This window comes from Chiloscyllium punctatum, chromosome 24 (genome assembly GCF_047496795.1).
Source record: "Chiloscyllium punctatum isolate Juve2018m chromosome 24, sChiPun1.3, whole genome shotgun sequence".
NCBI classification, from domain to species: Eukaryota; Metazoa; Chordata; class Chondrichthyes; order Orectolobiformes; family Hemiscylliidae; genus Chiloscyllium; species Chiloscyllium punctatum.
The window spans coordinates 49,765,255-49,887,150 of NC_092762.1; the positions used below are offsets into that span (position 1 = coordinate 49,765,255).

At 40.1% G+C, this 121,896-nt stretch overlaps 1 protein-coding gene and 1 long non-coding RNA gene across 4 annotated transcripts; one reads left to right on the top strand and one right to left on the bottom strand.

Annotated features, from left to right (window-relative positions):
* Positions 1-24,279: 24,279 nt before the first annotated feature.
* On the bottom strand, positions 24,280-78,572 carry LOC140494530 (uncharacterized). 2 transcript variants are annotated; one of them, XR_011964003.1, is made up of 5 exons: positions 78,460-78,572; positions 67,787-68,116; positions 35,189-35,373; positions 28,882-28,950; positions 24,280-24,677 (listed from the first exon to the last, which is right to left on the bottom strand). It is a non-coding gene; the product is annotated as an uncharacterized lncRNA (long non-coding RNA). The 2 variants fall into 2 exon arrangements; XR_011964004.1 differs by lacking the exon at positions 28,882-28,950.
* A 162-nt stretch (positions 78,573-78,734) lies between these two features.
* Positions 78,735-118,894, top strand: LOC140494531 (ELAV-like protein 1). Of its 2 annotated transcripts, XM_072593804.1 has the most exons (7): positions 78,741-78,903; positions 91,395-91,452; positions 91,813-92,039; positions 103,788-103,891; positions 106,693-106,846; positions 107,759-107,984; positions 110,220-118,894. In XM_072593804.1, the coding sequence occupies exons 3-7, from the start codon at positions 91,829-91,831 to the stop codon at positions 110,545-110,547; spliced, it is 1,023 nt and encodes a 340-aa protein (XP_072449905.1). In that variant the 5' UTR covers positions 78,741-78,903; positions 91,395-91,452; positions 91,813-91,828; the 3' UTR covers positions 110,548-118,894. The 2 variants fall into 2 exon arrangements, with proteins under 2 accessions (XP_072449904.1, XP_072449905.1); XM_072593803.1 differs by lacking the exon at positions 91,395-91,452 and having other exon boundaries at positions 78,735-78,903.
* Positions 118,895-121,896: the final 3,002 nt, after the last annotated feature.

Genomic DNA, 121,896 nt, shown 5'->3' on the forward strand with positions numbered 1-121,896 from the left:
CTCATTGAAAACGTTAATTCTGGTGTCTTTCTGCCTTATGCAGCTTCCCACTTCACAGAACACATCAAAACAATATCTGGCATGTTAAGCAAACTGCAGACAATCTGACTATAGGCACCTTGTTTCCCACCAAATGTCCTTCCCTTGTATAAAACCTCACACTCTGAACTCCTGCTTTCAGATATCCTTGAATTGCTATCTGCCCAACTCCAGCAGGAAGAAGCACTATTGTGCTGCTTTGTTTTTGGGAATTGTGCCTATCATTGATAAATAACTGAAGGAGTACAGGGGTAGTGAGAATTGGAAAACACATTTTTTTTTCCACGTCAAATTGAAAACAATGATAGGAGCTCAAAAGGAGGAAAGAGAGCACCAGCATAGCAGTAATGAAAAAGCCCTGCCATATAATCTGACACGCTCAGCCACTAGTTCAGACATTGGCACTGCACTTATACAAGAGGGGAAGCATAAAGTTGGAATTTGCATACGGCAACTGATGTGGCATGAGCTGCAACCAGTTCAGGTGTAAACAATGGTTTATTTGCGAGCTCACATCAAGACAAGATGAGACACTGGTACTACTGCAGACAACACAGATGAGGACTGCAATGGGCAGCTTACTGAAAAGTGTTGAATGAACATGAGCATCAAGATACTGAGTGCAATGGCCACTCACCTGGAGGTGTCATGCATCAACTTGAAAGAGGTCAAGGTACAGAGTCTGAAGAGGCACTGCTACTGCCATCCCTATATCTGTTGCAACATTTGTGCGGACAAGTCATTAAACTCTCTGTCCTTATCTTATAGATATGGCAAATCTCTGTGGAAGCATCAAACTGCTACAAACACACTTCAGAATACTTTGGAATATTAAGAATCTCACATGGTGGCATGACAGCACAGTGGTTAGCACTGTTGCCTCACAGTGTCAGAGACCCGGGTTTAATTCCCTCCTCAGGCAACTGTCTGTGTGGAGTTTGCACATTCTCCCCATGTCTGCGTGGGTTTCCTCTGGGTGTTCTGGTTTCCTCCCACAGGAAACAAAAATGTGCAGGTTAGATGAATTGGCCATGCTAAATTGCCCATAGTGTTTGGTGTAGGGGAATGGGTGGTGGGTCGGTATGGACTTGTTGAGCTGGAGGCCCTGTTTCCACACTGTAAGTAATCTAATCTAATGTGGCAGAGTACCTGGCTCTTTAGGGAGCACGACTACAGCAGTCATCTTTCTGCTTCATGCACTACTTTGGCTTGTGTTGTTCAGTTAGATCGGCCAAGTGGGCTCTGTGACACCAATATACCATGAAACAATCATGTTATGCTGTCCCACTTTCTGGAAAACACCAAATCAGCAAAGCAAGTAATGAAGCCAGCCTCCAGGAAAATCAGATTGACCTAAGTAGTGTTTTGCATGTGAATGTTGCACCCTTAGAGTCACAGAGTAGTCATATTACATTTATCAACTGTGATTTTTAAATCCTTCTTTCACCAAATTATTCAGTCTCCCAGTTTTAATACACTTTTCTTATTTCTTCTTGATTTATAGGTAATTGGATTTTTTTCATTTTATAAATATCAAACTAGAACTGTTAATTTTACAATTTGTTAATGCCCACAAGATTATTCTACTCATGGAAGACAAGCAGGGCTTTTTTTTTGACTTGATTTATCATCATGTACTAAGATACAGTGAAAAGTACTGTTTTGTGTGCCAACCAGATATATCATACCTTACACAAGTACATCAGTGCAATAGAACAGCAATAGAGAAAGATCATTTCTAATGCAAGAAGGATCCGTTCATAAGTCTGATGACAGTGGTGAAGAAGCTGTTCTTAAATTTGTTGGAACGGGTTTTCAAACTTTTATTTCTTCTACCTGATGGAAGAGAGTATAAGTGGGGTAGAAAAGGTCTTTGATTATGTTGGCTACTTTCCAGAGGCTGTAGGAAGTGTAGACTGAGTCATTGGAAGGAGGGCTGGTTTTTATGATGGATTGTCTAAGTTCACAATTCTCTAATATATTGCAATCTTGGGCAAAGCAGTTGCCGTATCAAACTATAATGCATCCGGACAGATGTTTTCTATGCTGCAGCTATAAAAATTGTTAAGAGCCATCCTGGAACAGGCTGAATTTCCTTAATCCTTTGAGGAAGTAGAACTGCAGGTGTGCTTTCTTGATGTAGCATCGATTGTTGGTGATATCTACTTCTCGGAATTGAAGCTTTCGACCATCTCTATTGATCAAGACAGAGCCATGTCCTCCACTCTGCTTCCAATGACTAATTTCTTTGTTTTGCTGATTTTGAGGGAGAGATTGTTGTCTTTACACCATTCCATTAAGCTCTCTGTCTCCTTCCTGTCATTATTTGAGATCTGGCCCACGATAGTAATATCATCAGCAAATTCATAAGTGCAGTTTGAGATTAATTTGGCCACACAGTTGTGTATATGAAGAGTACCAGAAGAGTTGAGTACAGAGCCTTGCAGAACACCAATGTTGAGGATTATTGTTCATTATTGTGGTCTGCAGGTCAAGAAACCGAGGATCAAGTTGCAGAGCGGGAAGGCAGAGTCCTAGGTTCTTAGTTTGGAGATGTGTTGGTTGGAATTATGACATTAGATACGAAGCTAAAGTCAATAAAGATGAGTCTGATGTAGTTGTTTTTGTTATCCATATGTTCCAGGGATGACTGTAGGGAGATGGCATCTGCTGTGGACCTATTGTGATGGTTTGTGAATTGCAGCGGAAAAAGGCAATCTAGAAAGCTAGATTTGATGTGTGCCATTACTAACTTCTTGAATCACTTCATAATGATGGATATCAGAGCAACTGGGCAGTAGCCACTAAGGCACATCGCATGATTTTTCTTTGACACTGGGATGATAGTGATCTTGTTGAAACAGGTGGGAAACTCAGATCAGAAGAAGCTGTCACACCATCATCCACTGCATTTAGTTGTGCTTCTGATATTTCCAACCACCACAACAATGAGACAGTGTAGCATCTTATTTTAAATGCTTCCAGAGTTCATGCACATATAATTTATTATTTGCTTCAATTCATGTTCTTCAAGTGCCGACCTATTCAGTATCTCCATTGAAGTCAACAGAAAATAAAATTAGACAGAGTGAAAACACTCAACAAGGAGGAAATTTTAACCTTGTTGATATTCCAATACTTTGACGCAAAATACATCACAGGTTATTTGCAGAAATATCCATCAATGTGAAGCAAATGCAAGAAATACACAGCATATTTCAGTGTAGGAACTTTGGAAAAATAAGCTGCTTTGAATATATTTTTTTATCTGTGCAATAGGTCAGCAGCAAAACATTGAACATATGAAATCCTTTGTACATCTGAGCAATGAAGAAAGCTCTATGCACCCTCCCAAAGTTGGAATTCAATTTGAGAGTTGATTCAAACATTGAAATCATTTTTTATTAACTTTCCTTTCATTTCTATTGCCTACAATGATTCAAGTCTGTAAGTTTCAAGGACCCATACCATACCGGAGCCAAGCAGTGGGCTGTCCTTGAGACAGATTGGAGGTGGAAAAAAGGGCTCACATTCAGCAACATGTGAAACTCTCAAAGCTGCCTGACTCAGAATTGAAAGCCCCATTTTATGCACTTTGAGAGCAAACGTGACTGAAATATTTAAGACATATTTCCCTAATCAGATGCAAAAAGGATAAAGATTTGAAAATCATGCATTTATTTAACACCACAAATTCTTCCTTCACAACCCAGCCTGTAAAATTCCCTCGTAAATTCTCTCCAGGCACCTATAAAATTTCTGCTGTTCCTTTAATTTAACTTAGTCATTTGAATTATTTTCCCCTGAAGGCAATGGAGACTGGGTCAGTGAATGCATTCCAGGCAGTGGTAGATAATAGCCAAGAGGTTAAAGTGTTATGGGGAGCACACAGGAAAATGGAAATGAGATCACAAGCAATGATCTGATCAAACAAAGGAACTCAAAAACTAGATGGACCACTTGTGCTCCTCTGCTATCTAGCTCCAGTCTGGAATAGAGTTCCAAAGTGCAGGAATGTGCAAAATTCAATTATTTTATTCTGCGCTGAGTTTGTAGATCACAGAGAATCCCAGAAATCAGACAAAGCCCTTCTGCATTTAGGTAAGGTCACTGTAGTCTTAGTGGACCACACAGGCTGAGGGAGATAGACAACTGATACTGAGTTGAACATGTGATCACCATGCCTCTGAGGACGTGAGACTTTCATGGTGACCTCAGCCAGTGCAAGAATTGAACCCACATTGTTGATGTCACTGCATTAGACACTAGCTTTCCAGCCATCTGAGCTAACCAACCCCTCAGCATTTACCATGTCCCCTGTATGCATATGCCAATTGAAATCCTCAAACATTTGCAAAGTCAAAGACTGAAAAAAGTCAATCAGCTATAACTGAACTCATGTCCAGCTTTGCAAAGTTAAGAGCATTAGTTTGAATGTTGAGCATTAAGATGGCATAACAAACATCAAATCAGCACAGCACACTGATTGTGCTCTTGAATTGCCTTCCCTGCAGGTTTCCTGCAGATGTGCACAATAAGCATTATTATAGCCTTATCAATGTAACATCTGTGTAATTCATGCCACAAATGTGATATGCATATATCTAATGAATGCTATTTTGGAGTTCTAATGGCAGGTATGGTGCCCAATTAGAAACAGACAGTTAAGCATCCCAAGTTTTCAAACATAATATGATCATGCCATCGAGATCTTGTATAGTGTTATTATCACTAAACCAGATTCTTAAGTCTAGTTCTGGCATCCCAGCAGGTTCAAATCATGCCAAGATGAAATGTGAAGTCAATAACAATCTGGAATTAATGGTCTCATGATGACCATAAAACCATTGCCTGGGAAAAATCCATCTGGTTCAATAATGTCCTTTAGGAAAGGAAATCTGCCATCTTGATCTAGTCTGGCCTACATGTGACTCCAGGTGCACAGCAATATGGTGGACTATTAACTGCATTGTGGTAATCTAGGAACAGGTAATAAAAGCTGATCTAAACAGCAATGTCTACTGCCATTTTGTTTTAGATTAGATTACTTACAGTGTGGAAACAGGCCCTTCGGCCCAACAAGCCCACACCTACTCTCCGAAGAACAACCCACCCAGACCCATTCCCTACATCTAACACTACTGGCAATTTAGCATGGCTAATTCACCTAACCTGCACATTTTTGGACTGTGGGAGGAAACTGGAGCATCTGGAGGAAACCCACACAAACACGGGGAGAATGTGTAAACTCCATACAGACAGTTGCCTGAGACGGGAATCAAACCCGGTCTCTGGCGCTGTGAGGCAGCAGTGCTAACCACTGTGCCACCGTGCTGCCACGAATAAATATAAAAATATTTTAAAAACTCCCAGGAAAGTAAGGGAACAAAAGTATCAAATTCCTGGAAAAGCCTTTTCATGCCCCCCCACCCCCCACCCCCCAAAAAGGGAATCAAGCAAAATCTCGACAAAATTACAATAACTTGTGTCTATTATTAGTGCCAGCTGGTTAGGATTGATTATAGCAATTGGGATTCAAACAAGAGATATGAATTCCCAATGACTAACTTTGAGGAACTGCATTAGAAGAGTCAAGACTTACTGTAACCAACTGAACACTGTTTAGTCAGTAACTACAGAAATATTAACATTCTTAACAACTGAGAACACAGTATACAGCACATCCTCCACAGGATTACTGTGTTTATAAGGAACAACTCACATTTCCTCTCAATGTGTTCATGCCTCGCTGTTTTACATAGTCGGCCATCCAATATCTAACAGTCCACTCCCTCAGTCCTCAGAATTCCCAAGCTGATTTTCAGCTCTAGTGGTTCCTTCTACTGGACCAATCAATATGAATCTCCCTGAGTTTTGGGATTTCAATTGGTTGTCTCTCTCTCTCTCTCTCTTTGAACAGAGATTATCATATCTCTTGCATTTTAGGCTTGCTGCAAGTCAGCTATATTTTTTTTTGCTGACCTCAATAATGGTAGCCTGTGTTTCTTTCCCTGTCTGAAATCTGTGAGGACAAGAGGTGCCAAAAAAACCTTGGGGCTAAGCCAACCCTGCACTGGAACCAAGGAGGTTAGAGAAGTCAAACTCTCATTGGAAAAGCTGCATAGGGGCCAAGAGAGTTTTGGAGGCAGATTCCATGGTGAAGTAAATGTGCAGGGACAAGTATAGAGTAGACTCTGGGCAGAAGGGATTTCTCTCGGATGGCAGTTCTCATCAAGCAGACCTGGTAGGCAACAACTGTTTTTAGGCAGTCCCTGGACAGAAGTCTTCATCGAGCAGCCTTCAACAAGCAGTCCTTACTAAGCAAACAGAACACAAACTGAAAGGAGAGGAGGAAGACTTAGGGAAGAGTTGCCTAACCCCTCAGCTAGACCAGGATGCTGCCCCACAACTTTAATAGGACTCAGATAATCTGCACCTGTCCTCTGGGTAGCAGTGAACCATCCCCAATTGTTGTGGTTGCATACTTGATCTAATTAATTAATGTATTATATCTAAACTTTTTTTTCAAAACTCAAAATTACTTACAAATTGCCAACTGCCTATATGAGGTAATTGTGATTAGAAACCCCTAAAACCAAAAGTTGACAGTGAAGATGGGATCACAGGAGGTGGGGTTTAATTAGCTTTAAGTTTTAGAAGCTGGGAGAAACTACAGCCTTTAGCAGAAATTATAATGTCACTAATAGTAGAAATTATAAAGTGCATCTAATAGGTCATTTAAATGAAAAAGTTAGGATCTTCAGCAATGGGGCAGAACGACAAACTGGAGAAATATGCGATGATAATTATGAGTACGTATTTGATAGGCTTTTGAAAGAGGTTATGAAAAGAACTGAGTGAGAAACAGTCGAACAAGTTAGCTTATGGTATCCATTTGTGTGCTTTATAGGTGGTTAAGGAGAATAAAAAACTTTGTGAATTGGTAAAAAAAGCTGCATGGTAAAAATGGTTGCCAACAGAAATGTAATTTTCCCGTATACTACGATAAAATTGACTTCTTCCTTTATTTAGCAAAAATCAAAACACGCCAGACAGAAATCTGTGAACAGACAGCAGCTGGGACTGTTATCACAAGACAAGGCAGGTAACCTTGGGAACAGAGTTGACAGCACTTCCCCCATTATTGCATCTTTATGTAATGAGACAAAGCTCCTGTGTAATGTCACTCAGGAGCCATCAAGAGTGGGTGAAGGAATAGAACCCTTCGGCACTGTTAAGAAAGCGATTAACAAGTCACTTTTCCCCAGTGAAGTTAAAGTAGACCCATGAAAATTGAATTGCATTCACAGAGAATTCCCACAACATTAACAATAACAGCATTTCTTACATTCAGTTGAAATCAGAATTAAAAACAGTGTAGTGCAAGTGTATTATAGGTTCAAGCCTTTCAAAACTTATTTCATTGAAAAGTTTAAAAATATTTTTAAATTATAAACTACTGTAGAAAAAAACAGAAAGAAAATAGTTTGGCTTGCTCTCAAAACAAGGTTCATTTTGAAAGAGTGACTGGACAATGGCTTGAAGAGGCATTTTTCATCCTAGTTTTTTAAAAATGAAAATAGGTTGAGACAGAGGTGACAAACATGTGACAAGCCAATAAAGTAAACAGCTTTTGAGGCCTTGGGATCTTTTTTAAAGTTGGAACAATAGAAGCTGCATGGGGTGGGGTCAAGTTTCCAAAGAACCAGGAGTTTAGTTTTTCTTTCTGCAGTTGCTGGGTCTTGAAGCTGGATGTGGAAGCTCTTATTCCTCTCTCTATTACAGCTAAAAGCTGGAGTTCTCTTCTTGCTGCTAGAACTGCACGTGAGACAATTGGTTTTACTGAATTTCCCAAGGGTGCATTTGTGGGATGTTATAATATTTGAACAGTTGCTGTTCAGTCATTAAATAACCTATTATTCTGTTAAGTTTTTTAGTAGAGTTAAACTATTCCAGTTGTATTTCTTTTGATTGCATTTTAACTATAGTGAAGGATAAAGTGGGGTTTGCTTAAAGCCTAGTAGTTTGACCAATCAAATCATGTCCAGAACACACTTACCTTTAAAAATAGGAAAAGTTTGAGGTCTAGGCTATTTTCTTAATATATTTTAAAGAGGGTTTGGTCTGGTCCATAATAAAGGATATCCAATTTGAACTCAGAATTTGGAATGGGAAATACTTTGTATCCTTGTATTATTTTGAAGTTGGTCTTAAAAACATTGAAATGGATCCCTTTAAAACAATAAAAATTTAAAATGCCAGTTTGAAATTTCAATGTTTTTTTAAACAGAGTACATGAAAGTATGACATGACATCATCTAGTGACTTGGACCCCACCCTTGCTCAGTTCAGTATTGACTCTTCCTGCTCCTAGGATGCTGCCTGACTTGCTGCGCTTTTCCAGCAACACATTTTTCAGCTCTGATCTGCAGTCCTCACTTTCTTTCTGCAGACAATTTTATTTTAAATTTTATCACAAACCTTGTGTGGTAAGATGAGAGATTTTGGACAGGACTAAATTCTGACACTTTAAAATTCACAAATCATTGAACTTCTCAACCAATATCAAACATATGTTGGCATGGGATGCAGTTAAAATATTATAGTCTGTTTCTGCATAAATGAAACAGAATGTTTAACTATGTTTTTCAATTTAGTTAATTGGGCAATCACAACATCACTATTGCAAAGATGAAACCAAGCTGTCCCTTTTAGTGGAAAAGGCACAACAGCAAAAAGTCCAGCAACAGCTCACCACATAGTCTGCTAAAAAGGGGGTCACTAATCTCACTGACACAAGGAAACAAAGGCTATTCATCTCAGTGATTGTGATTTGTTTGATTCAAAGCAACTAATACTCCAAAACAGGAAGAAGCTCCAAAGACCTATGCAAAGCCATATATATGAAATTTTCTGTCAAATCAAAGTACATTTGAAGAATTAATTATACAGACCAACTTCTTAATTAAGGAGGCTACTGTTGATCACAGAGGTCTAAATTTATTTTAGATTCCCAAAGGTAATTGTCCTCAAAATGATATTCAACCTAGAACTGATTCATCAGCTGAAGGCTAGTTGAATGAGATAATCCATTCTGAAGGAGGGCCGCAGGGCTGGAAATAATAACTTTGCATTTTGTCTACAGATGCTGTCAGACCTGCTGAGTTTCTCCAGCAGTTTCTGTTTTTGTTTGTTTCTTCAGCTTCCACATTATATATTGTTTTTATTTGTGTGTGCTACTGGTACCCCTGTTGGCTTCGTCAAAGTTGTGTGGTTTCATTTATTTTTAAAACCAGACTTCATAGTAGTTAAATATGACGGAGCTGTTGGCTTAAACATTTTAGAGGATATTTAAACATCCAACCACATTTCTGACATTGATTTGGAATCACATTTAAGCCATTTTAGGTGAGAATAGCTGATTTCTGTTCCCTCCAATACTATAGTGAACCAAATTGGTTTTTATGATGGCAGTGGCTTGATAGTTTTCCAGATGTTTCACCATCTGCCATAAAGGAATATGAAGCTGTGTCTACAGAGCATGACTTGTGTCTCTGGATTCTTGGTTCAGTGACAATACCACTAGCCATCGGTTACCTTTAAATTAAAAATTGAATAAAAATTACAAATTTCAGCATCAGTTATCTCTCACCTGTGTCAGAAGGTGATGGGCTCAGTTTCATTCCAGGACATGAGCACAAAAATCAAAGCTGGCACCCCAGTATTACACAAGATAATGTTGTACAGCCCAAAGCGCTGTTTCTTGTGCTAATTTAAAATGAGATACCTCTGCTCTTTTAGATGAGCATAAAAAAGATTCCAAGATGTTTGTCAAAGTAAAACAAAGGAGGTATCCCTGGTGTCCTGACCAATATGAATCCCTTATTCATCACGTTTTCTGATTATCACATTGTTGTGTGTATTCCACATTTCCTTTACTACAATTTTGGAAGATCTTGACTGTAAAACTCTTCAGGACATTTTGTGGTCATGAAAGGCACTGTATAAATATAAACTTGTTGTTTAACAAGTACCGGAAGGATAAGACAAATTTGCTAACTCTTTAATAATGCATTACTTACAGGAATGGCAAGATAAACATTCTGCAAGATTAGTACATATTGCAAACTGGTACACTGAGCTTCTAAATCAAATAATAATGGCAAAAACAGCACAAATGATTCATTGCTGTAGGTGCCACCTGGTAGCAAAGTCTCCTCAAATTTACATTGATACAAAGCATAGGTATGCCATTTATTTTCAAGAGAAAGACATGGATTTATTTTGAAAAACAGAATTCCACTATTTCTAATACTTAAAAAAATGAGCAACAGTAACTATATGTATTTTTATTTCAGTAGCTGGGAGAATGGTTTCACTTCGTCCTACTCCTAGAACCAGCTGTTTTTCTCGCTGCAGTGTTTTCAAACAAAACAGAAAAGGCTGGAATACAAAAGTCAGTGGGAGGTGCAAATGATTCGCGGTCATTGCTAGTGAACAGCTTGGGTTCCAAGAACTTGCAGTCTGTTTTCAAAGTGAAATAAAAAATAAAGCTTTCTAACTATTCAGCTTTTATTCCCCCATCTGGCACCTGCCTGCAAAACAGATGGTTTTATTAAGAGAATAATGCATTCTACTAAGCCACGGCAGACACAGGTAGGCTCTACTTCAACAAGGCTGGCTTAGTGAGCTGTTGCAGCTTTAGGCTGCCTTTTATCTGCCTACCTTTTGCTACTATTTATATGCTTCCAGATCAAGAACTCGCCTGCACCCAGAAGATTATAAGATAGGTGTTGTGTTTGCGCAGAAGATATTACTACAGTGTTTCCAATTTGGATTATATTTCTTGCTGTGACCTTGCGCATTTGGTTTCAGAACAGACATCAAAAGAAATCTCATTAACATGCTTTTCTTCAGCTTCCACCCTTCCTCAGATGAAGATGATGAACCAAAGATTTCAATTTACTCCAGTTTGAGGAGGTTTCAGGTTAGCCAGGGCGACCATGGCAAAGTTGAGAAAATATAGGTAAGGATTTCTATGGCTGATTAAAAGCAGACATGATCAAATTTACAGAGATAGAATTAGACATTCTTCATGTCCAGTCATTCAGGAGGCAGAGGATTGACTTAGTAGTATGGATACAATTTTTTTTTAAATGAGGTTTACAGACAATAGAGTCTTAGAGTCATAGAGATGTACAGCATAGAAACAGACCCTTCGGTTCAACCCATCCATGCCGACCAGATATCCCAACCCAATCTAGTCCCACCTGGCAGCACCCAGCCCATATCCCTCTAAACCCGTCCTATTCATATACCCATCCAAATGTTTCTTAAATGTTGCACTTGTACCAGCCTCCACCACATCCTCTGGCAGCAAATTCCATACACTTACCACCCTCTGTGTGAAAAGGTTGCCCCTTAGGTCTCTTTTATATCTTTCCCCTCTCACCTATGCTCTCTAGTTCTGGACTCCCCAATCCCAGGGAAAAGACTTTGTCTATTTATCCTATCCATGCCCCTCATAATTTTGTAAACCTCTATAAGGTCACACCTCAGCCTCTGACGCTCCAGGGAAACAGCCCCAACCTGTTAAGCCTCTCCCTATAGCTCAAATCCATCAACCCTGGCAACATCCTTGTAAATCTTTTCTGAACCCTTTCAAGTTTCACAACATCTTCCCGATAGGAAGGAGATCAGAATTGCACGCAATATTCCAACAGTGGCCTAACCAATATCCTGTACAGTCGCAACATGACCTCCCAACTCCTGTACTCAATACTCTGACCAATAAAGGAAACCATACCAAACACCTTCTTCACTATCCTATCTACCTGCGACTCCACTTTCAAGGAGCTATGAACCTGCACTCCAAGGTCTCTTTGTTCAGCAACACTCCCTAAGACCTTACCATTAAGTGTATAAGTCCTGCTAAGATTTGCTTTCCCAAAATGCAGCACCTCACATTTATCTAAATTAAACTCCATCTGCCACTTCTCAGCCTATTTGCGCATCTGGTCCAGATCCTGTTGTAATCTGAGGTAACCCTCTTCACTGTCCACTACACCTCCAACTTTGGTGTCATCTGCAAACGTACGAACTGTAACTCTTATGCTCACACCCAAATCATTTAATGCGTACTCAACCAAAATTTCATGACAAATAAGCAGTCTGATAGATTGTATCCAGAGAAGATGATGCCAAGCTCATGTCACCAAAGATTAGCAAAGGATTTAGGAGGAAGACAAGGACAGATCCTTGGGAGGATTCCTAAGCAGAACAGCTGAACAAAACCCAAAAGGTCCTTTGAACCAACAACAGAATTTGGGAACCATAACAGATGAGTGAATCCCAGAAAGGGTATGGTCACCAAATGTCTTAGGTGCAACTCACAATACAACGCATTGCGCTAAACAGAGTAAGAAAGCTTTATGAAATTACACACATGGGGTGTGGAGTGGATGATTAAAATTATACCTAGACTATTAAATAATAAGGACAAGTAAGGTAAGAAATTTGAGAGTTCTACCTTCTTCAGGTTTGGAATGACAATGTATTGAAATTAATGAAAGCAATGATGATTCCTTGCAACATATTACACACATGTTGCCTATACCTTGGGCTTTCCTGCAGTTCACTCTTCTGTTTCACCAATTCTTATTGCCTCCAGTAAATGCTGGAGTTACCTCCATCCTCATTCCTTTTAGTTATAATTCTCCATTTAGCTTGTATCTATATAGTCTTGTATTGCAGGTATGATAGAGTTCTCCATTCATTGTGTTACAATGGAATTTGAGCCATAAAGCAAAATGAAATAACTTTACAACTGAGTAAGCTCAAGTGAAACTGAACATGAAACACAAAATAATTGTTTTTGGGCAGATAGTGAACTTATAGTTTATACAATTAAGACATATTGCAAGCCTTGAACAAGACTTAACTTCTCTAATTGAAAGGTTAAGCAGGTGTTATCGGTATTGGGAGATAGGAGTTTAAAGGAACAAAAAGACTAATTATCTTAAATCTACATCACACATTTGTCTGTTCATCTTATCTCAGCTTAAAAATCCTTCTAAAGAATACAAGAGTCAGGGATGATGAGCACATTAAACTTAATGAGGTGGTCAGCAGCAGCAAGTTGATTGCAGCATTCACTTTGGTTCCAAATGTTGCTGCTGCACCTTGGCCCCAGAAGGAAAATTAGAGGGAATGTCGATCAACAGTCAATGTGATATATGTTAAAAAAAAATAGGAGAATACAATCTTGGCCCATGGTGAGTCTCCCATGAGCAGGAAGCTTCATAGTGTTGAAGCAACTGACTAGAAGGAATGGGGTAAAAGAAGAAAATATTTTCATCTTGCACTTTGTAAACATGGCAATTAGATCTAGTCAGACAACAGCAATATATAGTAAAGAGAAGAGAGTAATAGTGAGCAGGTTAATGGCATAAATTCTTGACTAAGTTGGGATGAGGTGGGGGAAGAGGAAGTTTTGCCAATTTGTACACATATCCACATGTTTCTCTAAATTCAATGTGATAATGAACATGGCAGCAGAAAGCCTCTTTAGTAATGGAAGTTGAGAGAAATCACGCAGTAATAGCTAAGGTAATCCATGAAATCCTAGCTGTCAAACCAATTTGGAAATTAATATGTGTACATCTAGTTGCAGTCTATGTAAAGACCTTACTGCAAATTAGGGACCCCAGGCATAGTAATTGTCTTTGGGAGAATTCCAAAGATTTATTCAGTAATGAGTGATCACCCCCTGGCTTGGGAAGGTATCACAATTAGTTCCACTTTTCCTGAGTACTTGAAAGTCCTACTTGCAGGGAGAAGGGCAGTCATCAAAGATGATATTTCAGAGAAGATTTGATGAGCCTTCCAACATCAGGAAAGGCTGCCAAAATAAATCTGAATCCAGGAAAAGTGAATAATTGCAATGAAGAATAACAGAAAGAGGGGACGATCCAGGTAAAGTAATATGTAGTGATAGAAAAACAGTAATTTTACACATGATAACAAAAATGTTTGGGTGCATTACATGAGCTAATTGACATTGGTTACACACTTACAGAATGTGAACAGATCATTGAAAGTGATGAGGCATCGTGTTGTTTGTATATACAAGTGTTGGACAACTATGAGAACCAGATTATAACAGATGAAGCACTGAATGTGGATAAAGTAATACAGAGATACCAGATAAGGCTATTTTTTCCAGAAGTCAGCACTGAAAGTTACACAAAGTAACATGAATGTCAGAAGGGGTCAATGCAATAAGGAGAGCAGGTAAAGTCATTGACTAAATGTGCAAGGTGAGGGACAGAAAGTAAGATCTGTGGATTGCCAAAATGTGCTAAAGATGTGGAAGATCAGATAATGGAGTTTGAATTCTGAAACTGGTCAAAAGTGAACATGGCCTTGGAAGTTATGAACTTATGAAATGAATTCTGAGCATAGGCGGAAGGAGATGTACATCACTAATCTGCAACAAGCTAGGAGGGTAAACAGAGGACATAGTTTGACAAGACCAAGAATTCAGATCGAGTGAATCCCTCAAGGAGTATAAGGAGTATACGGATGAGGGAAATCAGGTGGACAAAAAGAGGAAAAAAGATATTTTTGCATCATCATTAGCCACAGGTAAGATCCTGAAAGACTGGAGGGTAGCAAATGTTGCGACCTTATTCAAGAAGGGTTGCAAAGAAAAGCCTGGGAATTATAGACCAGTCAGCCTAACATCTGCAGTAAGTAAGTTACTTGAGAAAATCCGAGAAACAAGATATACATGTTATTTGGAAAGACAGGGTTTGATTAGGAATAGTCAGTATAGATTTGTGTGAGGGAGATCATGCCTCACAAATTTGTTAGAATTCTTTGAAGAAGTGACCAGGAAGATTGATGAGGGCAGGTAGACGTAGTCTAAATGGATTTCAGTAAAACCTTGGATAAAGTTCCACATGATAGGCTGCTCTGGAAGGTTAGATTGCATGGAATCCAGGGAGACCTGGCAAACTGGATGCACAATTGGCTTGATGGTAGGAAGCAGAGAGTAATAGTGGAAGGACGCTTGTCAGACTGGAGTGCCTCAAGGGTTGGTTATGGACCCATTACTGTTTGTTATCTATATCAATGATTTGGATGAGAATGTACAAGGCCATGATTAGTAAGTTTGCAGATGACACTAAAATAGGAGGCATCGTGGACAGTAAGGAAAGTTATTTAAGGAAATTGCAGCAGGACTTTGATCAGCTGGGGAAGCAGGCCAAGAAATGGCAAATGGAGGTTAATATAGACAAGTGTGAGGTCTTGCAATTTAGAAAGTGAAATCAAGGTAGGAATTTCATGGTGAAAGTGGTAGGGTCTTAAGGAGTATAGTGGAATAGAGGGACCTTGGATTTCAGGTGCACGGTTCCCTGAAAGTGGAGTCACAGGTAGACAGGGCAGTGAAGATGGCTTTTGGCACACTGGCCTTCATCAGTCAGGGCATTGGGCATAGAAGTTGAGAAATTACATTGCAGTTATACAGGATGTTGGTGAGGCTGTACATGGAATATTGTGCTCAGCTTTGGTCATCTTGCTATAGGAAGGATGCCATTAAACTGGAAAGAATGCAGAAGAAATTTACAAGGATCTTGCCAGGACTCAAGGGTCTGAATTATAGGGAGAAATTGGTCAAGCTAGGACTTCTTTCTTTAGAGCATAGGAGACTGAGGTGGGGGGGGGGGGGGGGTGCGGGGATCTTATAGAAGTGTATAAGATCATGAGAGGCATGAATAGGGTGAATGCACTCAGTCTTTTGCCCAGGGTTAGGGAATCAAGGACTAGAGGGTATCCATTTAAGGTTAGAGAGGAAAGAATAAAAGGGAACCTGAGAGGCAACTTTTCTTTTACACAGTGGGTGGTACGCATATGGAATGAGCTGCCAGCAGATGTAGTTAAGGCAGGTACATTAACAACATTTAAAAGACATTTGGACAAATGCATGGATAGGAAAGGATTAGAAGGATTAGGGCCAAGTGCAAGGAAATGGAGCGAGCGTTAATGTACATTTTGTCAGCATGGACCACTTTGGGACAAAGGGCCTGTCTCCACGCTGTAGGACTCTATGACTCTCAGAAAGCTTCTGGGTTAAGGAGTATCCAAAGACATTCTACAAATACATTAAGGACAAAAGATTTATCAGGGAGTGAATAGGGCCCCTTAAAGATCAACAAGGCCGTCTATGTGTAGAACTGCAGGAGATGGATGAGATACTGGTTGAATATTTTATGCCATTATTTACAGCAAAGGAGGACATGGAAACGAGAGAATTTGGAGAAGTAGTCAGTGATATGTTGAAAAGTGTCCATAATACGCAGGCAGTGATGTTAAATGTGTTCATAAAGGTGGATAAATCCCTGGAATCTGATCAGGTGTATCCCATAATTTTGTGCAATGCTAGAGAAGTGATTGCTGGGCTCCTTAATGATGTATTAAGCTCATCAATAGCCACTGGAGAGGTGCCAGAAGGCTGGGTGGTGCCTAATATGGTGCCATCATTTATGAAAGGTGGTAAGGAAAAGCCAGGGAACTATAGATTGGTGAGCTTGATGTCAGCGGTGGGTACGTTGTTGGAAAGGATTCTGAGAGACATGCTTTACACATATTTGGTAAAGGCAAGCACTGATTAGGGATAGTCAACATGGCTTTGTGCATGGGAAATCATGTCTCACTAACATGATTGAGTTTTTTGAAGAATGAGAAAGAAGATATGAAGTGGATGTTATCTATATGGACTTCAGCAAGGCATTCAACAAATGGTTAGCAAAGTTAGGTCACATAGAATCGAGGGAGAGCTAACTGTTTGGATACAAAATTGGCTTGAAGGTAGGTAACAGAGGGTGATGATGGAAGGTTTATTTTCAGACTTGAGACCTGTGACAAGCATATGCCACAAGGATCTGTACTGGGACAACTGCCTTTTGTCATTAGTACAAATGATTTGGTGAGAATATAGGAGGAATTGTTAGTATGTACAGCGGACAGTGCAGGTTATCTGGAGCACAACAGAACCTTGATCAGATGGGCCAAGGAGTGGCAGATTGAATGCAATTTAGATCAATGTGAGGTGTTGTATTTTGGTAAGGCAAATCAGGGTAAGACTTACATACTTAATGGCAGGTTGTTGTTGAATGTTGCTGAACAAAAAGACCTTGGTGTGCAGGTTCATAGTTCCTTGAAGGTGAGGATGGAGTCACAGATAGACAGGGCTATAGAGCTCTATTCCTGATGAAGGGCTTTTGCCCAAAACGTCGATTTTCCTGCTCCTCGGATGCTGCCTGAACTGCTGTGCTTTTCCAGCACCACTCTAATCCAGAATCTGATTTCCAGCATCCGCAGTCATTGTTTTTACCTACTTCAGTTCTGGTCTCCCTACTATAGGAAAGATGTTGCTAAACCTGAAAGGGTGCCAAAAGATTTAAATGGATATTGCCAGGGTTGGAAAGTTTGAGCTAGCTGGGGCTATTTTCTCTAAAGCATTGGAGGCTGAGGGGTGACCTTACAGAGGTTTATAAAATCATGACAGGCATGGATAAGGTAAACAGACAAGGTCTTTTATCTACGGTAAGGAAGTCAAAAACTAGAGGACATAAGTTTAAGAGACAGGGGTAAAATTGAAAATGCACCTAAAGAGTTACTTTTCATGCAGAGGGTGGTGCATGTTTGGAATAAGCTATTGGAGAAAGTGGTGGATGCTAGTACAAATACAACATTTAAAAGGCATCTGGATGGATAGGAGATGTTTACAGGGTTATGACCAAAATGCTGGCAAATGGGACTAGACTGATATAGGATATCTGGTCGGTATGGATGAGTTGGACTGAAGGGTCTGTTTCCATGCTGTACAACTCAATGACTCTTTGACTAAGCAACTCTGTGAATATCAGGAGAAACAAAGGCAAGAGTTTAAAGTTACAATCTGTAGAAATTAGATGATACGTTGGCATACGAAGCCATACAGAAGAACTGAAAAGAACTATGATATCACATAGAGGACAGCCAAATTTATTGTACACATGGATAGGCAGAGAAAAGAATGCTTCTTAATGGGTTATAAAAAACTAAAGCCAGATGAGTGACTTAGAGTTCAAATGAAAATTCAATAATTATGATGTTAGAGGATTCCCCTACGCAGGAAAAGAGATCTCATAAGATCTTCGTAGCTCTTTTAGCATCATATTCCTGGAAATCAATCAATATAATTTTTTACACAGTGAGAAGTTTCAAACACAAATGTTCTTGAAACTACCCAAAGAAGTAAGTGACTTAGGAGGGAATCCAAAAAAAACAAAATGGTAGTGAAGAGAGCCTTGGCTCCTGAAAAATTGGCACCAGTAGAAACCCTGGTTAGAGGTGTGCATTTATAAACATTTTAGAGGAAATTTTGCAAGGGGAGGTCTGAGAAATGTTATAAAGAAAAAGAAAAGATTTCCATAATGACTAGTTGATGCAAGTTCCTGGTATTTCCTCCAATTTTTTGCTTTAACAAATAATTAAGATCCTATGAGGAACTGGAAGAACTTAATTTTTTTGGGGTTACTTTATGATTACATGGTGTAATTATTCTTGTTTAAAGAAAGGAGGGGGAAATATGGAAGTTTGGTGGTATTATATCGAATATAAGATGTTAAAGATATAGACTATGAACCCCAATGGAGAGCTTCAACCCAGATCTTCTGGCCCAGTGGTAAGGATACTACACTGTACTATAAGTTCCTCTGTATTTCAAAGTTTTACATAATGAGAAGAGAGTCTAAAGAAATGTCACAACTAGTTAAGCAGATTATTGTTAATGGGTAAATATCAAGGGGAAACCATTACGACTAGTGAACTGTGTGGAAGAAACTGCAAAATTGAATAGTTACCGGAGTCTATCAACAAAGAACGGAGTCTTGATTTCCTGTCTTATCAATTGGTTTGATAAAAATTGACAAAAAGTTGTAAGGAACAAGGAAATGAGGGAAAGTAGTAAAGGAAAGTGAAATCATGTTCACTGTTTTCCATTGATTCCTAATAAGGCAATTTAAAAATGACATTCTTTGTTTTCAGATTCCTCCAGAATCGTACTTTGCCAAAGTGCTTCTGTCAGGAAGCTAGGAAATAAATATAAATTGTACAGAGTGTATGTGTCAGACACAAGATTGAGTAAACAAGACAGTGAGTGATTAAAAAAAGAGAGGGGAAAGAAGAAGAGATTGCTTAATATGAGAACATAATTCAAAACGCTTCTGTCAATTTGAGCAGGATCTGGTTTATACTCCTGTAACACCACCATCACCACCTCTACCTCAGATGAAAATTAGACTCCACCCTCTTTAAGTACCACCTCCACACTTCTCTACAGTGTTATTGACTAGGCCAGACCACTCAAAACATTCTTGAGCAGACAACCCAGACCATAACTTTGCAACTTGTTTTGGTAAATGTACAGTGAAAATGACCAGAAGTATGTTATCAAGGTTGACTACTAGGTTTTAAAACAGACAGAAATTTATTCACAAAGTTACGCAATGAAACATGAAGAACAGAATAAAGAACCCCTACAGAACTCAGTCTGTCCGAACTAGATTTTTCCGAATATGCACAACAGTCCCAATAAGCAAACCCCCTTAAAACACAGTTTAAAAAAAGGAACAGATGCTTCCAGGTTGCAGTTAGAAGGGCATAAAGAGAGAGAAAGTGTCCATACAGCTCACTGTTGAACTCCCAACCAATTTTGGACTGAACTATTCAGCTGAGAGCTGACCACTCCCCTTTCATTATACAGCTCATTTCTAAAACATGACCACTTTGGCCTGAAGTCTCATTTGTTTACATATAAACAAAAAGGCCTCTCAATACCCTTTAATCTCTGTACCAAACCAGGCTAATTGGAACCCGGCCTGGTTGATGACCCCTCTGATAAAAACCCAAGGACACAGTATCCTTAAGAAAAGGAACAGCTTTTAGAGAAAAAAGGAACCAGATTTGTGACAACAGTGTCAGCTTGCAGAGAGTGCTGCACACCGTGACATAATATTCTTGAAGACTCAGAATTAGGAGCACCCCAGACTGAGCAAGTCACTGAAATTGTATTTTAAGCAAGCTAAGGTCCTACTCAATGGCTGTCTTGCTATACATTGAGATGGATTGTGATGATGATCTCACAACAGAGCATGCCCATCCAAAGGTGTTGCTGATGCCTATGCCTGTGGACATGTATATTTGGGAAGCTGATAACGCCCTCATCTGGACAAGTTTCATATGGGGCTCCGGCATGCAGTTCTTCACTGTTGGTGCCCATGTCAGTGTGACCCCAAGCTAAATGGTACTCTAAAAGGCAGATCCTATTGTCTCATATTAATGCAAACCACCACCCCTCATAATCTAAAAACTTGAAGCCAATACACTTGTTCAGCTATTTTTGATAATGAGCAATTAACCATGAAGAACTACATGAAACCTAACAAATAGGATAAACATATTAATCTCAAAACTTGCTATTTTAATCACAGTAAAGCTATTCATCATGACACTTTCAATATTGAAGACACTAACTTAAGCCCTAGGTGGATAAAATTATTATCCATATTATCTTCCTTATATTTCTACATATTACAACCACCTTAGCTGGATGATACAAAAACAAAAGAAATTTGGATGCTGGAAATCTGAAACAAAACATAAATTGCTGGAAAATCTCAGGAGTTCTGATGACATCTGTGGAGAGAAATCAGATTTACTGTTTTGGATCCAGAAACCCTTCTTCTAAATAAAATAAGGATCCAACAGATAATAGGTAAGAACATTATATTGTAATCATGGAAATAAATCTGAGCTGCCCATTTGAATTATTAAAGAAGGGTCACTGGACCTGAAATGTTAACTCTGCTTCTCCACAGATGCCACCACAATTGCTGGGTTTTATCCAGCAATTTCTATTTTTGGGAGCTGGAATATATGTGGAGACTACCTGTTCATTTCTCTGCAAAGATGAATCAGATGACAATGACAAATATCCTATGGATTGTGTTGCCAATGAAGACCCAGTCATTCACCGCTCCACCTGTATCTGTGCAAGTCAGAGGAATCCAGGAAGTGACAGGAAACTGAAAGGCTTGAAGGGAGCCACGATGTCATCATCTCTGCCTCCTTCATTCTTTCAGCACTGCCTGCACTTTCCACAAGTGGGAGAACACTTTGATGCTGTCTTGACCCATCCCTGTTATTCAAAGCTGCCATTGCACGCCTTCTTCTAATGGGAACTGCTTACAATTATCGCCACTGTCATCACTTGCTCCACATCTTGTGCCACCTGTCTGACCACAACTCAGGTTCCACCAAGGTAGAGTCAGAAATGTACAGCATGGAAACTGACCCTTCAGTCCAACTTGTCCATGCCAAGCAAATATCCTAACCTAATCTAGTCCCACTTGCCAGCACTTGGCCAATATCTCTCTAAACCTTTCCTATTCCTATACCCATCCAGATGCCCTCTAAATGCCTTTAAATTGTACCAGCCTCCACCACTTCCTCCAGCAGCTCATTCCATACAAACACCACCCTCTGCTTGAAAAGGTTGCCCCTTAGGTCCTTTTTATATTTTTTCCCTCCCACCCTAAACCTATGCCCATGAGTTCTGGATTCCCCCAACCCAGGGAAAATACCTTCTCCATTTATCGTATCCATGCCCCTCATGATTTTAGAAACCTCTATAAGGTCACCCCTCAGCCTCCAAAGCTCCAGGGAAAACAGCCCCAGCCTATTCAGCCTCTCCCTATAGTTCAAAGCCTCCAAACCTGGCAACATCCTTGTAAATCTTTTCTGAACCCTTTCTAGTTTCACGACATCCTTGCACACCATTTTCCAAAACTGGACTAACTAATGTCCTGTACAGTCGCAACATGACCTCCCAACTCCTATACTAAATACTCTGACCAATAAAGGAAAGCATATCAAACACCTTATTCACTAACCTATCTACCTGCGACTCTACTTTTCAAAGGATTGTGAACCTGCACTCCAAGGGAACTTAAGAATTACTGGAAAGGTTATCATTTACTGTCCATTCCCAACTGCCCTTGAATGATAGTAGTGAGTCACCTTCCTCATGTTGCAGTTCTTGTAGTATAGATGCACTGAGTGCTGATAGGAATGGAGAGTAACAATGAAAGAACAATGATATGGTTCAAAGTCAAGATGTTACATGACTTGGAGGGACCTTGCAGCTAATGGTGTCCCTATGAATCTGCTCCTCTCGATCTTTTAAGTGACAAGAATCTACAGATTCAGAAGTTGCTGTTGAAGGATCCTGAGCAGAATGCTTTAGGGCATCTCATGGATGACACATATTGAACCTGTTTTTCACCATTTGAGGTACTGCTTTTTAAAATATGGATGTAGTGCAAATTAAGCAGCTTGCTTTGCTCTAGATAGTGTTGAGGCTCTCAAGTGTTGTTGGAACATTCTTGACCTGTGTATTCTAGATGGCACACAGGTCTTAGTGAATCAAGAAATGGGTTCCCAAAGTTCAATAGCAAAATTACAAACTCTCGCCTATCTTTAGACACAGTATTAACATGATTTATTTAATTAAGTTTCAGGTCAAGAGTAAGCCAAAGGTGTTGATGGTGAAGGATTTGGTGCCAGTGAAGGGCTTGTATGATTCATGTAGCAGGTGATTCTTCACAGTACTACTACTCCTCAGAGATTAGGGTTGCCTTTTTTCACAGTCCCTGCAACACTTTCAATATTTTCTATGCAAGAAAGATAAGGCCTCAGTTAGTGAAAAACATTGGTAACTGTGATTACAGGCCCACGACACACTGATCATGAAATTTATTTTCATAATACAAATAGGTAGTTCAGATTTATTTTCATGATTACAATGAAATGCTTTGACCTCTCTCTCCTCACTCCTTATCTCTTCTTTCATTGTTAGTATGGCACCAGACCAGGCTGTCAATTTCAAATGTATTCTCCATTATCGGCATCATGATTGCCAGTAATGGGGCTCTTTCAGTGTTCAGACACCTCTCCTGCATGTTGTCAATCCCTTTCCCTCAAAAGAAAAGAAAAAGACCCAGCACTGCCAACTAGCCTTTAAATTTTGCATTTTGACACATTCTTGACTTTGAATCTTGTTCAGCATTCCTAACTGGACAGCGGCCTCAGAGGCAAATGCCTAATTCATTACCTGAAGTAAGATTTCACCAGAATTCTTCCCAAGCAAGATCCAGGTTAAAAAGCCTGTCACCTGTGAAACAAACTAAGTCAGCAAGATTCTGATCATTGAACATACAGCACAAAAATAAGACATTGGTCTATCTAGTTTACAAAAGTTTATGGTCTATATGAGCCTCCTCTGCCCTTCTCATCTAAGTCTTGAGGTTATTCTTCTCTTCATTTCCTGTTCATGTGCTGATCTACTTTCACCCTAGATCTATCTATGCTAGCTCCTTGACTTTTCCTTGTTAAAGTCAGTTTCATATTCTCATGAATTTTTGAATAAATAACAGTTTGCTTAATTTCCCTTTGATTTTAGTGACTCTCTTACATTTATGGTTCCTTATTGCAAATCTTACATTGAATTGGTTGCTGTCCTTGGTCCTGATTTGAAATCCACAGGCTTCAGGGAAGCTGCCAAGTGATACATTGCTGCCCTCTAGTGTTTGTAATAAAATTTGCGTTGAATTCAAAATTACACTGCAAATAATCACCCAGAATCATAGAATCCCTACAATATGGAAGCAGTCCAGTCGGCCCATCGAGTCCACAATGCGACTTTTCACTAATTCTTTCAAACAACGTTAATAATCCTTTACATTTGAAAACTGAACAGGAAGCTCTGAATTAAAGTCCTTCTTCTGATAACAAAACTTCTCAGAGTATCTACCATTGGAGACACCCTGTCAATTCAAATCCTGTAATTTCAATTTTTGTAAAGTATTAAAGCTAACTGTGCACATTTTTAAAACCTTCCAAGTGTATGTCACTTTATCTTGTGACTCAAAAACTTGTCAAAACACTTTATGACAAACTACTATGAAATGAAAATACTTTTACTACTTTGGCGAATGTGGATAGCACAGTGATTCTCAACTGTTTTTTGGCCACGGCCCTCCAGGAGCTTTCCTCAGATTTCAGGGACTCCATTTCAAACAGAGATACAACACAAAGAGAGACAAAAAATCATTTATTATTGAACACCAAGAAGAGTTGAACATTCCAACATACTAGACAGAACTTTGAAAAGACTGTCTGAAATTAAACATCTATCAGGCCTAATGTGATCCTTGAGCTTTGGTGCTTTTCTGCAAGTTTCAAGATATCAGGCTCCAAGTTAGGTTTGGCTTGGGTATTTCATCGGTTCAGTTACCACGGCCCCATAAGTCCTTGGGGCTCCCCTTCTCACAGTTTTCAGACTATGACCCCCTTCAAACATGCCATGGCACCTAAGGAATGGCTGCTCTAGCACACCGAACAAATCTCCTCAGTGTTCAAAGAGTCCCAGAAGATCTTTGACATCCACCTGGTCCATATCTTAGCATCTCTGACCGTACTCCATCCTTTCACTGTCAGATAGGATAATGTATTCAAACTTCTGGTACAGGCTTGGGAATCAGAGGAAAAATGTTATGATTAAAGACAAACTCAAATATTCTTACTCATGTCTGCAATCATTTAAATAGAAAAAAATACTGCAGTTGCTGGTATTCCAGAATAAAAATCAGAAAATGCTGGAAGCACTCAGCAGGTCAGTCAGTATTTGTGAAGGGAACAAAACAGTTACATTGGAGGACAATTCCACAATTACAAGTTCTGATAATATCCCTAAGTGTCCATGAATGAGTCCAGGCAGTGAAAATAATCAACGATTAAGAGCTTGAAGTTACTTTAAAATAAAGCTTACATCTAGGACTGGTCTGTACAGCTCAGTATCCCACTAAGTAATCTAAAGGAGCTTGGAAGATTAAAGGACAGATATTTTCTCTGCATTTTTTTTGGGTTTAGTTCTCAGACATGTTGTAAAAATCCAAATAATTGGAACTCTCCAACATCAAACTAGCATATTCCTGCTGCACCTGGAAAATCATCCATATCTACAGGGTTGCACAAGAATGCAACCATCACATTATAGAAGAACTACCTGTATTTCAGTCTTCACTAAATGGACCACAAAAACCAAGAGCTCCTCTCACTTAGTGCAGTTCATGCATCCAAAGGTCTGCAGGTTGAGAATCAGTTTGGTCAGTCACATTAAAACACCTGGCAGAAATTCACAATCCTGAGTAGATATCACTTTCAAATTGTTGGATGATTGATGATGGTTGGGTGCCCAAGTTCAATGTTGTCTTATAGAATTATTTGTCATTAACTGTAGAATCTAGGGCAATGCTTACAAATGCTACAAGTGCACTGGCAGCAGAAATCGAAGATCATCGTATTATTCTGTAATTGGGTTTCACTGGGTCAGAATTAATCTGAATACCCTTGGTCCTAACACTGATCTATATAAAAGCAGAAGATTCATTAGGATGATCTTTGCTATGGAAGGATCATCTATGAGCAAAGGCCAAATAGGTTGGGACTCAACTCACCAGACTTCAGAAGAATGAGAGATGATCTCAATGAAACATACAGGATTCTTAAGGAGCCTGACAGGGTAAATGCTGAGAGGATTCTTCTCTTCATGGGAGAGCCTAGAACCAGAGGGCACAGTCTCAGAATAGAGGGTGCCAATTTAAGATTGAGATGAGGAGGAATTTCTTGTTTCAGAGGGTTGAGTGACTTTGGAAGTCCTTGCCACAGAGAACTGTGGGGGTAGAGTCCCTGTGTACATTTAAAGCTGAGAGTGATTCTTGATTTTTTGAGGAATAAAGGTTATGGGCAAAGGGCAGTGAAGGGGACATGAGGAATGTCGATCAGCCATGATCCTATTAAATGGTGGAGCAGGTTTGAGGGGCCGAACAGCCTACTCCTGTTTCTATTTCTTTAAGTTTTATGATCTTAACATATCCTTTCCCCACCTTCATCCTGAGGAATGCAGATATTTTCCTCAGAATCTTAAATAACTGCAGTTAGCAATTATACCTCATAACCAACCTTTCTTCAAATTTGTGTCAAGTGAAGGGATGTTGGTGTTGAAACACCAAATGTGAGTTGATATTGTCATCTTTTCAAAGTTTATGCTCTTACCACCCTTTTGTGGCAGTCAAGTGACACTGCAGAGTCAACCTGATTTTAAAGCACTTCACATTGCTCTTGCGCTGAATTGATTTGGGCAGAAATTACTCAAACCAACTATACAACCATAAATAGAAGACAGACACTGATAAATCTAATTGTGAATTCAGGAGAAACATCTTTACTCAGACAATGGTTAAAGTTTGGAACTTGCTTATGGTCTTATGGTAATATTTGGAATTGTGTTGGCAGAAGATTTTTTTTTAAATGTTGTGTTGACCCCATTAAAGATGCAATTCTATAGAAAATCACAAACCTGCCCTCTCAGATAGTGAGCTCCCAAATGAGACCTGATAATACTGTGGTGAACTTTACCAAGAATAAGACTCAGTATGGAAATGTTGTTCAATTGACTCAATAGAGTCCGGACAGATACAAAAGTATGTTGATGAGTGCAATAGCAGAGTGACTCTTCTGAGGTTGCTTTTGGGACAGCATTATTACCAATTTTGAATTTTGTTATGAATTTTGGATTTAACAATGTTTTGTACAATTAATCAGCGTTTATGTTCTTTTGTTAGTAAACTTATGTTTATGATAATTCAGGTTTAAATTGTGAAGGATTGCCAAATTTATTCAGGGGGCCTGGCTTCCAGTCTGTCTCTCAAAACCTGTACTAGACTAGTACACTAGGTTTTAAATCACCTTATACTCAGCACTAGACTGCTACTTTGCTAATGATTCAAGCATGGTTAAGAATGCTGCAAGTGTGAAATCAGAGGGCCATTTCTGTGTCCAGTGTTTAAAGGTACAGGAGATTAGTGTGCTCTGTCCAAGTGCCTCCATTCACTGCTGATTTTTTTTTATTAAAGAGTGACCCTTTAAATGAAAGGGAAGAGGAGATTGATTTGAGATGAAAACCTGATCTAATGTCTTGGTGGTAAATACATCACCTGTTTAAGTATAATGACCTGTGGGTGCCATTTCAAATCTTGGCTATGTTGAAATATCAGATCTCAGCTAAAGCAGTGATGATGTTTACAGTTAAGTTCAGGATCCTAGACCAGTGAGAAAGTAAAAGGAAAAACAGTCTTATTTCACTTGGTAGTCTCACAGCTGCACTCCCAGTAAAGGTGAATTAAGAGCCTAGGTAGTTTTTCCCTTCAAAAACCCATTAACAACAATTGGTTGTGAAAATAATTCATACTCTGAGAATATTTATGATCCTCACTCTGAACATAAGTATTCGGTACTTTTACAAAACAAAAACAATTGTTACACTACAATCCCTACTTTAAACGACCACAGAAAAGTCATGGCAGAGAATAGGCCATTAGCAGCCCATTTTAATCCCAGTCCAGTACCTGAACCACACCAGATTATAGCATTTCTTTATAAAAGGGATCTGGATCTGCACAAGTTGAGGGTTTTGCTTTAACCACCAAACCAGAAGTGAATTCCAGAAACCCACCAGAAATATAAAAAGTATTTCATATGTCCCATCTATTTACCAATCATGTTAAATCTGTGATTTCTGATCAATCACCCATCAGTAGAAGAAACCAGTCTTCCATACCAGCTGTATCAGTGTCCCTTATTATTTTGTGCACCTCAACTAACTCACACTTCTGTTTTGGAGTGAACAAAAGCTATTCAAGCTTCCTTCATATCCACACATTTCCAGCCCTAGAAATATTCTGAAAAATCTTCTCTGTACTTTCTCTAGAACAATTATATCCTTTCTATAGAACATAGAACATAGAACATAGAACAATACAGCACAGAACAGGCCCTTCGGCCCACGATGTTGTGCCGAACTTCTATCCTAGATTAAGCACCCATCCATGTACCTATCCAAATGCCGCTTAAAGGTCACCAATGAATCTGACTCTACCACTCCCTCGGGCAGCGCATTCCATGCCCCCACCACTCTCTGGGTAAAGAACCCACCCCTGACATCTCCCCTATACCTTCCACCCTTCACCTTAAATTTATGTCCCCTTGTAACACTCTGTTGTACCCGGGGAAAAAGTTTCTGACTGTCTACTCTATCTATTCCTCTGATCATCTTATAAACCTCTATCAAGTCACCCCTCATCCTTCGCCGTTCCAACGAGACAAGGCCGAGAACTCTCAACCTATCCTCGTACGACCTACTCTCCATTCCAGGCAACATCCTGGTAAATCTTCTCTGCACCCTCTCCAAAGCTTCCACATCTTTCCTAAAGTTAGGCGACCAGAACTGCACACAGTACTCCAAATGTGGCCTAACCAAAGTCCTGTACAGCTGCAACATCACCTCACGACTCTTGAATTCAATCCCTCTGCTAATGAACGATAATACTCCATAGGCCTTCTTACAAACTCTATCCACCTGAGTGGCAACCTTCAAAGATCTATGTACATAGACCCCAAGATCCCTCTGTTCCTCCACCTGACCAAGAACCCTACCATTAACCCTGTATTCCACATTCTTATTTGTTCTTCCAAAATGGACAACCTCACACTTGGCAGGGTTGAACTCCATCACCCACTCAAATACTAATCACTTACCTTCCCGCCCAGCTATGCGCTCCAACCTCACTTCCGCTGCCCGCTACAGGTAAGTAATTTTGAAACAAACTGTCTTACCTTAGCTGTAGTCTCCCGGGTTAGTTTTTCCTCGGCCGCTGCTCCCACTCAAAATTGCCCTTGAACCTACTGGGGTTTTGAAGAATGGGAGAGAAATTGAATGAAACATCCAGGATTTGGAGGGGCTTTGACAGGGTAGATGTCGTTAAGTTATAAACTAGAACAGTACAGCAGAGTAATAGGCCCTTCGGCCCACCATGGCTGTGCTGACCATGATGGTAGTCTAAACTAATCCCATCTGCCTGCACATGGGCGATATCCCTCTATTCTCGGCCTGTTCATGTTTGTGTCTAAATGCCACTTCAAAACTTTGCTCTTATTTCCACCTCTCCCACCTCCCGAGCAGCTTCTACCCTCTCGGTAAAGACAACTGGCCTCATTCATCTCACTTAAAACTTCTCACTCTCACCTTAAACCGATGCACCCTAGAATTTCATATTTCTACATTGGAAGGAAGATTCCAACTATCCACACTATTCACGCCTTTCCTAATGCTATATACCTGTACCAGGTCACCCCTCAGTCTCCGATACTCACGCAAAACAATCCAATTGCGTCCAACCTCCTTACAGTAAACACATTCTCATCCAGGCAACATTCTGCCAACCCTCTGTTACACCCTCCACATCCTTCCTGTAGTGTGGCAACGAGAATGACACGCAATCTTTCAAACATGGCTGACTGAAGTTTCATTCAGTCACAACATGACATGCAAACGTCTGTACTCAATACTGTGCCCAATAAAGGTAAGCATACCATACTCCCCCCTCGACCACTACATCCTGTGTTGTTATTTTTAGGGAGCTATGGACTAGCTTCCAATGTCTCTCTGTTTATCAATGTTTCCAGCTAGTCAATTAGTGTACTTCTCTCTTCCATTTGGCTTCATAAATGCATCACTTCACACCTGTCCAGATGAAATTCAATTTGCCCCATCTCTGCCCAACGTTCCAGCTGATCTACATACTGCTGCAACCTTGAACACTCTTCCTCACTATCCACAATTCCCCTAACTATCCCTAATCATTACATGCCTTTCCGAATGTCGTCTGTAAAATTACCACTCAAACTGCTGACCTTTTCATCTGACTCACAGATATAAATTACACACAGACATCGCAGTCCTGATCCTTGTGAAACAGCATTGGCCACAGATGTCCAATCAGAAATTCACCACTCCAAATGCCTCTGTCAACTATCACCAAGAAAATATTGCATCCAACTTACCAACGAGCATGGATTGTGATTTGATCTTCCAGATCCCCCTTGCTATTTGGAAGCTGACCATTCAAAATGACTCTATATTTTGATTCCCAGATTAAATTGGCTGTCTCACTAATGCACTGACTGCGTCCTTTCTTCACAACAAAACGGGACCTTGTTTGGTTTTTTGCTGATCCTGTCTAAATCCCTACAACCCCTCAATAATCACATTGCTGTCATGATCATTCTGCAGCCACACCTCCACAATAACAGTTCGATCATATCGGTTCTATTCAGTTAATGCTGTCATTCCATCTGCCTTGTTGCAAATGCATGGCGCGTGTCACCGAGAGAGGGCCTTTGAGGGATGGTTAGAGGTCACAGAGTGGGAGAGATGTTTGGGGGCGTGACAATGTTGCAGGGTTAAACATAGTTACAGTTGCTACAGAAAGTTCGCAGGAGAAAACATTTTATTGTTTGGAGGAAGTTAGAGAGATAAAGCGTCTTTGATTAGATTCCAGAGATAGGGACGTGTGTAGGGTTGTGGATCGTTACATGGACTATGTTGATCAGGGTGTAGAAACATTCACAGGATTCCAGGATGTCGTACATTTAACAATAGTTGTGGGATCTGGAGAATATCACAGTGATAGGGAGGATGGCATGGACTGGAGAATATTACAGGGAAAGGGTGGGTAGTATGGACTGGGGAATGTTGCAAGCACATGGAAGATGATATAAGCTGAAGAATGCTGCAGCAATAGAGAGGAGTATATGGACTGGAGGATGTTGCACGGACAGGGATGAAGTTGTAGACTGGATACAGTTAGAAGGAGAGATGAATTTATGCACTGGAAGGTATGTCAGAGAGAGTGAGTGGTGTGCATGCTGCAAGATACGACAGGGATAGGGAAGCTTGTCGAGACTGGAGGAGAGAGTGATAGAGAGTCTTGTGAGAGACCAGATTCACTTATGAGCATAGGATGTGCTACAGTGAGCAGAGCGTTTTGCAGATATAAATGAGAATACAATGGCCACAAAGCAGTCACACCTATACATAGGTATATAGGAACTGAAGGAATTGAAGGGATTACACAGGCTAGGAGTGTTGTATGCAGAGGAGGAGATTAACCTGATAGGAAAGCTTTTAGAGACTCAACAACGTTAGGAAATAATGGGGATTGCAATGGTGAGAGCAGGTTTCAACGATTCGGAGGATATAGACCTGAAGGAGCTTTGACAGATAGCGATGGTACAGTAAAGGGAATTGTAGTGGCTTCCCTTTCATAAGCAATCCATAAGCACTTAAAACAGCCTGTTTGACATATACATTATCTCTCGCCCATTCATCAGACAGCGCTGCAAATACTTCACTGGCTCTGCCTACCAGCTTAGACTGAACTAGCATTACCCAGAAGACCTCGGGCCACTCAACCTGTCTGTGCAATTTTTCAAATGAAATACAGAGTTCCTTGACAGTCGAGTCACAGGTAGTTAGGATAGAGAAGAAGGCGCTTGGTATGCATTCCTTTATTGGTCAGAGTATTGAGTACAGGAGTTGGGAGGTCATGTTGCGGCTGTACAAGACAGTGGTTAGGCCACTTTTGGAATACTGCATGCAACTCTGTTCTACTTCCGATCGGAAGGATTTTGTGAAACTTGAAAGGGTCCAGAAAAGATTTACAAGAATGTTGCCAGGGATGAGCTATAGGGAGAGTTTGAACAGGTGATGGTTGTTTTTCCTGGAGAGTCGGAGGCTGAGGGTGACCTTATAAAGGTTTATAAAACCAAGAGGGGCATGGATAGGGTAAATAGACAAAGGCTTTCTCCTGGGGTGTGCGAGTCCAGAATTATAGGGCGAGGTTTAGGGTGAGAGTAGAAAGATATAAAAGATAAAAAGGGGCAACTTTTTCACGCAGAGGATAGTACATATATGGAATGAGCTACCAGAGGAAGTGGTGGAAGCTAGTACAACTGCAACAGTTAAAAGATATCTGGATGGTTATCTGAATAGGAAGGGTTTAGAGGGAGATGGGCCGGGTGCTAGCAGGTGGGACTACATTGGGTTGGGAAATCTGATCTGCAGGATGGGACCATGAATGGGTTATGGAACCTGGAGGATGCCACGATCCGAACAACAGGCAATGTTTGATTGGATCTTTCAGCCAATCTTACAGATGGTACAATTGCAACATTTAAGAAGTATTTGGATGGATATATGAATAGCAAGGGTTTGGAGGGAGATAGGCCAGGTACTGGCAGGTGGGACTAGATTGGGTTGGAATATCCTGTCGGCATGGCTGGGTTGGAATGAAGGGTCTGTTTCCATGCTGTATATCTGCATGACTGTAAGATCGGCTGAATGGTCCAACCAAAAATCACCTGTGGTTCAAATCACAATATCCTCCAGGTTCCACAACCCTGTCCCATCCTGCAGGTTCAATGAATCCCGGAACCTCTAACCTTCTGCAAGTCCCACGTCCCTTCCGACATTTGTACCATCCTCCAGGTTCTGCAGCCCTTCATACCTCGGAACATGGCCCAGACTCTCCAACTCCTCCTTCCTCTGCAATGTTCCCCAGAAGAGCACTGGAGGATGGTGGGGGTTACAGAGATATGGAGGGACATCAGGATGGGAGGATATTGCAGACATTAGGAATATAGGGACTTGAGGAGGTTTCACAGTTTATGAGTGTTGTAGGGACCGGAGGAACTTACAAAGATAGGGATAGTTTTAGATTGGAGGATTCTGCAGAAAACCTTTACGTGGTTAAATACAGGATTCTTAGCAGCGTGCAGGAACAAAGGGATCCTGTGTCCCTCAGGTTCCCACCCAAGTTGACAGGCTGTTAAGAAGGCGGATGGTGTGTTGGCTTTCATTAGCAGGGGGATTGAATTTAAGAGGTGTGAGATTTTGCTGCAGCTCTACAGAACCCCAGTTAGACCACACTGCGAATATTTTGAACAGTTCTGTTTGCTTCATTATAGGAAGGATTAAAGACAGTGCAGAGGAGATTTAGCAGGATGCTACCTGGACTGGAGGGCATGCCCATAGAAGGGAGGTTGTGGAAGCTAGGGCTTTTCTGATCACAGCGAAGGAGGAAGAATGGTGACTTGATAGAGGTGTACAAGGGAATGAGAGGCATAGATAGAGTGGAGAACCAGAGACGACTTCCCATGGCGAAATGGCTATCACAAGGGGACATACGTTTAAGGTAATTGGCACTGTTGTGATCATAAGTGCAGGCAAAATGCCCAACTCTGGCCAAACTGATGTCTTACACTGTTCCAGCATTACATCCCTGCTTAATCTTGAAGACCTCACTAAATGAAGGAAAACAGCTCAAATGACTTCTTTATCATCTTATCTTCCAGTTTAACCTTTAGGAAATGCACTCAAAGGTCTTTCACTTCCTCCTGTGCATTGCGTATGCCACCCCCAAAGGTATAAACTTACTCTTCTCCAGATAGAATTCAATTTGCCTCTTTTCTACCTATTCAACTAAACCATAGTATACTGCGGTCAACAGCCAATGTCTTCACTCTCATCTACATACTAATTTTTGTCATCTGTAAATTTCCCAATCATGCTTTTCAATCATTTGAATCTACAACATCACGGTATACCAAAAACTGCAAGAAACCCAACACTGAGTCCTTTGAAACACCAATGGAAATTGCTTTCCATCCACAAAACATTGGTCAACTATTATCCTTCTTTTCCTGCCTTTGAGCCAATCTCAGATCCAATCAGTCACATCCTTCTGTATCCCATGGGCTGTAATTTTTGTGAACAGTCTGCTATTGGGAACCATGTCAAATGCCTTACTAAAATCTGTTTAGATAACATCCACTACATTAACTTCAGCAATCCTCCTTATTACTTCATCAAAAAATTCACTAAAAAGTGAATAAACTAAAGGATAAAATGAAGCAATAGCCTGAGATCGTAACTGTCTTACAAAATCAGCTCGAGCTAATGCCAATAGGGATTCTATGAATCTATCTCCCAGCCATCATCAACCTATTGGTAGGAAAGACCTGCCAGAAGGATATGGTACACTGATATATAGTTGGGAAGAATAGGCCCCAAGAGTCCATGTCATTAACTCCACACCCATGAAACTTCTTGACATTAGATCAAACATGGTCAAGGAAACCTCCTGCAATGTACCACCTACATTGAAGAGTACTCATTCATCAGCCAATGTTGATTACCAGTTTGAAGAATGGAGGATAGAAAGCTGGGAACTTCATCCGGGCTTAGTAGCACCACTACTGACTTGAGTCCTGAAGGATATATACACCAGACTGAACCATGATATGTGATGAGGGAACCAACAAGCAGGGAACAGGATAGCCAGGGAAAGGAACAGCCCAATCAAGGAGAAAGGAGGGAATCTATGTGTAGAGCCAGAAGAGGTAAGTGCTGCCCTAAATGAATATTTTGTGTCGGTGTTCAAAGAGAAGGAATTAGAGGGGATTACCTTAGGGAAGAGAGTATTGATTTTCTAAGCCAGGTTGCTATTAAAAAGGAAGAGGAGAGAGATCCAAGATGGTGGTAGTCTGAGAGGTATGCTGTGCTGGGCTCTGTGCTATATCCTGGGCACGGTGGACTAACCCATCCCTAACTACCCCTAGGATAAAAATCGATAATTTAAATTGTTGTTGAAATCTAGAGCCGCTAAAATAGTGATCTGACAGCTCCAAGATCAGGATGAAGGCGAATAAAGGAAAAGGGACAGAAGGAGTGCAGCAGGCAGGACACTGCCCTATTGTGTCAGGGTGCCCATAGCCATTACTCAAATTCCTGGGGTGGCCTCTTTGGATTTAATGGTGCAGCAGCATTTACTCTCAGAGTTTGCCAAACTCAGGGAAAAGATTGAAGCAGAAATGGAGCTAACATCTGCCGTGCTGAAGAAGCATGAGCAGGAGATTCAAACACTGGACCGAAGAGTGGAAACAGTGGAGCAGAGGACCGCAGCATCAGAGACCATAGCACAGGTCTGGGGAGGACGGATCCGAATGCTGGAAGACCAGATTCGGGTCCTTCAGGAACAAGTGGGCTACCTAGAAAATAAAAGTAGAAGAAACAAAAACTTACAGCTCGTGGGTCTTCTGGAGCGTGAGGAAGGTGAGGACCTCACTGGTTCCTTGGAGAAGTGGCTTCTGAAGTTCCTGGGGCTGGAGATGGAATTGGGCCTGGTGAGTGTGGAGTGGGCCCACTGGATCAGTGTGCAGGTCCAGGTTAGACCCATGCCCCCACCCAGTCCTAATGTGACTTCAGCACTATGAAGAAAAACAGTTAGTGATTGAAACAGCAAAAAGACGACAAAGAGATCCACGGGCTTTAATACACAAAGGCTCCAGAATAATGTTCTTTCAAAACTTCTCTGGAGCCATAATTAAGCAGAGAAGGCATTTGATAAAGTCAAGAGAAAATTGTGGGATCTAAATATTAAATATTCCTTGAGGTACCCAGCAGTGTTGCATTTCACTTACGGAGGGACAGTATATAATTTTGATTCAGCAGAAAAGGCAAAGGACTTTGTGAACTCTTTGAAATAAAGGACTGGGGTTGGGGGGAGGGGGGGCACCGTTACAGACCAATGGCACAGTTTTGTTCACTTTCTCTGCCCCTTTTCTTTATTCTCTCCCTTTTTGCGGTTATTGGTTCTATAGATTCTATACTGCCTTGATGTAAAACCTGATTTATTTAACATTTCGATCAGTTAGTTATTGTCTGGAGTTTTTTTTGCTCTCCTTGTCTGGATTGGGGGGGTGGCTATATCTGTGGTTAAGGTGTACAGAGAAGAGGTGTGGAGGGGGGGGGAGGGTCGGTGTAAATTGTTAACTCTCAGGAATGTAAATAACACGTTTCCTTTGTCTGTGTATGCCTGGGACTGGGGCATGGCCTTAGCTGAAAGGAGCCAAAAACATTGCAAGGATTGGGAGGATTGCCCCCTATCTGTAAGGGGGGAGATCTCTAGTGAATTGGAGTTTATTTGGGTGTTTGTTGAAGTTAAATGTTGTGGTTAGTTTTTTAGTTGTAGTAGTTTTCACAAGATTAGATGGCGCAGGCCGGTGATGGAACATCTCACCCAAGACTACCTTACAAATATAGTGCACCATAAAACGGAGCAGTTTTAAAAGACGTGGCAGCCCTTTCTAAATTATATAGACACAGACTTATCGGCAATATTAATCAGAGACGTGATATAGCTGTGGGAGTCAGTTTGGGTGGCCCATGGGGCCCTGGGATGGGGGAGGCTGGAAAAACATTACGGGTACAATGACTGGCGTTGCCAGGGACTGGAGTTTCAGTGGAGGTGTGGTGGGTGAAATAGAATAAAGTAATGCGATGTAATTTATTTTAAGCTAATTTGAATTTAGCTTAATTTAACTTTTATTTAATTTGATTGTAGTTTAGTTTAAATAGATACGTTTTTCGGTAGAATAGTAAGTAGTTTATTACTAATAGTATTGCAATATGACACTGTTGTACTACCTCTATCTTTTAGTATTTTTAATATATAGTTGCTTTTATAAAAGAGTTGAAAGAGTTTTAAATAAAAATATTTATACAATAAAGGAAGAGGTGTTGTGCGTCTTGAAAAGTATTAAGGTAGATAGATCCCCAGGTCCTGATGGAATCCATCCCAGAATATTGAGGGAGGCAAGAGTACAAATTGCTGGAGCATTAACAGATACCTTTGTATCCTCTTTGGCCACAGGTGTGGTTCCAGAGAATTGGAAAATAGCCAATGTTATTCCGTTGGTTAAGAAGCGTAGCAGGGAAAATCTAAAAAATTGCAGGCCTGTGAGCGTCACATTGGTGATAGGAAAACTGTTTGTAAAAATTCTCAAGGACAAGATCTACATGCATTTGGAAGCAAATGGACTTATTAGCGATATGGCTTTGTGCGGGGGAAGTCAAGCCTCACTAACTTGATCGAGTTTTTTGAAGAGGTGACAAAGATGATTGATGAGGGAAAAGCAGTTGATGTCAACATGGACTTCAGTAAAGCCTTTGACAAAGTCCTTCATGGCAGACTGGTATAAAAGCTGAAGTCACATGGTATCAGGGGTGAGCTGGCAAGATGGATTCAGAACTGGATCAGTCATTGAAGACAGAGGGCAGCAGTGGAAGGATGCTTTTTGGAATGGAGGGTTGTGACTAGTGGTGTACTAGGGGGATCAATGCTGGACTTCTACTGTTCGTGGTCTACATAAATGATTTAGAGGAAAGCATAGCTGGTCTAATTAGTAAGTTCTGTGTATGCTACAAAGATTGGTGGAGTTGCAGATAGTGAGGAGTATTGTCAGAGGATACAGCAGGATATGGATCAGTTAGAGGCATGGACAGAAGAATAGTAGATGGAGTTTAATCCGGACAAATGTGAGGTGATCCATTTGCAAGGTCAAGTACAGATGGAAGTTATGCTGTGAATGCCAGAACCCTTCGGATATGCAGAGGTATTTGGGTGTGCAGGTCCGCCAAATCACTGAAGGTGGCAGCGTAGGTGGATAAGGTAGTAAAGAAAGGCCTATGGCATGCTTGCCTTCATTGGAAGGAGCATTAAGTATAAGGATAGGCAAGTTATGCCGCAGTTTTATAGAACTTTAGTTAGGTCACACTTGGAATATTGTGTACATTCTGGTTACTACTGCTTCGGAGAGGGTACTGAAAGGGCTTATCAGGATGTTGCCTAGTATGGGAGATTTTAGAAATGATGAAATGTTGGATCGACTAGGTTTATTTTCACTGGAAAGACAGAAGGTTGAGGGGCGACCTGATAGAAGTTTGTAAGATTGTGAATGACATGGATAGAATGGAAAGTTTTTCCAAGGTGTCAATTGGTGGAAACAGACAGAATTGCAGCACTTAAGAAACAACTGGATAAATACATGAATAGGAAGGGAATAGAGGGATACAGATCCTGTAATTGAAGATAATTTTAGTATGAAGGGGAAAATGTGTTGGTACAGGCTTGGAGGGTTGAAAGGCCTGTTCCTGTGCTGTATTGCTCTTTATAAATCAGGAAGAATCTGCACATGCATCAGTCCATGGCAGCATTGGTGAAAGTGACCATTATACAGTCCTTGTCAGGTCAAAGACCCATATTCACACAGAGAACGAATTAAATCACATTGAATGACATGATCATCATGCTAACTAGTATAGACTCAGACAGATATAGCACCTCAAAGCTTGACATTAGGTGGTTTGTGGGCCATCAGCTGCAGCAACATTTGCATTCATTGTGACCTGTCTTACTTATCATTCTTCCATTACCACCAAGCCATGGGACTAATCCTAATTTAATAAAGAGTTCAGGAGAGCATGCCAGGAGCATCATCTATCAAATCCAAAAAAAAAGTGATGAATATACAACACAGAACTATGTGCATTAGGCAACAAAAGAAGCATGTGATAGACTGGATTAAGAGATGCTACATGACCCTGGATCAGATTAAAGCACTGCAGGTTAAGAAAAAGCAAGTTTTAGCCTGCTAATCTCAAGAAATTAAAGAAAGATGCATTTTCAATTGGGATTACTATTGTCCAAGAGGTTGGAGGTTCTTTCAGCTTATTTGGATGGGAGCAAGGACTGCAGAGTGGAAGAACTAACTGACCATTACACTGTGATACTGGATTCCTGATGAAGAGCTTATGTTTGAACCGTTAACTTTCCTGATGCTGACTGACTGGCTGTGTTTTTCCAGCACCACATGTTTTGACTCTGATCTCCAGCATCTGCAGTCTTTACTTTCTCTCTCTGTGATAAAGGAAGCCATTCAAGTGGAAGAAGCAAAAAGTGATATAACAATAGTCAAAAACAACAGGGAGGAAGATTCTCACTGTTCTCCTTAGCAAAGGACAAGATTCCAGAAGGCATATGTTGCAAGCGTAATGCCAGAGTTCAGGACATCTGCTTAGGGATGGAGAGGAACATTCAATGAGAGTGGGAGGATCAGTCATTCTGATCCATACAGGTAGGTCAAAGAAAGGGATTCTGAATATTGAAGGGTACGTATCATTTAGGAAGAATGGGAAGTTTGCAAAAGGTGAAGGAGTGGCTCCTAATTAGGGATGGTATTAGCACAATAGAGCAGAATAACAAGTACAGGAAACCAGGATGCAGAGTGGCTTGAGCAGAGATGAGACGTGAAAAATGATAAGTCACTTGTAGGAGTGGTGTACAGGTTTCCTAGAAGTAACTATATGTGAAGATGAAGTATAAAGGAAAGAATGGGAGTTTGTCAAAATGATATGGTGATAATCATGGTAGACTTTATTCTACTCATAGAAAGAATCAGATGGACCAAAGTTTGGATGAAGAATTCATAAAATGATTTCAGGACAATTTCTTAGAACACCAACAGAAAGCAGACTACATTAGATTTGGTCTTGCACAATGAGTTTTTTTAATGAATGACTTCAGTGAAGGTTCCCACAGGGAGAAGTATCTACAATGTGATTAAATAAAAAATTTAATTTGAGGTACAGTGAATTCAAAACTAGTGTTTAAAATAAGGGCAATAATAAGGACATGAAGGTAGAGCTTACTAGGTTAAGAGATAGGATAATAGCAATACAATGTCAAACATTTGGGGAATTTCAGAAATCACAAGGTAGATAAATTCCAATAAGAGGGCAGCCTACCATCTGGGGTTAACTGAAAAGATTAAAAGTAATATCAAACTTAAAGAGAAACATTTAAGAATGCAAAGATTGGCTGTTGATCTGGAGAAAATATTTTTTAAAAATCAAAAAAAGACCAAAATATCGAGAGGAAAAATTAGATAAGAGAAAGCTAGATGCAAATATAAAAATAGATAAAGAAGAGTTTTTAGAGATATATTAAAAAGAGTTAACAAAGTGATCATTAGTCCTATGCAGTGTATGTCTGGGGTATTAATACTAGAAAATAAGGAATCAGCAGATTAATTAAAATTTTGCATCAATCTTCACAGTAGAGGAGACAAATGTTGCCCTAGAAATGACTGCAAATCAGGATATGGAAGCAGGAAGGAACACAATTACTCACCAGACAAGTAGAGTCATAGAGATGTACAACAAGGAAACAGACACTTCGGTCCAACCTGTCCATGCCGACCAGATATCCCAACCCAATCTAGTCCCACTTGCCAGCGCCCGGCCCATATCCCTCCAAACCCTTCCTATTCATATACGCATCCAAATGCCTCTTAAATGTTGCAATTGTACCAGCCTCCACCACATCCCCTGGCAGCTCATTCCATACACGTACCATCCTCTGCGTGAAAAGGTTGCCCCTTATTTCTTTTTTATATCTTTCCTCTCTCACCCTAAACCTACGCCCTCTAGTTCTGGACTCCCTGACCCCAGGGAAAAGACTTTGTCTATTTATCATATCCATGCCCCTCACAATTTTGTAAACCTCTATCAGGTCACCCCTCAGCCTCTGACGCTCCAGGGAAAACAGCCCAAGCCTGTTCAGCCTCTCCCTATAGCTCAGATCCTCCAACCCTGGCAACATCCTTGTAAATCATTTCTGAACCCTTTCAAGTTTCACAACATCTTTCCGATAAGAAGGAGAGCAGTATTGCACACAATATTCCAACATTGGCCTAACCAATGACCTGTACAGTCGCAACATGACCTCCCAACTCCTGTACTCAATACTCTGACCAAGAAAGGAAAGCATACCAAACACCTTCTTCATTATCTTATCTACCTGCGACTCCACTTTCAAGGAGCTATGAACCTGCACTCCAAGGTCTCTTTGTTCAGCAACACTCCCTAGGACCTTACCATTAAGTGTACAAGTCCTGCTAAGATTTGCTTTCCCAAAATGCAGCACCTCGCATTTATTTGACTTAAACTCCATCTGCCACTTCTGAGCCCATTGGCCCATGTGGTCCAGATCCTGTTGTAATCTGAGGTAACCCTCTTTGCTGTCCACTACACCTCCAATTTTTGTGTCATCTGCAAACTTACTAACAGTACGTCTTATGCTCGCATCCAAATCATTTATGTAAATGACAAAAGTAGAGGGCCCAGCACCAATCCTTGTGGCACTCCACTGGTCACAGGCCTCCAATCTGAAAAACAACCCTCCACCACCACCCTCTGTCTTCTACCTTTGAGCCAGTTCTGTATCCAAATGGCTAGTTCTTCCTGTATTCCATGAGATCTAACCTTGCTAATCAGTCTCCCATTGGAACCTTGTCGAACGCCTTACTGAAGTCCATATAGATCACATCTACTGCTCTGCCCTCATCAATCTTCTTTGTTACTTTTTCAAAAAACTCAATCAAATTTGTGAGACATGATTTCCCATGCACAAAGCCATGTTGACTATCCCAAATCAATCCTTGCCTTTCCAAATACATGTACATCCTGTCCCTCAGGATTCCTTCCAACAACTTGCCCACCACTGAGGTCAGGCTCACTGGTCTATAGTTCCCTGGCTTGTCTTTACCGCCCTTCTTAAACAGCGGCACCATGTTTGCCAACCTCCAGTCTTCCGGCACCTCACCTATGACTATCATGATACAAAAATCTCAGCAAGAGGCCCAGAAATCACTTCTCTAGCTTCCCACAGAGTTCTCGGGTACACCTGATCAGGTCCTGGGGAGAAGTTATTAGTAATGACAATATAGCAGTGCATTTGGAAATGTTCAAGTGAAGCAGGCAAAATCAATACGGTTTAATGAAAGGGAAATCATGTTTAACCAATTCATTGAACTCTGAAAATTAACATTTGCTGTAGATAGACAAATTGGCAGACGCGTGATATAGGAATATCCTCTTGTGGAAGAGTTTAAAAGTAGGGGGATTTTTGTTTAAAAAGATATGGGGTTACACACTTAAAATGAGATAAATTTTATGAAGGGTCATGAGCTTTTGGAACTCTCTCCCTCAAAAGCTGTAGAAGCAGACTCCTTGATATTTTTAAAACCGAAATTGATACACAGGATTTACCATTTATAAGACACACTGCTTCAAATTACCAAGGCTCTTTTGAAGCAGCTTTCAACCCCGCAACCTCTATGACCTGGAATGACAACAGCAGATGCATGTTGTTATGGACCAGGCCAGACCCCTTCAAAACATTTCAAGAAAGTAGCCTGGACCCTAATTTTGCTGGTTGTTTTAAGCAGGTATAGAGTGGATATTCCAGGAGTGATGCAGTTCATCTCACCACTTAATTTTAAACAAAACAGAATTTATCTGCAAATTTATGGAATGAAACACAAACAAAAGAGAGCAGATTGTAGAATACCACCCTATCACAAAACCCAACAGATTATCCCAGTTTAATAACGCTGTTCCAAATACTTGCAAAAATCCCCATAAACACCCCTTGGCAAAAAAGGAGAAAAAGATCAAACACAGATTCTTACAGAGTGATGTCAGAGAGAGAGGATCAATGTGGAGCTGCTTCTTTGGGTCCAGCAGCTTCACAACTGACTGCTTGCTAAAACCAAACCAAATCAAAGGAAAGCAGAGTTGGGAGATCTGGCCACTCCTCTTTCATTGTACAAGTGTTTTTTTTAAACTTGAAACAGTTTTGTCTGAGGAAGTATCTGTTAGCTATAATCAAATTGGGTATAAAACCCTTCAAACTGGACACCCCAGAACCTGTGTCTTTATGACCACGCTGAAAAGAAATCCAAGAACAACATAATCTTGTTAAAGGTGCAGCATCATCACAGTGGGAACACCACTATCTGCAGGTTCCCCTCTAAGCTGCACACAATTCCTGCTTGTAAGTATTGCCAGTATTCCTTCAGTCACTGGGTCAAAATCCAAGAACACATTTCTATCAGAGCACTGTTGTTGTACCAATACCACATGGACTACAACGCTTCAAGAAGGCAGCTCACCACCTTAGTGTGTAATTGCTCACATCCTATTAATACTGGGGTATTAATACTGGAAAATAAGGAGTCAGCAGATGCATTAAAACTTTACTTCAATCTTCGCAGTCGAGGAGACAAATGATACCCTAGAAACGCCTGCAAATCAGGATATGAAAGTAGGGAGGAACACAATAACTCACCAGAGAAATAATCCTGATGTTTGAAGTTATTACTAATGACAGTATAGCAGTGCATTTGGAAAAGTTCAAGTGAAGCTTGAAGAGGTTCTTTAGGAAGCATTGCTGTGATATAAAATACGGACTATGAATCATTATCAGCTAACTTAAAAATCTTGCATTTCAATTTGAAAGAAAGTGGATAAAAAATGAATGGGGACACTTTGAAATGCCTGACAAAATCACCTGACCAGAAGGTGTTCAGCTCAACAGGAATTTACAACAATCTCTAAATAACATGCCTGAAATTGTTTCACATTCAAAGTTTGGGAGAAGATTTGTAGCTCGGGTGCTCATTGTTGTGGTTCTGTTCGCCGAGCTGGGAATTTGTGTTGCAGACGTTTCGTCCCCTGTCAAGGTGACATCCTCAGTGCTTGGGAGCCTCCTGTGAAGTGCTTCTGTGATGTTTCCTCCGGCATTTATAGTGATTTGTATCTGCCGCTTCCGGTTGTCAGTTCCAGCTGTCCGAGTGGTCGGTATATTGGGTCCAGGTCAATGTGCTTATTGATTGAATCTGTGGATGAGTGCCATGCCTCTAGGAATTCCCCGGCTGTTCTCTGTTTGGCTTGTCCTGTAATAGTAATGTTGTGGCAGAGACAAGCCACTATAAATGCCGGAGGAAACATCACAGAAGCGCTTCACAGGAGGCTCCCAAGCACTGAGGATGTCACCTAGACAGGGGACGAAACGTCTGCAACACAAATTCCCAGCTCGGCGAACAAAACAACAACTGTTTCACATTGTCTGGTCAGGTGATTTTGGCAGACACTTTAAAGGTATCAGCTCTCATAGAATATTGACTGGAAACAAAGATCACTTAAAAGACAGAAATCTGCTCTCACATTGAAAATGACAATGTGAGAATAACTGAACCAGCTCAACTACAATCCCTACTGAAACCTCAAAATCAACATCAACACAAACAACTCCTTCACCTAAGACTGCGAAGGTTATTTTTCAACTTAACTCTCCTCATCCTATACCTTGCTCTGTTTGTTGCATACGAGAGTGTTAATTGATGTCCTAGAATTTGGGAATTTTTTTACTTTTTCAATAGGTATTGTACTGAATTTGGTGAGTTTACAATTAACCAACTCTTCAGTTTTGAGCATTGCTGAAAAAGACATTTTGTCTTACACTCATTGGGACAATTCACAAGAATTACCAGCTCAAGGAGAAAATCACATTGAAATTGAATTAAATTGCAAATTGGTTAGCAAGTGGACTCTGGTGGAAGCATCTCCTGCCTCTTGAAAGAAGCAATCTTGCTGATTTTTTTTCAGCATTAATGCATGTTGACACAAATACTGCATTTACAAAATCTGTTTTAAAAGTTCAAAACATTCTTCTACCAGCCAAGTATTCAGCCTTCTGGACTTGGCAGATCAGGGCTTATAGCTGAAAATGTGTTGCTGGAAAAGCGCAGCAGGTCAGGCAGCATCCAAGGAACAAGGGAATCGACATTTCGGGCATGAGCCCTTCTTCAGGAATGAGGAAAGTGTGTCCAGCAGGCTAAGATAAAAGGTAGGGAGGAGGGACTTGGGGGAGGGGCGTTGGGAATTCGATAGGTGGAGGGAGGTCAAGGTGAGGGTGATAGGCTGGAGTGGGGTGGGGGCGGAGAGGTCAGGAAGAAGATTGCAGGTGAGGAAGGCGGTGCTGAGTTCGAGGGATTTGACTGAGACAAGATGGGGGGAGGGGAAATGAGGAAACTGGAGAAATCTGAGTTCATCCCTTGTGGTTGGAGGGTTCCCAGGCGGAAGATGAGGCGCTCTTCCTCCAACTGTCATGTTGCCATGGTCTGGCGATGGAGGAGTCCAAGGACCTGCATGTCCTTGGTGGAGTGGGAGGGGGAGTTGAAGTGTTGGGCTACGGGGTGGTTGGGTTGGTTGGTCCGGGTGTCCCAGAAGTGTTCTCTGAAACGTTCCACAAGTAGGTGGCCTGTCTCCCCAATATAGAGGAGGCCACATCGGGTGCAGCGGATGCAATAGATGATGTGTGTGGAGGACCGCAATTTCCCCCCAGACGTAGTCAACGATGCCCTCCACCACATCACTTCCACTTCCCGCTCCTCCACCCTTGAGCCCTGCCCCTCCAACCGCCACCAGGACAGAACCCCACTGGTCCTCACCTAACACCCTACCAACCTCCATGTCCAGCGTATCATCCGCCGTCATTTCCGCCACCTCCAAACGGACCCCACCACCTTGGACATATTTCCCTCCCCTCCCCTATCAGCGTTCCGAAAAGACCACTCCCTCCGTGACTCCCTCGTCAGGTCCACACCGTCCACCAACCCAACCTCCACTCCCGGCACCTTCCCCTGCAACCGCAAGAAATGCAAAACTTGCACCCACACCTCCCCCCTTACTTCCCTCCAAGGCCCCAAGGGATCCTTCCATATCCCCCACAAATTCACCTGCACCTCCACACACATCATCTATTGCATCCGCTGCACCCGATGTGGCCTCCTCTATATTGGGGAGACAGGCCGCCTACTTACGGAACATTTCAGAGAACACCTCTGGGACACCCAGACCAACCAACCCAACCACCCCGTAGCCCAACACTTCAACTCCCCTTCCCACTCCACCAAGGACATGCAGGTCCTTGGACTCCTCCATCGCCAGACCATGGCAACACGACGGTTGGAGGAAGAGCGCCTCATCTTCCGCCTGGGAATTCTCCAACCACAAGGGATGAACTCAGATTTCTCCAGTTTCCTCATTTCCGCTCCCCCATCTTGTCTCAGTCAAATCCCTCGAACTCAGCACCGCCTTCCTAACCTGCAATCTTCTTCCTGACCTCTCCGCCCCCGCCCCACTCCCGCCTATCACCCTCACCTTGACCTCCCTCCACCTATCGAATTCCCAACGCCCCTCCCCCAAGTCCCTCCTCCCTACCTTTTATCTTAGCCTGCTGGACACACTTTCCTCGTTCCTGAAGAAGGACTGATGCCCAAAACGTCAATTCTCCTGTTCTTTGGATGCTGCCTGACCTACTGCACTTTTCCAGCAACACATTTTCAGATCTGATCTCCAGCATCTGCAGTTCTCACTTTCTCCTTGAAGATCAGGGCTTATGACTGATGTTTTTTAAAGGCTGTGATTCCACCACGTTCCTGCTGGTGTCACTGCAAGACGACCTTTCAATAGCTCAACGGCACCACTTGCAGAAATATAACGAACATCACTGTGACCTGCCACCTCCCATCTTTCCTGGACCCATTGACAAACACAGATGGAGATAGAGTCAAAGAGTCATAGAGATGTACAGCATGGTAACAGACCCTTTGGTCCAACTCATCCATGCCGACCAGCTATCCCAACCCAATCTCGTCCCATCTGCCAGCACCTGGCCCATATCCCTCTAAACCCTCCCTATTCATATACTCATCCAAATGCCTCTTAAATGTTGCAATTGTACCAGCCTCCACCCCTTCCTCTGGCAGCTCATTCCATATACGTACCATCCTCTGTGTGAAAAGGTTGCCCCTTAGGTCTCTTTTATATCTTTCCCCTCTCACCCTAAATCTATGCCCTCTAGTTCTGGACTCCCGAACCCCAGGGAAAAGACTTTGCCTATTTACCCGATCCACGCCCCTCATTATTTTGTAAACCTCTATAAGGTCACCCCTCAGCCTCTGACGCACCAGGGAAAACAGACCCAGCCTGTTCAGCCTCTCTCTGTAGCTCAAATCCTCCAACCCAGGCAAAATCCTTGTAAATCTTTTCTGAACCCTTTCAAGTTTCACAACATCTTTCCAATAGGAAGGAGACCAGAATTGCACGCAATATTCCAACAGTGGCCTAACCAATGTCAGGTACAGTCGCATTGTGACCTCCTAACTCCTGTACTCAATACTCTGACCAATAAAGGAAAGCATACAAAACACCTTCTTCACTATCCTACCTACCTGTGACTCCACTTTCAAGGAGCTATGAACCTGCACTCCAAGGTCTCTTTTTTCAGCATCACTCCCTAGGACCTTACCATTAAGTCCTGCTAAGATTTGCTTTCCCAAAATGCAGCACCTCGCACTTATTTGACTTAAACTCCATCTGCCACTTCTCAGCCCATTGGCCCATCTGGTCAAGATCCTATTGTAATCTGAGGTAACCCTCTTCGCTGTCCACTCCACTTCCAATTTTGGTGTCATCTGCAAACTTACTAACTGTACCTCTTATGCTCGCATCTAAATCATTTATGTAAATAACAAAGAGTAGAGGGCCCAGCACCGATCCTTGTGGCACTCCACTGGTCACAGGCCTCCAGTCTGAAAAACAACCCTCCACCACCACCCTCTGTCTTCTACCTTTGAGCCAGTTGTGTATCCAAATGACTAGTTCTTCCTGTATTCCATGAGATCTAACCTTGCTAATCAGTCTCCCATGGGGAACCTTGTTGAACACCTTACTGAAGTCCATATAGATCACATCTACCACTCTGCCCTCATCAATCCTCTTTGTTAATTCCTCAAAAAACTCAATCAAGTTTGTGAGACATGATTTCTCATGCACAAAGCCATGATGACTATCCCTAATCAATCCTTGCCTTTCCAAATACATGTACATCCTGTCCCTCAGGATTCCCTCCAACAACTTGCCCACCACCGAGGTCAGGCTCACTGGTCTATAGTTCCCTGGTTTGTCCTTACCACCCTTCTTAAACAGTGGCACCACGTTTGCCAACTTCCAGTCTTCCAGCACCTTACCTGTGACTATTGATAATACAAATATCTCAGCAAGAGGCCCAGCAATCACTTTTCTAGTTTCCTACAGAGTTCTAGAGTACACCTGATCAGGTCCTGGGGATTTATCCACTTTTATGCTTTTCAAGACATCCAGCACTTCCTCCTCTGTAATATGGACATTTTGCAAGGTGTCACCATCTATTTCCCTTCAGTCTATATCTTCCATATCCTTTTCCATGGTAAACACTGATGCAAAACACTCATTTGGGTATCTGCCCCATTTTCTGCGGCTCCACACAAAGGCTGTCTTGCTGATCTTTGAGGGGCCCTATTCCCTCCCTTGTTACCCTTTTGTCCTTAATGTATTTGTAAAAACTTTTTGGATTCTCCTTAATTCTATTTGGCAACGCTATCTCCTGTCCCTGTTTTGCCCTCCTGATTTCCCTCTTAAGTATACTCCTACTTCCTTTATACTCTTCTAAGGATTCACTTTATCTATCCTGTCTATACCTTACATATGCTTCCTTCTTTTTCTTAACCAAACCCTCAATTTCTTTAGTCATCCAGCATTCCCTATACCTAACAGCCTTTCCTTTCACCCTAACAGGAATATACTTTCTCTGGATTCTCATTTCTGAAGGCTTCCCATTTTCCAGCCATCCCTTTATCTGCAAACATCTGCCCCCAATCAGCTTTCAAAAGTTCTTGCCTAATACCGTCAAAATTGGCCTTTCTCCAATTTAGAACTTCAACTTTTAGATCTGGTCTATCCTTTTCCATCATTATTTTAAATCTAATAGAATTATGGTCACTGGCCCCAAAGTGCTCCCCCACTGACACCTCAGTCACCTGCCCTGCATTACTTCCCAAGAGTAAGTCAAGTTTTGCACCTTCTCTAGTAGGTACATTCACATACTGAATCAGAAAATTGTCTTGTACACACTTAACAAATTCCTCTCCATCTAAACCCTTAACACGATGGCACTATGTTTGGAAAGTTAAAATCCCCTACCATAACCACCCTATTTTCCTGACAGATAGCTGAGATCTCCTTACAAGTTTATTTCTCAATTTCCCTCTGACTATTAGGGGGTCCATAATACAATCCCAATAAAGTTATCATCGCTTTCTTATTTCTCAGTTCCACACAAATAACTTCCCTGGATGTATTTTTGGGAATATACTCCCTCAGCACAGCTGTAATGCTATCCCTTATCAAAAATGCCACACATCCCAACCCCCCTCCCGAATCTCTCTTTCCTCCCTTTCTATCCTTCCTGTAGTATTTGTATCCTGGAACATTAAATTGCTAGCCCTGCCCATCCCTGAGCCATGTTTCTGTAATTGCTATGATATCCCAGTCCCATGTTCCAAACCATGCCCTGAGTTCATCTGCCTTCCCTGTTAGGCACCTTGAATTGAAATAAATGCTGTTTAATTAATTAGTCCTACCTTATCCCTGCCTGCCCTGACTGTTTGACTCGCTTCTGTTCTCAACTGTACCAGTCTCAGATTGATCTCTTTCATCAATATCTCCCTGGGTCCCACCTCCCCCCACCTGACTAGTTTAAATCCTCCCAAGCAGCTCTAGCAAATCTCCCTGCCAGTATTAGTCCCCTTCCAGTTTAAGTGCAATCCGTCCTTCTTGTACAGGTCACTTCTACCCCAAAAGAGATTCCAATGATCCAAAAATGTGAATCCTTCTCCCATACACCAGCTCCTCAGCCATACATTCATCTGCTCTATCCTCCTATTTCTGCCCTCACTAGCTCATAGCACTGGGAGTAATTCAGATATTACTACTCTCGAGGACCTCCTTTTTAAATTTCTGCCTACTTCTCTGTAATCTCCATTCAGAATCTCAACCTTTTCCCTTCCTATGTCATTGGTTCCAATGTGGACAATGGCCTCTTGCTGGCCCCTCTCTCCCATGAGAACATTCTGCACCCTCTCTCAGGCATCCTTGATCCTGGCACCAGGGAAGCAACACACCATTCTGCTTTCTCGCTGCTGGCCACAGAAACATCTGTCTGTACCTCAAACTAGAGAATCCCCTAACACAATTGATCTCTTGGAACCCGACATACCCCTCGTTGCATTAGAGCCAGTCTCCATACCAGAAACTTGGCTGTTCGTGCTACGTTCCCCTGAGAATCCATCACCCCCTACATTTTCCAAAACAGCATACTTGTTTGAAATGGGTATTTCACAAAAGACTCTTGCACTAGCTGCCTACCTCTCTTACCTTTCCTGGAGTTAACCCATCTATGTGACTGTATCTGAAACTTTCCCCCCTTCCTATAACTGCCATCCATCACATACTGTTGCTGTTGCAAATTCCTCATTGCTTCTGACTGTCTCTCCAACTGATCCATTTGATCTGATAAATGCTGCTGGCTGCGAATCTTATGGCAGATATAAATCACAGTAACCCTTAAACTCTCTTTAAACTCCCACATCTGACAAGAAGTACATATCAACATATTAAAGGCCAATTTTGCTCCTTCACAATCTACAGACCCAGAAAATAACACCGTCTTATTCCTCTACAAACACTACCCCAGGTTAAATTAATAGTTATGGTGTATATTTTAAGTTTAATCAAGAGACATTTCTCCAAAAACATATAATCAAGAAAGAATCTACTAGATTCACTATTGCAGATTCTCTGTAGGCCACACTTAAAACAACGATTAACTTATCTGATTCTGTGCTGTGAACTTCACCCAACAGTTCCTCCAAGATTAGTTGTGAATTTCACTGTCTGTTAATTTTCCCAGATGCACTGATGTCCAGCGATACACGAATTCAAACAGCTGCAACACCTTTTAATTGATGAGACACATACTGTGTCGAATTGATATTCTATGTGCTTCGTTAGAAAATTATGAGAATTAGCTACATTGCTACTTTAATAGATTTCACTTGTAAAAGTAATGTGTTTAATGCAACTGGGACCCATGTCATTCATTGCAGTCATAAATCTCATGCTGGCATATACATAAAATTGAGATTGTGGATCATTACTTCCATCATAACCATGTGGGTAAATGTAAAACTAAACATCAGAACAGGAGGAGGTAATTCATTTAGATCGTGGTTGAGCAGCAATATGACACCATCTACCCACCATGGTTCCAACAACCCCTTTCACATTCTTCGTCAAACCAAAGTCTAAACTTCATTTGAAAATTTGCAATTGAACTGACCCGAATGATTTGTCCAGTCCTCCAGAAAATAGGCTACTCAGAATCCTCAAGTTCATTCCAACATTCAGTAAGGTTGTGGCCAATCTCCTTGTTCTGAACCCCACATTCCTGTCAACCCCAATTACCTTTAAGTCCATCATCTAACAACCTGTGTGAAGAGCTGAATTCTAACAGTCAGCCTGAATATCCTCCTCGGATGCTGCCTGAACTGCTGTGCTCTTCCAGCACCACCAATCCAGTCAGCGTGAATAGCCTAGTTTATATGGTTATAGCTTTTTGTACAGCAAATTATTGGGATTGAAGGCAGCCAAATCCCCATGGCCTGATGACCTACATCTTAAGATCTTAAACAAAGTGACAGCAGGGACAGTGGATCCATTGTTTATAATATCCAAAGTTCCCTGGATGCAGGAAAGTTCCAGTGCATTGAAAAAATGCAAATATAATGCCCTTATTCGAGGGGGACAGAACGAAAGAAACTAGACCAGCTAATTAAACATGCACCATTTGGAAACTGTTAGAATCCATTATTAAGGGAGGAATAACCGTATGTATTAAGGAAGGAATAACAGTATGTATTAAGAAAGAAATAACATTTGGAAAGTCAAAATGCAATCAAGAGTCGGCATGCTTTTAAGAAGGGTAAATCCTGTTTGACTAATTTGCAAGAGTTCTTGGAAGATCTAACAAACAAGGTAGATAATGGGAATCCTGTAGGTGTAAATTATCTGGATTTCCAGAAAGCTTTGATAAGGTGCTGCACAAAAGATTAATGCACGAGGCAGGATCATATGAGGCTAAGAGTAATTTATTAGTTTGGGTTGCCTAACCAACAGAGGATACATCAGCCTTTTTCCGGTTGACAAGATGTCTCTAGTGGAATGCACAGGGGGTTTTTAGTCCTTAGGACACAACTATTTACTTTTTACTCCTGAGGTTGGTAGAAGAATGTTTTGAACTTTTAAAACAGATTTTGTAAATGCAGTATTTATTTCAACATGCATTATTTGAAAAAAATGAGCAAGATTCCTTCAAGAGGCAGGAGATGTTTCCACCAGAGTCCACCTGCTAACCAATCTGCAATCTAATGCAATATAAATGTTGATTTTCTCCTTAAGTTGGTATTTCTTGTGAATTATCCCAATGAGTGTAGCACAGGTCGTTCTGCATAACACACGTTTCGCTAATGCAAATTCACTATAATGCAATTGACAAATTGGGGACACAGTTTCTAAAGTGCAAACTTTTAAAACATGTGTCGGCTGTAACGCAATTACAACACCATCACTTTAAATGCTGTTTCTAAAGCACAGTTTTTCTACAACACGGGGTTGAACAAAAATGCAACCAACACGTTACAGAAGAACTACCTGTATTAATGAGGAGGTCATGTCTCACAAATCTGATTGCATTTTTTTCTGAGGAAGTGACAAAGATTACTGAGGGCAGAGCAGTGGATGTTGTCCACATGGACTTTCGCAAGGCCTTTGACCACGTCAGTCATGGCAAGCTGATACAGAAGGTGAAGTCACATGGAATCTGCAGTGATCTGGTGTGATGGAGATGGAACTGATTTGGCTATAGAAGACAAGGAGCAGTAAAGGGTGGGTTTTCTGACTGGAGATCTGGGACCAATGGTGTTCCCCAGGGATCAGCCTGCTGATATTTGTATGTGTAAATGATTTGGAGAAAAATTTGGGTGGTCTGATTAGTACGTTTGCTAGCCACACAAAAGTTGGGTGAGCTACAGATAGTGAAGAGGATTGCCAAAGGATACAGCAGGATATAGATGGGCTGGTGATTTGGGCAGAGAAATGGCAGATGGAATGTAATCCAGACAAACGCAATGTGAAACATTTTGCAAGATATAATGCAAGACGGTAGTATACAATAAATGGCAGAATCCTTAGAAACATTCACATCGAGAGGGATTTAGACAAAATGTCCACAGTTCTTTAAAAGTGGCAGCACAAGTGGATAACGTGGTATTGTCGGGAAAAACACCAGTCTCAGAGTCAGAATCGGGGTTCAATGGCAGAGTTTATTGCACAAGGAAATACTGGAGCTAGGGGGAGAGAAAGGCACCAACAGCACAGTGGTCAGCTGCGAGTCTTCTCTTGACCAACATGTCAAGAAACTTTTAGACATGTTGTGATACAATAGGTCAGTGATGAGATTATTGTCTTGGTAACATGGTTTGTTTATGGCAATCGTTGCAGAATCGTTGATAGTTTCAATACAGTCTTTGTCAGTTCCAGTGCAGCCTTTGTTAATTTCCGCATGGTCATTGTCAGTTACACTGTAAACATTGCCAGTTTCAATGTCTACATGGAAATCCATTGCTGTGGTAATGCTAATTGCTCTTCCTGAGAAGGACGATTACTGCAGACCTGGCTATTAGCATTTTGTACTGAGTCTGTATCAAGCTGTTAGCATTTCTATAAGAGGTGTTGGCTGGACCCAGACACTTTGGCAGGCAGTGTTCTTTACTCATGGGTATTCTCTCCCCCAGCCACCTTAAACTAATCTAGCGACCCCATTGTGTGTTCTTCCTGCACAGAGGAATCGGGTTGTTACAATCCATATGTACAACCCTTACGTTCCAGCGGCTGATGTCCTGACCTTTCTGGGAAGGTACGTCCAAGATGAGGGAGAAGCCACTGATGTGATCGACCCCTTTGGGATCTGGACCAGTAAGCGGCAGGTCAGGGTAACTCTGAGGGCCGATGATAGTGGGAACATCCTCCACCCACCCTTGAGCTTCGCAATTGGAGGGAGCAGAGGCTACCTGACATATGCAGGCTAAGGACTATCAGGAAGAAAAGAGCTGCAACCTGTGCGGAGAGGCGGGCCATATGTATAAGACCTGCCCAAGACGGGGGGGCCCCACTTACGCACAGATGGCTGGAGGTGGCAATGTGAGCCGTGGACCCCCAAAGACCAGTAAGGTCCATCCGGACAGCAGGGAAACGGAGTCTGGTGGCACCCAGAAAGAAGAACAGGCTGGAGTGGAGGAGGCGGCAGCCAGCGGACAGACACAGCAGCTGATCCTAGCTCTAGCCGGGCAGATGGAAGAAATGGAGGAGGAGGTAATCAAGCAGGCAGAGGAGTGGATACCTGTTAAAAACAGGAAGAGGAAATCTTGCCAAGCCCCCAAAGCCTCCCAGCAAAAGGGGAAAAGACAGCTGCACGAGGGAGGGACGGCCAGCTCTTCGGAGGGGGAAGATGGACTCAAAGAAGGCCATCACCACCAGAAGAAGAGACAGAGCGCCGTCGGTAAAGAGGAGGGCATTTCCCCCCAACCAGGAAACAACGGACCCCCCGAAGCCCACCCTCCACCCAGTGAGAACCAGGAGGTACCCACTGCCCCACAACTACAGGCAACCGAGAGCTGTGATCCTCTGACAGTCCCATTGTCAGACACAGAACTGGACAGGGAGGACCCTTGCCTTGGCTCAATGACACCAGAGCGGGTAAATGACCCCAGTGAGGAGCTGGATAGCTACCTCAGCCCAGCGAAGGTCCAGCAGCTCGTGATTACGATGGGGATGTAGACAAGCTACCCCAGAGACAGGACAGTCAAATGGACAATGGTAACCCCATAAACTGGGGGTTAAAGAAGTTTCATTTGCTTTCATATAACAGGGCACCCACTCAGTAGGTGGGTTCCGCTGAAGCCACAGCCAAATACCAAGAGACTGGATAGTTAATAAAGGTAATTGTTAATAGGATAACTGTGAATTCGATTAATTCAATTTGTTCTTTGTAACGTTAAGACATGCAATGTATATAACTATGAACAACATTGAAAATTGTTCAAGTACCAGAGATTTATTTACATGAATAAAGTATATTTTGAAATAAAAAAAAATCAACTGGGTTGTGAGTGCATTCTGGTGGCCCCAGGCAGTGTCTGTATCTGTTCTGCTGTTTCTGTCCATATTGTGATCTGGCAGCATCTTATATGTCAAGTTGGCCAATTGATGGCTCAGCAGCCATCTTGTGTGTCCATGTGCCTGGTGTCACCCTAGGTAAAAACAATGACTGCAGATGCTGGAAACCAGATTCTGGAGTAGAATGGTGCTGGAAAAGCACAGCAGTTCAGGCAGCATCCAAGGAGCAGGAAATTCCAACGTTTCGGGCAAAAGCCCTTCATCAGGATTCCTGATGAAGGGCTTTTGCCCGAAACGTTGGATTTTCCTGCTTCTCGGATGCTGCCTGAACTGCTATGCTTTTCCAGCACCACTCTACTCCAGAACCTGGTGTCACCCTGCCCCATGCCATCTCCCTCTTCACTCCTCCCTTTGTGGTCAAGGAGGCAACTTCACAGGAGTTCAGTGGTTAGCACTGCTGCCTCACAGCTCCAGGTACCCAGGTTCAATCCCTGCCTTGGGTAACTGACTATGTGGAGTTTGCACATTCTCCCCGTGTCTGCGTGGATTTAGTCCAGGTGCTCTGGTTTCCTCCCACAATCCAAAGATGTGCAGGTTAGGTGAATTGGTCATGCTAAATTGCCCATAGTCAGGGGTGAATATGGGGAATGGGTCTGGGTGGGCTACTCTTCGGAGTGTCGGTATGGACATGTTGGGCCAAAGGGCCTGCTTCCATACTGTAGGGAATCTAATCTAATCTAATGACTTGGATGCAAGTAAACAATGTACTGAACCAAATTTGTCCGAAAGGTCACACTAAAATGAGTGGGAAAATAAGTTCCAATGAAGTAATAAAAACTTTACAAATGGAAGTGAATAGGTAAGGTGAATAGAATAGGACAAAATTTGATAGATGAAGTTTAACATGAAGGCTCTCTATTTTGATCAGAGAAATAGAAAAGCAAAGTAAATTATCTAAATAGAGAGACACCTCAGTGAAGAGGAATCAAAGTATCCTTGTACATGAATCCCAGAAAACTAATATGCAGGTACCGCGCAGGTGATAAGGACGGCAGATGAAATTTTGGCATTTATTGCTAAAGGAATACAGTAAAAAAAGTGGAGAAATGCTGCTGCAACTGTACAGTTAATGAAACAGCACCTGCTGTGCCCTTACATGAGAACGGATGTTGTTGCAATGGAGGCAGTTCAGAAAAGATTGATTCCAGAGATGAGGAAGTTTGTTCTATGAAGAGAGAATGGGCAATTTGTGCATATACACACTAGAGATAAGAAGAATGAAAGGAGATCTAATTGATGCATATAAGCCTCTAAATTGACAAAGTAGATGCAGAAAAAATGCTTCCTCATGTAGGGCAATCGAGAAGAAGAGGATACAGTTTTAGGATAAGGAGTAGCAGATTTACAACAGATTAGTAGAAATTACTTCTCTCAAATGGTCGTGAATCTGTGGAATTCATTACCCCAAAATGTAGCAGAAACTCTAATGTTATGTTCCACATTTCCCTACCAGAAGATACCATTTCTATTTTGTTTTTATACCACCAACTCCACTAATTACCCTAAACCCTTCAATTACAGTAGCCTTTAAACATTAATGCTCAAGGATGTGCAAAGCTGGTCTATGCAAACGGTTCTCAATTTAACCCTTTCAGCTCTGGCATCCTTGTGAATCCATAAAGCTAACCTTCAAGGTCAATGTACCCTGGAGTTGCAGTGCCCAGAACTGAACGCACTGATCCAGATGGGATTTAACTCGAGCTCTGGTCAGCTGAGACATATTATTCTAATAGTCTTTGAAAATTATTTTTTCCTATTTGTTCACGTGTTTTTAATAGTTGCTGTGGTTGGACCCATTGAAATAATTCTTCATAAGTCAGCATCCCATCACCAATCATCCTTTATTTACAAATGCATAGTATTATGACAGGGGTGAACACCTCTGTTAATTAAACCAAGCACCCAGAAAAGCTTATCTTGCATTGTAATCTATTAAAATTTGAATGACAGAGAACTCCCAAATTCCACTATTTAAAGAAAATAACATTTTTTTACTCTAAAAGTGAACATTAAACAACTACTCACAACTCTAAGTCCCCCTTTCTCTTAACTGCTTATTATCTGCCTCCAACTCTATAATAGTAAGTTGTTCCAATAACACACTTACTAAAATTACATCAACTTAATTTTTTTTAAAAACCACACAGCCATTGTCATTTTCTGTGACTTCCCTCTTCCAGCTGAATTACCTGGGTCATCTTCTTTCTTTATACTGCGAGTATGTTTCATATGAAAAGGTACCTTTGATAGAGAGTGTTTCCTCATTTCTTGAAGAACAAGATGTTAAATCTCCAGGTATTTGACTCGATGGCAGCTGTTCTCTGACCAAGTTTCAAAAGATCTGCATTTTATACCCCCCTCAACATCAGATTGTCTCATTGGTTCAATGTTGGCAAAACAATAAATACAAACTCATTTGGATTTTAGTATAATTATTTATAGCATAATTTAAACTGATTGGTTAAATTCAAATTGTTGTCAAAATAGCAACCAAAATTCAGGTATCAATTTCACAGCCAAATGTTTCATACTTTCAATTTTCCAGTACACTCTGGGGCTGCCATCTAGTCATATTCATGGGTGCATGTAAGCTCACAGTTCAGAACAGCATTCACTCTCTTTTAAAGGTACAGTACACATCTTCAACTTCATAACAATAGCCTTTGAAAATAGCAGTGCTTCTCACTGAGTCAGGCACTCAGGGGTTCAATATCTCTCACATTCAATCTTTTAATGTCATCTAGGTTTCCCTGATTGTGGCTGTTAATCTTGGCAAATCAGGGAACTCATTCATATACTTGCAATCATTACATCCATAAATTGTTCTCCTCATCCACTTTTGTCTTCTGCACAGTGAGAAGATAGCCATCCATCTTTCTTAGGTCCAACTATGATGTTCTCACAGTTGCTTTGTAAAAGTCCAATGATCATAGAACTGCCTACTCAACTCATCTATCAACTATTCTTTGGAGTTATAGTACCATCAGAAAATTTAGATGAACAGTTCTTTCTTCCTTCAAATCATTTACAAACAATGAAGAACCAACATTCCTGTAGAGATTCCAATCAAATACCAATCACATCTAACCAATTTCAATATATTATTATTACACTTACTCATAACATCCAAATTCTAACACAAACCAATCAACTTTCATTTTTGTTCAGTCTTTGTTGTTGAGCCTTGTTCAATGATTTTTGGAAGTCAGTGTAAAAAATATCAATAGATATCCCTACCTTAAGACCTCATAAAACAAATCAACATGGTTAATTGGGGTGTAAAATTGTTCAAAATGTAACCATTTATTGATAGTCTCCTTGAGGGTCATGCACTTTGATGATTGATGCCATTGGGCTCTGTACTCCCAGTAAGAGCCAGATTTGAGTGCCCAAAATATCCTCAACAGTAGGATAGCCAAAGAAAGGCCCTGTCTCTCACTAGCTGCGGTGATGGAAGAAGGTTGTAATAGTAAGTTGATCCTTGTCATCACATATGTTTGACATGTTCCCAAAATCTGACGATCGACCCATTAAGATCACAAGGGTGATGACAGCACTCCAAAGTCCCCATGTTAAAAAAAAGTCACAAAAAGGCTTTCATTTTCCAAGTCCTGTGACAATGAAAAATTTCAATGAGACAACGCTGTGAATATAGTAGACCACGTGGTACAACTGACAGACAAATTAATCATACAGTAAAGAGGTCCTTCAAATAATCAAATTAGATTAGATTCCCTACAGTGTGGAAACAGGCCATTTGGCCAACAAGTCCACACTGACCCTCCGAAGAGTAATCCACCCAGACCTATTTCCATACATTTACTCCTGACTAATGCAGCTAACACAATGGGCAATTTAACATGGTCTATTCACCTGACCTGCACATCATTGGATTGAAACTGGAACACCCGGAGGACACCCACACAGACACAGGGAGAATATGCAAACTCCACACAGACAGTCACCCGAGGCTGGAATGGAACTGGGTTCCCTGGCCTGTGAGGCAGCAGTGCTAACCACTAAACCACTGTGCCACCCTAGTTAGTACCACCAAAAATACACCACACCTACACTCGACCCACTTTCCCACGCAAGGCCCATAATTCCAAATGGTACAACACTTCAAATGTTCATCCAAAAACTTTTTAAAGGTTGTGAGGTTTCCTGTCTGAGTCACCTCCAAGATAGTGCATTCCAGACCCTCCATCACATTCTGACTGAAAAAGATTTTGCTCAAATCCCCTCTAAACCTCCTACCTACTATTATAAAAGTGAGCTTCCACATTCTTGACCCTTTAACTAAGATAATAGCTGCTCTCTATTCACCCTGTCCATGCCCTGCATAAATCTTACACACCACCGTGAGGCATCCCTCAACCTTCTCTGCTCCAAAAAAAAAACAACCTGAGCTTATCTCGTCTTTCTTCATAGCGGAGATGTTCTTTCCCAGGCAACATCCTGGTCAATCTTCTCCGCATCCCTTCCAGTGCAATCACATCCTTCTTAAAATGTAGCGATCACAGCAGCACAATGCTCCAACTATAACCCAACCAAATTTTTGTACAACTCCAATCCTTTGTCTGAACTTACTAATGAAACTTTCTTCCACCTTTGCAGCTGGTGAGACATTCAATCTTCTTTGGCTATTCGACCACAGAGGACATGCAGGACCTCACTTTCTCTGGCATCCCAATCATGCTGCCATGAACACTCCTGCTCTTATAGCTCTGTCTTGAATGATAAAGACAAGCAAATGCCTTAACAAATATCCATATTACAGAGGAGGTGGTGCTGGATGTCCTAAAATGCATAAAGGTGGATAAATCCCAAGGACCTGAGCAGGTGTACCCTTGAACTCTGGGAAGCCAGGGAAGTGATTACTAGGTCCCTTGCTGAGAAATTTATATCGTTGATAGGCACAGGTGAGGTGTCAGAAGACTGGAGATTGGCTAACATTGTGCCACTATTTAAGAAAGGTGGTAAGGAAAAGCCAGGGAACTAAAGACCAGTGAGCCTGAAATTTGTGGTGGGCAAGTTGTTGGAAGAAATCCTGAGGGACAGGATGTACATGTATTTGGAAAGGCAAGGACTGATTAGGAATAATCAGCATGGCTTTGTGCATGGGAAATCATGTCTCACAAACATGATTGAGATGTTTGAAGAAGTAACAAAGAGGATTGATGAGAGCAGAGCAGTGGATATGATCTATATGGCTTCAGTAAGGTATTCAACAATGTTTCTCATGATAGCCTGCTTAGTAAGGTTAGATCTCATGGAATACAGGGAGAACTCGCCATTTGGATACAGAACTGCTCGAAGGTAGAAGCAGAGGGTGGTGGTGGAGGGTTACCTTTCAGACTGGAGGCCTGTGACCAGTGGAGTGCCATGAGGATCGGTGCTGGGTCCACTGCTTTTAAACATCAGTAGTATAGTTAGTAATTTTGCAATGACGCTACAATTGGAGGTGTAGCAGATTGCGAAGACAGTTACATCAGTGTACAATGAGATCTTGATCAGATGGGCTCATGGGCCAAGGAGTGGCAAATGGAGTTTAATTTAGATAAACGTAAGGTGCTGGACTTTGGAATGCAAATCATAGCAGGACTTATACACCTAATGGTAAGGTCCGAGGGTGTGTTGCTGAATAAAGAGACCTTGGAGTGCAGGTTCATAGCTCCTTGAAAGTAGAGTCGCAGGTAGATAGGATAGTGAAGGTGGTGTTTGGTATACTTTCCTTTATTGGTCAGAGCATTGAGTATAGAGGTTAGGAGGTAATGTTTTGGCTACACAGGACTATTGGTTAAGCCACTTTTGGAATATTGTGTGCAATACTGGTCTCCCTCCTATAGAAAGATGTTGTGACACTTGAAAGGATTCAGAAAAGATTTACAAGGATGTTGCCAGGTTGGAAGGTTTGAGCTATACGGAGAGGCTGAATAGGTTGTCTTTCCTGGAGCATTGGAGACTATGGGGTGACCTTATAGAGGTTTATAAAATCATAAGGGGCATGGATGGGTTAATTGACAAGCTCTTTTCCCTCTGGTGGGACAGTCCAGAACTAGAAGGCATAGATTTAGGGTGAGAGGGGAAAGACTTAAAAGGGACCTAAAGGGCAAGTATTTCACGCAAAAGGAGATGCGTGAATTGAATGAGTTGTCAGAGGAAGTGGTGGAGGCTGGTACAATTACAACATTTAAAAGGCATCTGAATGGGTATACGAATAGGAAGGGTTTAGAGGGACATGAGTCAAGATTAGAGTGGTGTTGGAAATGCACAGCAGGTCAGGCAACATCCGAGGAGCAGGAAAATTGACATTATGGGCAGGAGCCCTTCATCAGGAACCTCTATTTTCCTGCTCCTCAGATGCTGCCTGACCTGCTGTGCATTTCCAGCACCACTTTAAGCTTGACTCTAGTCTCCAGCATCTGCAGTCCTCACTTTCACCTTAGAGGAATATAGACAAAGTGCTGGCGAATGGGACAAGATCAATTTAGGATATCTGGTCAACATGGATGAGTTGGATCGAAGGGTCTGTTTTCGTGCTGTACATCTTTGGGGCAGGACTTGTACTGTTAATGGTAGGACCTTGGGTAATATTATTGAGCAGAGATACCTAGGGGTTCAGGTACACAGATCCTTGAAAGTTGCATCACAGTTAGAAAGGGTGGTTCAGAAGCGTTTAGCACACTTGCCATTCATTGCTTAGACCACTGAGTGTAGAATTTCAGACATCATGTTAAGGTTGTACAGGATGCTGATCAGGCCACTTTTGGAGTATTGTGTACAGTTTTGGTCACCCTACTATTAGGGAGGATGTTATTAAATTAGAGAGGGTTCAGAAAAGATTTATCAAAATATTACTGGAATGGAAGGTTTGGATTAAAAGAATAGGCTGGAAAGGATCTGACTTTTTTCATGAAAGCTTAGGAAGTTGAGGGTGACCTTATAGAATTTTAGATAAGATCAATAGCAAGGATCTTCTCCCTCGGGTGAAGGGAGTTCAAAACTAGATGGCATATTTTTAAGTTGAAAGGAGAAAGATTTAAAAAGGACTTGAGGGACAACATTTTTTAAAAACAGACATTAGTTCATATGTGGAATGAACTGCCAAAGAAAGTGGTGGATGTGGGTGCAGTTAGAATATTTAAAAGATATTTGGATAAGCACATGAATAGGAAAGATTTGCAAGAACATAGGTGAAGCACAGGCAAGTGGGACTAGTTGGACCAACAGGTCTGATTCCATGCTGCATGATTCGGACTGCAGAAATGGATGAGCTGAAAGAGGAATTGGAAAGTGGCACACGATAAGGCAGTGGTGATTAGCAAAGATCTTTTCCCTAGGTTGGGCAAGTTCAAAACCTATGGGCACATTTTTAAAAGGTGAGCGGAGAAAGATTTAAAAGGGACACAAGGGATGTCTTCCATGCAGAGGGTGATTTGTGTGGAATGTATTGACAAAGGAAGTGGTAGATGCAGATACAGTCACAACATTTAAAAGACATTTGGATATGTACATGAATAGGAAAGGTTTAGAAGGATATGGGCCAAATGCAGGCAAGTGAGACTAGTTTAGTTTGGGAAACTTGGGTCAGCATGGAAAGTTGGACCAAAGGGTATCTTTCCATGCTGTATGACTTCATGACTCTTATGATACTCGAAGGTTGAGCTTCCACAGTCTTCTGTGGTAGAGAACTCAAAAGATTTACAACCCTGAGTTTAAAAACATTCTCCTCACTTCAGACCTATGCAGCATCCTCCTTATTACTAAATTGTGCTCCCTGGCTCTAGAATCCCCAACCAGGGATACACAAAAGTGACAGTCAATTCTTTACCAGTAAGCTTCCACAAACAACAATAATTATAGTCGTTTTTGTGATGCTTCGTTAAAATGGGATGGATTATAAATAACATACCTTCCCTTAGGGAACCAAGGTTGTTTGATAGAGTTGTGATACTGAACAGCCCTGGTATAAATGAATAGCAAAACAAAGGATGCAATATTTAGCTGACCCTTTTCCTATTTTGAAGACATGCCATCAACTGATGTTTAGGTCACCATGGGTGGCATGCTGGGTCAGTGGTTAGCACTGCTACCTCACAGCACCAGGGACCGGAGTTCGATTCCAGCCTCAGGCGACTGTCTGTGTGGAGTTTGCACATTCTCCCAGTGTCTGCGTGGGTTTCCTCTGGGTGCTCTGGTTTCCTCCCACGTCCAAAGATGTGCAGGCCAGGTGAATTGGGCATGCTAAATTGCCCATAGTGTTAGGTGCATTGGTCAGAGGGAAATAGGTCTGATTGGGTTACTCTTCGGAAGGTCAGTGTGGACTGGTTGGGCCGAAGAGCCCATTTCCACACTGCAGGGAATCTAATCTAATCATGTAACCACACCACCATTAAGGCTCATCATCTATTCCTTTGGAACACTTTTTGGGAATTATAATTCAAACAAAAATTACCTCATAAATGATGTTACTGTTGTTCATCATTCTGATAACAGGCTAACATCTCTGCACTCTATATCTCGCATTAACATTCACGTTGAGCAACAAGTCTGTTATCAGCACAACAGCAAATGCATGGGACAAGCTTGTCACTTTTATGCAACTAAATCAATCTCCTTTAAATAGGCCCATAAACTTGATACCTGCACTTCTTCAGTCTACAATTCTACAAGATTACAAGAAAGCCTCTTTCTTAGAAGATCATTTGTAAAACATGCATAATGAAGAACTATAATTAACAAAGACCATGTGTTTTGATACATTGTGCAGCATTACAAGTCAGAGGACATAGAGATTATGGTTACTTAGCAACAGAAGTGCTGCACCCAATTCTGTTCACTGAGGTATACAAATGAGATGCAGATAAGCTGAAGACTAGAGAGGGTTGGATATATCAGCCTTCAAAAAAAGGCATCCAGTGGTAATCTTATAGATTTTAAGTGAATTGAAAAGATACTATGTTGCTTCAAGTAATATTGCAACAGTAGAACCTGTGATGAATCCTCAGCAGTGGTCTTTGTAAGATAGATTTCCTGCCAATGTTTTTTTAAGGTTGGGATCTACAGGGCCTTCTTGGTCAAGTATGGTAAAGGAGAACCATGAGGTAATCTAATGGGAAGATGCTCTTATTCGAAACAAGACATGATCTATTGCATTATAGCAATCAGGCACAAGTTACATCATCCATCATATCAATGTTTAAAATACTATAAGGGAGATGTAGATGGTAACTTTAACATGCCTGGTCAATCCTTTCAGGTCAACCCCTATACAACAGGACAAACTAATGAAAGTTGCATTTAGGATTGATTTTAGGAACTCTCTTCATATAAACTGATACATTTGGTAATAGATTTCCAAGATTAGTGGAAGCGAAAATCCTGAAGTCTTTAATGAATCCTAAGATGAAGATGGAACGCTAGAGATGAAAAGATTTATCTGGACAACTGAAATAGGCTGGATTGTTCTACTCGTTTGCAATTTCTTGTAGTTTTGCAAAGCTAGTTAAGAAATTTCGATTGATGGTTTAGGACTGAAAAATGTAATATCCAAATATTCCACATAGGTGGCATCAGGTAAAAGCAGACTGCATTGCAAAGTGAGCATTCTTTCAGTTTTCCAGCTGTTTCTGAATATTCATTCCTAACATTCGCAATATGACTATACTATTAGCAAAATAATTGGTTGAGTACGTTGGGCCTGTACACATTGCAACTTAGAAGAATTTGAGATAATCTTATTCAAGCATACAAGATTCTTAGAGAAATTGACAGATAAATTCAGTAACGTTGTTTCCCCTTGTGGGAGAGTCTAGAACCAGAGGGCATAATCTCAGAGTATCACATAAAACAGAGATAAGGAGGAACTTCTCCAGAGTAATGAATCTGTGAAAACGTAATGGACTTTTTACTGCAGGAAATTGTGAACAACGGAGTCTGACCAATGTTCAAGGGCAAGATAGATTTTTCACCAGTAAAGGAATCAAGGGTTATAGCGAAAAATAATGTTGAGGGTCAGATCAGACATAATTGTATTGAATCGCAGAGCAGACTTGAGCCGAATGGGTCTACTTCTGCGAAGTCCAATGGCTTTGTATTGAAGATAATGCTATTGGACAGGGTAGAAAAGGCTTTTGTAATTGTAATTAACGACATGCACAAGCTACCAACTATCAAAGTATCAATCTTAGTTAAATGCTAGCACTCTGACCTCTGTGTGGACAAGTCAAGTCTTGTACGTTCAAGTCTTGAAAATTGAACACAGAACCTCGGCTGACACTTCAGTGCATCATACAGCATGCTAAAATGGTTAGGGGTGCTGTCTTTTGGGTGGGATATTAAAACTAGACTTCAGAACTCTATCTCAGGTAAGTGATCCCATGGCACCATTTGAGAAACAGCAGAGAACTTTTTAAATCCTAAATAATAGTTCTCTCTAATCCAGATTATTTGATCATTACCACACTGCTGTTTGTGGGTTTTGCTTTTCTTCCTCCTTCCAAAACAAAACCATACTTTATTCATAAAATTTGTAAAAATACATCACAAAACATTTCAACTCAAATATTACAGAATCTGAAATAAAATTAAATTTGGCCCCAAATATTATTTTTCACATTATATCCTTAATAATGTTAAGATTTAACAAATTAACTTTCCACATCAGATATACAGACTGAGCACAAAAACATTTAAAATAGGAAATTAAAGAAATTGCAATAGACTTCTCTTTCCCCCTCTATAAACCATGTTCCATTCTGGGACACTTCAATGCATTTTCAATCCTTTATTCAAAATATATATATTTTTTAAGAAACACAGCTTTATCAGCCCTTGTGTGTGTTATAACTGAAAGGTTTTCGACAGTAACCTCTCAAAATTGCACCTCTGTAGTGACTGCTATGAGTTTTAGTAGTCGTTTAGCACTTTGGAACATACCAGTCTGCAACACTGTCTTCTTTCTTTGGATGACCAGCAAGTTTTGTGCAATTATCTTTCACCAAGTAGATAGCCCTCCAAGTGGATATGATATTTGTCTCACAGTGCCTCCCTAAGAACAGCATATACAGCACAAAATTCTGCACCATGAAGTTGCTCAGAACTAACCTTACAATTGCATCTTTCTCCAGACATCCTTTAAAAAGGGTCAAAAAAAAGTGTGGTGCTGGAAAAGCATAGCTGGTCAGGCAGTCTGAGGAGCAGGAGAGTTGACGTTTCAAACATAAGCTCTTCATCAGAAATGTAGGAAAGGGGGCTGAGAGATAAATGGGAGGGGTGGGGCTGGGGAGGCAGCTAGGAATGCGATAGGTAGACAAAGGTGGGCAGTGATGTTGATGGGTCAGAGCCGAGGATGGAGCAGATAGGCGGGAAGGAAAGGCACATTCCTCAAGGGAGGTGAACGACAATACTTTCTTCACCACAGTCATCTAGAGGGAGATGTATGGTGGGGCTTGTGGAAGAATATCTCACCTGACAGTTAAGGGGACAAAGGATATTTGGCCCAGTTCGCAAAAAACAACGTTCACTCTTGCTTTCATTTACCAATGCTCCTGAGACTACTTCAAACTGGTCGTCGATGCCAACTAGTCTGTACAGCAACAGCGGATTTGAGCTCAGCTATTATGATCTCAGCTGATGACAATACTGTCAAGTTAAATCCTAGAGTGAGACCTGGATTTATAAACTATAAAGTTTTAATTTTGCAGTGGGGTTACCAGGGTGCTTACTCACACAAGGCTGTTGCCAATGTTCTCTGACAGAAGAACAAAAGTTTATTACAAAACAGAAACAAATAAAACCTTATACAGATAAGATAGTTAAGCTATATATTACTATTATCAGCAAAAATATTCAACACATTTCCAGCAATATCCTTTGCAGATATTTCCAGTGAAGAATCATTCCTATCATAACTATAGTTTCTTACATAACTGACTTTCTCCAGCTTTAATGATTTAGGAGACTTCTTTCCAGTTCTGACAACTTTGATTCCTTTTTGTCTTCAACAGCCAGACTTTACAAACTCTCACAATGTGGAGGTTTTAAAAACTAACAACCTGCCCTGCTAGGATGAAATTGTTCCCTTGACCTTAAGCTACTAGTGGACCCTGACCACTTGTTTTCTCTTATGTTGTAAAACTCAGCAAAGTAAAATCCAATTAACACCACACACTTGGCACCAGGAATATGTTTTCTTGGAAAATATATATTTAGTTCACTGTTCCAAATAAGTTTATGACCTCTCAAAAAAGCTACCTTCACAGAATTGAAATCAAAAACCGATTTGTCTCTTCTTTAAAATGACAAATGATGTTACCTTATATACCTTTATCACAATGGTGACTTAAGCGACATATAAGGCAGCTTTGATCTGATAACTCCGATACCAGAGATAGCTCTAACCCACAACTTTTCACCCACATCTTTCTTGATGGACTATAACAAAAAGACAGGATGGAGAGAACGGCAACCCTACCTGACTCCTGATTTAAATCAGGAAGCTTTCTGATTCCCACCCATTGATCAAGACTTATGTTATTCATGTTTGTGTAGTGTACTTGTATCCAACTGCAGATCCACTCCCCAAGTCCATTTTGAGCTTCACTGTGCATTAAAAAGACTCTAGTGCTTTAATCAGACTGCCCAGAGTTAACAGATTGTTAACAGCCTCACCTACATACTAAGACCAGTCTGTGAGCTTCACTTAATAAAGACCAACATAAAGGATTTCCTCAAAATGGTAAACTGCAACAACTTTACCAAGTCTTCTTTCTTCAGACTGCTGATCAGAGCTCCCATTGTGTACTATACTCTGGTAGAAGATTCGTGATTTTGTCTCACTGCTCTGTCAAGAAGAATGAAGGGCGAATTTAACCATTTATTTCTTCTTAGGCCAGAGGAGAATGTTTCTTTGTTTAAACATTTATTCGTCCACGAGAGATGTACATATCCAAAATTAGCATACAGCTTAAATTGGCTGGCAGTATATTTTACTGTTTCAATTAGAAATGTGGAGGTGGCTTCAGGACTTCTACTTTCAAATGAGATGTCACTTGCTGTACATTGAACCAGCTCCAATGGAGAATCATTCTGAAAAAGACACATTATAGTGATGAATTCCAACACTTCCACATTAAATACAAATGCAAATTCATGCCTCACAAATACCACATCCACAAATTATATATAGAGGGAAAGTATAGAATATGAGTCCCAAGTAGCGGCCCATCTTCGTTTCACTAATTATTTGTTCTACATTACAACACTGGCTAAATTTCAAAAGTACTTAGTTAATTGGAGTCATAGAGATGTACATCATAGAAACAGGCCGTTCAGTGGATTAATCTGCTGGTCGTAACCAGACATATCCAAGAACACTGCAAGAGGCTGGAGAAGAAATTGCAGTGGCCTTGGCTGATATTTTTGTATCATCATTAGCCACAGGTGAGGTCCCAGAGGGTAGCAAATGTTGTGCCTTATTCAAGAGGGCTGCAAAGAAAAAAACTGGGAACTACAGACCAATAAGCCTAAAATGCATAGGAGGTAAGTTACTTGAGGAGATTCTGAGAGATCAGATATACGTGCATTTGGAAAGACAGGATTTGATTAGGAATAGTCAGCATGGCTTTTTGCGTGGGAGATTATGCCTCACAAATTTGTTAGAGTTCTTGGATGAAGTGACCAGGAAGGTTGATGAGGGCAGGGTGGTAGACGTAGTCTCTATGGATTTCAGTAAGGCCTTTGATAAGGTTTCACATGGTATGCTGCTCTAGAAGGTTAGATCGTATGGAATTCAGGGGGAGCTGGCAAATTGGATACACAATTAGCTTGATGGTAGGAAGCAGAGGATAATAGTGGAAAGATGCTTGTCAGACAGGAGACCTGTGACTAGCAGAGTGCCTCGGGGTCAGTGCTGGATCATTACTGTTTGTTATCTATTTCAATGATTTTGATGAAAATGTACAAGGCATGATTAGTAAGTTTGCAGATGACCCTAAAATAAGAGGTATCATGGACAGTGAGGAAGGTTATCAGAAATTGTAGCAGGGCCTTGATCAGCTGGGAAAGTGGGCCAAGAAACAGCAAATGGAATTTAATATAGATATGTATGTGGTCTTGCATTTTAGAAAGTCAAATCAAGGGAGGAGTTTCATGGTGAATGGTAGGACCTTAAGGAGTGTAGTGGAACACATGGACCTCCCTTTTAATTGCCAAAAGTCTGGCACGGTCAGTAATCTCAAGTACCAACAGGTGATAGGTCATTACAACTGTTTTGATCATCAGTCAGCTTTCCAATAAATCACTTTGACACATGGTTGTCTTTTCAATATCAATGGTCACTCTTACAGCTCCCCGCCAAGATAGTGGCCTCATCAAAGGAGAAAAACACATGCGATATGGGTTTACATTGACAGTTATCACAATAAATAGTTAGGGATTCATAAATTAATAAGTAGCCACAGATACAAGCTTTTAATAAAGTATATAAAGTATGTGATAATGCTGTTCCTTTAACAAGGTTAGGTTGTCCTGGTTTTCTTTTTCCAGAGGAGCTGTAAACACATAGATTCCAATGTGTCTGGTTTGTATGGGTTTTAGGGCAAATTTGATTATAGCTAACAGGCAAAAGGGTTTCAAGTTTAAAAAAAAACTTGTATAATGAAAAGCGAATGTCCAATTGGCCAAACTCAGCATTTTGCCCGGTTTGGTTTGGTTTTAGCAACCAGTCAATTTTGGAGACTGCTGGTCAAAGAAACAGCTCCATGCTGATCCTCCCTTTCTCCTATATCTCTCCTCTAAGAGCCGGTGTTTAATTTTACATATTTTGCCAAGGGGGTATTTATGGGGATGTTGCAAGTATTTTGAAAAGCATCGTTAAGTTGCAATAGAGTCGATTGGGTTTTTAAATAGTTATGTTATTCTAAATCCAGTTTTCTTTTGATCATGTGTAAATAAATTCTGTTTTGTTTAAAACTGAGTGTTTGGGCCAGCTGTGTCACTCCTGGAATATTGACTTTAAAACAACTAGAAAAGTTAGGGTCTGGGCTACCTTCTTGAAGTGTTTTGAGTGGGTCTGGCCTGGTCCATAACAGACTGGGGGTTCTTTGTGGGATTTGTTGCATAGCTCAAAATTGGGATTAGGGTTGTTGGACTCAAAGGCAGCGAGTGGTAGGTGTTAGTGATGTTGATTTCAATTGAATTAAATAGTGCTTTGGATAGCAATGGCTCTATCAGTCACTAAGTGCTTTCTGGAGGTGGCAGAAGTGACTTTGGGAGCTTTACAAAAGGTGAACAAGAAAAAGCTGCTGGAATTGGTAGTCAAGCTGGAGTTGGAACTGCCTCCTTCCGTGGGGAAGGGAGAGATAATTACTGCAATAGCTCAGCATTTAAATTTGCTGGAAACTCCATCAGAATCTTTAAAGATAGTTAAAATTCAATTGAGAATGAAGCACTAGATTCCCAGAGGACTTTCCATTTTGCAATATCATAGCTAAAAGAATTGTTGAGGAATTACTTAAAGTTTTCACGAGATACGGACTACCCACAGAAATACAATCAGATCAAGGGTCAAATTTCACATCAAAATTATTCAAAGTAGTTATGGACAGCTTTGGAGTAAACAATTCAAATCTACTGCATGCCATCCAGAATTACAGGGAGCGCTAGAAAGGTGGCAACAGACCTTTAAGACCCATTGAAATTCCATGATCAATACCATACAGATGATTGGGATAAAGGAATTCTGTTTGTACTGCGTGCCATCAGAGATGCAGCAAATGAAACAACCAAATTCAGTCCATTTGAATTATTTTTTGGGCATGAAGTGAGAGCACTGCTAAAATTGATTAAGGAGAAATTAATAAGTCATAATTCAAAGACCACACATTTGGACTATGTGTCAGATTTTAGAGAATGGTTAAATAGAGCAGCGGAGTTGGTGAGACAGCATTTAAAAGTATCACAGCACACAATGAAACAGGAAACAAACAAGAAATGAAAAACTCGCAATTTTGCTATCGGAGATAAGGTGTCAGTGTTACTTCCAGTGAAGGTGGGCCTTTAAAAGCAACACTTAGTGGACATTATTAAGTTGAAAAGAAATTGAGTGAGGTGAACTATTTGATAAGGACTCCAGACCCACAGAATGGGACATGTGAATATGCTCAAAAGATATTTTGACAGGGAACAAAAGCAAAAGGAGACTATGTTACTGGATACAATGCAGAGTGAAGAAGGAAGTTCAGAGGATACTGAATTGGACATTCCTCAAATTAAATTGGACAATGAGGAAGTTATCAAAAATTGGAATAAATTATTACGTTATCTTCCAGAGGAAAATCGAAATTACCTGAAAGGGTTATTGATATCGACAATTTGGATTCAGGGTAATCTAAGATAGAGGATGGGAGAAATTTGTGGCTATAAGAGCTGCTCCTTTTTTGAGGTATTTTAGGTGTTGGAAGTGATTTCCTTCAATTCGAGGAGCCTTTGTTGTTTGAATTCAAGTATCTCTGAACATCGGAGTGCATCTAAGAAAAATTAACAAACAGCGAAATTCACAACTGATCTTGGTGGAACCTGTTTGGGAGAGGTCACAGCACAGAAACAGGTAAGGGCATAACGTTAAGTGTAGCCGTGAGTAGATTGGGTACTTTCTTGATTATGTGTTTTATTGAGCCCTTTCTCTTGATTATAATCTTAAAAATATAACCCACAAAGTATTAAGTTAGCCCGGAGCAGTGCTTTTTAGAGCAATAAGACGGTGCTATTTTCTGGGTCTGTAGGTTGTGAAGGAGCAAAAATGGCCTTTAGTAGAGTGATATGCTCTTCTTGTCGGATGTGGGAGTTTAGAGGGAGTTTACATATCTGCAATAAATGTCTTTAGTTGTAAATCCTATCAGATTGAATGGATCGGCTGGAGCAACAGTTAAATGCAAGAGCAAGGGTGTGTAATGGATGACAGTTATAAGAAGGAAGAAAAGCCACAGATACGTCAGATAGATGGGTTAGCTCCAGGAAAGGTAGGCAGGTAGTGCAGGAGTCTTCTGGGGCTATCCCCATTTCAAACAAGTATGCTTTATGGGAAATGTAGGGGGTGATGGGATTCTCAGGGGAATGCAGCATGAACAGCCAAGTTTCTGGTATCAAGACAGGCTCTAAAGTAACGAGGGTACATCATGTTCCAAGCGATCGATTGTGTTAGGGGTGTCTCTAGTCAGAGGCACTGTTAGATGTTTCTGTGGCCAGCAGCAAAAAATCAAAATGGTGTATTGCCTCTCTGTTGCCTGGATCAAGGATGCTTCAGAGAGGGTGTAGAATGTTCTCAAAGGAGAGAGGGATCAGAAAACACTGGAACCAACGACATAGGAAGGGAAAAGGATGAGATTCTGAAGGGAGAATATAGAAAGTTAGACAGGAATTTAAAAAGGAGGTCCTCGAGGATACTAGTATCTGGATTATTCCCGGTGCTACAAGCTAGTGAGGGTAGGAATAGGAGGGTAGAGTAGATGAATGTGTGACTGAGGAGCTTGTGCATGGGAGAAGGGTTCACCCTTTTAGACCATTGGAATCTCTTCTGGGGTAGAAGTGACCTGTACAAGAAGGATGGACTGCACCCGAGTTAGAAGGGGACTAATATACTAGCAGGGAGATTTGTTAGAGCTGCTCGGCAAGACTTAACTGAATACGGTGAGGGGTGGGACCCAGGTAGATAGTGAGGAAAGAGATCAATCTGAGACTGGTACAGTTGAGAAAAGAAGCGAGTCGGTCAGGGCAGGCAGAGACAAAGGAGGGAACAAAGCAGGACGGATAAATTAAATTGCATTTACTTCAATGCAAGAAGCCTACCAGGGAAGGCAGATGAACTCAGGGCATGGTTGGGAACATGGGACTGGAATATCACAGCAATTACAGAAACATGGCTCAGGGATGGACAGGACTGGCAGCTTAATGTTCCAGGATACAAATGCTATAGGAAGGATAGAAAGGGAGGCAAGATAGGATGGGGAGTGGCGTTTTGATAAACGATAGCATTACAGTTTTACTTCGGGAAGATATTCCTGGAAATACATTCAGGGCAGTTACTTGGGTGGAAATGAGAACTAGGAAAGGGATGATCACTGCAATGTGATTGTATTATAGACCGTCTAAAAGTCAGCGGGAAATTGAGAAACAAATTTGTAAGGAGATTTCAGTTATCTGTAAGAATAACAGGATAGTTATGGTAGAGGATTTTAACTTTCCAAACATATACTGGATTGTGATAAGGGTTTAAATGAACAGGAATTTGTTATGACTGTACAAGAAAATTTTCTGGTTCTGTATGTGGATGTACCTACCAGAGATGGTGCAAAACTTGAACCAACACTTTGGAAATAAGGCAGGGCAGGTGACTGAGGTGTCAGTGGGGGAGCACTTTGGGGCCAGCGACCATAATTCTAATAGATTTAAAATAGTGATGGAAAAAGATAGACCAGATCTAAAAGTTGAAGTTCTAAATTAGACGAAGGCTAATTTTGACGGTATTAGGCAAGAACTTTCAAAAGCTGATTATGGGGAGATGTTCACAGGGACAAATAGAAAATGGGAAGCCTTCAGAAATGAGATAATGAGAGTCCAGAGACAGGATAGGCTGGTAGGTGTAGGCAATGTTGGATGATTAGAGAAATTGAGGGTTTGGTTAAGAAAAAGAAGGAAGCATATGTCAGGTATAGACAGAAGAGATCGAGTGAATCCTTAGAAGAGTATAAAGGAAGTAGGAGTATACCTAAGAGGGAAATCAAAAGGGCAAAAAGGGGACATGAGATAGCTTTGGCAAATAGGGTTAAGGAGAATCCAAAGGGTTTTTTTTACAAATACATTAAGGATAAAAGGGTAACTAGGGAGACAATAGGACTCCCTCAAAGATCAGCAGGGCTGCCTTTGTGTGGAGCTGCAGGAGATGGGAGAGATACCAAACAAGTATTTTGCATCAGTGTTTACTATGGAGAAGGACATGGAAGATATAGAATGTAGGGAAATAAATGAACAACACCTTGAAAAATGAGGTGGTGGAGCTGGATGTGTTTAAACACATAAAGGTTGATAAATCCCTAGGACCTGATTACCCTATAATTCTGTGGGAAGCTTGGGAAGTGATTACTGGGCCCCTTGCTGAGATATTTGTATCATCAATAGTTACAGGTGAGATGCCAGAAGACTGCAGGTCTTCTGCAGAGTAGGACCTATACACTTAAGGCCACTGTTTAAGAAAGGTGGTAATGACAAGCCAGGGAACTATAGGTTGGTGAGCCCGACTTCTGTGGTGGGCAAATTGGGAGTCCTGAGGAAGAGGATTTACAAGTATTTGGAAAGACAATGACTGATTAGGGATAGTCAACATGGCTTTTTGTGGGAAATCATGTTTCACGAATTTGATTGAGTTTTTTGAAGAAGTAACAAGGAGGATTGATGAGGGCAGAGCAGTGGATCTGATGTATGTGGACTTCAGTAAGGCCTTCGACAGGTTCCCCATGGGAGACGGGTTAGCAAGGTTAGATCTCATGGAATACAAGAAGAACTAGCCATTTGGATACACAACTGGCTCGAAGGTAGAAGGCAGAGGGTAGCAGTAGAGGGTTGCTTTTAGACTGGAGGCCTGTGACCAGTGGAATGCCAAAAGGATTGGTGCTGGGTCCACTACTTTTTGTCAATAATATAAATGATTTAGATGTGAACATAGGAGATATAGTTTGTAAGTTAGCAGATTACGCCAAAATTGGAGGTGTAGTGGACAGTGAAGAAGGCTGCCTCAGATTACAACAGGATCTTGATCAGATGAGCCAATGGACTGAGGACTGGCAGCTGGAGTTTAATTTAGATAAATACGAGGTGCTGTATTTTGGAAAAGCAAGTCAGAGTAGGACCTATACACTTAAGGCTTTTGCCCGAAACGTCGATTTCAAAGCTCCTTGGATGCTGCCTGAACTGCTGTGCTCTTCCAGCACCACTAATCCAGAACCTATACACTTAATGGTAAGGTCCTAAGGAGTGTTGCTAAACAAAGAGACCTTGGAGTGCAGGTTCCTAGCTCCATAAAAGTAGAGTTGCAAGTAGGTAGGATAGTGAAGAAGGTATTTGGTATGCTTTCCTTTGTTGGTCAGAGTATTAAGTATAGGAGTTGGGAGACCATGTTGCGGCTGTGCAGGACGTTGACTAGGCCACTTTTGGAATATTGCGTAAAATTCTATTCAGAAGGATGTTATGGAACCTCAAAGGGCTCCGAAAAGATTGACAAGGATGTTACCAGGGTTGGAGAGTTTCAGCTATAGAGAAAGGCTGAATAGACTGGGGCTGCTTTCCCTGGAGCATTGGAGGCTGAGGGATGACCTTATAGAAGTTTATAAAATCATAATGGGCATGGATCAGGTGAATAGACAAAGTCTGTTCCCTGGTGTGGGGGAGCCTAGAACTAGAGGGCAGATGTTTAGGGTGAAAGGGAAAAGATAATAAAAGGGTCCTAAGGGGCAACTTTTCACACAGATCATGGTGCTTGTATGGAATGAGCTGCCAGAGGAAGTGGTGGGGTCTGGCACAATTGCAACATTTAAGAGGCATCTGGATGGGTATATGACTAGGAAGGCTTGGAGGGATATGGGCCAAGTGCTGGCAAATGGGACTAGATTAGGTTGGCATGGACAAGTTGGACCAAAGGGTCTGTTTCCATGCTATCCATCTTTAAAACTCTCTAACTCTTATCTGGAAATAAACTGGGAAATTATGCATGATGTAGACATGTGAGATGCTGTTCTGATTAAGCAACATCCTTATAGGCATAACCCTCTAAAGCTGGCGCTGGTTCAAAAGGAGATTGAACGCATGCTCCAAGATGACATAACCCAAAGTGAGTTACAGTGACTGGAGCTCACTGACAGTAATGGCGCCAAAACCAGACGATACCCAAAGGTTATGTCTGGAATATCAAAGTCAATGCAGTTACAAAGACTGATGCATATGCACATTTGGAAGACTGTGTTGAAAAGGTGGGACAAGCAACTTATTTTTCTCAGTTGTTTCTGCTCAGACGATACCAGCAGATATCTTTGTCAGAAAGAGTGAAGATAACATTTATCAGAATTGTTTGATCTACTTTGGGAACAGGTTTGATGATAAACCTGGCTAAAAGTGAATTTGCCAAAGCCCAAGTCACCTTCCTGGGCCATGTTATTGGACATGGACAAATGGCCCCACGGAGTACAAAAACAAAGTGGGGAGTTTCTCATACTACTAACAGAAACAGCAGTACTACAATTCCTGGCATTGAGTGGATTTTATTGGAAATTTGTACCAAATGTTAGCAGTGGGGCCACTCCATTCACTGAATTGCTAAAAAAAAGGCAGGAAGTTTCAGTGGACGGCGGAGTGTCAGAAGGCATTTGACAGCCTGAAAGCTGTGTTCACCACTGCCCCAGTGTTAGCCACACTTAATTATGCAAAGCCATTCAAGGTGGCTATCAATGTCAGTTATTTGGGTGTTGGTACTGTGCTCTTACAGAAGGATGAAAAGAAAATAGAAAGATCTATCAGGTCTCCAGTAAATTGAACATTCATCAACAGAAATATTCGACAGTTGAGAAGGAGACTGAGCTTCGTGTTGGCATTTCAATGCTAATGTTACCAGTAAAGTATCTGAGACAAGCATGTACACTGATCATAACCCATTGAAGTTTATAAAGAAAATTAAGGGCGAAGCTTCCAGATGGCTGATATGGAGCTTGTTGTTACAGCCATTCAATTTGAAAATTGTGCATATGGAAGGCCAAGAGAACGTGATTGTCGAGACTTGGATGAGAAACGGACTGAAACAGAATGCAGTAGTGCATGTTTATAGTCAATGTAATATATATGGCAGTTATAGTTTACTAACAGTGTAAGATTAAGGGGTTTTGAAATCAAGTCATCTTTGGATATTGATGGTTCTTTTTTTGGGGGGGGAGCGGGGCGGTGTGACAATGCTACTTCCTTAACAAGGTTATGTTGTCCTTGGTTTTTTTTCAGAGGGGTCATAAACACAGATTCCGATGTGTGTGGTTTGTATGGGTTTTAGGGCCAATTTGATTACAGCTAAGAGATACTGCCTCAAGCAAAAGGCTTTCAACTTAAAAAACATTTGTAAAATGAAAGGGGAGCGGCCAGTTGTCTCAGCTCAGCTTTTAGGAGAAAGTGAGGACTGCAGATGCTGGAGATCAGAGCTGAAAATGTGTTGCTGGAAAAACGCAGCAGGTCAGGCAGCATCCAAGGAGCAGGAGAATCGACGTTTCGGGCATGAGCCCTTCTTCAGGAAAGGCTCATGCCCGAAACGTCGATTCTCCTGCTCCTTGGATGCTGCGTGACCTGCTGCGCTTTTCCAGCAACACATTTCAGCTCAGCTCAGCTTTTCTCTGGTTTGGTTTTAGCAAGCATCAGTTTCTCAGGCTGCTGGTCAAAGAAACAGCTCCATGCTGATCCTCTCTCTCTCTGACATCTCTCCTGTTAGAACCTGTGTTTGATTTTACCTTTTTTTGCCAAGAATGTTTATGGGGATGTAGCAAGTATTTGGAACAGCACCATTAAGTTGCAATAGAGTCAACTGGGTTTTGTTTTAGTAGTTATGTCATTCTAAATTCAGTTTTCTTTTGTTCACATGTAAATTAATACTGTTGTGTTTCAAACTGGGTGGTTGAGCCAGCTGCATCATTCCTGGAAATGATGGACCTGCCGAAAACAACGAGAGAAGTTAGGGCCAAGGTGACCTTCTTGAAATGTTTTGAGGAGTCTGGCCTGGTCCATAACAAGTATTATTAACCCTTGGAGAAATATCCTCAAAAGTAAAACTCCTCAAAATACAAAGACGACCATTTCTCTGTAGTCTTAAATCACGGAGGTCACTCGAAACCATAAATGAAAACAAAAAGCTCAGCAGGTTTGGCGGCAGTTATCTACAACTATCATCTGGAAGGAACATATATAATTTCCCAAACCTAAAGTGCAATTCAGAAAACGTTATACATATCAATTTTGGAACATGTCAAGAAATCAATGGTTGAGAAATTACAGATCGATGCTGGGGAGTATTGTCTCTCAGATAGCAACTCCAAACGTTAAAAATAAATGAATAACAACTTTCAATGACTAGCAATCACAGCCTAAGAGCACGGGCTATGTGCACAACATATTAAAACATTTAAAGACTCATGTCTAATTCCAATTTACGAAACAACAAAAAAAAATGCTGGGGAAACTAAAATCTAGCAATCTCTGGCCAGAGAAACAGAGTTAACGTCTGAAGTCTTGTATGACTGACTGTTCTTCATAACTACGTTTGCTTTCATTTATTAAAAACTTTTCGACAACATGCTGAGGCAATTTCAATGATGTCTATCTAGCTCCCAACGCACAGCTGTATTAATATTTACCTCAGTAATATTGAACCGCAATACTACCAACTTCCAGAGCCTGGTTTAAACAATTTGATTGACAAACAATCCAGCTCTTCGTGACTCGCCTCTTTCCCGATTGGGAGTGGACACCATAATCAGATTCATCGCACACCACTGCCCTTTAGACCAATAGAAATGATTGGTGACGGCAGAGGTTATAATTGACGTGATATCTAACCAATAGACTGAGAGAAATCCCCGTTACGGGAGAGTGATGGACAAACAGATTATCCAATGGAGTAGGAGAGGGTGGTGCTTCGCTTGCTGGCGGCGCGCGGGGTTGACTTTGTTTGATTTTAACGGATATTTTTTCCGCCTCTCCGTTCGGCCTGAGCTTTCCCTTTTCACAACTCGAGTCCCGGGGAGACATCAGCGCCGCCCGGCACTCTCACCCCGTACCGAGTACGGGGCTCAGACGGAGTGAGTGTGAACTTGTCGATTAAGAGAGATCATAAGTACTCGGTGTGCACCGAGAAGCAGGCCTAGGCCATGCGGCACAGGGCCTGTACTACTGGAAGTTAGGCCTCGGCTTTGGAGTGATTAGTTAACCCAAGCCAAACGCTGCTGGCTTGAAAAGCCAAAAAGTTGGAGTGATGGACGGAAAGTGGGGAGATTTATTGCGCCTATAGCGAAGAGAATGCGATGGAGATTGGTGGGCTTTCCAGCCGGAGGGCAAAGGAAGGCTGTTGAGCAAATCCTAAATCGAGATCGGGGATGTAAGCCGGTAGCGTAGGCCCTTTTAGATAAGAATAATGGTTATAATATGGAACCGGCAGGAGGAGGGTAGATGTCCACGATGGGTGGGATGTTAGTGACTTGGAGACTTCAGTTTAATGCTGCAAAAAAAAATTGGATGGTGGAACGGAGCCAATGCATTCATTGGAACAATGCGCTTTGCGCCCGGTCTTTGTATCCAACAACCTCCAATCACTTCATTGCACAAAGCCCTTTAAGCATGTATTAAAAACAATAATAAGTATTTTGAATTGGAATATAAGGTATATTTTTGAACTCAATGTTTGATATACCTTTTTAAAAATGCTAATTAAACATTTGCCTAAAACCCACACGTTCATTACATAAACATAAGTTTCCCAAAGACTGATTTCCCTTCACCCCAGAAATATATTTTTTTCCCAGTAGTTCTTTATTCACCAAATTTCTATCTCAGGTAAATTAGCAATTGATTGCAGATGTTTTGCATGCTTGAATGAATGTGCAGATACAGTTGGCGTACCAAGTAAAGGTAGATAAAGTGTGGTTCGCCTGCTTCTTGTACTTTTTAAGGTTTCCCCTTTTACTTGTAGCTATTCAGTTCACGAATCTAAATGACAATGACACAATAAACCACGTTTGTTTATCCCAAGAGGCACTTGTGTGCAATTTTTTTTTTAAATTAAAGCTATGCTATGCTTTTTTTTCCATTGTGTAGCTCAGATTGCCTGGTCCAATAATATCATTGATCTAGAATGGGGTTTACTTTGACTCATAGTCATAGAGTTGTACAGCAGGAAAACAGACCCTTCAATCCAACTTGTCCGTTGACCAGATATCCTAAACTGATTTAGTCCCATTTGCCAGCGTTTGGTCCGTATCCCTCTAAACCTTTTCTATTTGTGTACCCAACCAAATGTCTTTTAACCATTGTAATTGTACCAGTCTTCACCATTTCCTCTGGCAGTTCATTTCTACACACATGAAAAAGTTGCCCCTTAGGTCCATTTTACATCTTTCCCCTCTCTCTTTAAACCTGTGCCTTCGGTTTTGGATTTCCCATTGCAGTTTGCTAAGAACTCAAAGTGTCATAGATTTAAGTTGGTGTTTGTAACTCTGTTTCTAAGCAATTTCTTCAGAGGCTGACAGTACAAAACAATTATTGTGAAGAACAATGTGTTCAAAAGAAAGCCTTTTTAAATATAGCAACGTTCGATAAACTGAAATGACAGTAATGATAAAAGGTCTAAAGTAGTGGTTAAGTGTACAGTGTTGACCAATCCGCTGGTGTGACTTACTGCATTGTTTAATATTTGCTTTATTTAACTTTCTGACAAAGATATTGCAGGTGAATCATTGTGTTTAAAATAACATACTGTACCGCATCTGAAACATTTCTGTGAAGGGCTGAGTTGAGTAAAACAATGTCAAACTGGTAGAGTATAATTTATGATTGTGGGCCTACCCTTTGATGCATTTGGTGGCTTTTATATTATAGAGTCATAGAGATGTACAGCACAGAAACTGACTCTTTGGTCCAACACATCCATGGCGACCAAATATCCTAAACTAACCTAGTCCCATTTGCCGGCACTTGGCCCATATCCCTCTAAACCCTTCCTATTCATGTACACATCCAGATGCCTTTTAACAGTTGTAATTGTACCAGTTGCCACTACTTCCTCTGGCAGCTCATTCCATGCGCACGCTGTCGCCTGTGTGAATAAGTTGCCCCTTAGACCCTTTTAATTTTTTTCCCCCTCTCATCTTAAACATAGGGCCTTTAGTTCTAGACCCATCCACCCCAGGGTAAAGATGTTGTCCATTTACCCTATCTATGCCCCTCATGATTTTATAAACCTCTATAAGGTCATCCCTCAGCATTTGTAGAATATTAATGCCAGAGTTGTTTGTCATTTTTTACAGGCACGCAGAGTGCAATTAGTTTGCATTCATATAGTTCCACTGTGAAAATATTAAAGATGATTTATGGGGCAGAAAGAAGAGGTACAGTAATATAAAGACAACATAGCATAGTCTTTGCTGAGAGTTGGGGTGTGTGGATAAGTGGTAAGAATTAAAAGAATGGATATCAGGACAAAGATTTTAAATGCAACCTGTCAGGAGCATGTTGCCATTGTACATCAGAGAAGGCATTAGTGGTAAGTGAATGGAGACTAGAAGCATACAGATGATTTTTGATTAAGTTTTGTTTTTGGAGATGGTATATGTGAGGTTTCAGAAAGGGCATTAGAGTATTTTTTTCACTTAAATATTCCACAATCAAAAGTGTTATTACAGTGCAGAAGGTGGCAATTTGGCTCATCATGTCTACAACACTGGCTGTCCAAAAGAGCATTCAATTAGTGCTGTTTTGCTGCTTTTCCCCATAATCCTGCATATTGTTGTTTTTCAAGTAAAAGTATAGATCTCTTTCAAGTGTTTAATTAAATCTTCCTCCACCATATTCTCTGTTAGTGTCTTCCGGACCCAAACCATTTAATGCATAAAAACATTTTCTCTCCTATTGCTTTTGATTCTTCTAACAAAAAAAATTAAATGTGTGCTTCATTCATGATTCTGTCCTGAGTGGGGATAGTTTTTCCCAATCGACTCTGTCCAGATTTTCTGTCTATCAGATCTCCTCTCTACATTTTCATCTCCAAAGAAAGCAGTCCTTACTTCTCTAATCTTATATTAATAATGATGGTGCCCAAAATTGGATGCACTACCCCAATTGAAACTGAGGTAGTATCTTGTGAAAGTTCAATATAACCTCCTTGCTGTCGTACTCTGTGGCTCTGTTGATGCAGTCTAGGATACGTAGGCTTAATTAACCATGGTCTCGACTTGACCTGCCACTTACTGACTAGGGCATACATGTGCAAGATGTTATTTCTGAGACCTTATTGACGTGCATAATTTATAAGATCAAGATCTATTAAAATATCCTTTTTTAAAATTTATTCATTTGTGGAATGTGGGTGTTGCTGGCTGGCCAGCATTTTTTTTACATCCCTAGTTACCCTTGAGAAGGTGGTGGAGAGCTGCCTTCTTGAATTACTGCAGATCCACAATGCCAGTAGGAGGGAATTCCAGGATTTTGACCGAGCAACAGTGAAAGACTGACGATATATTTCTGTGTCAGGATGGTGAGTGCCTTGGAGAGAATCCTGAAGGTGGTGGTGTTCCCATGTGTCTGCTACCCTTGTAGATGGAAGTGATTGTGGCATTGGCAGGTACTGCCTAAGGATGTTTTAGTTGCTATTGCGCATCTTGTAGATAGCACACACTGCTGCTACTGAGTGTCATAATCATAGAGCCATAGAGATGTACAGCACGGAAACAAACCTTCAACTCATCAATGCCGACCAGATATCCCAACATAATCTAGTCCCACTTGCCAGCATTTGGCCCATATCTCTCGAAACATTCCTATTCATTTATCCATCCAGATGCCTAATAATGCAGGATATTTGCCTTTGACTCGGTCGTGGAGGGATTGAATGCTTGTGGACGTAGTGCCAATCAAACAGGCTGCTTTATCCTGGATGGTGTCAAGCTTCTTGAGTGTTGTTAGAATTGTACCCATCCAGGCAAGTGGGAAGTAATTCATCACGCTTCTGACTTGTGCCTTGTAGATGACGGAGAGGCTTTGGGGAGGCAGGAGTTTGTAAGATGCCACAGTACTCCTAGCCTCTGAACTGTACTTATAGCTACTGTTCTTACGTGACAAATTCAGTTGAGTTTCTGATCAATGATAACCCAAGAAAGTTGACCGTGGGGGATTTAGTGATGGTAACCCCACTGAATGTCAAGGGACAGTGTTAAATTGTCTCTTATTGGTCATAACCTGGCATTTGTGTGGCACAAATGTTACTTGTCACTTGTAAGCCTAAGCCTGTTGCCAGTGTTCCTGTTCAGAAGCAACTCTGATATACTTAACCATTGTGCTTATCTTAACTTTGTGATACATTTTCCTAAAAGCAATATTTACATTGTCATGTTTCAAAACAAAAACACTAAAGAACCTGCTCATCACTTTTGAAAGGCATAAGTTTTGAATTTTGATGCAATGTCATGTACTTTGTTGTTTGGTTATAAGCAGCTGCACAAAAGAATCAAATTGGCACAGAACAGGAGTTCGAAATAAGTTACTGAATTCAAGACTACATGAAAGAAAGGGAGCTGGGTGTGCAGTTAAATAGGAGAAGCAGTTAGATTACCATAATGGAACTATGATATAACAGATGTTGGACTCCAATAAATTAAAACACATTGCCGAACTTATCTGTTAAACAAATAATATTCAAATCAATCTTACCATTTGTCAAGTGGACATATGGTAGTGCTACACAATCTATTTTGTCATTTGAATTTAGATATTTAAAATATTTATTGTTGCAAATAGAGACTTTGACCAATCTATCCGTGAGAATGTTTTCTCAGAATATCCCCTATTGGCTGATTGTGGGTGAAAAAATTTAGGGAGATGAGATTTAAAGAGTTCTGTACCTCAGTACAGCATTTGCAGGTTCAACTAAGTCATTGTACAGTGTTATACTAGTAGTATGCTTTTTATTGTCGTTCTAATAGCCCTAGGCAAAACTGCAGTCAGCAGATGAGGTTCAAAGTGCAGTGCTCCAATTTTGAATTTGCAAATGCTTTAATCTCATTCATCTGGCCAGTTAAACTTATTCATCATATTTAACTTAGCTGAAGTAAATCACTAGATGGGCTCTGACTTTTGTTTGGTGTCTGTATCTTTTACTGAGTGACCCTTCCATTTAAACTTGGAGAAAAATGTAAGTTTTAGGAAGGAAGAACTATGAAAATTGTGTTAACCCTGCTTTTTTCAGGTTTTGAGTAGATGTGTTGCAGAAAAGTGTAGAAATCCCTTGTAGGCTGAAGGGAAAGTGTGGTAATGAAAGGCGGCAGTGATGAACAGAATAAACCAAGGTTATATTTAAATTCAGTTTTTCTCCTTCTGATTCTGAGTGTTTTCTTCTCCCTTTTTCATTTGGTTGTGATCCAGTTCTTTCACTCATGTATTTATTTATTGCTAATAATGCAGAATGTTTAGATGTGTAGAATACAGAGGAACTCTGGAATTTACTTACTAGGATTAGACTGACCTTAATTTGTGCCATTTCTCTAAGTACAGTCTCGGGTTTTGCACAAGCTGTACTTCAGATGAGTAATTTGTATTGAGTGGATTCTTGGTGCTACTGGTCAAAATATAAACAAGATTTTTTTCCTTGCATCGTTCTCAACTTGAATTTCCAACCAATCTACTGGGAGGAATCTTTTCGCAAGGTAATAATGTAGTTTAGGAGAAATAACATTTTTAAGTATTTAAATCCTTCTGAACACACTTTAAAGAACTGACTTATTTTGTTACTTCACTGTTAGTAAAGATTTCTTTTGTATTGCTTCCAATAAATACAATTCATGCATTAGTACTCTTGACTAGTTTCCCTTGTGTATTCTGTATTAAATTGACACTATGATTCTATGATACTGAAAGAAAAATGTTTCTTATGCAGAGTAAGTGGTAACATTAATTGACCTTTTGCTGTTATGACGTTAAATCTATGATGATTTTAGATGATGCTTCCAAATACCAACATTACCAATAGTACTACTTCACTAAAATAAGAGCTGTATTATAAAAAAATGTAAGGAATACTGCAGATTTTGGATTTTTTTTTATTCATGCATGGGACTTTGCAACACTGACTGGTCAGCATTTTGTTGCTCTTGAGAAGGCAGTGGCTTCTTGAACCACTGAAGTCCACATGTTGCAGGTTGATCCATAATGCTGTTAGGAATGTAATTTTAAAAATATTTACCCCAGTGACACTGAAGGAATGGCAATATATTTCCAAATCAGGGTGGTGAATGGCTTGGAGGGAAACTTGCAGGTGGTGATATTTCCACTTATCTACTGCCCTTGTCCTTGTAGATGAAAGTGGTCCTGGGTTTGGAAGGTCTGTCTCAGGATTTTCGCTGAATTTCTGCAGTGCATCTTGTGAATTGTACACACTGCTGCTGAGTGTCAGTGGTAGAGAGAATTAATGTTTGTGGATGTGGTGCCATTCAAGCATGTTGCTTTGGCCTGGGTGGTGTCAAACTTACTGATTGTTGCTGGGTTGGTATTCCATCATGTGCCTTGTAGATGATGGACAGACCCTAGAGAGTCAGGAGGTAAATTACTTACCGCAGTATTCTTAACCTCTGATCTACTCGTGTCGCCACTGTGTTTGTGTGGTAAATCCAACTGAGTAGCTGGACAATAGTAACCCCAAGAATATTGATAGTGGGGGACTAAGTGATGGTAACAGAATTTAATGTCAAGGGACAGTGATTAGATTGTCTCTTGTTTGTTCATTACCTGGCATTTATATAGTGCAAATGTTACTTGCCACTTGCCAGCCCAAGTATTGACATCATTTAGATCTTGTTGCCCTTAACATGGTCTGTTTCGGTATCTGAGGAGTCGTGACTAGTACTGAACATTGTGTGATCATTGGTAAACTTTCCACTTCTGACCTTATGATGGAGGGAAAGTCGTTGAAGCAGCTGAAGTTGTTTAGGCCTAGGACACTACCCTGAGGAACTCCTGCAGAGGACTGACTTCCAGCAATCATAACTATCTTCCAACCAGCAGCAAGTCCCCACCCTGTTACGTTTTGATTCCAGTTTTACATGGAATCCTCGATGCCACACTCAGTCAGAAATGGCCTTGATGTCAAGGGCTCTTATTCATCTCCTTTGTCCATGTTTGAATCAAGGCGGTAATGGAGTCAGGAGCTGATTGGCCATGGTGGTGCACAAACTGGGCATCAGTGAGCAGGTTATTGTTGAATAGATGTTGCTTGATAGTTCTGTTGATGACACCTTCCATCACTTTACTTAAGAGTAGATTGATGGGGCCAGTAATTGGCCAGTTTGGCTTTGTCCTTTTTCTGTACCTGGCACAAGACAATTTCCAAACGGTTGGTTAAATTCCAGTGTTGTAGCTGTACTGGAAGAGCTTGGTTAGGTGAGGGGCAAGTTCAGGAGCACAACTCTTCAGTACTATTGGTGGAACAAACTTGATTGAGTTTTTTGAAGAAGTGACAAAGAGGATTGTAACTTCTTCAAAAAGTAACAACCTTTTGATCTATATGGACTTCAGTAAGGCGTTTGACAGGGTTCTCCATGGTTAACAAGATTAGATCTCATGGAAGAAAGGGAGATCTAGCCATTTGGATACAGAACTGGCTGAAAGGTGGTGGTGGTGGAGGGTTGTTTTTCAGAATGGAGGCCTGTGACCAGTGGAGTGCTAAAAGGATCGGTGTTGAGTCCTCTACTTTTCGTCATTATATAAATAATTTGGATGCAAGCATAAGAGGTATAGTTAGTAAGTTTGCAGATGACACCAAAATTGGAGGTGTAGTGGACAGCAAAGAAGGTTACCTCAGATTGCAACAGGATCTTGATCAGATGGGCCAGTGGACTGAGAAGTGGCAGATGGAGTTTAATTCAGATAAATGTAAGGTGCTGCATTTTGGGAAAGCAAATCTTAGCAGGACTTATACACTTAATGGTAAGGTCTTAGGGAGTGTTGCTGAACAAAGAGACCTTGGAGTGCAGGTTCATAACTCCTTGAAAGTAGAGTTACAGGTAGATAGGATAGTGAAGAGGACGTTTTGTATGCTTTCCTTTATTGGTCAGAGTATTGAGTACAAGAGTTAGGAGGTCATGTTGCGGCTGTACAGGACATTGGTTAGGCCACTGTTGGAATATTGCATGCAATTCTGGTCTCCTTCCTATCGGAAAGATGTTGTGAATGTTGAAAGGGTTCAGAAAAGATTTACAAGGATGTTGCCAGGGTTGGAGGATTTGAGTTATAGAGAGAGGCTGAACAGGCTGTGGCTGTTTTCCCTCGAGCATTGGAGGCTGAGGGATGACATTATAGAGGTTTACAAAATAATGAGGGACGTGGATAGGATAAATAGACAAAGTCTTTCCCCTGGGGTGGAGTGGTCCAGAACTAGAGGGCATAGGTTTAGTGTGAGAGGAGAAAGATGTAAAAGAGACCTAAGGGGCAACTTTTTCATGCAGAGGGTGGTATGTATATGGAATTAGCTGCCAGAAGAAGTGGTGGAGGCTGGTACAATTGCAGCATTTAAAAGGCATTTAGATGGGTATATGAATAGGAAGGGTTTGGAATGATATGGGCCGGGTGCTGGCAGGTGGGATCAGATCGGGTTGGGATATCTGGTCGGCATTGACGGGTTGGACCGAAGGGTCTGTTCCATGCTGTACGTCTCGATGACTCTATGATTGAAGACTGGCATCTGTGATGTGGGGGACCACTGGAGGAGGCAGTGATGGATTATGCACTTGACACGTCTGGCTGAAGATTGTTGTGAATGCTTCACCCTTATCTTTTGCACTGAGGATTGAGGATGGGGATATTTGTAGAGCCATCTCATCCATGAAGTTGTTTAATTGTCCACCACCATTCATGACTCTACGTGGCAGGACTGCTAATTTTAGATCTGATCTGTTGGCTGTGATATCACTATGTTCTGACTGTCACTTGCTACTTGTGTTGTTTGGCATCCAAATAGTCCTGTTTGGTGCCTTCGCCAAGTTGATGCCTCATCTTCAGGTATGCCTGGTGCTGCACACTCCATTGAACTAGAATAGATCTCCTGGGTTGAATGGGGGATATGTAGGGCCATGAGGTTGCAGCTTGTACTGAAGTTCAGTTCTGCTGCTATTGATGGCCCTCAGTGCTTTGTGGATGTTCAGTCTTGAATTACTGTATCTGAAATACAACCAGAAGTGCTGGTGAAACACAGCATGTCTGGCAGCATCTGTGGGGAGAGAAACAGAATTGGCATTTTGTTTCTGATATTACTATTCTTCAGGATTGAAAGGGGCTGGGAAAAGGGTTCTTTCAAATGTTGACAGCTGGGGAGCAAATGGAACAGATGCTGAGTGTCCCCAGACCAAAAAAACAAGGGAATATTCAGGGTGATAAATGAGTACTAAAAATGCAAAATAAGTATAAATGATAAGTGCGGAAAAGAGAAAATGAGTACGATATGAGCAAGGTCAACCAGACAAGACCAGAATGGATGTAAGACTGAGATTGTGCCCTGAAGTTGTGGAACTGAATGTTGAGTCCTCAAAGTTGTAAGTGAAAAATGAGGCATTGCTCCTCCAGCTTGCATTAAGCTTCATTGGAACACTGTTCAGGCTCAGGTGAGAAATGTTATCTTGGTAACAAAATTGTTAATTGAAACAGCAAGCAGCTGGGAGGTTAGGATCATTCTTTGGACGAGGTGGAGGTGTTCTGCAAAGTGGTTTCCCAGTCCCTTGTTGGGTCTTGCTGATGTAAAAGAGACCATTATTGTGTGCAGCAAACACAGTAGACTAAGTTGAAAGAAATATCAGTCTATGTTTGCTGACACATGAGCATGCATGCCAATCAGTGGGCTGAGTGTGGAAAGGATCAGGGTTTTGGGAGAGAGAAACTCCTGGGATGGCAGGAAGGAGCCAATAATGGGCCAGAATAAGATTAAGGAAGGCAAATTTGAATTTTACAACTCTATGCAAGACCAGGAGCCAGCACACAATTTAATCATCAGTATATCTGAGAAAGAGTTATGGATGGGAGCCCAGATAGAACTGGAACAAAGAATGTTCCACATACCTTATAATTAGGTCTCGTGGATACCCATAGCCACACACATCCATTGGATAAAATGGGACTCGTTCAAGAAAGACTGCAAGACTAATCCCATTAACAGTTTTACTTTTGTAGTGGGGAACCCTCTAGAAACAATTATTCGGGATAGAATTATTCGCATGGAAAAAGAGGAGTTGATTAGAAGATTCAGCATGGAATTCTTAAGGGAAAATTGTGTTTGACTAATTTCAGATTTGAAGTAGTAACAAAAAGGCTCAAGGATGTTCGTGCTGTTGGTGTGATATACAAGGATTTCCAGTAAATGGTTGATATAGTGCCATGCAGCAGAATTGAGAGCAATTCTGTATGTCCTGGTATAAAAAAGACAATAACAAGTTGGATGTAAAATTGGCTGAGTGATAGGAAACATGGTCAATGGAAATTTTTCAGAATGGAGGCAGGTTTGTAATAGAATTCCTTAGGAAACCCTTGTTTTTCCTGTTATGTATTAATGATCTGGATATTGATTTGTAGGTATTAATTTCAAAGTTTGCAGTTGATGTAAAACTTGTAAGAATTATAAACTGTGAGGAGGACTGTCAAACTCCAGAAGGATATTGACCTGTTGACTGGGCAGATAGGTGGCAGATCAAGTTCAATGCAGAGAGGTTTGAGTTGATACACTTTGGTAGGAAGAACATTGAAAGGCAATACAAAATATGGGTTATAATAAGTGGATGCAGGAGCACAGGGACCTCTATATATTTGCGTAGATCATTGAAGACAGCAAAAAGGGTCAAGTGAACATACGGTTTTCTTGATTTTATTAATAGGGTTCAAGAGCAAGGAGATAATGTTGAGCTTATATTGTTATGTATTTTCTTTTTTCTTCTGAGATTCTTAATGCAACAGGAACATGCCAACTTCTGTGAACAACCAAAATTTTATTAAGCAGAGTGCAGTACAAGCTTTGGAGAAGCTCTTATCGTACACTTCGCAAGGCTTGCAGAGTTGTGTGGAAAGATCTCTCTGAACAAAAGAAACAGTCCTTCCTTTATACAAAATCTTTACATGACAGTCAGTAATGCCCACAAGACAACCCCCCCCCTCCCCGTCACTCCCCCACAGTCAAATGCCCCTCAAGACACAATGCCATGACATCATTTCCAGAAACAGCATAATGTAAATCATCCCTTAATTGTCAAATCTGTTGTGAATCATTTTTATTAACCACAGGGCATAGATAAAATTCCGACTGCAATGTTCTTATCGATTTTGAATAGGATGATGATGAAATGGCTCTGGATGGCAAAGGATGAAAATGTAAATTCACTCTGAATAACAAGGAAATGGCCATTTAAATGGGTATGGATGACAAGGGATGGGAATGTAAACTCACTCTGAATAACAAGGAAATGGCCATGTAAATGGCTCTGAATGGCAAGGGATCAGAATGTAAATTCCTTATATTGTACCTGTAAGTCAGAGACGTATCACCCTACCCTCAGGACATCAAATTTCCTGCAGGTCAGCAGAGCAGAGTAACTCTTTAATATCTCTGTATAAAACACTTGTTAGACCTCAGTTGGAATATTATGCATGGTTGCAGGCACCACATTGAAAAGAATGCAGAAGCAGTTTTACGAAAATAATTTTGGGAATGAAGAATTTCATTTAAGAGGATAGATTGAACTAGTTGAGACTGTCTTCCTGAGAGAGAAGGAGGCTGAAGAGAAATTTGATAGAGGTTTTCGATGTCAAGTGCAGGCTGGATAGAGTAGATATGGAGCCTCTGCTATCACTTGTAAAAGGAACAAGAGCAAAAGGGTACAGTTTTCAGGTGGTGTGCAAACAGAAGCAAGGGTGATGTGAGGAAAAAAGCTTAGTTGCACAGCTAGTAATCAGGGTATGCAATGTAGTGTAGGCAGGTTCAGTTGGAGTATCCAAGACAGTATTTGATGATTATTTGGATAGAAGTAGAATGCAGGAGTATGGGAGAAAAGCAAAACATTGACACCACATAATAGTGCTCATCTGAAGAGCCAGTGCAGGCATGATGATTGAATGGACTCCTGCATTATTGTTATTCTGTGGCATGAGGGAAAGTTCTTCAAAATAAGCATGGGTTCAGCCAGACAAAGGATGTGGTGGTAGATGGGAATAGCTCTGGCCTGTTTTCAAGCCAAAAGCAGTAAGCCTTAACTGCATCTTGAGGGGAGTTGGACGTATAGCAATTTCAATTAGTAGTTAATAATAAAATGCACATAGGTTAAAATATATGTACTCTTTGGAGAGACTGGAGTTTTGTTTCAATCATGATGGAAACTGGATTTGTTTTGACAAAATGGTTGGTGGTATGTATGATATAAAAGGTTGGAAACAACAGCTTTGAGCTCTCCAGCTACTTGAGATTGGAAATTTGAAATTTAGTTGTGGTACAGACTTTTTTTTCCACGTTCAAATGAACATAATGTGCTTATTTCATTGTTTCTGCTGTTTCAACTGATAGAAAAGGAAAGTTCTGACATCACCAGGAGACCTGAGTTCGAGTCCTACCTGTTCCAAAGGTATATAATAACATCTCAACAGGTTGAATAGAAAGTAAAATTTTCCCTCAATCTGCATACAAGGGTTCTGTTCTGGAGAATCTCAACCCCCCTGTGGATCTGCAAGCTTTGCCCACAGATGTTGAATTTTATTGCTTCCTTTTTGGCACAGATAAGTGAATTTGCAAGTTATGATCTCACGGATACAAAGGATGTATTGTAATATAAAATAAATTCAACACATGCTGGTTTGATGGCTTGTTACATACCATTGCACTCTTGTTTGTAACTCCTCCTATTTACTGATTCTGAGGATGCTGATTTGTAGACCGTCTGGGAAATGGGCATTGTGATATATTTGCATGCTTATTCTTTTTACAGGTGAGCTCTTTTTGAAATGTCAAACGGCCAATCTTGCTACAGTAACGGTTACCTGGTAGACCTTGATCTCATGGCTGAGGAATGCAAAGATCATGGGGATGACAATATCAGAACCAACTTAATTGTCAATTACCTACCTCAGAACATGACACAGGATGAGCTGCGAAGCCTTTTTGGAAGTATAGGTGAAGTGGAATCTGCCAAACTCATCCGTGACAAGGTTGCAGGTAAGGGCCTTTAAACTGAAGTTGCCGTCATTATTGCTTTTTGTTGTAAATTAAGATTTGTGCGCAAATCTTTGAAAGTCAGTTAGGCTATTTTTCATCTGAATCTCACCTTAGAGTCAGTTTCTGGAATATTTTAGCAAAGTCAAATCTAATCAAAGATGGAAGGTTAATTAATTGATACCAGCCCACCAAATCCAACACATTGTCCTCCAACATTTCTGCCACTGACAATCAGAACCCACCACCAAAAAAAAGATATTTCTTTCCCTCCCTGTCCGCTTTTCGCAGGGACTCCCTCATCCACTCTACACTCTTCACCAGCCTCTCCACCACACCTGGTACCATTCTCTGCAAGCACAAGATGTGCAACACCTGCCACTATACCTCCCATCTCTCCGCTGTTCAAGGCCCCAGACAATCCTTCCAGATCAGCAGAGTTTTACCTGCACTTCATCCAACCGGATGTATTGCATTCCGTTGCTCCCAATGTGGTCCTTCTATCTCAGGAAGATCAAACACAGACTCTGAGACCAGTTTGCAGAGCATCTGCGCTCTGCTTGTATCAACCACCCAACCTTCTGGTTGCCATCCATTTCAACTCTCCCTCCTACTCCCTGGATGGCCTTGAGAGAACCCTGGACTAGAACTCCCAGATTACTTTGCACTTTAGACTTCTGAATTTTCTCCCCATTTAGAAAATAGTCAATGCCTCAATTCTTTCTGCTCTCTAGGAAAGAAAGTCTAAGAAAAATAACTCTTGGGTGATAAGGTGTAAAGGGTATGCATGCCAAAGTGACTATATGGAATGTTGTGCTTTTGCTAATGTCTTAATTTTAAAATCGGAAGGACTTGCACTTTTCTATGTTTTTGCACATATACTAGTTAAATAATTTTGATGTAATTTTATCTTATACCTGTCCTAAGCTGTATTTTTTAATGTATACATACATCTGATTCAGATACATGATATAATAGTTAAAATTTTGGAAATTTTAACTGAGCTACACAGAGCAACAAAGATTTTTGTTGTTTGGTATAAACCGAGCTTAACACAAATACTGACATGCAGATATTTGTGTGGCACACGAGTAGCGTCCCTAGATCTGGGCCAGAGGATCCTGTTCAAGTCTCACCTGCTGCAGAGTGCATCATGCCATGTTTGGATAGGTTGATTTAAAAACATTCCCTAGTATTTAATTAACATCATTATGACAAAGTTAGGAAACTCTTCTTCAGTTTGACGATCAAACATCAAACTGTTTATTGAATTTGTTTAATTCGTTGTTTTCAATAATTCAGAGTACAAAGTAGACTATTTGAAACTTTTAATTTATGGGATAATTCTGATTGCAATGCATTAGAATGTGAAAATCAGGAGCAAAAGACATTTTAGCCTCTTAACTAGCTGTACCATTTGATATGATCATGGCTGATCTTGCCTCAGCCTCAACTTCACTTTCATAAACTATGGTTGATGCTTATAAATTTTCCAGTCTTTGTGATTAGTTAATTTAAGACCTTCATATATAAAGCTTTGTGGCTATACTTAATGACCAGCCCTGGATCTATATCGGTAGCTACTAATTAGCACATTGATAATCAAGACCTCTTTACCCCAATGGTTGAAGCAGAACCGAAAGCTCTCAACTTCTGGACTGCTGCTGACAGCTTATTAAATAAACCTCTGGTCTCCTGTCTGAATGCCCAACCAATAGAAACAACATTGTTGTTTTCTACTCCCTATTTTGTGCTTCATTCAAAGTGAGGTCCCAGGTGCTCTTGAGGTTTGGGTTTTTGTGTGTTGTTGGTTGAAAGCAAATTACTATATCATTGGTGAATGTCAATTAATGCATTTTCATTGCATGCTCCAGTTTAAATTTAAACTGGACTCTCCAGTTTGTGAGCATGTTGCCATGACTTACTGGGGTAGTGTGTTAGAAATCAAGCTCCACTATTCTTGGAGGTGTCACAAAAGTTCTAATTTTAGTTATTCCTCCTAGTTCTGGACTTCCCTCCACAGAAGGAGGTAGAGACGTTTTTGAAAAGAAATGTGCAAAGTCTCCCATTTGCATGATTTTCAGACCCATGCTAATAGGCATGGACCAGGTTTTTGTGCTTGGAGAGCAGTTCTCTAGTCTTTGTTTCCAGGAACTAGTGGTTGATTCTTGCTGATATGCATGTTTCTTCTCAGCCTTCCTTTTTCTGAATGCTTTACTGCTTGCTAAGAGGCACAGGGTGGCTTCTAAAATATCTGACTTGCTCAATTAAAAATCAGAGCTTCCAGCATCAGCTGAAGGAAAGATAAGCTGGTTTTCTTCTGGTTTAAAGTGGCTTACTGCCGAGATGTTTTTGGCTGCTGCAGATTTGCTAGTTTCTCTTCTGCTCTGAAAACTAGCCTCATTCTCTCCCACTCTCAGACCAAACTGGTTGCTAACTAATAACCAATAACCATGTTGTTGGCCGACCAGACCATTGTCTATGGTTGTAGACTAAAGACCAGTTATCAATCAGCTTCACTTGCAAACAGCCCCTCAGCTTCAGTTTGTCTGCACATTGCTGGAACCTTCGCTATTCAAACAGGTTTCATAAAAGGTATCAATATCCTTACTTTTAAAACATGCGGTCATATTGTAAATTCCTGCATTTCAAGAAGGTTCTTTCTCATTTCAGTCAACAGTTTTAAAAACACAAGGTCTTTATGATTCTGTCTTCCTGCTCTGTCTCCACAGCTGTACTCTTTAATAAGCATTTTGTATCTCTCCGTATTTCTAATAGATGCTGTCTCCTTATTCTTTTGCTGAGATTGGGCAGGTATTCTAGCATTAACAAAGTATGGATTCATCCAGTTTAACAAAAGATAGAAAGGTAGCATAACCAACTTTTAAAAATGCGTTCATGGGTTATAAATGGTACTGCTGCAGTTCAGTAGACTTAGTGCTATTAGGGAGGGAATTATAGGGTTTTCACTGTGACACTAAAGGAACAGCGATATATTTTGACATCAGGATGGTAAGCAGCTTGGGAGGCAAATGCAGGTGGTGATGTTCCCATAGATCTGCTGCCTTCATTCTTTTAGATCGTAGAGGTCATGTATTTGAAATTTGTTATTTAAGGAATTTAGGTGGATCTTTGCAATGCATTTACTAAGGTGGTAGAAGGAGCAAACGTTTATGGATTTGATGCCAATCAGGACTGGCTGCTTTTCTCTGATGGTCATAGAATCATAGAGATGTATGGCATGGAAACAGACCCTTTGGTCCAACCTGTCCATTCCGCCCAGATATCCCAACCCAATCTAGTCCCACCTGCCAGCACCCGCCCCATATCCCTCCAAACCCTTCCTATTCATATACCCATCCAAATACCTCTTAAATGTTGCAATTGTACCAGCCTCCACCACTTCCTCTGGCAGCTCATTCCATAGACATCCCACCCTCTGCATGAAAATGTTGCCCCTTAGGTCTCTTTATATCTTTCCCCTCTCACCCTAAACCTATGCCCTCTAGTTCTGGACTCCCCGACCCCAGGGAAAAGGCTTTGCCTATTAACCCCAATCCATGCCCCTCATAATTTTGTAAACCTCTATAACGTCACCCCTCAGCCTCCGAAACTCCAGGGAAAACAGCCCCAGCCTGTTCAGCCTCTCCCTATAGCTCAAATCCTCCAACGCTGGCAACATCCTTGTAAATCTTTTCTGAATCCTTTCAAGTTTCACATCCTTCCAATATGAAGGAGACCAGGTGTCAAGCATCTTGAATGTTGTTGGAGCAACACTCATCCATAAGTCCTGACTTGTGTTTTATATATGGCTTTGAGGAACAGGTGAGTTATTCACTGAAGGTTTCCCACATCTGATCTGTGCTTGTAACATTTGTATGGCTAGTGCAGTTCAGTTTCTGCTCAATGGTAACCCCAGGATGTTGTTAGTGGGGAGTTCAGTGATGGTAATGCCTTTAAATGTCATGGGGCAGTAGTTAGATTCTCTGGTGATAGTCATTGCCTGGCACTTGGGTGGAGTCGTTCAGTTGCCACTTATCAAGCTCGGAAGTTATGCAGATCTTTCTGCATTTGAGTATCAACTGGTTCAGCAACTGAGGAGTTGTGAATTTTGCTGAACGTTGTGCAATCATCAGCAAATTGCCCGACTCTGATCATTGACACAGCTGAATAGGTTGAGTCAAGGATACTCTGTCCTGAGGAACTTGAGCTGAGGTAACTGCCCTTTATCAACCATAACCATTTTTGTGCCAGATATGACTCCAAGCAGTAGAGAGTTTTATCCTGAGATCCATTGACTCTTGTTTTGGAAGGGCTTCTTGTCATATTCAGTCAAAGGTAGTCACTCTCACCTCAGATGAATGGAATTTGGGATGTTCATAAATACAGGAATTAGTAACCGCAAAGTAAGTGCATTAAGCTCCACTTTTCCAATTGTACCAAACACAAATGAAAATAAACATTGTTTCTACCTAAGGGTAGAATGGTAATTTTAAAAGTGAAAATATTTGGTACTGAATCTGTGTAACTGTTTGTGCTGCTACATTTAAAGGGTGTATAAACATGAATGTTAGAAGAATCACTTGTGCTTAATCTGTTGATCATTAAAGGCAATCGACTATTTTTAACATGTTGAAATTAATACCTTGTTTTTCTACAGCCACACTAATTCCATCCATCATCTTGTTGAACAATTTTGATTCATTGAGGATAATCTTAATTTTCAGTTGTTTAATATGTACCTGGGTCCTAAGTTTGATCTCCTAGCATTGGGAAAGGGAAACATATTTTACATTTGAAGTAATTTACATTTCTCTTCCATCCCCATGATAGTACTGCAAGTGAGCTCACTGTGAATGAGATCACTTATCTTTGCTTCCTTTTCTTCTCTCTCTCCTCTTTCTCCCCCCCCCCCCCCCCATTGCTATTATATTCATTTTATTTAAACAAATGAGAAATTAGCACTACAGATGAAACTTCAATAGGATAAATATTCTACAGGAAGAAGAAAAGGATCATAATTTTGGCTCAATCGTGCAATTTTCTACAATCCACAATTTTTAAATGCAGCTCCAGTGAAGAATCTGTTCAGATCCCTCTTTGCTGGTAAGAAGGAACTGACAGCTTCTATCAGTGGTGTCTTAGAGGTGTATGGTGTTGATCCATTCTTCTTTTTCAGTAGATGCAGTAGCTTCATCCCAGTATGAAGCATTAGGCTGCAAAATGGATACTGAGGTGCGCAAGTAGTTACCAGCAAAGGTATATTGATGTCTTCTTACACAACATGTTACTTTCCAACACTTTATTCTAACAGCTATCTTATGTTTTCATGCCTGTAAAAAAAACTTTCACAGTTAAACTATTTATAGAGATGTTCTTCTGGTTTGTTCAGTTAGTAAATACATCATATTGATGATACAGTCCATTCGGATAGGTAGATTACATCTTTGTTTTAGATTGAATTACCTTTAAGTTAAGATTCATTGAAGCAAATATGGGGATTGCTGGAAAGGCCAGTGTTTGTCAGTCTAGGACTTCCCTGGAGAAAGTGATGATGAATTCCCTTCTTGCGCCACATCAATCCTTGTGAACAACCACATTACTATTAGATACAGAGTTGCAGGATTTTGACCCAGTGATTATGAAGGAACACCAATATGGTTCCTAGTCAGGATGTTGTGAGACTTGGAGAGGAACTTGCATCTGGTGGTGTTCTCATGCACCTGCTGTCCTTATCCTTCTGGATGGTAGAAGTTGTAGTTTGGAAGGATCATTAATGAGTTACTGAGTCCATCTTTTGGTGCACATGGTGCCACTGTGCATCAGTAGTGAAGAGAGCCAATGTTCAAGATGGTGGATGGGATGCCAATCAGACAGATTGCTATGTTCCAGAATGATGGCAAACTCGTAGAGCTGTTGTTGCTGCACTCATCCAGGCAAGTGGAGAGTCTACTCTCACACTCTTGACTTGTGCCCCGTTATTGATGATGTTCGAACGCTTGCTGATTTTTCATTACCTTTTGTTTTATTTTATCATAAGGTCAGGACTGAAAATAAACTGCAGGTTGGTTCTTAATCAAAAGGTTTCCTCAGATGCTTCAACACTGGGTGGAGCAGTATGTTTAAACCGATACCAGATATTGGCCATTAACCTGGGACTTGGTTCCAGCAAGTCCAAGAGAAGCCTTAGCTTCAGTATTTTGCAGATGATGAATAACAACTGGAATCTTGTTTGTGGGAAGAAAGTCAGTCTGATAGAGGCCGGAGTTTTGGACTGTATTTTCTGAAGGAAGGGGTTTGGCTGTTGCTGCAACTGCTGATTTGAATGCTCACTGACCATTCTCCTGTTATCAGCTATTGGAAGTTCAAAACATAGAAACTGTGTTGTAACCATTACTGATTTGCTCTGAGTGAGATGAAAAGGTCCTGATTTTCTGAGTATGTCAATCATTCATGCCTGTGAATAATCCATCATGAATACAGGTAGTTCTCCTATAACGCCCTGGTTACATTCCAGCAAAACCTGGCTTAATAGAAAATCGCTTAACAGAAATAATGGGGCCTATGGGAAAAGTGGGGTTGGGGCAGACCAGCAAAAACTATCACCTCACAATCAGGCAAAAATGACCCAAAAGTCTAATACAAAAGTATGCTACAGCCTGTATGAAGGTTGAAGTCACTTTTATTAACGAAACAAAAGTAAATTTAACACTGTAATTTAGAAAATATAAGAAAGCTGCTCCGTCGGCCGCTGACAACCGCACATGTGCAGAACGACATGAGCACCGGCGCTGACATCGCACATGCGCAGAACGGCACAGACACTAGTGTATGTGTAGACATCCCGGCGCATGCGCAGAATGAAGTGCATGAACTGATTCCTGCTGGAATTGCGTTATTTCCAACGGAGGTAAGCGTTCTCCAAAATAGAGTTCCCTACTAGTTCAGCAACGTTACAGCCAAGTTGTGCTGCCGAAGCGTGTGTTATCCCAGAACTATCTGTACAGGTAGTTCTCCTGTAACATTAGTTGCATTCCATGCAACCTTGCTCATAGAAAATCACATAATAGAAATAATGGGGCCGATGGGAAAAGTAGGGTTCGGGGCAGACAGCAAAAAATATCACGATCACTCAAAAATGACCCAAATGTCTAAAACACAAGTATAACACAGCCTGAATGAAGGTTGAAATCGTATTTATTAACGAAACTAAAGTAAACTTAACACAGTACATTTTTAATATTAAGAAAGCTGCACGGTACCACTCAGAAAGCTGCTCTGACTGCGGCACATGCGCAGTGTGGCAAAAAGACTGGCGCCAACATTGGGCATGCGCAGAGATTTTGCCACTGACAGCACATACGCAGAACAAGTGCGCTAACCAATCCTACTGGAATTGTGTGATCGTAAATAGAGGTAAGCATTCTCAAAAGTATAGTTCCCTACTTCATCTGTGACAATATAGCCAAAGAACACTGCCGAAATGTGTGTTATCACAGAACTACCTGTACCACTTGAATAATCTGGCCAGTTTTGTTACTTTCTTTTATATGTCCCTTAACTGTGTTTGCCTGTCTGTCTTTTGCTTGAATGAGGCTGAAAACAAAGGTTCTTGAGTTTTAAGGAAAACATCAATTTGATTATTTTGTTTAATTTTGCATTGTAAAAGTTACTTTGTTTTTGGAAAATTGCTAAGTATTTTGTTTAAGCTACAAATCAGAGCCTAGATTTGATTATTCGTGGAGTCTGTGATTATTTAAAAAGCCTGGTTAGGAACCATTGAGGTTAATTTTGACAGTTTTGGAGGTTTAGATTTTACTGTGCTGTGGTTACAGAAAAAGAAAGCTTGATTTGCTTCAGCTGTCTGTCTGTCTTAACAACAGACAGGTATTGGGGAAACACTGAGAGTTACTCACGACAGAATTCCTAGCCTCTGATCCACTCTTGCAGCCATGATATTTATTAGTTTGGTCCATTCCAGATGCTGGCCAGTGGTTAAAATAGAATTTTGACAGTGGAAGATTTAGTAATCATAAAACTTCTTTCTGGTGATGTGCACAGGCTGCTTCAGTATCTGAAAAGTCGGAAATGGTGCTGAACATTATGCAATCAACAGCAACCATCCTCACTTCTGACCTTTACAATGGAGTAAGGTCATCCAAGCAGCTGAAGATGGTTTGGGCTTTGGATCATACCCTGAGGAACTGAGGGCCCCTGTTGTGCACTGGTACTGTCCCTGCCTCTGTCAGGAGGCCCAGGTTCAAGGAACAACCACGCACGTGCACACGCACGTACGCAGCAGGTAATCACTAAGACTAATGGAATGTTGGTCTCATTTCAAGGGAGTTGGAGTATAAGAGTATGGAGGTCTTACTGCAACTGAACAGTATGCGGGTGAGATCATAGCTGCAGTACAATGAGCAATTTTGATCCCCTTATTTAAGGAAAGACATCATTTTATTAGGGATAGTTCAGAGAACGTTTGTGTGGATGATCCCTAGTATGAAGGGATTGTCTTATGAGCTTAGGTTAAATAGGTTGGGATTGTACTCACTGGAGTTTAGAAGAACGAGAGGTGATCTCGTTGAAATATATAGGATTCTAAACGGGCTTGACAGGGTAAATTATGAGAAGATGCTTCCCATCATAAGAGAATTTAGGACCGGGAGCATAGTCTCAGAATAAAGAAGTGCCAACTTAAGACTGTGATGAAATTTTCTCTGAGAGGGTTGTGTGTCTTCAGATCTCTTTGCCATAGAGAACTGTAGGGGTAGAGTCCTTGTGTATGTTTAAGGCTGGGATAGATAAGTTCTTGATAAGTCAAGGAATAAAGAATTATAGGGAAAATGCAGGAAAGTGAATATGCAGAATGTGAGATCAGCCATGATCCTGTTGATGGTCCAAATGACCTACTCTTGATCCTATTTCTTATGTTCTTATGACCTCATCCATCATTTTGCTAATAATCAAGAGTAGACTGATAGGGTGGTGATTGATCCATTTGGAGTTATCCAGCTTTTTGTGCACAGGATATACATGAGCAAATTTTCATTGTCAGATAAATTTCAGTTTGTAACAGTACTGGGACAACGTGGCTAGGAACCCAGATAATTCTGTTGCACAAGTCTCCAGTACTATTCGTGCAATATTGTCAGGACCTATAGCCTTTGCAGAATCCATTGTCATTCCACTATTTCTTGATGCCATTTGAAGTGAATTGAATTGATTGAAACTGGAATTTGTGTTTTTGAGGACCCACAGAGGACCTTCTGTTTGCGCCTCCAGGAATCCAATCTGGTTCTAGTTTTCCTGATATTTTTAATAAACCTGTTAAGATGATGTATTACACACCTGTGGAGCAGGTGGATTTTGAACCAGGGCCTCTTAGTTCAGAGGAAGGTACAGTACCATTGTCCCAGTGCTTGTGTTCTGTGCTCTGAATGGGGAAGAAGGGACTGTCAACTCTAATCCTAGATTATCTACTTATAGTGACACGGTTTGAAAATCAGTAGAATACCTAACTGACTCCTTTTGTCCTGAGGTTGCAGAAAACGCCAGAATACTTTGTTCCCTCTCGCCTGTTCCCTTGCTTTCTACACTCTTTCTCTCCATGACTTTCTTGGTGGACTTAAAGTTACTGGATGTACTGTGATGTCCCACATTGCCTGGTTAAGCAATAACTTATCGAAAACTGCTTGATCTTGTCCTCCTGTTTTCAATTGGAAGACATTTCAAAACCAATGAATGTTTTAATCCTAACTTTACCATGTTCCCCTTCCAAGCAAAAAAAAAGTCATTGAACACCTTTTATATTTTGAACATAAAAAGTTCTCGCGTATTGCTAAATTAATTTAAATTTTAAACTTTTATTTTATTAAGACCAGTACGCTTGGTGATTGAAAATCAATCCTATGTTGTTGAATTGAATGTGGATTTGCCTTTTTTAAAACCATAGCAATAGTTTCACTGTAAATATCTATGTATAAATATTTGCTGTTTATGGTGTTGCTAACTAAATGGAACAGTGCAAACTTGAAGAAATCTTAGTACTGAGAAAGATTAATTTTAATCTGTTCTACACTAATTTTGAGGTGTATAAAGCCAAGGCAATAATGGCAAAAATCTTTGATACAGGATAATCTGTTTGACCGTTCTTCACTTTTGACCATCAGGAGACATCTGGTGGATTGCTTGGCCATTGGAAGAGGAAAGAACAGAGGGGTTTATAGGAAAACAGCTGGTGTAAACTTTAGTTACTACTTCTGGATAGATCTGCCCAAAGCTTGGAGTGTGGTTGGGGATAAGATAAGATAGAGGAGAAGAGTTGTGCTCCGTGTCAGAGCAATCAGTGCTTTGGATCCATCCAGCTTTTTGACGTGAGGTCAGAGTACCACACCTGTTTCACTCTTTTTTTTTTTCTTTTTGTGATTTCCTTGATTTATTGGTGTTCTGTGATCAAACGTATGCTATTTCGGAGTAAATTTCTAAGTTAAAATGATGATTTTATAAAGGGCAATTTGCTTAATCCCAGCAGTATGTAAAGTGTGCTTGTTTGATTTTTTTTGTACTTCCCAGACAGTTGTCTTCTGTTTAAATTTGCTCCCAAATCAAGATGACAAGTCGTCCTTTCTGTGGGGTTGTTAATTCTCTTTTTCAGTAGTCACTGTTCCTTTGTTGTGACTGTAGACTGCCTACCAGATATAACGAGCCTCAATCCTTTTTCACATCTTATTTAGACAAGAGCAGGCCAAGTATTCATCCAGCCCTCCTCAAAGGTTGCTGTGAGCTGCACATATGAAGTGTAAAATGGGATCTTGATGGCTAAGGGAAAATAGTATTCAATTCATTAATAGAAACTAATGGAAACAAGATTCAGAATAAAACTTGGCTCCTGCATGTACGTTTTTAAAAAGCACGATTCTACAAATAGTGAAAAATCTGAAATAGAAACGGAATATCTATATATTTAGCAATGCCGGTAAATGTTTATGCAATATACCTAATTTAGAATTAAAACTGTAAGGATTTTTAGTTATGGTGTTAATATCATGAGAGAATAGTTAGTGAAATATTAGTTGCAATAATTGAATATTTTAAATTTCAAGATAACATGACATTTTCGATTTTTATGCAAGAACCAACTTCTTTCTAATAAATGTGCGATGAGTAAACTGTATATCAGTACTTTTCTCCTAACTGAGTGTATTCTGCAGTTTTTTTTAATGTTAAGTTGATTAACTACTAATCATACTTTTCTTAATCTGGTGCAGCAAGCACTGTTAAATATATATTACTGGTTCATATTGCAGTGCAATTTATATGCTGAACATGTTGGCAAGATAAAAATTTGCATAGTGAATTTAGAGGGAGCAGGTGGTGTTTTGTCTTTCAGCTATTTGATCCTCAGTACTCTGGCAGTATGTGAAAGACTCATTCTGTTAATATATCTCTCATGTTGCTCAGTTGTTAGTTGAAATTAAATTGGGGCTGGAGTTTTAGATTGGGGTCTTCTGCAGAGTATGCTTTGATAATAACATACAACGTGGGATGAGTGGGCTTCAGAAATTACGTAACTAACAGTACTTTATTTCAGTACCTATTTATATAAGCAGATACTTTTGCTTGATATAGCTAACAAACTTTAGGTGCACATTTTTGTTTAAATTTGAAATAGCATATAATAAAATAATAGATTTTCATACCAGGGAGATGAGCTACAATGTTGCTGACTAAATGCTCACTTTTCAATAGGTCACAGCCTCGGATATGGGTTTGTGAATTATGTGGCTGCCAAAGATGCAGAACGAGCTATTAATACACTTAATGGTTTAAGGCTGCAATCAAAAACAATAAAGGTAAGATTCCTGCAACCAGAACTTAGTGAATGTGTCATAGTATGTCAGTGTTTAATATTTTCTTACACTAGCCCCCCACCCCTCCCCCTGACCTCTCCAAAAAAGCATTGTTCATTTATGCTGTTCAGTGTGTGTTTTGTCCTTTTCTGTAGCCCAGAAGCGAAGCTAGTAGTGGCAAACTACTGCTGCCCTCACTGAGATCAATATATTAGTCAAACATTGTACCTATTTTTGTTCAATTCTATGCTGGATAATGTTCATTAACTGATTGGTCATGGTGCTCAAATATTTGGTTATCAATATGTTGCACAAAATATCACCACTGAGTCATAGTCAGAGAGATGTACAACTTGGAAGTAGACCCTTTAGTCCAAGTCGAAAATGTTGACTAGATATCCTAAATTAATCTTGTCCCATTTGCCATCATTTTGCCCAGATCCCTCTAAACCATTCCTATTGTTGTACCCATCAGATGCCTTCTAAATGTTGTAATTGTACCTCCACTTCCTCTGGCACCTTATTCCATATGTGCATCACCCTTTGCATGAAGACATTGCCTTTTATATCTTTCCCCTCTCATCCTAAACTTAAACCCTAATAATGTTGTATTCCCCTACTCTAAGAAAAAGACCTTAGCTATTCAGCCTTTCCATGCCCTTCATGATTTTATAACCTCTCTAAGGTCACCCTGTTGTCCTGTTCCTGCCTCAGTCGAAGCAAAACACTCAGGCAGGATAGTTGTACCTCCTTCATCTTTATTCTGGGCCCTGAAGGGATAGAGAACGATCACCCATGTGCACAGAGGCATGAGTTCTCAGTCTCTTGAACAGCAGTTTCTTAATGAAATATTGTCACGAACCGGGAAGGGCATCTAGAAAAGGCAGCAAACACATTGATTAGGTGACCATTGCAATCAGCGAGTACCAACGGTAATGATTAAGCCATCTGGCATTAAGCATTGAATATCTGGCTTCACATAATGAATGCTTTTTACCTTGTTAACTGACTTTACATACTAAATGCTTCTTCATCTTGTTAAATGGCTTTACATAATGAATGCTTTTTCCACCTTGTTAACCCACTACCTTGCCTCCAGCATCTCATTGTTCACTGCAATTCTTATCTGATCTCAGTCATGCTAGTTGAATCTTTTGTTTCACAAAACATTAAAACTTAACTCTTTCCTGATCTGCTCATACCCTATACACATTTTGAACCTCTCAGCTTCCAACCCTGCACAGAAAAATAGCTGCAGCCTCTCCCTATAGCTAATACCCTCCAACACTAGCAAAATCCTTGCAAATATTTTCTGAACCCTTTGAAGATTTATAACATCCTTACTATTAGGAGAGAGAGTAGTATTGCATTCTGTATTCCTAAAGTGGCCTAACAATATCCAGTATAGCCGCAACATGACATCCCAACTCCGATACTCAATGCACTGATCAATAAAGGGAATCATACAAAATTCCTTGTTTACTACCCTGTAAGCCTGTGAGCCCACCTCCAAGGAACTATGAACCTGCGTCCCTTGATCTCTTTGTTTGGCAGTATGCCCAGGGTCCTACCATTAAGTGTCCTGGGTTGAGTTGCCTTATCATAGTGCAACATGTCACGTTTTATCTAAATTACACTCTGTCTGCAACTCTCCGGCCCATCTGATCAAGATCCCAATGTATTCTTCACTATTTACTACACCACCAATTTTGCTGTTGTCTGCAAATTTACTAACCATTCCTCCTTTGTTCACATCCAAATCATTTATATACATAAAAAGCAGAGGAGCCAGCACCAATTCTTGCAACACACAATTTGTCTGAAAAGCAACCCTCTACCACCACTCTGTTTCCTCCTTTATGCCACAAGATTAAATCTCGTGGCAATAATAGTTTATAAATTGAAGCTTTTAGTAAGTATTGAAGCCTAGAGATCCAGCAAAGAGGCTGTCTCCAGTAATGCATTTGAGCTTATGACTGAAGGTGAGGTCTTCCTTTGAAATTGGAGGAAAAACTAAAAACGGCACTGTGGTTCAGTGGTTAGCACTGTTGCCTCACAACTTCATGATACAGAGTTCAATTCCACCTTCAGGTGACTATCTGTGTGGGGTTTGCACGTTGTCCCATTACTGCGTGGGTTTCCTCTGGGTGTTCTGGTTTCTTCCCACAGTCCAAAGAAGTGCAGGTTAGTCAGATTAGCCGTCAGAATTTCAGGGTTTTGGGATTGGTAGGGGCTTGGTTCTGGGTAGGATGCTCTTTGAAGGGTGGTGTTGATTTGATGCGCTGAATAACCTGTTTTACACTGTAGGGATTCAATGATTCTAAATGCTGTCATTGCTGATTTTATATTTGTACACTTTGTCGGCCATCCTGTCATCTGATTCAACATTTGAACCCCAATATCAAATTTAAGGAGAAAAGAGAAAAGAGTATACTGTGTACACTCAAAAATAACTAATTATAACTGAAATTAGCCACGGATATGTGCTTCAAAAGGAAATACTCCGAGTACTATGTTAATATTGTCAATTAAATTAATAAATTAAGTTTCTAGTTGTCAGTGTTTTCATTGGGACCTCATGATGTACAAAGAAACAAATGTCCTTTCTCACTATGCCTTCAAGTTATTTCCAACATTTTCCATTATAACTTAATATTTTGCAGTTGAAACTGGGCTGTTCAGATACAGTCTAATTTTAGGTTAAAATCTGTCCTTCACACTTCAACATATCCAATATCATATTTTAGAAAAGTGCTTGCAGCAATTAACCTGAAATTATTTTAAAGAGTGATGTTATTTGAAAGGTTTCGTATGCCCGGCCGAGCTCGGACAGCATTAAGGATGCAAACCTGTATGTAAGTGGTCTGCCAAAGACGATGACTCAAAAGGATTTGGAGCAACTTTTTGGACGTTATGGTCGAATCATCACGTCTCGTGTTCTCGTTGACCAAGTCACAGGTGGGGAGCATTTTTGTTTTATTAATTATCAATATTGTTGAGGCATGGGCAGGGTGGATAGAAAGCAGCTGTTCCCCTTTGTTGAGGGATGAATAACAATGGGATATGATTTTAATATGAAAGGCAGGGAATTAGTTTACCCAGAGGGTGGTGAGAATCTGGAATTAACTGCCTGGGAGGATAGTTGAGGCAGGAAACCTCACAACCTCTTAAAAAGCATTTAGATGAGCACTTGGAATATCATAACATTCAAGGGTATGGGCCACATGTTGGAAAGTGGGACTAGTGTAGATTTAAAATAGCTTTGGTCTGTGCAGACTCAGTGATCTAAAGGGCCTCTTCTGTGCTCCAATTCTATATGTAAGTATTTCTAGAAATTACATTTGTAATTCTAAGGCTTTAATGTCAACAGAAAAGTGGACCTCAACTAATCTAGTCTAATGTACATCTTTTAAAAACTTGCTTAATTCTGAGTGTTAAAAATCTCAGGGAACATGCACCCCTGCCTATTTTCCTTCCCTTATCTCTCTTGTCCAGGAGTGGTTCAACTGCTTCCACAGTTTCTTCCAAGTGCGGGTCCATTTCCTTCATGTTTAGTATAATTTCTAGTGTTAAACATTCAAACGTTATTCAGTAGCGTCAACCTCGCGGTCATCTATAAATACTGAGTTACATATTTGAAAACCTTATTTTTATTCTCTTTGCTATTTATTTCCCATCCCGTGCTGGAGATAACTATGACTACGTATCTGAGGGAAGCATTAAAGAATGTAACTTAAACGATATTGGAACAAATCAACAGGCTACATTTTAATTATCGGTCTCAAATGGATTGGGAGCACACAATACGATTTTTTTCAGTTGTTCTCTTCTCAGTAGGAAAGTAGTTTAGTAATTCTCATGTGTTTTCAGGTATGTCCAGGGGAGTGGCTTTTATTCGCTTTGACAGGAAATCTGAAGCAGATGAAGCTATCAACAACCTGAATGGGCACAAACCACCTGGCGCTGTCGAACCTATTACAGTAAAACTTGCAGCGAATCCCAATCAGAAAACAAATGCATCCTTGTTGGCACAGCTGTACCATTCACCAGCAAGGCGCTTTCCAGGACCATTGCACCATCAGGCACAGAGATTCAGGTGTGTTCTGTCGCCCATATGTGCTAATTCTGAATTACTCTTATGCATTGATGGGACGAAGGCAGGAAGTAACATGAAGGACTGCTTGACCTATTATGGATTTCAACCATCTTTACTTCAAGGTTGCTTCATATGGTGATTCATTTAGTGCCAGAAAAATAACTTTAATCCTCCTGGACTTCTGGGCAGAGGCACTGTTTTGCCATTCTTTCCCTGTTCAAATGAATCATGGACTCTTTGGAATGTAATACCAAACTTTAGAACTGATATATTGGCTAGTCACTAATTAACCTTTGCTGAAATAACATAAATTTGGACACTGATTAACTTAAATAATTTATTAAATTTCTGTTCATATTATAAATGAATTTGTCATTAGCTCATTGCTCATTTTAAAAATGAATGCTGGAAACAGAATGGGCATGATCAGAAAGGGATGGGTATCCAAATGTTTGAGGGAGTAGGCTAGATCCATTCTTCACAACTATTAAATGATGTACAAACAATTAAAACCATTCTGTCCGTTCTGATATAGGTGGAATCATCATTCAACACATGGCATCACCCAGTATATATTATGGTCTTTGGAGTTTTGAACCCACACCTTGTCTGTATTTCCTCTCCATTTTCCCCTTTATTTTTCTCATTTTTATCTGTTTGGTTTGCTTGTCTCGGCTGCCATGGGGAAAAGGTGAGGTGACAACATCATTTCTATCACATCTGAGACTCAATGAAAGTGCTGTATCTAAGAGAAGATGAGAGACCGAAAATAGCTTTTGTGCAGTGTTGAGGAGGAATTATTGGACCACAATCCTTGAATTCACTGGCTTTCTAACAGTCATTTTGCATAATGCTAAGTAAATTTTCCAAATGCCAATAACATTCCTTCTCACTACTAGCTGTATCTGAGGAAGGACTTTGAGAGCAAAGGATTTGCTTACAGAACTGGCATAAAGATTTAAACTCCCAGGGAGGAATTAAAAATATCAAGCAGACACTTAATGATGTATTTTGCTTTATCCTTTATGTGGGGACGTTCGTCAAATAATTACAATGCTTCATTTCTGACTGGATGGGATTTACAAATTCCTTGTGGCAAACCTCATCTATTGAATGGCAGGCTTTGAACTACTATGGTAGGAGTGATCCTTGCTAAACAGGCTTAATATTGGCAAGGTCCATGTGCAGTCTACCTCTCAAGGTGAGGCCTCTGCCTTTATGTATGTTTGAATGGACATAAAAGACAGTGCACCTTATTGAAAGTATCCCCCTTTACAGGCTAAGTTGTAGACTTTAAACTCTACACATGAAATTATATTGCTTAGCTTTAAGGATTTGTGCTTGCTAAATAAAATCAGGTGGGTGAAAATAGTTGTTGAGAAATGTGTACTTACTAATCTGCAGCAATGCTGCAAGACTGATAGTTCAGGACTGCACTAATAAGTGACAAAAGGAAATTTAGTGATCTAGCCACCTTCCTATAATATAGATGTACTACATATTCCAAATTTTATGCAGTTTTTTTGATTTGCATATGACATCTGAAAATGTTTTCTTCGTAGATATGTTTGACAAGACAATTGTCAGCCTTTTTTTGCATCAAATCTACCTAGTTACAATGGGTTTGTTCAGGTGTTGTCTTTGTAAAGAAATCTCTCAGGATTAGTGTTAGGCACGTTTACCAATATTTTGTGATTTCAGTTTTTAGCTGGTATTCAGTAGAAGTTTGAATGCTTTTACGTTTGGTGATTCACTAGTTTTCATTCCAGGAAAGCCAAGTTTATAAATCAGGCCTTTGTGTTTGCATTAATAAAGTAGCTCCTTTGTCCCAAAGGGTCTTTTTTACATAACCAAGAATAGTTTTCAGTCTATTTTGTTTATCTAATACAAAAGGATTTAGTGTTGTTTGGTATTGTTTGGCTACGTTCTTTTTAAAAACCCTTGATAGAGTTGTGTTGGAACACAGTCTAGGATTTGCAGTACCATAAAATGCTCTTAAATGAAGGATTTGTGCTGTGGGTGACCTGTTAATTCCTGTGTTTGTCTAGGTGGACCAACACTGCTTAAATCAAAGCTTAATGCCAGTAGTCTTCCCAATTCCCTGTATTGAAATTTTTATTACCCTTTTTGTTTTTAGCAAGCCAGGGTATGCAAATTCTTTTACTAATTTTCATTTGTTTTGTCCCTTTTGAAGCTTTTGACTTAAAAGTTAATTTTTTTTTGTTTGTTTGTTAGGTTTTCGCCGATGAGTGTTGACAATATGAGTAGTTTGTCAGGTGTGAACGTTGGTGGTCACAATCCATCTGGCTGGTGCATCTTCATCTACAACCTGGGCCAAGACGCAGATGAGGGAATCCTGTGGCAGATGTTTGGCCCATTCGGAGCCGTGACTAATGTCAAAGTTATACGTGATTTCAACACCAACAAATGCAAAGGGTTTGGCTTTGTAACCATGACAAACTATGAAGAGGCTGCCATGGCCATTGCTAGCCTGAATGGCTATCGCCTCGGAGACAAAGTTCTCCAGGTCTCCTTTAAAACCAGCAAGTCACACAAGGTGTAATTTAAAGCTTGTGCTCATTTGTAAGCATTTGATTAGAAATACACTGCTGAAAGGTAAATAAGTCCACTAGTGTAAAGCAACTCTTATTGTTGTGACAGAAGTGTTTTGTCTACCATTCTAGAAGAATAAGTGAAAAGGATTTTTTTATATTAGTAATCTGGGATGCAACTAATATGAAATGTTCAAATGTTTGATACATTTCCTTCCATGTTCCCCTCCTTTCTTCCTGAGCACCCAAAAAAGGAGGGTAAAATGCTGAACTATATTGTAGTTCTATGAATTTAAAATAATATCTCTTTAAGTTGCAATATTCATCCCATTATCAGTTGACTAATAACCAGCTCTTGGTTGATTCCTGCTTGCATTGGAAAAGCAATTTCATAAATGCGCTACTTGCTAGCATAGGTTTAATGCATTAATACTTTTTGAATTAAAATGCTGATTGTCCCTGTAAGATTAATATGTTGCATATTAAGTTCATCCAGACCTCAGAGCCATAGCTGTAATAAGTTTTCTGTAGATAAGTAAAAATGGCACCTTCTGTCCCTTTCTTATCATGACATGTGGAGGTAGATGCAAAGCAGTTCAATTTTAATTCCTGACATGAGTAGACCAGTGAATCATATTAATGAGATTTCTAGTGTCAGTACAAAAATTGAGCAGGTTTACTAGAACATTTGCCAAATCTTTGGGTGAAAGGAACGTTTTGGTTGGAAAGTGTAGTGTAGAATTATTCTGCTTGTAATATTATCTTGGAGGTTTAAACCTTTGAACATTTGTAAGTTTGTTGCACCCCACTTAGTGAACTCCATTTCTTTTTTTAAAAAAAAGTTTTTTTTTGTTTTTTGCATAATTGACATGCTAAGTTGGGATAATACGTCAGAATAGAAAGTACTTAAATGTTTTTCTCACACAGGTTAGCTGTCAACACAAAGCTTTGTTAAAATAGATTTAAAGAAGACTAATCTAAAAGTTTTTACAACTGCCTTTGAAATTAGTTAATGTTCTGTTATATAATTTCTTTTCATTTTGTTTCCTTTGTTTTGTTTGACTATTGATTTTACTTTTGCATTTATGATCATTAAATTTGTTTTGTTTTGCTCCAATTTTGTTTAGTTTTTGTTATTTTTCTGTTTTAAAATTAATTTGCTGTTTAGCGCTTCAAAATTTTGTTTTACAATTAAGGGTAGGGATTGAGGGGCCAGTGTGCAGACAGGCACCTGATCTTTAGGTACCCTACCAAAGAGTTTTACACCTTTTGCTGAAGTGGGCTTCACAGAGCATCTATTTTTATAAACAAACTTTTTACAGGCGTGCTAGCAGGGGATTTTGAGTGGAAAGTTTTGTATGCCAACTGATGAGCTTTTAAATAAATTAACCAGACTTGAACCTTCGGTAGACAGTTAGCTGTAGCTGACTTTTAAATCTTTGTCAGAATTTAATGCAGACACAAATCCACTGGTCCTGTTTGAATGAAGACAGGTTGCAAAAAGGAATGTGAAGTTGTATTGCATATGTTTAGCACATGGTTGCGAATAATGGTTGGAGAAACTAAGCTACTTCAACCCATGGTAATTGCGCAGTCAAACATAGTTTCAAATGTATATAGCAAAGGGAGCAGACACCAATTTATACCATTGCTTTAGACTTGTTTACCTTTGTGCCATACACACTGATATGTTGAACATCAAAATATGATTTTTGAATATTTTTGGAACATTTCAGTAAGTGAACGGTCAAGGCAAGTGAATGTTAGTCAACCTCTTTTTAGTTCCCAAATTCCCAGTACTCAAAACACCTGGAGGAAGAACTTTGAGAAAAACATAGTTGTTTTATAAAAAAATGAACACATTTTAATTTTTTAAAAGGTGTAGGAAAGCTAATTGCAGGTTTTGAGAGTTGAGCGTAGTTGCCAAATTTAGTCGAGACTGATCTAAGGTTTGCATTTCTTAGATGAAGTCCTTTTTCTTCTAACTTTGTCCAACTCATTAAGTTTCCAGTGCTAGATCTCATTTAGTCTTACTTCAGAAAGGAAAAAAAAGTAGATATTTCCAAATTTTCTTAAATGCCAATTACATGACAGTAGAAAATAGAAGTTTTCCACACAGTAAGTTATATTTGAGATATAATTTATACCTGAAACAATTAGGAATAGTCTGCTAGAGGAGGATAAAAACAGTTGGAATATGTGTGTGAGAGAGTGAGTAAATTTTTTAATGACAGTCTGACTTCTTAAATTTTGTTCAGAGATAATTGTTCATTTATAACCTGATTTCCTTATTCCACTACCTAAATTCCTTCTGTTATGCAACCACTCAGAACTTGTATGTAAGGAAACCCTGTTATGAAAAGATAATCTGGTTGATGGCATGTGTATTTGTTTGAGATTTTTTGCTAAAATCAGGTTTAGTGTGTATGAAAATTGATTTTTGCTCAGACTTTGTAGTACTCAGCAATATACCTCTTTGCCACAAATACATGTGACAAAAGTTGTTTTGGTATTTTGGGTGACTGAATGGAGAAAACTTGTGATATCTGAATTTTTTAAGCCCATTTCTAGGCCAATTTGTCTGTAGTAATGAGACAGTAATTCTACACATAACTGAAAGATCAACAAAACTAATTTTGTGACTTGAGGACTGATAGTGTATTTTTCAAACTAAAGAGTAACGTGCAGTTACTGCTTTGGCGCACATCATGACCATTGCTTTTCATTCTCCCATCTACACTTCAGAATACTGTACAACTGGATTCAAGTTGTGCTGATCTTAATCCATAATTTGTTCTTGCTGTCCACATATTTACAGCACAACATCTAGTTGATACAAATTGAATTTTGACTAATACCATGTTAGCTTGCACATTGTGTATAATACCAACTCTGCACTTTTTCCAAAATACAAACTGAAAACTCATTATAGTGAACAAATATCAGACCGTGCTGCAGCTAGTTGCATACATTGTATTTTTTTGTGCCCACAATTTCTTTTTTCTGGTGGGAAATTGGGAAACTTTATCCCAAAAGGACACACAATTATTTTCTTAATTTTAAGCAAAAAGCCAATTAATTTGATGAACCAGAGTTGCATTTCCTTCTAGCGATTCACAACAGATTAGTTGCCTTAATTTTAAAAATTTACAAATCACGATTATAATTTTGTTTGCAATTCCCATTAATTCCTGAATTGCAGGGATATCAGTGTCAGAACTTCTAATTTCTTACTATCCTAATTGATTATTCTGAAATTCCAAATAATTGTTTATAATGGTACTTCTTTATTCTGTGATAGATAATTTAAGTGTAGCTGTAAAGGATTTCTGTTCAGTTTAGAATGTTTTCGATATTTTTAATTTTAAAATACCATCCATCAGTGCTTGAGTTCTTAACAGTTCTTGTGAAGGCTGGACAACTGTGCAGATGAGATTAGTTTATCAACAAAATGGTTGCATTTAATACCATGTTCTTCTCCCTTCCCTTCCCTTCCCCATCTCCCATTTATACATCTTTTACCTAAACTAAGATTTTCAGTGCTTTTCTTCAGCTTAATTACTCAGTACTTCAAAACAAATTCCTAACCATATATTTATTTGTCTTTTTATTATTCCAACCATCTGACTCCTGCTGTCATTTGCTATCCCACTACCAGTACCATCGAACAATTTAGCATAATTCCAGTATGAATTTTATTTTCAACTGCAATACTTAGGCCAGGAGAGATGATGGGCTGTTATTTTTAGAGACATTGTCAGAAGAAGAGTGGTGTCTGAAATATTTTGGACTGTTTTTAAAAAGGAAATTTAAATGGTTCCTTTCTTCATTGGTTCTCACCGAATTGCTTTGTCCTTTTATTCATTCCTAAGATAGAGCTGTAAATATATTTTGAAGCGATCTGATTTTTCCAGTCAGTTTTCTACTTTGCAGTCATTCAATGGCCATTGCAACTGCCGAAGCCCCACTGTTTATTTTCCCCTGCAATTCTACTTTGGCATGAATAATTTTATGTTCTAACGCTTGAGCTCAGCCTTTAAAATGTTAATCAATTGAAGTGTAATCATAAAGGTTGGTTAGGAACAGCTGAATTATACCACTTGGAGTACGAGATTTGCATAGTGCTAACCAGGCTGTTTGATGGAAACTCTGGCAATCTAGTTTTGAAGTTAAAAATCACACAACGCCAGGCTATAGTCCAACAGGTTTATTTGAAAGTACAAGCTTTCAGAGCATTGCTCCTTTGTCAGGTAGCTAGTTTCCTAGTTTCAAACCACTGGATCTCTTATGATTCTTGCTTAGTTTGTAATGGGATATAAAATAACTGTACCAGAGCTGAGGAATTTTGGATTACACAATCAGATGCATTTTCCAGGACTTCAGTCTTTCTGAATTAGGCTGATTACTGCAAATGCATGTGCTTCCTTCGATTTTTTCACCCCTTAGCAGAATCTCCCTCTTATCACATCAAAAACAGAATGTTGTTTGTCATGTTGCGATTGCTTATGTTTTTCAAAAATATATTTAAAAACTATTTGTTGACTTCTGTGACGTACGTCAATTTTTTTTAGGAAAGGACAAGCTAAATCTCTGCAAATCTCAATTTCTATTTGACATGCAAATAGCACGATTTTCTTTTTAGTTCGCTGCAGGCTTAAGGTTATGGAAGTAAGCCTGTTTCCACTGTCATTATTTTAATTGGGGAAAGAAGCAAGTCAAGTAGAAAATTTTGTCTGGCATGTAGCAATTTTGATATTATCTATTGCAATTTAAACATCATGGACAAAATCTTTCAAGTTTAATTGCATCTGCAGTACATCCAATGTGGGATCATTTTCTACCTTCCGTATTTTATTCAGGGCTTAGACTAGCTTATGTTATTTACTTTTAGCAAGTTTAGGAAGTATAATTATGTAACTCCTTTACGTTTTAGGAAGCGACCATGAAGAGCTCAGTGAGTTTATCTAGTGAGTAGCAAAGACAAAAAAGTAGGGATGGCCACTGAATTTAATTCTGATCTGTGCTAAGCTAGCTGGTCTGAGTCAAATGGTTGCGTTACAGTTAGCTTCAGTGGTCTTGGTTTTGGGGAAATTAGTCACTGTAGCCATTTACGATCCTAATGCAAAAGTCCCTGCTGGAAGTGATGCTGAAAGAAGTTAGAATGTTTTTTGGCTCCAATGATCTCTCTTCTGAATTTTACTTTCCCTTTTACCCTACCATTGAAGTTGTTATAAATACTCCATAAGCAAGCTACTGGAGGACAAAAAGCATCACAACAGCAAGGCTTCATCTTCAGGGCAGAAGAAACAGAAAACTCTCAAAAAAGGGGTTGTTTCTGACCCAGTAGCTTTTTTTTTAGAGCAGTTAAATGTTGCTCAGTGCTCATCACTGGAAAGTAATGTGAATTATCTTTATTACTCCTGAAGAATTTAACCAGTCATTTGGGAACTTGCATTCTTTAGCATTTTGAGTAAAGGAATTTATATTAAGAGTAACCTTATTTTACAATAAATGTTACTTTTTATAATTCTTGCTCCATCTTAACTAGTGAATATATTTATTCCATGAAGTTTGACATAATTTGAGTGAAAACATACAAGGAAGAGCATACGCGTTTATTTCCACTACTCAAAAGGATTACGTGTTGTTGGTTTTTACCTCCCTATATAGGTGTCCATTAAACACTTGCAAAGGTGACCTTTCTAATAGTCTGTGGTCATTGTCCCACTCAGCACTGAACAAACTTTACTTATCAAGAGTTGCTATTCTAAGGCTGTTGTATAAAAACAAAAGTCACGATAATTGAAAGGCTATTAATTTGGGGACTTGCAAAAGGGGGACAGAAAGAGATTGTTTGGACAAAGTCATTTTCCCTGATCCTAAGATAAAATACTTAGATATTAGTCTGTCTGTATTCTTTGCAAGATTTTTGAAAAGAACAAGGCCAGTACATGTTAGACTCTGCATTCCAAACTAAGCAGGTACAATGGAGACAGGACCAGTGGATATCAAAAGCATACATTAGCTGAAATGGAAGCAGTGCTAGCAGAGCTGTGTAATATGAAAAAATAACCTCCAAAAAGAGAACAGTAAAGGCTTCATGTGTCATCTTAAATAACATTAAGAATGGAAATGGGACCAAGGATTAGTTATTAGCACCATCTTAAGAAACAACATGGCAAGTCAGAGATGTGCTAAGAGGTGAAGTATGCAGTTTCCTAATCAACTTATAAGATTGGCTGCAGCGCTGGGCCTTTCATTTATTTTGGTTGCCTCATTTTATTTAATTTTGTACTTTAAGTATTACTGTGACTAAAAGTTAAATATATTCACCTGTAGTGTCATCTGCAGAATACTTTCAGATTTGATGTTACACCTGGGTTCTGTTACCTGAAATATGCTTGTTTGGGTATTAATGGATATCTCTGCTTAATGTTGTAGTAAACTGTAGTAGACTTCATGCACTTGAAGCCAATACTGAGAGTCACAGAAATGCTGATTTTTTTTTAATTCAAGGCCTTTTTATTGCTGTGTGTAGTTTGTCTATGCACAACTACTTGAATTCAGATTTAAGGTACAAAGTATGAATGCTACAGCAATCTATCTTTATATGTTACTTGTATCTCCAACAAGTATGAATTGCTTTATAATAGTTGCAGTAGGTGCCCAATTTAGTTTGATTTAATTTTGAACTGCATTTAGCATGAAGGACCACATAAATATGAAACGTTTTTTATACATAGAGGAAATGAATAGCACTTTAAAAGAGTAGCTCTATAACAAATTTGAATATCTGTATTCCCCTTTAACTGTTGTCCAACCATGTGAAATGATGGCTCGGCAAAGCTGATTTGTAATTACATTCTACCAGACCTTTAAATTCCTGAAACGTATGGCAGTTATTTCAATTGGGAATGTATATTTTTACGGTCTGCTTATTGTTCTGCTTTACTACTGTTTTTATCAAATTGTTGACACTGAAGAATTATGGAGACACAGTGTAATGTAACTAATTGGATAAGAGGGTATTTTAGGATTTGTTGGAGAGGTGCATTTTTTTTTCAACTTAAGCACCAGAATTCAGAAAGTGAAACTTGTCAATATATAAATTTTAGTTAACTGCCAAACTTCTGTAAAAATGTGTATGATAGTCCACTGATTTAGTTTTTGAGTTGTACTATTATTTGTAGTTTTAGATTGAAACTATGCTTATAAGCAACTAACATAGTTTTCCTGTAAAAGCAGAAGATTGAGTGCTCTAATTTTTTTAATGAAAGGTATGATGGAGATAACTGAACAATACATTGACAATGTAAAAGTAAACATCAAGTCCTTTAAGTTTCTCCTTGAATTCTGAATGTATTGGTCTAGTTTAAATTAACCACATTAATTTTGTGCTTTGCCTTAAACAGTACATAGTGTGTGGGACTATATCACAAGTTCTGATGCATATATTGGCATGTGCAATAGGACGAGGAAGCATATGGGAGTTGAATTGTTCTGTTAATAGGCTGATTCAGATACATGTATAGTTGAGACAGTTTCTAATTTGGCTGCAAGTATTTTAGACCCAATGGATGCAAATGTCAATTTGCATTGTTTTTCAAGTTTTCCCTATACTTGAGCCATGTTACAAACTAGCCTGAAAGACTGTCATATAAATAAGGCTAAAGTAAGAAAGGATTACTTTGAATCTTCTTAACACTTTGAAATGGAACAAATGTTCACACTGAATTTCCTGTTCCTTGGTAAAGTTTGGAAAAAAAAGCTGAGATGGACAGTATAAGCAGTTTAGGACATTGCATAACAAATTGCCCTAATGTACATAACATGAGACATGACATGACCGCCACTACAAGTTAAAGTACCTTCCATTTAATAATGATGCTAACTTGAATATTCAGCACCACACGTACTGAAAAATTGAGTGATTTAGGCGAAACTCCAAGAAACATGGAGAATCTAATATTCCAAGGATTGGAAAATATGGTTCAGTGCGGAGATTAAAGATTGTCTGGAATAACAGAGAAATCAGTCATCAGTTTTGAGATCTAGCCACAATGAAGGGATGGGTGTAATGAATTTAAAAGTTGTATGTTGCTTTTTTTTTGAAGAGTTAAGTATTGCATGGCAGCTAGTAGGAATTATTTTTCATTAATGCAGTACAAGATATAGTTCTTGGCAAGGTAGATGTGCCTGGGCTTAATGTGTACTGACAGTTGGTGGATGTAAATGTTTATATACTGTTGCTTTATTTTAGTTTGCTACAAAGCCAGAAGGCTATTTAAGTTATTAAACATTTTTGTACTTAATTTATTTTCTCACCAATATTAAATTATGTTTGATTCTGTTTTAAAAGATGAGTCTGACTGAACTCTTGATTTGTTTTATCACATGGTTTCCAAAGCCAAGTAGTATTCTTTTTTTAAAAAAGATTTTAAAAACAAGTTGTGTATCGCATGACAGCCTTGACTTGCCTAAAACCATTCAACTCGAGGGTTTAAAATAGAAAGCATTTCTAAATGTTCTTAAGATTTACTATTGGTCAACGTGAGCTTCACTGTAAGACCAAATTGGTGGAGTGAAACGTCAGTGCATGACTTTATCAATTGATCATATTTGCACTAATGCCACAATAATTACCAGTGGCTCAAAACAGATTTTATTGGTTATGGAATGTATGCTTATGATTAACCATAACACCTCTGACCGTAAATATTCTTTTAAACACATTGGTGTTTTCCTCTGCTATTATTAGTCTGTGTAGTTTAAGTACAGCAAACAGTGAAAAAAATGCTGAATTTTAATTAGGAATTAAGTCCATATCGTATGATCATTTCACTGATTCCCAATCACCAAAGGAATTGCTAAATCTTAGTTGCCATGTAGAATATTGCTTCCTCGATTTACAAATTGTTTTCTTCTTCAACTTGAGCATTTAAATGGCAGCATTTATTTAACTGAGGCAAGCAAGCATAAATCTGACTGCAGTAGCAGATGCTTTATTTCAATCAATGTCGTGTTTTCAGTCATGGTTTCATCAATATTTCATATTGCAAAACTGGTTTACACTGATTTTACAGCAATTCTTTCTGCCTGTTCTTTAGTGTGACTTTATATTTCAGAGAAATGCCATCAGCATTTCTAACTTCCAAAGTTTGGATATGTCTTTTGTATATGAATCCACTCTATTGCTGGTTGAAAATGTGCTTATCCCTTTAGAGTTTTATGGTAAAGAAGTTAAAATGACTTAGATCAACCATGCAATGTTCTTTTCGCACAAACTAATGCACCATGGTAATTTGTCCATAGTTTCCTTTGGTGCTTAATAAAGCATTTTAAAAATTATGTTCTTCCTAGCAATTTCAATGCATGGATTGAATTTTGTTTGAGCTTTGTAGGAACTTTACTTGGTTCTGCCTTGAACATGGTGTAAAGCCTCACTGATCGTGATCAATGCCTTAACCACTTTTGATCTGAAACTCTGACAGAATTTGAAGAATATTGGACAATGCCTGACTTCAGTCACTTCACATTTATAACTACATTAGGACTAATTCATTTTGCTGCACAGTCTAATTGTTGTCCTTTTGTATTCCCTGTTGCATAGGATAAGAAGTCATTTAAATGAGAATTGTTTTACTGCAGTCCCCTCTGCACTAAAGGTGAATCTTCATTAATAATATCAGTGTTGCTAGATCTTGGTGACTGGGGAATGAGGGGAAGTTCAAATGGAGATGCCAGATTACAGTGCCTCTGAGTCATTTGTTCTATAGATCCTTACTGTGTAATAAGTATTTAGTTCCAGTTATTTTATATTTAGTAGAAAGTGTTCCTGAAGTAGACACCTGAACCTCTGAGTTAGGTGATTCCAAGAGTCCATAATAATTTGAAGGGAATCTCCATCTGGCAATGAAAACAGGTCTGCAGTGATTCTGATGCAGTGTTTGCGTTTATTGCAGAAACTCCCTTCAGTCTCCTCCTCCTAGCTTGGAAATGGCCAATGTTGGCTTAGAATAAAGTGTTCACTGGGTTCCTACTACTTTGTACCTTCTCTCCAGCAGTTGAAAGTTATTCTAAGAGCAATGTGATGTTTTTACATTGCACTACAATTTTAATTTATTATCAGGAGAACTGTACAAACTATTTGGTAAAATTGGTATCTTAATCTTGGAGTTTAAGCAATAAGAAATCTTGTGTCTTCTAACATTGTGCATCATGTATACCATGAGATGGCCTTGTGAAAACAATTAGCAACCAAAGATCATATTGACATCTCAAAATTAGTGTATTTGGCTGTCTTTGCTCACCAGTTTTAACCAAGTAGTTCTACTGTCTATCTGGTATCTAATTTGACCCTTCCACATTTTTTTGATTGCTTATATTAAGTAATCAAGTAGTTGTTTCAAGGCACATGTACACGGTCACGTTAGCAGAGGATAGGGTAATATTTATATGGTGATGACTATCAATGCAAGGTTTGCGAAGGTTTGTAGCTCAGGTTGAGGTTTAGGGTGTAGGTTTGCTCGCTGAGCTGTAGGTTTGATATCCAGACGTTTCATTACCTGGCTAGGTAACATCATCAGTGGCGACCTCCAAGTGAAGCGAAGCTGTTGTCTCCTGCTTTCTATTTATATCTTTCTCCTGATGGGGTTCCTGAGATTTGTGGTGATGTCATTTCCTGTTCATTTTCTGAGGGGTTGATAGATGGCATCTAGACTTGTGTTTGTTAATGGCGTTGTGGTTGGAGTGCCAGGCCTCTAGGAATTCTCTGGCATGTCTTTGCTTAGCCTGTCCCAGGATAGATGTGTTGCTCCAGTCGAAATGGTAGGTTTTTTTCATCCGTGAGGGTCGTGCGGGAGACCCTCTCTCCCTCGTAGCCCTACACACAGATGAAAAAAAACACCATTTCGACTGGGACAACACTGCTTAGCCTGTCCCAGAAGGCTGACCCATGGATAATGAATGTGTGTCCTAGATCAAAATTTCGTATAAACACCCATTGGCTTCAGTTATGATTTTGTGTCAGTGTTTAAGTGACCGTATTAGTTGAATTTGTGGGAACAAATGCTAGTTTCTCACTGCCTTGCCAACCACAACCACCCAGGCTATAGCTCAAACAAAACTTAATCATCCTGAGCAATCAATACAGATGATATAAAAGACATCTAGGACTGTAATATTTTTTTTGTCATAAACACTGGTATTCTAAGGTGATCATGTTTTAAATTTGAGTTACAGCAAATGTTTAGGAAACCAAATGTGAAATTCCATAATTCAGTTAACCTGTGTGTATCTGAATTTAACTGAACAGATTTTTGTTTTCTAATTAAAATTTGTCCAATATTGTAGCAACAATC

Excerpts from the sequence above, each read along its gene's own strand:
- LOC140494531 (XM_072593803.1), top strand. The coding sequence starts at position 91,829 with ATGTCAAACGGCCAATCTTGCTACAGTAACGGTTACCTGGTAGACCTT. Across the intron at positions 92,040-103,787 it reads CATCCGTGACAAGGTTGCAG|GTCACAGCCTCGGATATGGG; the intron begins GTAAGGGCCTTT and ends ACTTTTCAATAG. Across the intron at positions 103,892-106,692 it reads TGCAATCAAAAACAATAAAG|GTTTCGTATGCCCGGCCGAG; the intron begins GTAAGATTCCTG and ends GTTATTTGAAAG.